Source organism: Mesocricetus auratus, unplaced genomic scaffold (assembly GCF_017639785.1).
Source record: "Mesocricetus auratus isolate SY011 unplaced genomic scaffold, BCM_Maur_2.0 Super-Scaffold_4256, whole genome shotgun sequence".
NCBI classification, from domain to species: Eukaryota; Metazoa; Chordata; class Mammalia; order Rodentia; family Cricetidae; genus Mesocricetus; species Mesocricetus auratus.
The window spans coordinates 47,793,072-47,936,185 of NW_024429182.1; the positions used below are offsets into that span (position 1 = coordinate 47,793,072).

At 42.3% G+C, this 143,114-nt stretch overlaps 6 protein-coding genes across 22 annotated transcripts in view; 3 read left to right on the forward strand and 3 right to left on the reverse strand.

Annotated features, from left to right (window-relative positions):
* The first annotated feature begins 7,846 nt into the window (after nt 1–7,846).
* LOC121133910 (olfactory receptor 10V1-like) lies at nt 7,847–8,803 on the forward strand. Its single transcript, XM_040731110.1, has one exon. The coding sequence runs from the start codon at nt 7,847–7,849 to the stop codon at nt 8,801–8,803; it is 957 nt and encodes a 318-aa protein (XP_040587044.1).
* A 29,780-nt stretch (nt 8,804–38,583) lies between these two features.
* LOC121140826 (olfactory receptor 10V1-like) lies at nt 38,584–39,528 on the forward strand. The gene has a single exon (XM_040747097.1). It carries the CDS (start codon nt 38,584–38,586, stop codon nt 39,526–39,528), a length of 945 nt encoding a protein of 314 aa, XP_040603031.1.
* Nucleotides 39,529–50,242: 10,714 nt separating this feature from the next.
* On the forward strand, nt 50,243–91,777 carry Stx3 (syntaxin 3). Of its 13 annotated transcripts, none has more exons than XM_040747137.1 (11): nt 50,243–51,134; nt 67,769–67,852; nt 75,157–75,256; nt 76,449–76,494; nt 76,904–76,978; nt 78,538–78,605; nt 80,296–80,404; nt 81,227–81,300; nt 81,447–81,581; nt 83,724–83,834; nt 89,573–91,777. In XM_040747137.1, exons 2-11 carry the CDS (start codon nt 67,785–67,787, stop codon nt 89,648–89,650), a joined length of 864 nt encoding a protein of 287 aa, XP_040603071.1. In that variant the 5' UTR covers nt 50,243–51,134; nt 67,769–67,784; the 3' UTR covers nt 89,651–91,777. The 13 variants fall into 13 exon arrangements, 10 of the variants coding, with proteins under 10 accessions (XP_040603071.1, XP_040603077.1, XP_040603068.1 ...); XR_005877761.1 differs by lacking the exons at nt 76,449–76,494; nt 89,573–91,777 and adding exons at nt 84,255–84,417; nt 85,019–85,132 and having other exon boundaries at nt 50,244–51,134; XM_040747143.1 differs by lacking the exon at nt 76,449–76,494 and having other exon boundaries at nt 50,244–51,134; nt 89,573–89,655; nt 90,173–91,777.
* A 350-nt stretch (nt 91,778–92,127) lies between these two features.
* Mrpl16 (mitochondrial ribosomal protein L16) lies at nt 92,128–96,274 on the reverse strand. Its single transcript, XM_005063817.4, is given in 5 exon segments — nt 92,128–92,628; nt 92,630–92,779; nt 93,877–94,025; nt 95,796–95,861; nt 96,113–96,274. Coding segments are annotated over 5 exon segments (756 nt in total). The 5' UTR covers nt 96,168–96,274; the 3' UTR covers nt 92,128–92,292.
* A 6,435-nt stretch (nt 96,275–102,709) lies between these two features.
* On the reverse strand, nt 102,710–116,428 carry Cblif (cobalamin binding intrinsic factor). 4 transcript variants are annotated; one of them, XM_005063816.4, is made up of 9 exons: nt 116,270–116,428; nt 115,420–115,596; nt 114,251–114,364; nt 113,722–113,862; nt 111,962–112,143; nt 108,758–108,935; nt 107,514–107,715; nt 106,136–106,254; nt 102,710–102,987 (listed from the first exon to the last, which is right to left on the reverse strand). In XM_005063816.4, exons 1-9 carry the CDS (start codon nt 116,346–116,348, stop codon nt 102,926–102,928), a joined length of 1,254 nt encoding a protein of 417 aa, XP_005063873.1. In that variant the 5' UTR covers nt 116,349–116,428; the 3' UTR covers nt 102,710–102,925. The 4 variants fall into 4 exon arrangements, with proteins under 4 accessions (XP_005063873.1, XP_021081350.1, XP_021081347.1 ...); XM_021225691.2 differs by lacking the exon at nt 116,270–116,428 and adding an exon at nt 116,147–116,263; XM_021225688.2 differs by lacking the exon at nt 116,270–116,428 and adding an exon at nt 115,754–116,074.
* Nucleotides 116,429–135,223: 18,795 nt separating this feature from the next.
* Nucleotides 135,224–143,114, reverse strand: part of LOC101823854 (oocyte-secreted protein 3-like) — an 11,815-nt gene continuing 3,924 nt past the window's right edge. For both annotated transcript variants that reach the window (XM_021229755.2, XM_021229753.2), the window contains exons 3-5: nt 142,088–142,185; nt 140,290–140,398; nt 135,224–135,325 (exon numbers count right to left, since the gene is read on the reverse strand). In XM_021229755.2, coding sequence (XP_021085414.1) covers nt 135,233–135,325; nt 140,290–140,398; nt 142,088–142,185 — 300 coding nt within the window. In that variant the 3' untranslated portion in view covers nt 135,224–135,232. The remainder of the gene's footprint in view (nt 135,326–140,289; nt 140,399–142,087; nt 142,186–143,114) is intronic.

The window sequence follows — 143,114 nt, forward strand, 5'->3', positions numbered from 1 at the left end:
ATTTAGGTCGTTTCCAAGTTTTGGATAGTATGAATAATGCTGTTATGAACATTTTTGAGCAAGAGTCCTTGTAGTATGATTGAGCGCTCTTTGGGTATATGCCCAAGAGTGATATCGCTGGGTCTTGAGGTAGATTGATCTTAGCCATTCTGACAGGTGTAAGACGGTATCTCAGGATCATTTTGATTTGCATTTCCTTGATAGCTAAGAATGTTGAACACGTCTTTAAATGCATCTCAGCCATTTGAGATTCTTCTGTTGAGAATTCTCTGTTTAGCTCTGTACCTCATCTTTCTTTTCTTTCTTTCTTTTTTTCTTTTTTTTGTGACAGGGTTTCTCTGGTAACTTTGTAGACCAGGCTGGCCTGGAACTCACCATCATCCAGCTCCATTTTTCAATTGGGTTATTTTGTATTTTAATGTCTAGTTTCTTGAGTTCTTTATAAATTTTGGAGATCAGCTCTCTCTCAGATGTGGGGTTGGTGAAGGTCTTTTCCATTCTGTTTTGTTTTATTGACAGTGTCCTTAACCTTACAGAAGCTTTTCAGTTTCAGGAGGTTCCATTTATTGATTGTTTCTTTCAGTGTCTATGATATTGGTGTTATATTTAGGAAGTGGTCTCCTGTGCTAATGCATTCAAGGCTACTTCCCACTTTATTTCTGTCAGGTTCAACCTAGCTGGATTTATGTTGAGGTCCTTGATCCACTTGGATTTGAGTTTTGTGCATGGCAATAGATATGGATCTATTTGCCATCTTCTGTATGTTGACATCCAGTTATGCCAGCACCATTTGTTAAAGATGTTTTCCCTTTTCCATTTTCTTTGTCAAAAATCAGGTATCCATAGGTGTGCGGGTTAATATCACTGTCTTCAATTCAATTCCATTTATCCACCTGGCTGTTTTTATGCCAATACCAAACTGCTTTTATTAGGATAACTCTATAGTAGAATTTGAAGTCAGAGATGGTGATGCCTTCAGAAATTTCTTTATTGTACAGGTTTGTTTTGGCCATTCTGTTTTTTTGTTTTTCCATATGAAGTTGAGTATTGTTCTTTTAAGGTCTATGAAGAATTGTGTTGGGATTTGATGGGGGATTGCATTGAATCTGTAGGTTGTTTTGGCAGGACTGCCATTTTTATTATGCTGATCCTACCAATATAAGAGCATGGGCAATCTTTCCATTTTCTGATGTCCTCTTCAATTTCTTTCTTTAGGAACTTAAAGTTCTTGTTATACAGGTCATTCACTTGTTTGATTAGAATTACTCCAAGATATTTAATATTTGTGGCTATTGTAAAGGGTGATGTTTCTTTTATTTCTTTCTCAGCCCATTTATAATCTATATATAGGAGGATTACTGATTTTTTAAAGTTAATCTTGTATCCCTCCACATTACTGAAAGTATTTATCAGCTGTAGGAGTTCCCAGGTAGAGTTTTTAGGATCACACATGTACACTATCATATCATTTGCAAACAGTGATAGTTTCACTTCTTCCTTTCCAGTTTGTATCCCCTTGACCTCCTTTTGTTGTCTGATTGCTCTAGCTAGAACTTCAAGTACTATATCGAAGAGATATGAGAGAGTGGACAGCCTTGTCTTGTTTCTGATTTTAGTGGAATTTCTTTGAGTTTTTCTGCATTTAGTTTGGTGTTGGCTGTTGGCTTGCTGTATATTGCTTTTTATTATGTTTAGATGTGTTCCTTTTATCCCTAATCTCTCCAAGTCCTTTATCATGAAGAGGTGGCAGATTTTGTCAAAGGCTTTCCCACCACCTAATGAGATGATCATGTGGTTTTTTTTCTTTCAGTTTGTTTATATGGCCGATTACACTGACAGATTTTTGTATGTTAAACCAATCCTGTATCTCTGGAATGAAGCCTACTTGATAATTGTGGATGAGTTTTTGATGTGTTTTTGAATTTGGTTAGCCAGTTTTTATTGAGTATTTTTGCACCAATGTTCATGAGTGATATTGGTGTATAATTTCCTTTCTTTGTTGTATCTTTGTGTGGTTTGGGTATCAGGATAACTGCAGCCTCATAAAAGGAGTTTGACAATGTTCCCTTTGTTTCTATTGTGTGGAACACTTTGAGGAGTATTGGAATCAGCTCTTCTTTGAAATTCTGATAGAATTATGTGCTAAAGCCATCTGATTCCAGATTTTTTTTGGTTGGAAGACTTTTAATGACAGCTTGTATTTCCTTAGGGGTTATAAGTTGATTTAAATTGCTTATCTGGTCTTGATTTAACTTTGGTATGTGGAACCTATCCAGAAAATTGTCCATTGCTTTTAAAATTACCAATTTTGCGGAGTATAGGTTTTTGAAGTATGATCTAATGATTCTCTAGATTTCTTCAGTGTCTATTGTTATGTCCCCTTTTTCATTTCTGATTTTGTTAATTGGGATATTCTCTCTCTGCCTTTTGGTTGGTTTAGATAAGGGTTTGTCTATCTTGTTAATTTTCTCAAAGAACCAACTCTTTGTTTCATTGATTCTTTGTATTGTTCTCTTGGCTTCTATTTTATTGATTTCAGCCCTCAATTTGATTATTTATTGTTGTTTATTCCTCCTGGATGAATTTGCTTCTTTTTGTTGTAGATCTTTCAGATGTTTTGTTAATTCACTAGTGTAGGATTTCCCTAACTTCTTTATGTAGGCGTTTAGTGCTATGAACTTTCCTTAGCACTGCCTTCAAAGTGTCTCATAAATTTGGATATGTTTTACATCATTTTCATTGAATTCTAGGAAGTCTTTAGTTTCTTTCTTTATTTTTTGACCCAGGGTGATTCAGTTGGGCATTATTCAGTTTTCATAAGTTTGTAGGCTTTCTAGAATTTGTGTTGTGTTGAATGTTAACTTTAAGACATAGTGATCAGATAAGATACAGGGGGTTATTTCAATTTTTATATCTGTTGAGATTTGCTTTGTAACTGAGTATGTGGCAAATTTTAGAGAAGGTTACATTGGGTTCTGAGAAGATGGTATATTCTTTTGTGTTTGGTGGAGTGTTTTATAGGTGTTAAGCCCATTTGAATCATAAAAACTCCCTTATTTTTCTGTTAATTTTCTGTCTGGCAGACTTGCCCACTGGTGAGAGTGGGGTGTTGTAGTCTCCCACTATTAGTGTGGGGCATTTGATGTGTGATTTAAGCTAAAGTAATGCTTCTTTTATAAATGTGGGTGCCCTTGTATTTGTGGCATAGATGTTCAGGACTGAGAGTTCTTGATGGATTTTTCCTGTGATGAATATGAAATGTCTTTCATCATCACTTTTGGTTACCTTTAGTTTGAAGTCTATTTTGTTAGTTATTAGAATAGCTACACCAGCTTGTTTCTTAGGTTCATTTTATTGGAAAGTCTTTTCACAACGCTTTATTCTGAGGAAATGTTTGTCTTTGAAGTAGAGATGGGCTTCTTGTATGCAGCAGAAGGGTGGATCCTATTTTAGTATTTATTCTGTTAGCTTGTATCTTTTTGTAGGTGATTTGAGTCCATTGATTTTGAGGAATATCAATGACCAGTTATTTTTGGTGGTGGTGGTGGTGGTGGTGGTGGTGTGTGTGTGTGTGTGTGTGTGTGTGTGTGTGTGTACGTGTGTGTGTGTGTGTGTTTCCGTTTTTTAAGGATTTTCTGGTGTGGGATTATCTATTGCCTGTGCTTTCCTGGGTACCTCTAACTACTTTGGGTTGGAGTTTTTCTTCTAGTGCTTTGTATAGAGCTGGATTTGTGCAGGAATTGTTTAAATTTGGTTTTGTCATGTAATATCTTGTTTCTACATCTATGGTAATTGAAAGTTTTGCTGGGATAGTAGTCTGGATTGGCATCCATGGTCTCTTAGAGTCTGCATAATGTCTGTCCAGGACCTTCTTCTGGCTTTGAGAGTCTCCATTGAGTCTACCCTTATTGGTTACTTTACCTTTTTCCTTTGCAGCTCTTAATATTCTTTTTTATTCTATAAAGTTTGTGTTAGTTTAGTTAGAGAACTGTTTTTTTTTGTTCAGTCTATTTGGTGTTCTGTAAGATTCTTGCATCTTTATAGTTATTTCCTTCTTTAGGCTGGGAAAGTTTTCATCTATGACTTTGTTGAATATATTTTCTGTGCCTTTGAGTTGGACTTCTTCTTCTACCCCTAGTATTCTTAGGTTTCATCTTTTTATGGTGTCCCAGATTTCCTTGATATTTTGTGTTGTGACTTTTTTGGTTTTAATGTTTTCTTTGACCTATGAATTTATTTACTCTATAGTATCTTCAGTGCTTGAGAGTTTCTCTTCCATCTCTTACATCCTGTTGTTTATGGTTACATCTGTAGTTCCTGTTCATTTACCTAGATTTTCCATTTCCAGAATTCTCTGTTTTTTTGTTTTGTTGCCTCCATTTCAATTTTCCAGTCTTGGACTTGTTTGATTGTTTCTTCATGGTTTTCTTGGGTTTACTTAAGGGATTTATTGAGTTCTTCCAATTTTTGCTTGTCTTTTCCTCCATTTCTTTTAGAGAATTCTTCATTTCTTCTTTAAGGGTTTCTATCATCTTCATAAAGTTGTTTTAAGGTCATTTTCTTCTGCTTCTTTTGCCTTGGGATGTTCAGATCTTCCTGATGTAGGACTACTAGGTTCTGGTGTTGCCATATTGTTCTTTAGGTTGCTGAATGTATTCTTGCATTGAAGTCTACCCATTTCTTTTTCTTGTTGGTTCATGCAGTGTTTTTGCCTCTTAATTCTATCCTCTCTGTCCTCTTTCTTAGTCCTCTTTGTGCAGTAGATGTCTGTGTCCCAGGGAGCTGCTGAGGTCATGGGGGATGGGTGGGTTTGGGGGAAGAGTAGGGGGGCTGTTGGTGTAACCTGCCTGCAGGAGACTTTCCTGCTAGTGTGGCTGAGCCCTGTCATATTCTAACCCTGTGCAGAGGTAAGGTATAATCAGATGACAGCACAGAGGTGAAAGTCTTTAGAAAAGAGGCACATTACTTGAAATATAGGCATGGAATCATACTATAAGAGGACTGGATTGTTGAACACTGAAATACAGTAAATACTTAAAAGAAAAGCTCCAATCAGTAGGAATTCCTCATGATGGAAAGGAACAGAGGCCTTCCATGATTGTCACATGTGCAAAAGCCATGGCGTGTCTTCAGGCAGGAGCACAGAAAATATAGTCAAAGACATGTTCTTCTCGAATGCTGCTGACACTTTGTGTGGCTTCACAAAGTACACAGTTGTATTTTTCTGTCTGTCATGGCAGTTTAAATGCTTAATGTCTGCATGCAGCTCTGTCCAAATGCTGGTGCCAAACTTTGCAATGTGATGCTATCAGTTAGTGGGGCCTGAGGAGGAAGTAGGTTTAGATGAGGACATGGCATGAAAGCCCTGTAAAGGAATTGGTGCTCTTCTAGAGGAGGAAGTGGGTACAGTTTCTTTTCTGCCATGTGAGGATACAGAAGGAGGAGGCAGCAATTTATCATCCAGAACAAGGGTCCTCGGTCCTCACTGTGACCCAACCTATGGCTATCTTTAACTTGGGATCCCTGCCCTTGAGGAATGTGAGCAATAGAAATCTATGGTCTAAGCCACTCAGTCAACGATTTTTAAAAAAGTATCACAAACTAAGTCAAGGGTTGACTCAATTCCACAGGAAATAGGATAGTAATGTTTTGTGTGTGAGCATGCTGACTTACTTATGTTTGTGTGTACTTCTGAATGTCTAACTTATTAACTGTGTAAACTTGCAGTGAAATTAATTTCTACAGTTACAGTCATGGGGAAAAATTCCATAAATAAGAAAGCTTAAAAAATGTAAAATATAGGACCTTTTCCCCTTTAAGAATTCTGTAGTTGTGCACCACAATCTGCAGTAATTCACTGAGGATGAGAATTAGTGTTGGCTTCATTTGTAGTGGCAAAGGCAGAATTCAAGGAACTCATGAGGGATGACGAGGCACACAGGGCCCATGACTATGGAAAGTGTTTTTCCCCTTGAGCCTTAGGTAACAAGGAAGAGAAACATATCATTGAAACCTAGGCATATCCAGCTATGGCAGATAGACTACTCACTCAGAACTGTGGTCACAGAAGCAAGGGAAAGAGGAAGAAATGTGAGAGTGACTTTAAAGGGAAGTGCCTCTTATAATTTACCTCTGTCAATCAGATGTCACCAAAACTGGAACCAAGTTAACAAAATGCTTTGAGATCATTTAGAACCATGTACTCCTGCTTACATACTATGTGCTCAACCTGTTTAGAATTAGCTGACCTCGTGGGGGGATAATGTAATCAATCTTAACTTTACTTTAGGCTCCAAGTGTAATTAACTTTTACAAGCTAAGATGAATAAATAGCTTTAATCTTGTACTGTGTTCTGTATGGTGTTACCCATTTCTCCTTTGTGACTCATTCATGCCCCTATCTCAGAACAATGTACATGTAAGATTCGCCTTGAGTTCACCTACCACTGACACACAGCCTACTACAAAAATGTTGAAAGCAGCAAAGCTTATAACATCTGTTTGTGGCTTTGTGTGCTAATATGTGCCAATAGTGTAAAAAAACTCAACTTTTTCCCTCATGAGACTCCTGTAAAAGATTAAGACAAAAATTTCTCATTCCTTTTTTGTTTGCTATGCTGTTCAATAAGTAGAGAGGAGAGCAGTTGTTCAGAGATCAGAACTCCAGGACTGGTCAGGCTTCCTCTTGATTTAGGTGACTCTTGAGTTGGACTCTTGTGTTATGCAGCACCAACCCAGAGAAGTATATGGCATCCTGTGTGAGGGATAGATGTTCTGTCTCTCTTTGTGCTCTTTTTCATTCTGCAGCCCGTTTCTCTCTTTGATCCAATACAGTGAGAAACCAGAGTGAGAGAGACCCATCTGATGCCATCCTTAGAGACTTCTACAGGGTATGGGAAGGTAGAGAATGAATCTGAGGCCAGCTGGTGAGTAGCCAAAAAAGCCTTGCCTGAGTCATGCCCAGAGAGGTGGGAGGTTGGGCAGTGTCACTGCATCTAGAAGTGAGGAATTTCCAATGGGTTTGGATGCACATAAATGTCAAAATTATCTGTTTGGGTCAGGAATTAGGAGGTCCTTGTGACCTTCAGCAATATGATTTCAAGGAACAGAGACATTCAATATAATAGACACTTTGAGATAAATAATAAAAATGGGATGGGTGGTGGTGGTGCAGGCATTCAATTCCAGCACTCAGAAGGCAGAGGCAGGTAGATCTCTGTGAGTTTGAAGGCAGCCTGGTCTACAGAGTGAGTTCCAGGTCAGTCAGGGCCTCACAGAGAAATCCTGTTTCCAAAAAACTAACCCCCCACAAAAAAAAAGAAAAAAAGGAAATAGTTGTTATGGAAAGGGGACATGGAGATTTTGTTGTTCATTGTTTTTGAAACAGGATTTCATTTACCTCAGGCTGACCTTAAACTCACTCTTCAGCTGAAGATGAACTTAAATTCCTGATCCTCTTGTTTCCATTTCCTAAATGCTGGGATTGCAGGCATAGACCACCATGCAGAGCAAGAGTCTTTGAAGGATAACATAATATTGGCACAATTGATTTATTCTGTGGGAAGTAAGGTTGCTCTAGAATGGAAAACAGCACTAGATATTGGAGGCTGAGCAAATATCTTATTAACAGGATCCCAGACAAAACAAGGGGGACTGAGAGCATTATCTGTGCAGAAGAAAAGAATGAGTAAAACCTAGGCACATGAGAAAATGTGACGGTGTTAAGAGTCAGCAGAAAATGCTATGCTCAGAGCCTATGAGAATAATGACAAGTATCCTCCAGGTGCATTCTGTGTGTCCTCAGGGGCATCACCTGTGTCAGTAGCAGACCCAATGCACTAAGCACATGGAAGAAGGAAATCAGACTGGGATGGTCCTCTTCCACTTCCGCCCCTTCTCCAAACTCCCCGAGGTGCAGATGCTGATCTTTGTGGTCTTTCTCATGATGTACCTGGTCAGCATCGGAGGAAACATGTCCATCGTCCTCACCATCTGGATCAATCGCTGTCTCCACACCCCTATGTACTTCTTCCTGGCAAACCTGGCTAGCCTGGAGATCTTCTATTCTTCTACCATAGCTCCCCTGACTCTGGCCAGCGTCCTGTCCACCGAGAGAACTGTGGTCTCCCTGGCAGGCTGTGGTGCCCAGATGTTCTTCTTCATCTTCCTGGGCAGTGCTGACTGTATTCTGCTGGCCGTCATGGCCTATGACCGGTTTGTGGCCATCTGTCGCCCTCTGCGCTACACCCTCATCATGAGTTGGCACTTGTGTGTCCAGCTGGCCCTAGGGTCACTGTTGCTGGGTTTCATCTTGGCCATGCAGTTGACTGTGCTCATCTTCCGTCTGCCTTTCTGTAGCAGTAAGGAAATCAGCCTGTTCTACTGTGATGTCCTCCCTGTCATGAGGCTGGCCTGTGCAGACACCCATGTCCACGAGGCCACTCTGTTTGTGGTCAGTGTCATCGTCCTCACCATCCCTTTCCTCCTCATCACTCTGTCCTATGTCTTCATTGTGGATGCGATCCTGAAGATCCGCTCAGCTGAGGGGAGGCACAAAGCCTTCTCCACCTGTTCCTCCCACCTGACTGTGGTCCTCCTGCAGTATGGATGTGGAAGCCTCATCTACTTGTGTCCCAGCTCCAGTTACTCTCCTGAGCGGGGCCAGGTAGTTTCTGTGGTTTACACATTCATCACCCCCATGCTGAACCCCTTGATCTACAGCATGAGGAACAGAGAACTCAAGGATGCCTTGAGGAGAGTGATAATGAAATTGCTTTTGGTCCAAACACAAGAAACATTCTAAGTAGTTGTCTAAAAATCCTGAGTTGAACATACATAGTATGAAGAAATGGGGCCTCATATGCCATTGGTTTGCTAATGTTAATTTCATGTTTCATACTGCTAGTTTTGTTTTAAAGGCTAGTTTCCTTTCCTCAGCTTTAGGTTAGTCATTTTGGAAAATGGGGATGAAAATACTTCCAGTATTTAAATTATGAATTAATCACAAGGATCAAGAAATACATTCAGAGAAAACAGTTGCTCTCTCTCTCTCTCTCTCTCTCTCTCTCTCTCTCTCTCTCTCTCTCTCCCTCTCCCTCTCTCCCTCTCTTCCTCTCTCTCTGTCTCTCCCTCTCTCTCTTTTTGAAGCAGTGTTGGAATGTATTATATATAGAAAGAAGGGCACTCAGGGAAAGATTAAGGCACACCTGAAAGAGAGGTGTGGGCTTTTCCAAAGAGAGTTGCCAATGTGCTACTTACTATTTTAAATATTTACTTAATGTGTATAGATGTTCTGTCTGCATAAAAATCTGTGTACGTCTTGCGTGTTTGGTGCACTGGAGGTCGTGGAACTGGTGTTATAGACAGTTGTGAGCCACCATGTGGATGCTGAGAATTGAATTTTGGTCCTCTGGAAGAGCAACTAATGCTCCTAACCACTGCATCATCTCTCCAAACCCTAGAAGTATTTAAAATTTATTCTTTAATAATTTTATGTATGTCTATAGTGTCTATTTTTAACATATTCACTCACATTACCCCCTTTTATTCCTTCACTCCTCTTGAACCTCTTCTCTCCAACAAATTCCTGTTCTACTTTCACTGTGTGTGTGTGTGTGTGTGTGTGTGTGCAAGCATGCACATGCTATTAATTTTACTTTATGTTGCCTGCAGGAATGTGGGTGCGGTTATTTACTGTAGTGTAGGAAGCTTATCAGTTTCTACACCACAGTCATGCCATATCCAGTAAACAAGTGTTTCATAGAACTCCTCTCCTTCCTGTCATTTTTATGTTCTTTCTGCCCCTTATTCGAGGGTGGTCCCTGAGCCTTGGAGTTAAATAGAGTTATGGCAGTGTTGTTATTACTTTCCCAGACAGCCCATGTTACATCTGTGTCTTACTCTGAACTCTTCTGTAGATACTATTCTCAGATTGTCAGCAATTTCAAATATTGTACCTCTGGAAAGGGTTGAAGTCACAGCAAGACAAGACCCAAACCGAGAACACTCCAGTCTCCGTAATGACTACTATTGTGTAAAATTTGAATTTTAAAAGTTATTAATATTTCTTTCTAATTTCTATTCATGGGAAGGATTCTGGGGAAAACCATGGAGTTCCATTTCTATTGTACTCACTTTTTAAGTTCATTTTATTTGGAGGACACATGCATTCATCTCAATTTGTCTCTAAAATTATGAATTCTGTCCTTTAAGTTAGTTCCCCCTTTCTCTTTTCCCCATCCCTCCTTCCAACCACTGCCTCCTCCTCCTCTTCTTCCCCTCCCTGTTTATCACTAGCTGTATCTAGACAACATGGAAAACCTTTGTTACTTGAGCTTCTCTGGAGTTGGAGAGAGGAAATACTGGTTTAATTTTGGAGCTACATAAAACAAATCTAATCTGTAAAGATAGACACAGAATGGACACTTTGAGGGAAGGGCTCATTATTATGGTTCTTAGTAGGTATTGTGTGACAAAATTTTACCCAAGGAGACACAACACACACATCTACTCAGCCCAGATTGGGACACCACAACAGACAGGAATACGGATACCACCAAAGTCCGTCTGGATGAACCAATGAGTTTTATTGAGGTTACCTACAGGAATATGGGTGAAAGGTTAATTACTGGAGCAGAAATGAGTCTTCTCTGTAGCTTAGGTTGTCTGAGAGCGACTCTCAGTAGTTTTATTTCTTACCTTGGAAGAGTCTAGTGAATCTGGTGAGTTTCAGGGACTTTCTGAAGCTATTTTTAGTTGTTTACCTTTCTGCTTAAGGAGATCCCTTTAAGATGGAGGAACTGTTATACAAAAATAGTGGGATGATAATCATTTCCTGATGAACATTTACCTCAAGGCAATGATATCAGACCATAGATGACATATCATTTTTGTAAGGAATGGGGCACACATTAGTTTTACTATTCTCTAGTTATTTAATGATAGACTCACTCAATGACATAAAAAACCCAGCAGTTGGTGGGAGTGCAACTCGTATAGCCACTATGGAAATTCCTCAGGAAAATGGGATTCAGTCTACCACAAGACCTAGCAATTCCACTCCTAGGCATACACCCAAAAGACACCCATTCACATAACAAGGATGTCTGTTCCACCATGTTCATTGCAGCATTATTTGTAATAGCTAGATCCTGGAAGCAACCTAGATGCTCCACAACTGAAGAGTGGATAGAGAAAATGTGGTACATTTACACAATGATGTACTACTCAGCGGAAAAAACAATGGAATCTTGAAATTTGCAGGCAAATGGATGGCACTAGAGGAAACCATCCTGAGTGAGGTAACCCAGACACAAAAAGACAAACATGGTATGTACTCACTCATATATGGATTTTAGACATGGATCAGGGGAGTGTCAACCTACAATCCCAGTGCCAATTAGTTTGGGAAACAGGGAGGTTCCCAAGAGAGATCCATGATACTCCAGAGAAGTGGAATGAGGCAAGATCTCCCAAGAAGATTGGAAATATCGGGAGGGGAGATAGAGCCAGGAAAAAGAGAGGAGGATAAGAGGATGTGAGAAGACGGTATCTGCGAGCAGGAAGGTTGAGTCAGGAAGGTTGAGTCGCGGTAAGGATAGAGGAGAGCAGGATGAGAGATTGAGTCATTATAGGCTTGAGGAGAGAGCTGACACTAGTGAGATCTCCAGAAATCTACAAGGATAACACCAACTGGCAAACTAAGCAACAGTGGAGAGACTACATTAATTGCCCCTCCTTGATGGTAAGGTTGATGACTGCCTTATATGCCATCCTAGAACCTTTATCCAGTGACGGATCAAAGCAGAGACAGATACCCACAGATAAACACTGAACTGAACTCCTGGAACCTGGTGACAGAGATGGAGGACTGATGAGCAAAGGGGTCAAGGCCATGATGATGAAACCCACAAAGACAGCTGACTGGATAAGGGGGGAGCTCTTGAATCCCAGACTGATGGCTGAGAGGCCAACAGGGGAGTGATCCAGACTCCATGAATGTAGTCTCAGTGAGGAGGCCACAGAAGTCACTGGGGCCTTGGGTAGTAGATCAGTGTTTATCATGGTTTATGAATGATCTTTGGGAGCCCATTCCAAATAGAGGGATACTCTCTCAGCCTGGACACATGGGGAAGGGCCTAGGTCCTGCCCTGAATGAAATGACAGACTTTGGAGATCCCCCCAAGGAGGGCCTCACCCTCCCTGGGGAATGATGTGGGGATTGGGTGGGGGGCTGGGGGGGCTGATGGAGGGACTAGGGAGGAGGGGTGGGAGAGCAAGCTGGGATTGACATGTGAAGCATTCATGTTTCTAATTTAAATAAAAAATAAAAAAACAGCAGTAAGCAACTACTTATTGTGTTCATATCCACTATGTATCCATTTTTTTTAAGTAGAAAGGAAACAGAAAAGAGCCAGTAGGAAGTAATTTCTGCCTTGAAGGAAAAAATCCAATGAGATTTGACAGCTCAAACAGTAATTTCACCAAGGTCTGACAGGTAACAGTTTTATGAGGCAATAACCATGGATGGTAAAAATGACCATGATGGGTGGGAAGTTGTTGGTGCTTGAACAGGAAAGGTATTTCTGAGGGAGGGAACTGTGTTGTGGAATATTAGTATAAGATGTGTTACATTCATTTATGCTGTGGAATATTTGTTTAATGATGCAAAGATGTGTTGCATTCTTTTTTATGTTTTTTAAATTTTTTTATCATTTTTTATTTTAATTTTAAATAGCTTGTTTTACATGTCAACCCCAGTTCCCTCTCCCTCCCCTCCTCCTGCACTCCCCTTCCCCCCACCCTCCCACCCTATTGCCAAATCCTTCCACATAGGGGATATCTAGAGTCTGTCATTTTACTCTGGGTAGGGTCCAGGCACTCCCCTAAGAGTCCAGGCTGAGAGAGCATCCCTCTTTGTGCTATAGGCACACGAAGACAGTTTGTATACCAGGGATAGACACTGATCCACAGCTCAGGGCCCCATAGGTTGCCCAGGCCTTCTCGCTGACACTCACTTTTGGGGGGTCCAGATCAGTCCCATGCTGGCCTCCCCGCTGTCAGTCTGGGGTCCAAGAGCTCTCCCCTGTTCAGATCAGCTGTCTCTGCTGGTTTTGCTAGCCCATTCTTTGCCAATTTGCTCATCGCTCCTCTCTCTCTGTCACTGGGTTCCTTGAGTTCAGTTCAGTGATTAATTGTGTGTTTGCCTCTGCTTCCATCAGTCACAGGATGAAGGCTCCCAGATGGTTATAGACATCAAGTTCATTATCAGGAATGGGCATTTGAGGTGGTCTCTCCACTACTGTTTAGCTTGCCAATTGGTGTTATCCCTTTAGATCACTCGAGGTCGCTCTGGTGCCTGATCTGTATTCGATCCTATGATTCCCTCTCCCCCCTATTCTACCCCCACCCCCTCAACTTCCTGTTCCCCCATGACCAACTCTCTTCCTCTTCACCCCCTCTCTTCTTCCCAGGTCCCACTCCCCCCCACCCCTCGCCATGTTCCCCATCCATTCAGGGGATTTTGTCTCCATCCTCTTCTCTTGGGTACTATGCATATATGCATATATTTTAGGTTCTTTCCTGTTTCCCAGACTCTCTATCAGTGGAAGTGCAGACTGGCACTATCCTGATCCATGTCTAAAATCCATATATGAGTGAGTACATACCATGTTTGTCTTTTTGCGACTGGGTTACCCCACTCAGGATGGTTTCTTCCAGTGCTATCCATTTCCCTGTGAATTTCAAGATTCCATTGTTTTTTTCTGCTGAGTAATACTCCATTGTGTAAATGTACCACATTTTCTCTATCCACTCTTCAGTTGAGGGGCATCTAGGTTGCTTCCAGGTTCTGTCTATTACAAATAATGCTTCTATGAACATAGTGGAGCAGATGCCCTTGTTGTATGAACTTGCCTCATTTGGATATATGCCTAAGAGTGGAATTGCTGGGTCTAGTGGCAGATTAATTCCCATTTTCCTGAGGAATCTCCATACTGATTTCCAAAGAGGCTGTATGAGTCGGCACTCCCACCAGCAGTGGAGGAGTGTTCCTCTCTCTCCACATCCTCTCCAGCATAAATTGTCTTCGGTGTTTTTGATTCTAGCCATTCTGACAGGAGTAAGATGCTATCTCAGAGTTGTTTTGATTTGCATTTCCCTGATGGCTAAGGATGTTGAGCACTTTCTTAAGTGTCTCTTGGCCATTTTAGCCTCCTCTACTGAGAATTCTCTATTTAGCTCTGTACCCCACCTTTTAATTGGATCCTTTGGTGTTTTGGAGACTTGTTTCTTGAGTTCTTTGTAAATTTTGGAGATTAGCCCTCTGTCAGATGTCGGGTTAGTGAATATCTTTTCCCATTCTGTGGCCTGCCTTTTTGTCTTTTTGACTGTGTCCTTTGCCTTACAGAAGCTTTTTAGCTTCAGAAGGTCCCATTTGTTAATTGTCGATGTCAGTGCCTGTGCCACTGGTGTTATGTTTAGGAAGTGGTCTCCTGTACCAACTCGTTGAAGAGTATCTCCCACTTTCTCTTCTAAAAGTTTCAGTGTGCCTGGATTTATGTTGATATCTTTGATCCATTTGGACTTAAGTTTTGTACAAGGCGATAAACATGGATCTATCTGCAGTCTTCTGCATACCAGTACCCAGTTATGCCAGCACCATTTGTTGAAGATGCTTTCTTTTTTCCATTGTAAAGTTTTAGCTTCTTTGTCAAAAATCAGGTGTTCATAGGTGTGTGGGTTAAAATTAGAGCTTTCGATTCGGTTCCATTGGTCTACCTGCCTATTTTTGTGCCAATACCAAGCTGTTTTCAGGACTATAGCTCTATAATAGAGCTTGAAGTCAGGTATGGTGATGCCTCCTGAAGTTCCTTTATTGTATAGGGATGTTTTAGCTATCCTGGGCCTTTTGTTTTTCCATATAAAGTTGATTAATGTTCTTTCCAGGTCCTTGAAGAATTGTGATGGAATTTTGATAGGGATTGCATTGAATCTGTAGACTGCTTTTGGCAAGATTGCCATTTTTATTATGTTGATCCTACCAATCCAAGAGCATGGGAGATCTTTCCATTTTCTGGTATCTTCTCTGATTTCTTTCTTTAAAGACACAAAGCTCTTGATATACAGGTCTTTAATTTCCTTGGTTAACATTATCCCCAGATATTTGATGCTGCTTTTGGCTATTGTAAAGGGTGATGTTTCTCTGATTTCTTTCTCAGTCACTTCACCATCTGTATATAATAGGGCCACTGATTTTTTTGAGTTTACTTTGTATCCTGCCACATTGCTGAAGGTGTTTATCAGCTCTAGGAGTAACCTTGCGGAGTTTTTTGGGTCACTTAAGTAAGCTATCATATCATCTGCAAATAGTGAAAGTTTGACTTCTTCTTTTCCTATTTGTATCTCCCTTTATCTCCTTTTGTTGTCTTATTGCTGTAGCTAGAACTTCAAGTACAATATTGAAGAGATATGGGGAGAGTGGACAGCCTTGTCTTGTTCCTGATTTTAGAGGAATTGCTTTGAGTTTCTCTCCATTCAGTTTGATGTTAGCTGTTGGTTTACTGTATATTGCTTTTATTATATTCAGGTACATTCCTGTTATCCCTGATCTCTCTAGGACCTTTATCATGAAGGGGTGCTGGATTTTGTCAAAGGCTTTTTCAGCATCTAGTGAGATGATCATGTGGTTTTTCTTTCGCAGATTGTTAATATGGTGGATTACATTGATAGATTTTCTAATGTTGAACCATCCCTGCATTCCTGGGATGAAGCCTACTTGATCATGGTGGATGATTTTTCTGATGTGTTCTTGAATTCGGTTTGCGAGTATTTTATTGAGTATTTTTGCATCAATGTTCATGAGGGAAATTGGTCTATAGTTCTCTTTCTTAGTTGTGTGTTTGTGTGGCTTGGGTATCATGGCAATTGTAGCCTCGTAGAAAGAGTTTGGCAGTGAGCCTCCTGCTTCTATTGTGTGGAATACTTTGAGGAGTATTGGAATTAGCTCTTCTTTGAATTTCTGGTAGAATTCTGCACTGAAGCCATCTGGGCCTGGGCTTTTTTTGTTTGGGAGACTTTTGATGACTGCTTCTATTTCATTAGGGGTTATAGGTCTGTTTAGATTGTTTATCTGTTCTTGATTTAGTTTTGGCAAGTGATATCTATCCAGGAAATTGTCCATTTCCTTTAAATTTTCAAATTTTGTGGAGTACATATTTTCAAAGTATGCCCTGATGATTCTCTGGATTTCCTCAGAGTCTGTTGTTATGTCCCCTCTTTCATCCCTGATTTTGTCAATTAGCATGCTCTCCCTCTGTCTTTTGGTTAGTTTGGACAGAGGTTTATCTATTTTGTTGATTTTCTCAAAGAACCAACTCTTTGTTTCATTGATTCGTCTCAGTGTTTTTCTGGTTTCTACTTGGTTGATTTCAGCCCTCAATTTGATTATTTCCTGGCGTCAGCTCCTCCTGGGGGAGTTTGCTTCTTTTTGTTCTAGAACATTCAGCTGTGCTATTAATTCTCTAGTATGACTGTTCTCCAGTTTTTTCATGTGGGCACTTAGTGCTATAAACTTTCCTCTCAGCACTGCTTTCAAAGTGTCCCATAAGTTTGTGTATGCTGTGTCTTCATTCTCATTGAAATCGAGGAAGTCTTTAATTTCTTTTTTATTTGTTCCTTTACCCAGGGATGGTGCAATTGTGCATTGTTCAATCTCCATGAGTTTGTAGGGTTTCTGCGATTTGTGTTATTGTTGAATTCTAATGTTAATGCATGGTGGTCTGATAAGATGCAGGGGGTTATTCCAATTTTTTTGTATCTGTGGAGACTTGCTATGTTTCCTATTATGTGGTCAATTTTAGAGAAGGTTCCATGTGGTGCCGAGAAGAAGGTATATCCCTTTGTATTTGGGTGGAATGTTCTATAGATGTCTGTTAAACCCAGTTGGGTCATAACTTCTATTAGTTCTTTTGTTTCTTTGTTATGTTTCTGTCTGGAGGTCCTGTCTAGCGGTGAGAGCAGAGTGTTGAAGTCTCCTACTATTAGTGTGTGAGATTTTATGTGCATTTTGAGCTTTAGTAATGTTTCTGTCACGAATGTAGGTGCCTTTGTATTTGGGGCGTAGATGTTTAAAATTGAGACTTCATCTTGATGTATTTTTCCTTTGATGAATATGAAGTGTCCTTCTTCATCTCTTTTGATTGGTTTTAATTTGAAGTCTAATTTGTTAGATATTAGGATTGCTATGCCCGCTTGTTTCTTGGGGCCGTTTGATTGGAAGATCTTTTCCCAGCCCTTTACTCTGAGATAACGTCTGTCTTTGATGTTGAGATGTGTTTCTTGTATGCAGCAGAAGGAAGGGTTCTGTCTTCATATCCATTCTGCTAGTCTGTGTCTTTTTATAGGCAAGTTGAGGCCATTGACATTGAGGGATATTAATGACCATTGATTGGTGATCCTTGTTTGCGCTTGATTTATTGTTAGTGAAGTTATTTTGTGTAGTTTCTCCTCCCTTTTTCTTTTGGTGTTTTGTAAAGTGGGATTATATATTGCCTGTGTCTTTGTGGATGTAGTTATCTTCCTTGGATCTAGGTTTTCCTTCTAGCATTTTCTGTAGAGCTGGATTCATGGATACGTATTGTTTAAATCTGGCTTTGTCATGGAATATTTTGTTTTCTCCATCTATGGTAATTGAGAGCTTTGCTGGATATAGTAGTCTGGGCTGGCATCCTTGTTTCCTTAGCATTTGTAGGACATCTGTCCAGGATCTTGTGGCTTTCATCGTTTCCATTGAGAAGTCAGGTGTAATTTGGATAGGTCTGCCTTTGTATGTTACTTGGCCTTTTTCTTTAGCTGCTCTTAATATTTTCTCTTTACTCTGTAGGCTTGATGTTTTGATTATTATATGGCGAGGTGACTTCTTTTTCTTGTCAAGCCTATTTGGTGTTCTGTAAGATTCTTGTACTTTCATAGGCATATCTTTCTTTAGGTTAGGGAAGTTTTCTTCTATGATTTTGTTGAATATGTTTTCTGTACCTTTAAGTTTAATTTCTTCACCTTCTTCTATACCTATTATTCTCAGGTTTGGCTTCTTCACGGTGTCCCATATTTCCTAGATATTTTGTGTTAAGGATTTGTTGGTTTTGAGATTTTCTTTGGTTGACGACTCTATATCCTCTAATGAGTCTTCAACACCTGAGATTCTCTCTTCTATCTCTTGTATTCTATTGGTGATACTTGCATCTGTAGTTCCTGATCATTTACCCAGCTTTTCTATTTCCAGCATCCCTTCATTCTGTGTTTTCTTTATCGTTTCTATTTCAGCTTTTAATCCTTCAACTGTTTGAGTTGTTTCCTTAATTTTTTTGGTTGTTCTTTCTTGGTGCTCTTTAGATTCTTTGAGAGATTTGTTTATTTCTTGAATTTTTCCCCCATTTCATGGATTTTTTTGTTTGTTTTTTCTTCTATTTCTTTAAGGGATTTCCTCGTTTCTTCTTTGAGGGTTTCCATCATCTTCATGAAATAATTTTTAAGGTCTGTCTCCTCTTCTTCGTCTATGTAGTGCTTTTCGGGTCTTGCTGGTGTTGGATCCCTGGATTCTGGTGGGGTCATGTTGGTGTTTCTATTGCTGAGTGATCTCTTATTCTGTCTTCTTCCCATCTCTTCTTTCAGTGGGTGCTGGTGGGGTCTTTCCGTCTCCACTGGTCTCCTTCCTTCCTGCAGCTGAAGCTGGGGATGCTGACACGGAGTTTGGGTCCTGGTAGAGCTCATGTCTTTCCTGAAGCTGGTCTCACTGGGGTTGGGGTCTTGGAATTGTTGACTTCTTTGCTGTGTGGGCAGGTCTCCTGAAGCTGTACTCGCTGGGGTTGGGGTCTTGGAAGGGCTGATGTCTTTCCTGAAGCTGGACTCGCTGGGGTTGGGGTCTTGGAGGGGCTGATGTCTTTCCTGTGTGGGTGGGTCTTCTGGATGCCAGGAGCAGCCCCGAAGATCAAGAGGGATGGGGGATGGGCGGGCGGTCCCTGCTGGAGACCCAATCTCACCTGAAGCTGGACTCGCTCTGTTTTTTTAATTTTTAATTTTAATTTTAAATAGCTTGTTTTACATGTCAATCCCAGTTCCCTCTCCCTCCTCTCCTCCCGCACCCCCTCATCCCCCCAGCCTCCAACCCTATTGCCAATTCCTTCCACATAGAGGATATCTAGAGTCTGTCATTTTACTCTGGGTAGGGTCCAGGCACTCCCCTAAGAGTCCAGGCTGAGACAGCATCCCTCTTTGTGCTATGGGCACACGATGACTGTTTGTATTCCAGGAATGAACACTGATCCACTGCTCAGGGCCCCATAGGTTGCCCAGGCCTCCTCACTGACACTCACATTCGGGGGTCCGGATCAGTCCCATGCTGGCCTACCCGCTGTCGGTCTGGGGTCCAAGAGCTCTCCCCTGTTCAGATCAGCTGTCTCTGCTGGTTTTGCCAGCCCATTCTTTGCCAATTTGCTCATCGCTCCTTTCTCTCTGTCACTGGGTTCCTTGGGTTCAGTTCAGTGCTTAACTGGGTGTTTGCCTCTGCTTCCATCAGTCACTGGATGAAGGCTCCAGGATGTTTATAGATATCAAGTTCATTATCAGGAATGGGCATTCGAGGTGGTCTCTCCACTATTGCTTAGCTTGCCAATTGGTGTCATCCCTTTAGATCACTAGAGGTCACACTGGTGCCTGATCTGTCTTCTAACCAACCTATGATTCCCTCTTCCCCCTATTCTACCCCCACCACTCAACCTTCCTGTTCCCCCATGACCTACTCTCTCTTCCTCTTCTCCCCCTCTCTTCTTCCCAGCTCCCACTCCCCCCACCCCTCGCCGTGTTGCACTCTTTTATGTTGCATTTGTTAACTCTGTAAAGCTGTGTTACCTTGCCTAAAATACCTGATTAGTCTAATAAAGAGCTGAATGGCCAGTGTCTAGGCAGGGGAGAGAAAGAGGCAGGGCTAGTATGCAGAGAGAATAAAAAGAAGAAGAGGAGGGAGGAGAAAAAAAAAGGAGCAGAGGAGGATGCTAGGGTCCAGTCACCCAGTCACACAGTCAGCCATAGAGTAAGAAGGAAGAAGGAAATAAAGATGTACAGAATAAAGAAAGGTAGATGGGAGGGAGAAGGAACTGGGATTGATACGTAAAATAAGATTGTTTATAATTTAAATTAAAAAATAATATAGAAAGGCAAATGACCAGAGGCAAATGTAGTTAAAGAGAAACAGAATAATTCAAGTTAGAAATGTTGGCTAGAAACAAGCCAAGCTAAGGCTGGGCATTCACAAGCAAGAACAAGTCTCCATGCATTTATTTGGGAGCTGGGTGGTGGCCCCCAAAGAGCATAAAAACAACAACAACAGGGTTTCTCTGTGTACCCCTGTCTGTTTGGAACTCACTTTTTTTATTATTATTACTTTAATTTTAAATAGCTTGCTTCACATGTCAATCCCAGTTCCCTCTCCCTTCCCTCCTCCCGCATCCCACCCTATCCCCACTTCCTTCCAAATAGGGGATATCCAGAGTCTGTCATTTCACTCAGGGCAGGCATTCCCCTAAGAGTCCAGGCTCATAGAGCATCCTTCTTTGTGTTATGGACACACGAAGTCCGTTTGTATGCCAGGGATAAACACTGATCTACTGCCCAGGGCCCCATAGGTTGCCCAGGCTTTCTTACTGGAACTCACTTTTGTAAACCAGGATAACCTCTGCCTTCCAGCCTGGGATGAAAGGCATGAGCCACCACACCTGGCATTGCCTATCTTTTATAGTAATGGAATGCTATCTAATCGTTTTGCCACGGAGACTAATTTTATCCTTTGAAACCAATGAAACCCAGTGCTTTTGTATTCTTGGTCTTTGCTCTTAACAAGGAAATTGATCTTTGGAGCAGCACACAGTTGTTATTAGTTATGAATGCTTGGCCTGGCTTAGGCTCGTGTCTGGCTAGCTCTTTTAAATTAACATGTTTCTCTTTACCTTTTGCCTCGGTGCTTTTTACATTTTTTTACTTTCCTTTTGTATGTCTAACTTTTCTGCCATCTCTTTGTCTGGCTGGCTGGCGGCTGCTTGGCTTCTAGCCCTGGGTATGTCCCTCTCTTTCTCCTTGTTCTCTTCTCCTTCCTTTTTCTCACTGAGACTTGATTTCTCCTCCTACTTGTTCTCTCTGCCCTCCAACCCCACCTATCCTTTCTCTGCTTAGCTACTGGCTATTCAGTTCTTTATTAGACCAATCAGGTACCTTAGGCAGGCAAGGTGAAACAAATGCAATACCTTTACATGATTAAATGCAGAATAAATAAAAGTAACATATCTTTTCACACTTAAAGTAATATTGTGCATCATAAACAAATGTAACTTATCTTTACATAGTTAAAATAATAACCCACAATGTGTGTGTATATATATATATATATATACATATATATATATACTTTCCTACTCTGCCCATTGTATTTTGCAGTTGAACTTAAAAGGTTATAATAGTGGGGGTGAGGCTGGGCGGTGGTGGCACGCACCTTTAATCCCAGCACCAGAGGCAGGTGGATCTCTGTGAGTTTGAGACCAAGCCTGGTCTACTGGCGAGTTCCAGGACAGGCTCCAAAACAATACAGAGAAACCCTGTCTTGAAAAACCAAAAAAAAAAAAAATAGTGGGGGTGAATCAGTGGGGGAGTGTAGAGAGAACATCCTGGGAGAAAATGATGTGTTGGTCACTATCATTTATGCATTTCCCTGAAGTCTGGTCCTAGAAGATAGGCCAGAATGAGACAGGCATTAAAAAAAGCTTTTCGAAAAACCACTGGTTCCTCACTTTGGGTCCTTGGGGTGACTGAAGAAGGATGAAAGCTGGATCTCTGCCTTCACTTTATGTCTGTCTGACTCCTTTACTTTTACTGAAGGCACAGAAGTATTATTGTTGTTAGCCTTTCCTCTTGAATCACAGAGGGTTTCCAGAACATCAGAACTGCACAGCTCAACACACCACCAGGGCAGGGGTCATTTTCCTTGGAGGGAGGCCTCCACTGAGAGCAGAAAAGCGATCATCTTGTAACTAGATTGGTCTCCTCAAGCTTAAAAGTGACAAGGCATTCTTAGAGCCAGATATCTTGTAGGACCAGAAGGAGACAATGATCAACCAGAGCACACCTCGAAAAGACTGTTTCTGAACACAGTTCCAGCGCTTGCCCAATCCAAAGGCAAACCTAATGCCAGCAAGGACTCCCCAGAGGACCACACAGGAGGAATACCTTCTCTGCTTTTTGCTGTTGCCTATCCCTTCCACCAATGTATTGAGCTGGGCTTGTAGATATTACCAGAGACCAAGCTCCCTCTTTACAAACTCCTGTAATAAGAAAGCGACTCACTATAGGATAGCACTCCTGCCAAGGAGTGAGTAGATCTTTCATTATGAGATGACTCTATTCTTAACCTCCATATGATCAAAAGCACATTAAATCAAGAAATTATAAAGTGATAAGGGAATAGGAAAAATAGGGAGAGCAATAGAATATACAGATAGAGCAATACACACACAAGAGAGAGAGAGAGAGAGACAGACAGAGAGAGAGAGAGAGAGAGAGAGAGAGAGATTAAGACATTAAGAGAAGAAAAAATGGGGAACCTAAAAATAGAAGAGAAGGGTTGAAATATATCTGCATATTGTGTGGCTGGAATTGATGAGGTACCACTAAATTATGCCTTCTGTTTCTGTCACTGAGCCAATGATTAAAACGTAGCCAAATCTAGTAGCAATTAAACCAACCAGTTTACAAGATCATATCCCCAAACAATTCCTATTTGTGTTCAAAGACCTACTGGGGCTGGTCCAGTGGAAAGCCAAGTCAGCCTCCTGGGGCTTGGTGGAATCAAAGTGGGCAGGGAATTCTCTAGAAATGAGATGAAGAGTGAGAACAGGGAAACAACCCAGAATTCCAACTCCACAAATCCCCAAGTCCCATGTTCTTCCCTGCTGAAGGGGCAGGGGGAAGAGCTGGCATATGGAAGTGTGTGCTGTCCTCAGAGGAAGGGGGAGTCTCAGAGGTTCAGCTCTGTGGTTGCCAAGCCATTAGAAAGACCACAGTTTGGATTTCAGTCAGCCTTGGTTTGGGGATGTGGTGCTAGGTCCTCCAGGCAGAAGAAAGGAAGGAGGCAGAGGAGACATGTGTGAGCTGCTGTGTGTTGGTCCAATGAGTGCTCCTGACCTTGGCATCTCCTGAGAGGGGCTTTCTGGTGTTGAATCACAGATAAGCTAGAGTGTAGTTTAATCTCCTATAGCTAACGAGGAGTCACCTTTACTTGGTACAAATAATGACCATCACAAACCAGTCTTTAGAGCAAACATCCCCCTCCTGAAAAGGACCAGAGGAGCGATTCATTTCCCTGGAAATGTGGTCAGTTCTGAAGGGTGCCTCATGGTAGTCAGAAATCTACCCTCCCTTGAGGAATGAATGCTTATCGAACAGCCAGAAAGTATATTGCAATCCACACAGCTTCTATGTTCTGTAGTCTGAGTTGAATTTCTGGAAAAGGAGAGACTTTTGGATGACAGTTTTGGAGGCTGAACTGGTACTGTAAAGTGACGCATTAGAGGCTGATACATTTCTAGAGATGTGAGGAGACACCCAGACCCTACCAACCTGGCCTTCAAGTGGTGGGGAATTATGCAGTCACAAAGGTAGCTGGGAATTCAGAAGAAGAGTGTCATTAACCATAGCCGAAGCTCACAGTATTTCACTTTTATTGTTTGGCAAAGCCATCAGAAGAGGCATGAATGGAAGAGTGAAGAGTGGGGAGCTTTCTTAGTTACTCCTCAGTGCCTTGGATAAAGTCACAACAGGCAAGAGTAAGTTTCTGTTTCCATGTTTATTATATTTTGGATGCTCTTAAAAAATAAAATAGCTCACAATCGGACCTGAAGGTCAAAAGAAAATGCATAGGGTAAAAGTAAAAAATGAAAATAGAAATATCAATTTAATTTTAATTTGGGGCAAAGAATGTTCAATAACCGAGTGTCAAGCTTAGTCTGGGTTTCCTAGTAGCTACCACAAAAAAGGAAAACATAGTATTCATGGTCAAGTTGGATTACATATGTATCTATGTCTACTCAGAGAAATGTGTGTGCAACTCCAGGAGCGTGGTGCACACCTGTAATACCAGCACTTGAGAGGCAAAGTGTGAGAATCATGAGTTCAAGACCAGCAGTGGCTATGTAGTCAATACATGTCTCAAAGCAAACCTGTATGTGATGGCTCATGTGTGTAATACCACCACTTGGGAGGCTGAGGCAATTTCTTCATGAGGTTGAGGCCAGCCTAACCTACATATGTAGTTTCAGTCAGTCTGGGCTATATATTACAGAGTAAGACCCTGACTCAAAAAACAAAAACTGAAATAAAATACCCCTCAAACAAACAAATATTTTAAACACAATATAAAACAAACAAAAAACAGCTAAGAACAAAAATGTAAGAAAGGAAGAGGAACAAAAGGGTGTGTGGTGTATGTCAATGGGAACCCTGGTACTCATGCTCTTAGTAAGTGGTGTTTATTCATAGACATGAAACTCACTGAGGGTTTGGGTCCTGGTCATAGTCTACACTTGATCCTTTTCCTCTTTGCTCTTCTGATTTTCGAAATTACTTGAAACATGTTGGATAGAGGAACCTGAGTGAGGGATGCAACTTCCTGGAGCCGAGATTCAGTGAGCAGACTTAGCTTTAGGGGCACAAGTTCCTTGTAGTTGCAGATGCCAGGGGGAGAACTTGGCTATATATTGAATTAAAACTGGAGGTTTTCCCAGGATTTCAAAAGTCTGGAATGGTGAGTTAAACTTTATGTGACTCTTTTAAATATTAGTTTTTCTTTATTTTTGAGAATTTCAGACATATATACAGTGTAACACAGCCATGGCTACTCCCAAATCCTCTTTGACAAGGACCCTCTAAACCTCATGTTCTCTTTTTAAAATGTAATCCAGTGTCCATTTAGTGCAGCTCACATGTGCATGGGTGTTGGGACATTCACCGCAGTATGAGAAATCTACCAGTGGTCACACACTAAATGATGTAAAAGCAAACAAACAAAAACAAATAAAAAAGCAAAACTCCTCCAGAAGCTATCAATTGTCAGTACTTTCTTCAAGAAGAGATAAGTTGTGTCTGAGTGGTGGGGCTGCACACCTTTAATTCCAGCACTCAGGAGACAAAGGCAGGAAGATCTCTGAGTTTGAGGCCAGCCTGGTCTACAGTGAGTTCCAGGACAGTCAGGCTTCACAGAGAAAGCCTGTCTTAAGAGAGAGAGAGGGAGAGAGAGAGAGAGGGAGAGAGAGAGAGAGAGAGAGAGAGAGAGAGAGAGAGAGAGAGAGAGAGAGAGAGAGAGAGAGAGAGAGAGAGAGAGAGAGAGTGAGTGGAGGGCACCTTCCACATCAGTGCTAGAAGCTTTGTGCAGGTAGCCATAGCTGCTGTGAGGTCAGAAGCCGTGTAAAGTTCACAAGTTCACATTTCACAGCACTCCTGGGTTAATTGTTTTTGTTGCACTGGTGTGTGTGTGTGTGTGTGTGTGTGTGTGTGTGTGTGTGTGTGTGTTCATGTGCTGCATCATGAGTATGGAGATGTGGAGACAGAGGACAATTTTGGGGCTTCAGTTGTCTCCTACCATGTGGGTCCTGGGAATCAAATTTAGGTTCCAGTTCTGGTGTCTACACAGCTATCTCACCAGCCCTGCTTCTTTAGTGTGGAGTGTTGATTCAGTGCACACAGAGCTGTAAAGCTCTACTACAGAACCACAGAAAGGGAGTCCTGCAGTACTATTTCAGTGCTAACGTGAAGATTGTCTTTTTCATTGGTCTCTTAAGTTCTGTCTCGGCTTCTCTCACTATGTGTGTGTGTGTGTGTGTGTGTGTGTGTGTGTGTGTGTGTGTGTGTAGTGTGTGCATGTGGTGTATATGTGCTGCATGCGCATGAGTTCTGGTGTGGTGGTGTAGGTGCCCTTATGTGTGCCCTAAGGCCAGCTGTTTCTGGGGGTTAAACCAGCCTAGTCTTACTCTCTTTGGTCATCAGTCCTCCCTCTCTGTTACTGGATTTCTTGAGTTCAGCTCAGTGCTTAGCTGTGGTAGACTGCCTCTTCTTCCATCAGCCACTGAATGAAGGTTCTGTTTCCCAGACTCTCTGGCCATGGGATTGTAGGCTGGCACTCCCCAGATCTAGGTCTAAAATCCATATATGAGAGAGTACATGCCATGTTTCTCTTTTTGTGACTGTGTTACCTCACTCTGGATGGTTTCTTCTAGTGCCATCCATTTGCCTGCAAATCTCAGGATTCCATTGTTTTTTTCTGCTGAATAGTACTCCATTGTGTAAATGTACCACATTTTCTCTATCCACTTTTCAGTTGAGGGGCATCTAGGTTGCTTCCAAGTTCTGGCTATTACAAATAATGCTGCTATGAACATAGTGGAACAGACATCCTTGTTGTATGAATGGGCATCTTTTGGATATATGCCTAAGAGTGGAGTTGCTGGGTCTTGTGGTAGGTTTATTCCCATTTTTCTGAGGAATCTCCACACTGATTTCCAAAGTGACTGAACAAGTTGGCACTCCCATCAGCAATGGAGGAGTGTTCCCCTTTTACCACATCCTCTCCAGCATAAATTGTCATTGGTGTTTTTGATTTTAGCCATTCTGACAGGAGTGAGATCTCAGAGTTGTTTTGATTTGCATTTCCCGGATGGCTAAGGATGTTGAGCACTTTCTCAAGTGCCTCTCAGCCATTTTAGACTCCTCTATTGAAAATTCTCTATTTAGATCTGCAGCCCACTTTTTAATTGGATCCTTTGGTGATTTGGAGACTTGCTTCTTGAGTTCTTTGAAAATTTTGGAGATCAACCCTCTGTCAGATGTGGGGTTAGTGAATATTTTTCCCCATTCTGTGGGTTGTCTTTTTGTCTTGCTGACTGTATACTTTGTCTTACAGAAGCTTCTCAGTTTCAGGAGGTCCCATCTATTAATTGTGGATCTCACTGTCTGTGCTACTGGTGTTATGTTCAGGAAGCTGTCTCCTGTACCAATTCATTCAAGGGTACCACCCACTTTCTCTTTTAAGAGGTTCAGTGTGGCTGGATTTATGTTGAGGTCTTTGATCCATTTGGACTTAAGTTTTGTGCATGGCGATAGACATGGATCGATCCACAGTCTTCTACATGCCAGCCTCCAGTTTGCCAGCACCATTTGTTGAAGATGCTTTCTTTATTCCATTGTATATTTTTAGCTTCTCTGTCAAAGATCAGATATTCATACGTGTGTGGGTTAATATCCGGATTTTCCATTTGATTCCATTGGTCTACCTGTCTATTTTTGTGCCAATACCAAGCTGTTTTCAGGACTATAGCTCTATAATAGATTTTGAAGTCAGGGATGGTGATGCCTCCGGACATTGCCTTGAACAGGGTTGTTTTGACTATCCTGGGTCTTTTGTTTTTCCATACAAAATTGATTATTGTTCTTTCAAGGTCTGTGAAGAATTGTGCTGGGATTTTAATGGGGATTGCATTGAATCTGTAGATTGCTTTTGGCAGGATTGCCATTTTTAATACATTGATCCTACCTATCCAAGAGCATGGGAGATCTTTCCATTGTCTGAGGGCTTCTTTAATTTCTTTCTTTAAAGATTCAAAGTTCTTGCAATACAGGTCTTTCACTTGTTTGGTTAGCATTATACCAAGGTATTTTATGTTGTTAGTGGCAATTGTAAAGGGTGATGTTTCTCTGATTTCTTTCTCAGCCCTTTTTATCATCTGTATATAGTGGGGCTACTGATTTTCTTGAGTTGATCTTGTAGCCTGCCACTTTGCTGAAGGTGTTAATCAGCTGTAAGAGTTCCCTGGTACAGTTCTTTGCATCATTTATGTAAACTATCATATCGTCTGCAAATAGTGAAAGTTTAACCTCTTCCTTCCCAATTTGTATCCCCTTGATCCCCTTTTGTTGTTGCATGGCTCTGGCTAGAACTTCAAGTACCATGTTGAAAAGGTATGGAGAGAGTGGACAGCCTTGTCTTGTTCCTGATTTTAGAGGAATTGCGTTGAGTTTCTGTCCATTTAGTTTGATGTTGGCTGTTGGTTTACTGTATATAGCTTTTATTATGTTTAAGTATGTTCCTGTTATCCCAGATCTCTCCAAGACCTTTATCATGAAGGGGTATTGGATTTTGTCAAAGGCTTTTTCAGCATCTAGTGAGATGATCATGTGATTTTTGTTTTTCTGCTTGTTTATATGGTGGATTACATTGATGGTTTCATCCCTGGGATGAAACCTACTTGATCATAGTGAATGATTGTTTTGATGTGTTCTTGGATCCGATTTGCCAGTATTTTAGTGAGTATTTTTGCATCAGTGTTCATGAGGGATATTGGTCTGAAGTTCTCTTTCTTAGTTGTGTCTTTGTGTGGCTTGGGGAATCAAGGTTATTGAAGCCTCATAGAAAGAGTTTGGCAAAGATCCTTCTGCTTCTATTGCATAGAATACTTACAGAAGAATTGGTATAAGTTGTTCTTTGAATGTCTGGTAGAATTCTGCACTGAGGCCATCTGGACCTGGGCTTTTATTGGTTGGGAGACTTTTGATGACTGCTTCTATTTCCATAGGGGTCTATTTAAATTGCTTATCTGTTCTTGATTTAATTTTGGCAAGTGATAGCTATCCAGGAAGTCGCCCATTTCCTTTAAGTTTTCGAATTTTGTGGAGTACAGGTTTTCAAAGTATGACCTGATGATTCTCTGAATTTCCTCAGAGTCCATTGTTATGTCCCCCTTTTCATTTCTAATTTTGTTAATTTGCGTGTTCACTCTCTGCTGTTTGGTAAGTTTGGACAAAGGTTTGTCTATCTTGTTGATTTTCTCAAAGAACCAACTCTTCGTTGCATTGATTCTTTGTATTGTTTTCCTAGTTTCTACTTTATTGATTTCAGCCCTCAATTTGATTCTTTCCTGGCATCTACTCCTCTTGGGGGAGTTTGCTTCTTTGTGTTCTAGAGCTTTCAGCTGTGCTGTTAATTCTCTAGTATAACTATTCTCCAGTTTCTTCATGTGGGCACTTAGTGCTATGAACTTCCCCCATAGCACTGCTTTCAATGCGTCCCATAGGTTTGGGTATGTTGTGTCTTCATTCTCATTGAATTCGAGGAAGTCTTTAATTTCTTTTTTATTTCTTCTTTGACCCAGGAATGGTGCAGTTGTGCGTTATTCAATTTCCATGTGTTTGTAGGTTTTCTGCAATTTGTGTTGTTGTTGAATTCTAATTTTAACGCATGGTGGTCTGATAAGATGCATGGAGTTATTCCAATTTTTTTGAAGCTGCTGAAGTTTGATATGTTGCCAAGTATGTGTTCAATTTTTGAGAAGGTTCCATGTGGTGGTGAGAAGAAGGTATATTCTTTTTTATGTGGATGAAATGTTCTATAGATGTCTGTTAATCCCAGTTGGGTTATTACTTCTATTAGATCCTTGGCTTCTTTGTTGAGTTTCTGTCTGGTATTCCTGTCTAGTGTTGAGAGTGCTGTGTTGAAATCTCCCACTATAAGTCCGTGGGGCTTTATATGTGATTTAAGTTTTAGTAATGTTTCTTTTATGAATGTGTATGCCTTTGTATTTGGGGCATAGATGTTCAGGATAGACACTTCATCTTGCTGGATTTCGCCTGTGATGGGTATGTAATGACCTCTTTAATGTCTTTTGATTGACTTTATTTTAAAGTCTAATTTGTTAGATATTAGGATTGCTACTCCTGCTTGTTTCTTGGGTCCATTTGATTGGAAAAAATTTTCCCAACCTTTAACTTTGAGGTAATGTCTGTCTTTGAGGGTGAGGTGTGTTTTTTGTATGCAGCAGAAGAATGGGTTCTGTCTTCGAATCCATTCTGCTAGCCTGTGTCTTTTTATGGGTGAGTTAAGGCTATTAATGTTGAGGGATATTAATGACCATTGATTGCTCATTCTTCTTTGATTTGGAATGGTTAGTGGTGGTAGAGTTATGTGTGGAATTTCACCCCTTTGTTCTTTTGGCTGTTGGTAGAGAGGGATTCTCTATTGTCTATGTTTTTCTGGTTGTAGTTAACTTCCTTGGGTTGGAGTTTTCCTTCCAAAACTTTCTGTAGGGCTGGGTTAGTGGATACGTATTGCTTGAATCTAGTTTTGTCATGGAATATCTTGTTTTCTCCGTCTATAGTGATTGAAAGCTTTACTGGGTATAGTAGTCTGGGCTGGCATCCATGGTCTCTTAGTGTTGGTAGAATATCTATCCAGGACCTTCTGGCTTTCAGAGTTTCCAAGGCAAAGTCAGGTGTAATTCTGATAGGTTTGCCTTTATATGTTACTTGGCCTTTTTCCTTAGCTGCTCTTAATATTCTTTCTTTATTCTGTATATTTGGGGTCTTGATTATTATGTGGTGAGGGGACTTTGTTTTGTGATTCACTCTACTTGGTGTTCTGTAAGCTTCTTGTACCTTCATTGGCATGTCTTTCTTAAGGTTGGGAAAGTTTTCTATGATTTTGTTGAATATGTTTTCTGCCCCTTTGAGGTGGTTTTCTTCTCCTTCTTCTATACCTATTATTCTTAGGTTTGGTCTTTTCATGGTGTCCCATATTTCCTGGATGTTTTGTGTTAAGGATTTGTTGGACTTAAGATTTTCTTTGGTTGATGAATCCATTTCTCCTAGTGTATCTTCAACACCTGAGATTCTCTCTTCCATCTCTTGTATTCTGTTGGTAATGCTTGTATCAGTAGTACCTGACCGTTTGCCCAGCTTTTCTATTTCCTGCCTTTCTTCAGATTGTGTTTTTTTTTATTGTCTCTATTTCAGTTTTCAACCCTTGCACTGTTTGCATTGTTTCTTGCAATTTTCTGTTTATCTTTTTGTCCATTTGTTGCATTTTTATGAATTTTTGGTTTGTTCTTTCTTCCATTTCTTGCATTTTTTGGTTTGCTTTTTCTTCCAGTTCTTGTAGTTTTGCTTTGTTTTTTCTTCCATTTCTTGCATTTTTTGCTTAGGTTTTTTTCTTCCATTTCTTGCATTTTTTGCTCTGTTTCTTCTTCCATTTCCTGCCTTGTTTGGTTTGTTTTTTCTTCCAATTCTTGCATTTTTTGCTTTGTTTTTTTCTTCCATGTCTTGCATTTTTTGGTTTGTTTTTTCATCCATTTCTTTGAGGGATTTTCCTATATCCTCTTTTAGGGGCTCTATCATTTTCATGAAGGTGGTTTTAAGGTCATTCTCTTCTGCTTCATTTGCATTGGAATGTTGGAGTCTTGCTGGTGTGGAGTCTCTTGAATCTGGTGGTGTCATATTTGTTTTTCTGTTGCTGAGTGTGTTTTTGTATTGTCTCTTTCCCATCTCTTCTTCTGGTGGGTGCAGAAAGAGCCCCTTACCGGTCTGGTGGTTAGGGGACCAGAGTTCCCTTCTGGTGGGTGCTAGCAAATCCAATAATCTGGTAGTTCTTCTATTCCTCGCCCTCGTTCTGATCCCGTGGGTGGAGAAGAAGACCAGGAATCTGGGGTGCTTAGCCTCCCATCTGGTCCCCTGGTCCCTTTGCTGGATCTGCTGGTTTCCTGGTCTTGTTGGTGGGAGAAAAGAGCTGGAATCTGGGGTGCTTGGCTCATGCCGGGATTGGAAGCTCTGTGCAGTTCCCAGGCAATCCCCAAGCACTGGGACACAGGCCCAGTTGTAGGGCCTATTTTACCTGGTCCTGCCAGCACAGCTAGTCCCCTGGTCTCCCTGGGTCTGCTGGTTTCCTGGTCTTGTTGGTGGGAGAGAAGACCTGGAGTCTGGGGTGTTTGGCTCCCATAGGGATTGGAAGCTCTGGGCAGTTCCTAGGCGGTCCCCAGGCACTGGAACACAGGTCCAGATTCAGGGCCTGTTGTACCTGGTCCCACCAGAACAGCTGGTCCCTGATCCTTTATCATCTTAATAAAGCAATTTTAAGTGTGCTTTCTTGTGTTTCCGTTGCATTGGAATGTTTAAGTTTTCCTGTTTTAGGATCACTGGGTTCTGGTGGTGCTATATTATTCTTTTGATAGTTGAATGTATTCTTACAATGTTGTTTACTCATCTTTTCTTTCAACCCGTGTGGCTTGTGCCTGTTCTTCCAACTATTTTGGTTTGAACCTGTGCCTGATTTTCCAACTGGCATGGTTTGCACCTGTGTCTATGGAGTCCTCTGGGGCTTTAGGGAAGGACTGGCCATGGGAAGGATTTTCAGTTTCTTGGGGTTGGGCAGGGAAGTGGGTCTTGGTGGGACAACACCCAGTGGGTGGTGGGGGTGGGGTGGGGTGAAGCAGCCTGGAGGCAGGTCTCTTATCTGCCTCCAGCCTGGTGGGGAGTACACTAGATTAGTCTGCTGGGTTGCTGGGTAGGGCTGGCCATGGGGAGGATGTTCAGGTGTGTGGGGTTGGGTGGTGGAGTGGGTCTTGCTCTACTTCCACAATTTTGGTGTGTTTCTATGGAGTTGAATAGCCACAAGAAGAGAAAGCAGGGCACTTGTCTTTCTGAGGCTGGCTTAATTCATTTAGTGTGATTGTCTTCATTTGCAACCACTTTCTAGCAAAATAACAGAACTTCATTCTTCTTTATGGCTGAAAAGCTTGCATTGTGTTTTCTTGACTCATTCTGCTATTGTTGGGCACCTAGGTTGGTTCAGTAAGTTAGCTATTGTGAGCAGTGCTATAGCAAATGTTGATGTGCCATTCTCTCCACTGTATGCTGGCTTGGGGTCCTTTGTGTACCTACCCAGGAGTGATGCAGTTAGTTCATATGGCAGTTTTAGTTTTGTGATGCAGCACCATTCAGATTTTCACAATGGCTGCATTCATTTACATTCCCACCAGCAATGTGTAAGGGTTCCCTTCATTTCAGATCCCGAGAGTGTTTGTTTTCCTTATGACTAGTATTGTGACTAGGTTGAGATGGAACCGATGTAGTTTCAGTTTGCTTTTCTCTGATGGCTAGTGTGATTGAACATTAAGATTATATTAAATTCATTATTATTTATTTTGTGTGTGTGTGTGTGTGTGTGTGTGTGTGTGTGTAGTGCATAATATGTTCACATGTGTGTAGGTTCCCATAGGAACCAGAAAAGGGTGTCAGACCCCATGGAGCTGGGGTTACAGATGGTTTTGTGCTGCCCAGCATGGGTGCTAGAAGCCATACTGAGGTCCTCTGCAAGAGTGGCACGTGCTGTAACCTCAGAGACATCTCTCCCACCTCCTGAGCATTTTTTTCATGTGATCATTTTATCTTTTCTAAACTGGTTCCTTCAATAGCCCATTTATTGATTGGGCTATTTGATTTCCTATTGTTTAATTTGTATTTCATTTTCTAACTTCTCTGCACAGGCATGGCTGCTCAAAATGTCTCTGTGGCATCAGATGACAGCACAGAGCTAAAGAGCAACATGGGCATGGAGTCAGATTTTAAAATGTATGGCTATTCCAAAATATAGAGAAAAGATTCAAGGGAATACTGCGATCAGTAGGAATACTGTTTGCTCCATTCTCCATGATGGAAAAGAACAGTGGCCTTCCATGATTGTCACATGTGCAAAAGTCACGGCATGTCTTCAGGCAGGAGTATAGCAAATATAGGCAAAGACAAATTCTTCTGGAAGGGTCTTGACACCTTGTGTGGCTTCACTGTTAATTCAGGAAGCAAAGTTTGCAACAGTATTTTTCTGTATGCCATGGCAGGTTAAACACTTTTGAACTATGTGTCTGCATCCATCCCTGTCCACATGCTGGTGTTAAACTCTACAATGTGATGTTATCAGTTGGTGGGGCCTGAGGAGGAAGTAGGTTTAGATGAGGAAATGACATGAAAGTCCTGTAAAGGGATTGTTGCTCCTCTAGAGCAGAAAGTGGGTACAGTTTTCTCTTTTCTCTCTGAGGATACAGAAGAAGGAGGCACCAATCTGACATCCCTCACTGTGACCCAGCCTATGACTACCTTAAACTTGGGATTTTCTCTGGTCAGAATTTTGATCGACAGAAGTCTATGGTCTGCAACCAATGGTATTTTTAAAATAATAATCTGAATGAAGACAAATGTTTACACACTAGAGAAAGAACAGATATCTGGTTTTGATTACACAAGGGATGTGGTGGTAAAGGTATATGATTGTATATATGCTTGTGTGTGTTCGTATTTGTGTGCATTTTATTGATCTAATTTGTTATTGTAGACACCATGGAAATTTGCAGTGAAGTTTGTTTCTATTAATCGTAAGCAGTGCAAGGAATATTCAGTATTGAAACTTTAAGATAAACTAAAACAATAGAAGTTGCCTCTTTAAGCATCAATTAATTATTTATTATGACCAGTTTTATGTAGTATACTATGGACAAACATCTAGTATTGGGATTATTTACAAATGCAATGAAACAACTCAGAGAACCCATAAGGAATGGTGGAGCACTGAGGGCGAACAATGATGGGAAGCTGTCTCTATTCTTGGGGAAGGAGTAATAAGGCAAGGGAACAGAGTCCCTGGAGCTCAGCCACACCTTGTACTATGGAGGATATGGTACTCACTCAGAGTTGTGGTCACTAAACCACAGGTTTGGGGGGGATGATAGTCTATGGGAGATGAACACTCTGCCTCTTATAACATAGTTCTTCATTTTCCAACTAGCACCAACCTTTGGTCAAACCTAACTAGAAGTCAGAGGGTGATGGACCCAGGTGATGCAGTCCTTGGAAACTAGCCTTCCACAGGACATGGGAGGGTGGAAAGTAAATCTGGGGGTGCAATCAGTTGAAAAGCCAGTAAAACTTTGCGTTGAGCAGGAAAAACAGGCTTTCCCAGTGTTGAAAATTGAGTGTCCAGAGAGATGGGAGGATACAATGGAACCACTGAGAGCAGAAGGCAGGAATTTATAAGAAAGGAATGGGTTTGATTGCAACATAGACAGACTCAAAACTACTTATTTGACTCAGGAACTGGAAGGTTCTTGGCAACCTTCATTAAGATGGTCTCAAGGAGTAGAGGAAGTAAATATAACTAGATTGCTTGTCTGCTTGTAATAAAGAACAGATAATGACTATTGTGGGAAAGAGATAATAGAGAGATTTTGTTTGCTACACCTCCTTCTCCTTCCCTTTTTTTTCACTTTGGAGACCCAATCTCATAATCTGATATAGCCCAGGCTGCCCTCAGACCCTACCATATGACTAAGAATGACCTTGAACTCCTGTTTTTCCTGCCTCCACCTCCTGAGCAGTGGGATTGTAAGCAGTTCTACCAAACCTAGCATGACATCTTGAAGGGTAAAACTGCTGGTAACTGCTTTATTCAATGGGAGATAAAGTTGCTGTAGAATGGGGAACAGTGGTGTAGATATTGGATTGATCAAAAACTTTGGGGTAGGAAATTTCCAGAAGAAACAGGAAGGTCTGAGAAATTAGTTTGGCAGTAGATAAAGAATCCATATACCAAGGAATATAATAATATGTGATCTCCTCAAAGGTTAGCAGAGAATGGTATTTCTAAAGCTTATGAGAATGATAGTAAGTGTCTTCGGGGTAGCTTTTTAGGATATTGGAGGCTAGGTCATCAATTATGGTGACTTGAATGAGAATAGCCCCCATTGGCTCATAGGTTCATATGTTTAAATACTTAACCTCAGTTGGTGGATCTGTTTGGGAAGACTTAGGAGGTGTGTCATTGGTGGTGTGCTTGAAGTCTCAAACACATTTCCAATTCTCTCTCTCTCTCTCTCTCTCTCTCTCTCTCTCTCTCTCTCTCTCTCTCTCTCTCCCCCCTCTCTACTTCATGCTTTGGTGTCACATGGAGGCTCTCAGCTACCAGCTACTGCTCTAGCACTGTGCCTGCCTGTCTGTTGCCATGCTCCCTTTCATGATGACTGTGGATTTACCCTCTGAGACTGTAAGTTAGTCCCCAATAAGCCTCTTTTTTTCTGTAAGTTGCCTTGGTCATGGTGCGCTATCACAGCAATAGAAAAGTAACCAAGATATTAGTGAATTAGTGAAGGAGGTGGAATGGAACATTTGAAGACACCAGGGAATTTTGAATTAGTCTTGGAGAGGAACAAAATAGGAGTTGACTCAGAAGATGGTATTGTTGGAGTTGATAATACCACTCAATCTTTGGTATCCCCATCTATAGGATGTTGTGATCTTGTTATCTCTAATCTGTATTAGGGATGTTGTTGGATGTCACAGAAGGTAACAAGATTACAGAAAGTCAAGGAGCTCATGTATTGTATTAGATTGTGTTTTGACAGAAGACTAAGAAGAGCTATGCCTGATATCTTAATTGGATGGGACCAGGAGGAACTCAAAGGAGACTTTTGGGGGAAGCTGGAGGCATCACAGAGGTCTTGAAGAGACAGAAAACCAGAGACAGAAGAAAACATTTTGGTTTTAGGTTTTCTTTATTTTTGTTTTTTTTTATGTGTGTTTTGTCTGCATGTATGTTTGTGTACCACATTTTTACAGTGGCCACAGAGGTCAGAAGAGGGTGTTGGATCCCCTGGGACTAGAGTTGCAGACAGTTATTAGCTACGATGTTACTACCCACCACATGTGGTTTTGAACCCAGGTTTTCTGGAAGAGGAGTCGGTACTCTTGACAACTATTGCTCTAGTTCCCCAAAGAAACAGTTTCAATGATTATTGCTAATGTTCATAGAGCTCTTACTAGGGCCCAGGCAGATTTATCCTCCTAATGTTTGTAAGAGTAGAGTCTCGCTATTCTTTTCATGGATCAAAAAATTAAAGCAGAAAGCTTCCACAGATTGCCTAAGGTCCCATTGTGCATCCTAACATTATCATTTTTACAATTTAACTCCAGAGACACTCTTGGCTACTATGAAAAGAATCACGAAAATGGAAGGTTTGTGATTTGAGAGTGGTTTGCTCTGGTTTACAATTCCTTGACTTGACTTAAAAAGTTATTGGTATGCTGAATATTCCAACATTATTCTCAATTGCCAAGAAGGGAGAAATTGGGCATTGTGGATGAACTGATGAGTGGATTAAAAACAACCATGTAACATGTACATACAATAGAATGCTATTCAGCCATGAAAGTAACGTAATTTAAATATCTGGGACAAGTTCATGCATGTATACAGTGTGTTCTGATCACATTCATTCCCATTATCGTCTCTTACATCCCTTCGCTTATGATGGTCTCCTTGCCAACTCCCCCTTCTCTGTGTCTCTCTCTGTGTTTACTTAGAGTTACTTTTATGAACATGAGTAGGGACTATTTACTGGAGTGTAGGCAAAGTGCTGGTGGAAAAAAATGACCCCAGCTCCTCTGGAAACCTGCCTTTAGCTCTGGAGGAATTCACCTCACAACCTCCTTCCCATTTATGATGGGATGCTAAATGGCTTTATCTTGTGTAGGTAGCCACAGTTGCTGTAAGTTTGTAGTGCAACAGCCATGTTATATCCAGAAGACAGCATTTCATAGACCGCCTCCCTATCTCTGGCTCTTAAAATCCTCATGCCCCCTTTTCTGACCCCCTTTTCTGCAATGCTCCTTGGACCTCTAAAGTGGTCATAGAGATGTTTTGTTTAGGGTTAAGCACTCCATAGTCATGTGTTATCAGCACTGTGACTAGTTGTGAGTCTCCACATTAGCTGTTACCCTCTGCAAAGGAAATTTTTTTGAGTAATGCTGAGAACTTCTATGAATATAAGTATAAATTTTTATAATGCAATTTTGCTATATGCCCATTTAAGGAAACATCAGTAGTAAATTATACCTTCTCCCCACCTAAAGAGTCTGTGACAATCCCAACCATAGGTTTTTGACTTTCTGGAACTATGAACTCTAGCCAGCAGGGAGGAAGCCTCGTGTGAAGTTTGGCTTGATCTCTGTTTCTTGCAACCAAAGTGTGTGGTGTGTCTTCAGCCTTAGGGCCTTACCTGTATCTCTTTCTGGTAGACAGCCAATACCTGTATTTTTCTGAGAGCTCTGGAGCCTCCCTAACCAACCCTTCATAAGGAGGGATCCCTCAACTAGTGCTGTGATTTTCATTTCAATGTCTATAGCTTCTGCAAGCAGCAATAACTGGCCACAAAAGGCACCTCAGTACAAACTTTAAAATGCATTTTGATAGCTCTTGAAAGATTATATTTAATAAATTGAATAATCTCATGTATATTGAGGTATCTAGAATAGGCAAATTTCAGAGACAGAATGAAAAGCAAAGGTCACTAGGACTGTAGAGGACAGTGTAGGGTTATTGTATAGTCAGCTTAGACTTTTGGGAGGATAGGATAGAAAGAAGTAGAGTAATAAAATGAGAATGTAGTTAATGCCCTATTCCAGCAAAAGCTTTCCATAATCAATTGTTATTCTTTGATTAGAACAGTCACAAAAGTGAGCTGCTGAATATAGACTCAGTATACAAAATAACAGTTGGATTTGAGGTGACAAAGATGAGTGAGGGTGGGAGTCTAGCATATCACCCAGAAGGAACATCAGGTCCTAACATCCGTCTGTCCTCAGGGGCATCACCTGTGTCAGTAGCAGACCCAATGCACTAAGCTCATGGAAGAAGGAAATCAGACTGGGATGGTCCTCTTCCACTTCCGCCCCTTCTCCAAACTCCCCGAGGTGCAGATGCTGATCTTTGTGGTCTTTCTCATGATGTACCTGGTCAGCATCGGAGGGAACATGTCCATCGTCCTCACCATCTGGATCAATCGCTGTCTCCACACCCCTATGTACTTCTTCCTGGCAAACCTGGCTAGCCTGGAGATCTTCTATTCTTCTACCATAGCTCCCCTGACTCTGGCCAGCATCCTGTCCACAGAGAGAACTGTGGTCTCCCTGGCAGGCTGTGGTGCCCAGATGTTCTTCTTCATCTTCCTGGGCAGTGCTGACTGTATTCTGCTGGCCGTCATGGCCTATGACCGGTTTGTGGCCATCTGTCGCCCTCTGCGCTACACCCTCATCATGAGTTGGCACTTGTGTGTCCAGCTGGCCCTAGGGTCACTGTTGCTGGGTTTCATCTTGGCCATGCAGTTGACTGTGCTCATCTTCCGTCTGCCTTTCTGTAGCAGTAAGGAAATCAGCCTGTTCTACTGTGATGTCCTCCCTGTCATGAGGCTGGCCTGTGCAGACACCCATGTCCACGAGGCCACTCTGTTTGTGGTCAGTGTCATCGTCCTCACCATCCCTTTCCTCCTCATCACTCTGTCCTATGTCTTCATTGTGGATGCGATCCTGAAGATCCGCTCAGCTGAGGGGAGGCACAAAGCCTTCTCCACCTGCTCCTCCCACCTGACTGTGGTCCTCCTGCAGTATGGCTGCACAAGCCTCATCTACTTGTGTCCCAGCTCCAGTTACTCTCCTGAGCGGGGCCAGGTAGTTTCTGTGGTTTACACATTCATCACCCCCATGCTGAACCCCTTGATCTACAGCATGAGGAACAGAGAACTCAAGGATGCTTTCAGAAAGGCAGTTATGGGGTTCCTCCTGATTGAAAAATAGTGAGCACTCCGAATGACCCTCTCCGACCCTGGGGAGTAGAGGTGCTGAGTCGACTGTTGATGAGATGGGGAGGCGGGGTTTGCAGTGTTTAGGGTTGAGAGTTAGCTTTCCCAGTCACATTACTAGTCAACAGTCATGTTCCTTTTCTCAGCTTCAGGTTCGTCATTCTCCAACACAGGGATGAAGAATACCAGCAGAGTCTAAATGTTGAGGGCTATGAAGATTAGCAGACATGAGTGAAAAGATCATGTCACTTTTAAACTGAAACATAGCCGTGAACATAGTTGTCCTTTCCTAGTCATCATATGTGACATCTGTCTCACCTTGGACTTTCCTCCCGACACAGGTCTTAGGTTGATGATAGTCCTGAACCCTGAACACAGGGCAGGTCGAAGCCAGCAGCCTGACAAGCATTAGTCTTTGACCAATCTCATTCCCATTGCATAAATGCTGAGTTCCTTTTTTTGTATTTCATATATGAATACTATACTTACATCATTTCCATATGTTCCTCTGTCCACTCCAACTCCTCCCCTCTCCTGCGCAACTCTCTCTCAAAATCATGAACTATTCTTTAAATACTGTTACATATATGCACACAGGTAAGTGGTTGTCACTCTGTGGATTGTGCCCCTTTGGGGGGCATTGAACAATCCTTTCACAGTACTTGCCTAAAACCATTGGAAAACACAGATGTACATTATGGTTCATAATAGTAGCAAAATTACATTTGTGACGTATCAATGAAAATAGTTTTATGGTTTGTATCACCACAACACGAGGGACTGTATTAAAGGGTCACAGCATTAGGAAGGTTGAGAACCACTGACTGACATAGGTATATGTAAATACTGCCCAATGAGTCCACTTAATATTGCTCATATGTTTTATTATACAGCCCTAGAGTAGTGACAGTAGAGGGAGTGGCGTGTGTGTAGCGGTGGGTTTGGTGTCAAGTTGGTGTTTGAGTAGGAAGCCCACTTCTTCAGTGGAGAGCTGGAAGGAAACAAGAGTTGGAAATCTCCTTCTCAGGCCTTTGCTTCCTGATCTAGAAAACTACAAGACATGTGCTGCAAAACTCCAGTTCTTTGAAAGAGCTCCAAAGAGCAGAAAAGTAAAATCATGACTAGGATCTTATAGAACTCATCGAACATCTTATAGAACTGAAATTTGCATTCTTTCTTTGAAAGATGAGAACAAGGAAGAAGCTGGTCATAGTGGCATATGCCTATAATTCCAGCATTAGGGAGGTAGAGGCAACAGAAACAAGGGTTAAAGGCCATTCTTAGCTACATAGCCGGTTCAAGGTTGACCTGAGACCCTATTTCGAGAAAATAAATAAATGAAAAGCATCCTTCGCTCAGTCACTGACACTTTTGGCTCCATATCCTACTGCAGTGTGCTACTAGGTACATGCTGTCTGTAGGACATTAGGCTTCCAGACATTAGGCTGGGTAGGTGGAATACATATTGTATTGTCAGACAATTGCCAACAGTACCATACTGATCAAAGTCAAACATGCTTACAGGGTTGCTCACAGCCTGCAAATGCCAATATGTAGTTACAATATAGAAGAAGGATGCAACATCCTCTTTTTGCATGTATATATACATGCATTTTTTGTGTGTATGTATGTATGTATGCATGTATGTGTATAAATGGGTATTTTCATGTATGCAGGAGCACATGGGTAGGTGTCTTAGTTACTGTTCTATCACTGTGAAGAGACACCATGACCAAGGTACCTGCTATAAAAGAAGCATTTGATTGGGGGCTTTCTTGCAGTTCCAGTGGGTTAGTCCATCATCGTGGTAGGAAGCAGACAGGCATGGCACTGGCGCAGCAGCCGAGAGTTTTACGTTTTGATCCACAGGTAGCAGGCAGAAAGAGACAGACACTGGGCCTAGCTCTGGGTTTTTGAAACCTCAAAACCTTATTTGCACACTCAGGAACCCCATAAATACACTAAACTAGGAGCCATAATCTATATGCAAAGGGCCTGTAGGGTAAAAAAGAAAAATATATAAAAAGTAAAATAAAAATACCTTGGCATGACATTGTAAGACAAGGAACTTCCAAAGATGCTATTGAGTTCATTTTTTTTTTTTTTACCATCTGTGGTGCTATTTTGTTCATGATCTACAAAATACAGCTTGCCTAAAGATCAGAGTGCAAAGCTAGCCACACTAGTTAGCCATAGAGGTCAGGCCATGGTGGCACACACCTTTATTCCCAATACTTGGGAAACAGAGGCAGACAGATCTCAAGGTCACCCTTAGCTACACAAGATTGATCTAGTCTAAAAGAGAAACAGAGCTCACCCAAAGATCCCAGAACTTGGTGTGACATGCTTTTAATCCCAGCACTAAGGGGGTGGAGACAGGAAGGCATATGGCTGGGCGGAGACAGGAATATAAGGCCGGAGGAGACATCTAAGCTGTAGGCAATCTAGGCAGTCAGTCTGAGGAAGGCAGTCTAGGCATTTGTGGAGACAGAATTACCCTTTCAGTCTGAGGTAGGGGTAAGAGCTAGTGGCTGGCTGATTTGCTTCTCTGATCTTTCAGATTCCTTCCCCCACCCCCAATATCTGACTCCAAGTTTTTATTAAGATCAAAGAGAATTCATGCTACACGGCTTCTACTATACTCTTGATACTGGGGCCTCACTGGGACTCCTCTTGGATATCCTGTTGTTGCTTTGTGTCGTGGAGATCCTGAAGCTTTGGATCCGCAGGTCTGGCCCCTTCACATGTCCCAGGAGTTCATAGATGTGGCAGATGTTGCAGTGGGCCAACACATAACCCTGGTTTTGGGCCTGGGTGTTAGCTGGGCTGGTCAGCAGCCAGCTTTCCTCATAGTCACCACCAGGGCGAGCTCTCCAGCACTGCCCTGGCTAGATCACCCACTTTAGCAGGCAGCAAGGAGTGGGGCCAGTTCTGCTCTCAGGCCCTCAGGGCAGCTCACCTGCACCCACACCACCAGGGCCGGCTGTACTGCTTTGCCCAGGTGAGGTACAGGACCTGTTTTTCTGAGTGCCGCAGTTGGTGCAGGTCCAGATGTCCTCTCACAGATGGCCAGGGGTGGGTGGGAGAGCACCTTTCTCTCACTTATGCTACCGCATGGCAGGTGGGGGAAAGCTGAGTCAGCTCTGCTGCTCTCCTACCCTCAGGGCAGGCTCACCTGTGCCCCTGCCAACTCGGTCAGTTCTACTGGGTTGCCCAGGCAAGGTGCAGGGCCTGCTCTCCCGAGTGTTGAAGCTGGTGAGGGGCAGGACCAGCTTTCCCACTCTCATGACCTCAGGGCCTGCTCTTCCACCTGTCACAGGCAATGAGGGCCGGGGTTGCTGGAGGGCATCTCTCCCTTGCCCACTCCACTGCATGGCTGATGAGGGGTGGGGCCAGATCACCCGTGCCCCCAAACCCCAACAGGGCCAGCTCTATTATGCTAGCCAGGTGAGGTGCTGTCCCGAGTGCTGAGGGCAGGGTCAGCTCTCCATTCTCCTGACCCCAGGACCAGCTTTCCTGCCTGCTGGGTGGTGAGGCAGAGTCGCACGTTGTTTTTTGAGACAGGTTCTTTCACTGATCAGGAGCTCACCAAGTAGGTAAGTCTGGCTGGCCAGTGGACCTCGGGGATCTGCCTGTCTCTGCTATACAGGTATGTCACTGTACTTGATATTTTTAAAGAAGTGGTTCAGAGGATTGAACTCATGTCCTCATATGTGTGTAGGAAGCACTTTCCTTTTTTTTTTTTGTTTTAACTGACTGAGACATCTTGAAAGCTATGATTTACTTTTTTAAGTGTCTGGATAAAGGCAAGAATAATGGTGGACAATATATTGAAGAAAACTCTCATTCTGTATAATAACTTTTTAACAGAGTTGGTACCATTCAGTCATTGAAGATGCCACCTTGAGAGTATACAGAAAAATTGAGGAAATTAAAATGATCAATGACCACTACCACCAACAAAAATCTGTTCCATGCTATGTATCCTATGATGGTCTCATCTAATGCATTTTTCTGATTATATAATGGTCTGTGCTTTTCATCGTCTTACAGTTATTGTCCAGCTGTGTAAATCAGAGACAACTGGTAGTAATAAAAGTGCCTCTATCCATGGAGATGAAAAGAACTTTGAAGGAGAATCACAGGCTCTCCCACCTCCCCAAAGGCAGTTTTGTGAGGCTCTCCTACCCTCATGCCAAGCCAGTTTTGCATTGAATATCCTATTCATATTAGCATTCCTGCTGTTGTCTGTGGATCTGAATGAGTTTAACTCCTTATTGGTTGCTTCATTAATAAACTAAAAACTTGAAATATAATTAATTTTATATTTGCACAAGAGTCACAATTTTACCCCCATTAAAATCAATTAGGTCTTTAAAAGCAATTTCTGAGACTTTAAAAAATATTACTTGTATGAGCGTTTTTGCCTATATACGTCTGTACACCACACGTGTGCAGTGCCTGTAGAGACCAGAAGAGGGCGATGCATCCCCTGGAACTGGAGTTACAGGAGAGTCATGCGGACGCTGGGAATTGAATCTAGGTCCTCCAGTCAGTGATCGTAACTGCGCAGCCATCTTTGCCCAAAAGCGATTATGTCTTAACAGGACTACTTGGTTCTGGCTTCAAAATGAGTCCTTCTTTTTCTCACTGCTACACTGAAAGACCCCTACCCAGGGCCCCCCTAGGAAAAGAAAAGCAAGGCCAGGCCGTTGCCTAATGAAAGAAACCCAGACCAGGTGTCTCACCCTCAAAACAGGATGTCTGTGATCACTATAGCAGTCATGGGACCCGGATAATAATTGCTGAAGCGTGCTGGGAACTTTCATATGACAATACCAGGACACCTAGTCCTTGGCAACTACCCTTGCCCCCAGTTGTGTCTATGATCACCATAGTAGTCATGAGACCAGGATAATAATTGCTAAAGTATGCCTGGGTCTTTCATAAAGTAATACCAGGAAACTTAGTCCGTGGGAACTACCCCTGCCCCCAAGATGAGCCAATGAAATGCCTGTTACTTATGTAACCATTGAAACTCTATAAATATTGTACTCCCTGAAAGCCCGGTATGCTCTGCACCCGAGTTGCAGTAGCATCCGCAGGCGCCTGTGTACTCAATAAATCACCTCTTGCATTTGCAGCCAGTGGTCTGGCCCCGGTTCTTGGGCAGACGGTTCGGTTCAGTGCCCGGCGCTTTGATGCCGAGGTTTTTCATTGGAGCTTCCACCGAGATTTCTGCCCCAGAACCACCAGTGCCACCCGGAGGTAAGCTAGCCGGCACCCTGTCTGCTTTGTTCTTTGTTATATGTATGTATGTTGATCTGTCTCCGAGCAGGTTGGCTATGTAGTCATTCAGTAACTAGGGCGGCTTGAGAAGGGGCTGATGAGCCCAGACTTCTCCCCCGCCACCCTGGCAGACGTGCCAGGGATCTGGAGAGCTCAATTGTTTCGAGCTCATGGGCCTGAAAAGGGAAAAACAGGACCACTACTCCTGTTGACCCGTCTGAGTATTTACTTTCGGTTCTCTGCCGAAAGCGCGCAGCGTGTCTCGTTGTGAGTTGCTTAATTGTGTTATTTGTCTTGTTCGTCTATTTGTCTTTGTATTTTGAGTTTTCTGATTCAAGCATGGGACAAACCATAACCACCCCTTTGAGCCTTACTTTAGATCACTGGAATGAAGTGCAGATTCGTGCCTCTAACCAGTATAAACTGCACATCTGAGTGGCCAACCTTCGATGTGGGCTGGCCACGGGATTGGATCTTTAACCTAGAAATTATCTTACAGGTTTAGGATCGGGTCTTTGACAAGGGACCCCATGGACACCTGGACCAGATAGCATACATTGTTATTTGGGAAAATTTGGCTAAAGACCCCCGACATGGGCAGCCCGGTTTGTGACTCTCTGACCTCCTCTGAAGGCAGTCTTGGAGAAAGCTGTCGGCTCCTCCCCTACCCCCTTCTTCACCCTTGGTCCCTGTCCCAGCTCCAGATCATCATCTACTCCTAGATGATACAGTTCTCATAGAAATATTACAAGGGGAAAACTACAAGTAACAAGTTTTGTAAAGTTAATTTAAATTTGCTAATAGGTTTTCATGTTCAGGATAAATAATTTTTCAACCTTGTTGATAAGGTGACTTTCACATTAAGACAGCTGTTGCATGCCAATTTTTTTTATGTGTGTGTACAATTGGTTGAGTATCTAATATGCCCCAGGTTCAGTAACTAAACAATTCTTTTTATAAGTTGGTCCTATGGCTGAGGACTTTGGCCAAGCCTAGCTAGTCACTGGCCCATCTTATCCCTCTGTCTCTGTTCTTGCCCGCCTATACACGTGGAGCAGGTCAGGGGTCTTCTCTTGCTGCCCTAAACAAATGGCATGCTGGGCAAAAGTCTCTCCCACCATGTGCCATGGTATAGAACATGCTGCAACAGGGTCTCCTATCCCTGAGCATGCAGTGAGGCAGCTGCTCTGTTCTCCAACTGCTGCTGCAGCCCTCACAGCTTCTCTGATCTATCAGGTTTTCACCCAATATCTGACTTCTGAGTCCTTATTGGTATAGGTAAAAAAAACAACACTATCCATTCTGACCCTGACAGCAAGGATTTCTGTATGACTGACTTTCTGATGACTACATAGCAAATTAACCCCTCCTAAGAAAGCCAAGCTCTACAGCTGTAGCTGGACTTTTTCGTCTGGACCACCAGCTCCCAATAATGAAATAGAAACTTACTATTAATTGTGAAAGCTTTGCTGATAGCTTGGGCTTGTTTCTAACTAGCTCTTATAACTTAAGAAGCTGTGAGGTGTGCAGGATGTGAGGATGGGGATCTCTCTCTCTCTCTTTCTCTCTCTCTCTCTCTCTCTCTCTCTCTGTCTCTATCTCTCTGTCTCTCTGTCTCTCTGCCCCACGCACATGGCGTGCTGGCAAAGGATCTGCCAGCTTTTCCCTCCACCAGAGCTCCCTGCTCAAACACACAGGGCTGGAGCAGGTAAGCCATTTGGCCAGATCCGGTCTTTCCACAGAAACTAAATGGCTTTAAAGTTATAACTACAAGAGAAAAAAATGTAAACTGTTTACTATGATGTTTCATTTCTACAAATGCTAAATTTTAAAAATTAATTTCTCAAAAATTATGTATGCTTGTTTTGTTGAAAAGTTCTATCTGTATTTTCTGTCATAATCTAAGTTTTATTACAAGCATAAAGCTAAAACCAAAGTGGTGCAGGTTGCCACTGTTTTACAGTCAGTCACATGCCAAGCTGGCCACATGGCTGGCTGGTAGCCATTTTAAAAGAGATACCTGATCCACCATCTTAACTAAAGGTGACCACATGGAAGTTATGAGGTACCATCCTATCAACAAGTTTTTATTCAGATTTAAAATGTTAATGCTTTTATACACAGGAATGCTAAGTTTTATAATTTAACAATCACCCAGATAATAATGGTTTTAAAGGCCTTTAATTTTCAATATTAAAAAAAAACATTAAGGGATTTCAGAAGTTTTTAAAATGTTTTCAATTTATAAGGTTATAAGATATTTATACTGTTAAAATGTTTAAAGCTAGACCTAACAATATATAGTTCTAGTTTTATAAAGGTTAATAAAGTTTATACTTTCAACAGTTAAGCTTAAGGCAGACAAACCTCTAATACTTCAGAGACCTGCAGAACATGGCATTTAAAATGTTAATTTAAAAGTTTATAATATCAGACAGACTTCCAGATCCTAACAGTGACCCAAAGTCTCCAAAGAAGATTACAAGGCACCCTGGTCCCTACACCTGGATTGTGTTGACTCTGACCAGTGAGCAAGATGCTCAAAGGTGACACCTGCTGCTGCCAGGACCTGGCCCAGAATGTGGACAAAGCTGCTGGACACTGGAAAATTGATTGCACCCCTTTTGACAAGACAAAACAAGGTCAGTCTTTTCCATGTCCCTCTTCCACAGAGAGAAAGAAAACTCACCTTACAGGCCTGGTAAAGATTGATACTGTTCCTGATACTTGTGCCTCCAGTGCTAGTAGAGGAGACTTGGGTATGGCTGTATATGGGCTGGTACCTGGCACTTTTTAATAGATTTGGAGACTGTATAAAATTTATCCTTCTCAGATCTCTGAAAGTATTAATGGTTGTCAGGTTGACAGCATCAGGCAGCCAAATCCACAAGACTATAGTCAGCTTGGTTGCTCATTTTATTTATGTAAAAATCAAGCCTTAATATGTCTCAATAAGGATCAAAGGATGTAAATACTTGTTCAGTCATAAGCTCAAGGTTTTCAAGTTTATTTTGGTTGTCATCTAAGTATAAACATAAAGGGCTTTTCATCATGCCATAGATACCTCTGTCCAATTCATACTTGGCTCCCTGGACAGAAGACAAATGTACACTACTAGCCCAAATCTGTAGTTTCTGCTAGGACAAAATACAGATACCCAGATATCTGCTTTTTCTACAATGTAGATTTCAATACCAATTGATAATGCTACTGTACCTATAACCTTTATGTCCTTTTGTATAACAAAATTTATATAGGCTTCAGAGGATCAAAAGTCATACAGCTTGGATCTACTTCTCACAGGTCAAAGAGGACTCCAGATAAGTACAGCCAGTTATCCCACCTGTCTGTTCCTGAGAATGAGATTTTCTCTCCTGGTCATGGGATTCCTGACCTTCCTGATCACTAACACTATGGGTCTAAAGTGTTCCAATTAAATACATAAGTTTTAACTTCTGTTCCCAGTTTTAAACATGTCTTAAACAGGTTTCCACTTCTGGCAAACACATCTGAACATCAGTTGCTGACCACAGCCTGCTCCTAAAGACTGTGGGCCCTAGACTTGCTGTGGATGTGAACCAGTTCAGCTGATGTGGTCACCCCCTGTCTCTTCAACACAGTCTGCCAATCAGCTGCTCCTGGATAGATACCCCATTGCCTAAATTCCCTTTTTGCTTTTGACTTGCATTTCAGCCTTCTTGGGTTCCCTAACTTCGTCCCAAAGTCAGCAAGAAGTAGCATGGAAAGAAATACATCGTCCTCTTTTCCCTGGTTGAGATGCTAAGTCAAAAGAAAAAAAAAATTCCCTTACATAGGGAACAATATAATAAGAGAGGGAGACATATGTGCCACTCTCAAAGAGGAATTTTTTTTTTATGCAGACAAGACTGGGGTAGTACCCGAAACTCTGGATAAACTCAAGGAGAGGCTCACTGTTCGTCAGAAAAAATTTAAATCCCAACAATACTGGTATGAGGGTTGGTTTAATAAATCCCCCTGGTTCGCTACACTAGTCTCTACTCTTATGGGCCTCCCAACCTTTGGGCCCTACATTCACAAACAATAATTCAAGCCTTAGTCCTAACTCAACAATACCATGCCCTCAAACAGATGGAACCATAAGTAAACCTTAAGTAGAGAGGGCTGGACAATAGGTAAAAGATTCTACCTATGCACAAGAACAAGGGGGGGAATGAAAGACCCCTACCCAGGGCCCCCCCTAGGAAAAGAAAAGCAAGGCCAGGCTGTTGCCTAATGAAAGAAACCCAGACCAGGTGTCTCACCCTCAAAACAGGATGTCTGTGATCACTATAGCAGTCATGGGACCCGGATAATAATTGCTGAAGCGTGCTGGGAACTTTCATATGACAATACCAGGACACCTAGTCCTTGGCAACTACCCTTGCCCCCAGTTGTGGTGTCTATGATCACCATAGTAGTCATGGGACCAGGATAATAATTGCTAAAGTATGCCTGGGTCTTTCATAAAGTAATACCAGGAAACTTAGTCCGTGGGAACTACCCCTGCCCCCAAGATGAGCCAATGAAATGCCTGTTACTTATGTAACCATTGAAACTCTATAAATATTGTACTCCCTGAAAGCCCGGTATGCTCTGCACCCGAGTTGCAGTAGCATCCGCAGGCGCCTGTGTACTCAATAAATCACCTCTTGCATTTGCAGCCAGTGGTCTGGCCCCGGTTCTTGGGCAGACGGTTCGGTTCAGTGCCCGGCGCTTTGATGCCGAGGTTTTTCACACTTATGCCCAGACTTCAGATGTATACACTTTAAGAGTGTTTCATTGTAATCCCTCTTACTGGAGACATTAAAACAGGAGAACGCAAGTTAAAAGCTTGCCTGGACAATTTAGGGAGAGTTTGTCTGAAAGTAAGAAGACAAGAAAGGGTGCTAGAGTGTGCTGGGTGGTAGAATGTTTTCCAAGTATATGCCAGGCAGGAGGTTCAACCCCAGCCTTAGGGTTTACGGCCACCAGGGGGCGTGCAAGCCTTCGCAGTCCGCATGGGGCACAGCGGCAGAAGGACGTGAGACAAGGAGTTAGAGTTGAGAACTGCGTACAGCCCGAGCCCTGCCTTACTTGACTGTCGTTGTGGCAGCGGAGGAAGTCAGCTGGGGAGTGCACATAGCAGAGGGCAAAGTCCGGTTAGAATTAAAGTATCTATGACCTTTAACACTGAGCGCAACGCGCAAGATCCTTCCTGACCTTGAGACCTAAGTCTTTGCTGGCTCCAATTGTTGACCACCACCCACCCGCTTGATACGCAATTTGTTATCCAGACTCAGACAGGGAGGATGCCGGGGGTGGGGGTACGGCTGAAGAGGGAGGGGCGGTGAGAGGAACCACACTTCTGCAAAAAATTCTTCAAATCCCGAGGCTCTTTGCAGCAAGGGGATGGGTGGGGTTTCAATTTTCCAAATCAAACGTCTTTATTCTACAGCCCTGCCCTGTAGTTACGAGTCAGTCGCTTCTTTCTCTCACAGGCTTCGCTGCAAACTGCTAAGTGGTTTCTGATTTATGGCTATGGGAACGGAATCCTCTAGAGGAACAGGATTTCCCTAACAGTTATTCAAATTGTTAGTAAAAGGCGACCGAACCGCCTCCAAGAGTCCTATGGCCACCACCAACATAACCCCCAAATTCCTCGCCGCAGCCCAGCCCACTGCGTCTCATCTCCAGGTCTCTGAGCCCGGACTTTGCAGTTCTGTCCCTCGCAGCTCCCTTCTTTGAGGCAGACAGAGTATCTCTTGAGCATCATCGGAACGTTTCGCCCCAGCACAGGGAGCAGGAACCCGCTTGCTTTTAACCGGGCGAGTCCGCGGAGGGTTGGTGGACATGGGCCGTACGGAAAACACGGAATCGAAGCCGGACAGATCCCTCCTCCTTCCTCTGCCGGGCGGGGCTGGGAACCCCGGAATGCGAATGCTGCCCGGGATGCTTTGACATACCGGGTGAGGTCGGAGCGCGAGGGCCCTTTAAGCAGGAGCGCGGGGCGCGGCCCAGGTACGGGGCGGGCCCAGGGGCGGGCGGGCGCTGAGCCGCCGCTGGTCCGGGAGCCGGATTTGGAGCGCGGCGCCGGCGGGGGCCGAAGGGGGCGGCGCGGCGGACCTCGGTGGCCTCGGACGCTCCTCCTCGTGAGCGGCCGCCGCCCGCCTCCGCCCGCGCTAGCAGCTCCCTCGCCCCGGCCTGCACCCGCTGCCGCTCCAGGTCGCTCACCTGGGACGCGCTCACCTGGGACGCGGTGCGGCCGCTCGCACTTGGGCCAGGATGAAGGACCGGCTGGAGCAGCTGAAGGCCGTGAGTTTGCGGTGTCTGGGGATCTGGAGGGCCGGGGGCTGTGGGGATCCGCCGCCAGGAGGAGTGGCGTGGGAGAGGGGCTTCCCTTAGCGCCCCTCATCCAGGCCGCAGGGGTGCTCTGCGAGCTAGGCCTCCCTCTTTAAGCCCCCGCCTCATCCCGCGGAGCTCTGTACCCTCCCCTCCCCTGCAGGGTCATGTGCCCGGTGATTCATCACCTAGCAGCGATTTCCCTGTAGTCCCGTAACCCTCTCATCCCTGCTCCACCCCCTCACCCCCGAGATGGACAGGGTTCCTCCATAGCTGGACCCACCCCGGTAATTGAAATCAGTGGGGCTTATGGTAAAGTCAGGGGACTCAACCTCACCAGCTGCCTTCTGCCGCCTGGCACTGTGCCCCAAATCGGCCTCCTCTCCTCTTCCTTATTTCCTTTCTGGAGCACCGGGCAGGGCTACCTCATCCCCGGAGTAGCTGAGAGTTCCGGGTGACTTCTGGAGCTGTGAACTTGTCACGTGCTGGGATGGGCTCCCTTCCTGCCGTCCGGTACGGTGGTCTCTGATTATTTTTCCTTGCATCCCCTGAGACAGCTGTGGTCGTGTCTGCCACTCAAAAGCTTTGAAAAGCTTACTCTTTTGAAAAGCTTAGATCACTTACTCTTTTCAGTCTGTTTCCTTGTCTCTCAAGTGAGAATCACCCTCTTATATGTCTCTTAGGAAGACTGAATGACACAATGGGACTTGATATAGGGAAGTGCTGAAGTATGAATTTTCGAGATATAGACTCAATTAGTAAGTCATTGAGTACACTGTACGGCACTGGGCCAGTGTGAAACTTTGGGGACCCATCCAGTGATACAGGGTGCCCCTTAATGGAATATAAAGTCCAGCCCTGGATATTGGCAGCCGAGTCCCATCTACCTGCCAGCCTGGAAGTGCATTAGTTTAGCACCCCCGCCCCCAGACCTGGTGATTATGAGCTCCTTAGAGTTGGGAAGTATTAGTCTGCATTAGCACTGGGGCTTTGTCCTTTCTGGTCCTGCTGCTTACTGGTTACCCTTTAAACTCCAAGCTTAAGTTTTGTTATTTGTAAAATGAGTAGTTGTGTAAGCTAAAAGCAAGCAAGCCGGCAGAGGACCCCTTTGTATGATTTAGGACTTAATAAATAGTAAGTGTTATGCTAATGACTGCTTTAAAAAAAATAAAAACAGAAGTGTTGGTGACCAGTGGGTTGGTGTTGTAATTGTTTTATTTTCTCCTGCCTTGCTAGGGTGAGGTCTTCCTGACACTGGTCATATGCGCTGGGTACTGGGATGCAGTGTAGGCTTAGAAGCAAGAGAAGGGATGGGCAGTTGCTTATATAGTGGGAGTGAGCTTCTGTCCCAATTTGCTCCTTTTCGCTTGAGCCTGGGCCATCCTGGTTAACTAAAGTGCAAAATTTACTTGTCTCTGCTTTGTAGGTGGGGAAACTGGAGCTCCCTCTGGTGGTGGGGTGGGGTGGGGATGCCCCCTGTCGAAGAGTTCAAAGCTGAACAGCAGTCACAGGCAGCTCCCTTCCTTTAGTTGAGGAATCTGTTTCTGGACTGAGGTACTCCCTGGCTCGTTTCAGTAGCTGGTTGTCGATTGAGTAGTCTTAAGTGAGCATTGAGTTCCAAGAAGAAGGCATTTTCCAGGAAACTGGAGCAAGTCCCTGTGCCTTTCAGTCCTTGGGGTTACCCTCTGTGAAGCAGGGCTAACCCGGGATGTGGTGAAAGTGAGATGCTGGACGGTGCTGCTATTATGGCTGTGCTCTCAAACCACAGGGAGGCTGTTTGGAGCCTTCTCTAATTGAGGCCTTGGCACTTAATAGCTGGGATCCTTTTGCAACTTCACCTTAGTGTTGCTGCAACTGCTTCTGCTTGGTTATTTCTGTGTATTCATTGACAATTTCATACACGTATGCAATGTATCTTGATCATATTTGACCCAAATCCTCCCCCCACTATCCTCAGATAACCTTGAATACTCCCCCCCTTACACTTTCATGTCTTCTTTTATTTTATTTTCCTCTTTAAAAATTTTATATAACCACTGAGTCTAGTAAGGGCTGCCTGCATGCAAATAATTATGGGGCCTAGTAGGTCCAGAAGGAAGAAAAAAGATTCTGTCTTTCCGAGAAGCCATCAGCTGCCAATAGCTCCTCACCTAGGGCCTGAGCCTCATGAACCCTCCCCCATCCGTGATGGAATGCTGACTGACTAGATTTTGTGTCTGTGGGTTCATGAGTGCTACAGTCAGGTCATGTCCAGAAGATAGTATTTCTGGACATCCTGGCTCTGAGACTCTTCCTGCTTCCTCTTCCACCTCATCCCCCGAGTCTGGATTCTGGTGATACAAATGTCCCTGCTAGGGCTGAGCACCTAGCTGCCCCTCACTTCCAGACCAGTTAGGAGTCTCTTCGTTGACTGCTGCCCACTGCACCAAGAAGCTTCCCTGATTACGGTTGAGAGCAGTACTGATCTATGGACATAGGCATAAACATCTAGAAGGCACTTAGACAGCATAACCATTTAGGAAAGGTACCCTCACCTCCAAGCTTCTTGATGCTTCCTTTGTTGAGCAGAAGTCAGTTGGTCTCAGAAGATGCTTCTGTCCCTACTCACGGTTTCTGGAAGGATGTTCAGGTTTCTGTGCGTTACCAACCATTCTGTGCTTCTCCCACCTGTCTGTCCCTTATCCCAGGAGCCAACTTTTTTTTTGCAACATGATAGGGCATGGTCTCTCTCTGATTCCTGTTATCTACACAAAACATTTGCTAACCTGCATGCAATACATTTCCCATTGAGCAGCCTGTGCAATGTCTTTCTAAACCCCAGGGGGGAGGGGGTGATGGCTGCCATCAGATAGCTGGGGCTGCCCCATGTGCTTGAGACTAGTTTAGCTGTGAGTAGATACGAGGGGGAAGATGCGGGGTTTATGGGTAGAAATCAAATCTTTAAGGAAGTAGTTTAGAAAATTGTTTTTAGCAGCTAGGTGTGGCGCACACTTTTAATTCCAGCACTCAGGAGGTAGAGGCAGGAGGATCTCTGTGAGTTTGAGGCCAGCCTGGTCTACAAATCAAGTTCCAGGACAGCCAGGGCTGTTACACAAAGAAGCCCTGTCTCAGGGAAAAAAATGTAATTAGTTGTTCAAGGATTGGGCAGGGCAGCTGAACAGGTACAGAATCCTCCAGCATGAGAGGCAAGCAGGAAGATTGTTGAGGTATTGAGTGCTGTAGGAATTTGAGCATCTCTTGAGGGAGGGAAGAAGTGTGAGATTGAAGGCCTCCATGAACCTTGGGAGTGTCTGGTTCTGTGAGATGCTTTTTGTTGCCTTCCCATTCTGGAGTCCACAAGGTACTAGAGTCACACCTCTCACTCCGTCTTTCCCCCAGGGTCACCGTGCAGGTAAAAAGAGATAATCTGTGACAATCTGTGATGGTTATCTACTAGAGCACTTGGGAGCTGTCCATACTTAGCTCCCTGGGAGCAATGTCCTTCCTAAACCGCGGGGTCTAAGGCTGTAGTCACAGGACCTGGCCTACCTTATCTCCTGGCTGCTCCTCCTCAGGGGCTCCCATCAGCAGTTTCTTGTTGACTTAGAAGTTTGTTGGGAATGTGCAGTGACTGCACCCAGCCTTCTGCTCTTCTCACCCTTTTTCTACTGGCTGAACTTTGAATCTGCTGGACAATTCCTGGCCCAGAAACCTTTTGTGCGCTCTTGTTTATATTCAGTAAACATTTACTAAGTACCTATTGTGTGCCAGGCCCCACAGTAGACCCTGGGATGGAGTATGGAGCAACAGTTGTTTCGGGCACTTAGGAAGTTCACAGTTGGGTAGAGAGAACAGAGGAGTAGCTTCAGGAAGACCCCGCTGACTGGCCTCTGGGAGATAGATGAGTCTGGGGGTGCTATTGCCAGCAGTACTTTTTCAATGGAGGTCACTCTTCAAATCTAATATAGTCTCTTCAGATGCAAGTAGAATTTATTTGAAAGAAAATGTGGATCCTAGATTTTCTCTCCCTTTTGGTGAGTGCTTCATATCTAACACATCAAGAATAGAAACATGCATGCTAACATCAAAAGAGGGGTGTGGTGTGGTGTGGTGGTGTATGGTGTGTGTTTGTGTTTTCAGTACATCCTGTTCAGCATAATCAGAACTTTTAGCACCGTATTTAGCTTGTATCCTGCCCCATAAGAGGTTTGGCAGAACTATTGTACAAAGTCTTTATCTTAAAGGGCAATTGGTCAAGTAGGGAAAACAAATGTATTTCATGGAAAGAGAAACAAAATAAAACCTCATAAAGAAAACTTAGTAGCCAGTGATGTATAGAATCAGGGTCAAGATTTGGGCTCCCCAAGACACCTACACTCAAAACTAAAATGACTTGGATGTATTGGGCCTTCTAAGACTAGGACTATTAGGGAACAGTAATGAATCAGCCACTCTACAGCCTAGGCTTAACATTTCATCTGCCTGTCTTGGTCTAGCTGCTACCTAAAGACCTGCCATGTCTGTCCCCATCAGAAGATCTGGATCTCTGTGCCAGCAGAAGTCCTTAGGGTAATGTCCTGTAATCCTGTCAGAAGTAGGGGCTACATTTCATCAGTGAGTGAATGTGTGCCTGTCCCTACTCTGGGCCTTGGACCATAATAAATCTTACCATACGAACTTGTCCTTTGTTGACATCCCGTCTTTCTTTAGTAATGGGATTTCTCACCAGTCTGGATCCCCTCATCTCCTCCCGGTACCAGGGAGGATTCATTTCCAGGGAGAGCTGTTTTGTTGCTGGCAGACAGAAGCAGACATGGGAGTGATAGGGATTGAGTAGGGATTAGAGAGCCATCAGCTGGAGGCCAGAGAGAAAATGCTTGGATGAGAGGAGGGGATTAATTTTATTTTTATTCCTGTGAGCTTGGGGGAGGTTAGGGGACTGGCAGGAACTTGTCCATACTGTCCTCTCTCCCTCCCAGTGCCTCCTTCCTACCGCTGCTCTTCCCGCCCTCCTCCCCAGATTCATTATTTACAGGCAATTAATTATTCCCTAACTGCAGCCTGGAATACTCTCTGTCCAGCCCAGCCACTTGCATTAGCTCTGTGTTGTTTTGCAACTAAGTAAGTTAGTTTTTTTAAAAAAAATTATTACCAAGGAATAGGTTTGAAAACACTGTCCACTAACTTCATTATCTTCGTTTTTTTTTTTTTTCTTTCTCTAAGTCAGGGTCTCACAATATAGTCCTTGAACTCATTGTGTAGATCAGGCTGGCCTCGAACTCAAAGAGATCTGCTTGCCTTTGCCTTCTAAGGTTAAAGGTGTGAGTTGCTGCACCAGCTTACTAGCCCCTTAATGAGTTTCTCTTTGTATTCTATGTCTTCTGTTGAAGACTGGTGACTCAAATGCTCGTTGTGCTAACTACAGCAGGTATCACTTACTGAGCAGATTATTACTGGACAGGATTTTGGTTTGATGCCTAGCACACCTTCTCTCCAGTTCTCTCAATTCTACAAGGTGAGGCGGTGATGTTTGTCATTTCTCCTTTACAGAGGAGGGATGTGAGGCTTGGATTTGACTGAGATCCATCCTCAGCTGGGAAATGGTAGGATCAAGAATGATCATGTTTGTTTTGCCTCTTGGAATTATCTTCCCACACTGTGTCAGATCACCTCCCCCTGTACTGTGTTACCCTTTCCTGGAAGCAATAGGAGATAGTGAAAGGCCTCTGGGGTCCCAGTACCCAGTATTCTGCATGGTAGTTGCATGTTACATTTTCTCTGCCTGCTGGCCCTTACTCATTATTATGATTGACATTTCTTGCTCTACTCATGTGGTTGTTGAAACATTACCTGATTGGAGTAGAACATTTACTCAGGGAATCCATAACTTTGCTAATGAAGCCAAAAGTCACTGGTTCATCCCCAAGGTCGATAGATGAATTAATTCCAAGGCTCTTCCATTTGTCAAAACTCCAGTTCAGGATGTCATGGAGTCTTTGATCAGAAAGACAATGATGTACATGTGGATACCTCAGTGGAAACCTACCTTTTCTCTTGGTAAAATCCTTCTCATCCTCTAAGGCTAGGCTCCTGTGTCATCACCATGGGAAAGCTTCCCAGGTTAAGTACACAACCGTGTATTCCCTGGTACCCACAGATTCTTTATTTTGTTGATACAAACATAGCCATATGGTGTTAGTATTGCAGTTTCACAGGCATCAAGTTCTGTTAGGTCTGGAAGGAAGCAGACCACACATACAGCATTTATTTCTTTCCCACTTGAAGCATAAAAAGCTTTAGTAAGCCATTCGGTATGTGAGCAGAATTATGCTGCTGATGGATTTGCTACATGTAGATTTTGTAGTCCCAGACAACCCCTGTCTTTAGCCCCACTTCAGCTTTCTCCCACCACTGTCTTTCCTGTTAGGTTACCCTGCTTTATGGCCTTTGGCTGTTTCTATGGCAACATTTCCCAGTGTGTGGAGACAGAATGAAGTTCAGCTCCCACCTAGAGAGATTAGTAGAGCATGTGCTGTCTCGGTGTGCCAGCTGTCTGGGTTAGGGCAGCTTGGTATGGCATGCGGTTTGTTTAATTCTTTAAGTAATTTCTTTTAAAATACTTTCAGCTTTATCAAAGATAGCACAGAGGGATCCTCTCTACTCATCCAGTTTCACCACTGTTAACATCTCACTTTTGAGTGTACATTCATCAAACAAGGAATGTGATACCGGCACAAGACTCCTCACTAAAAATCTGGCTTTATCTGGGAGTTTTCATTATCCCACTAAAATCCCCTTTCCGTTCTAGAATTTAAGCCAGGACACCACATTGCGTCCACTTCTCATGTTGCCTTAGTTTCCTCTCCCGACAGTTTCTTGGTCCTTCCTGGTTTTTCATGACTTCGTTGGCATGGCATCCCCTTTATAGTGCTTTGGAAATGCATGTCCCTGCACCAGGGAGGCATGCTACAGTTGGAGTGGCGGTGGGGGTAGGGAATCTGTTCAAGTTGGTTGAGAACAGGCTCCTCTGGCTGGGGCACACACTGTAGGCAGGGTAGGTAGCTGGCATCCTTCAGCACTAGTTCCTGGAAGATCAGTGCAGGGATTAAATGCCATGGTAAATATAAAGTGCATACCTTAGAAGAGTCTTCCTCTCGAGAGTGAGTGTTCAGTCAATGCTACCTGCTGCAGCCATGGTCTGAGTATTGTAGAAGGATTATAGAAGAACCTGGGATAGAGCTTAGGAGACAAGCTGAAAGGAAGCATGCAGCAGAGAGGGAACAAGGTTTTGTCAGTTCCTTCCTCCTGTATCCTTGAGAGATATTCAGGGGCCAGAACTGGAGGGAGAGGAAGGAGAGAAAGTCAGAGATAGGAGGCTGGGTCAGGGATTGAAAGACCTAACGGAAGCTGAGCTCAGAAGGAGGAAGAAGAAGGTATTTTGTGAGTTTCCTCTCCTGGCTTCAAGGATGAGAACAGATGCAGGGTGTGGTGTTCTCACTCAGACTGGTCTTGCTGGAAATTTCCTCTGGGTAAATCCACTCAGTTTTCTCTGTACACCCTTCTCTGAAAGACTTTCTATGTTTGGGAGACGTTGGGAACCCTGTCTTCTGTGTATAATTTCTCATTATAATTGCTGTCCCCTCCTCATGTGTTGTAGTCATCTGTTTGCCCAGCTGTCTCCAAGTTTAGCAGGAGAGAACTTGGAGAGCCACGGATGCTGAGTTTGCTTTCTGAGTTTGCAACACTGGACCATTACTTGGCAAACATTAGATGTTCTCCCTGTTGGATGGATGAAGGAACACATAAGCCTGTAGGGGGGAAGGAGAGTATTTTGGGTGTGGTGATTGCTACGAAACCTTGAGCTCCTTCTCCAAGTTAATGTAGTAATGAAGTGTAGATCATATCAAAGAGAAGTCCAGAGTGATCCTTGTTCCTAATGATCTGGGTGACTGAAGGCTTTAACCTTCCTGACTATTTATAGCTGTAGCATCTACACATAAGGCCTCCTTCACCTTCTTCCTCTCATAAGAATGTTTGCTGTTCTACTCTGGATCGAGCTTAGGTCTTGAGAGTCAAAACCAGGTAGGCAGTAACCACATGTGGGGATGGGATTTCAGTGTTTGTCTTAAGCAGCATGGAAGCTAGTTTGAAACATATAGATTAAGAAATATTGACCCTATACTAAGACACAAAAAATGTTCAAGTCCACAAGATATGAGTCAGTGGTAGTCTGAGAATAACAATACAGTAATAGTCTCCCAGTAGTATTAAATTAACGAGAATAAGGGTAGTAAATCTGTGAGAGTGTAGCTGGAGCACAAATCAGAGTATTGTTTTATTATATAGTAGAAAAATGAAAGGCTTAAAAAAAGTGAAATGAATTCTCGTTGTATAAATTCCCCTCCTCTTCTGTCACCTCTGAGAACTGGCATTGGAGTCACATGTACTGTGTGCCCTGTACCTCTAAACGTTTTGTATGTAGTAGCTGATTTGATCATTGTAAAGAGAAGCTTTTTCTTTGAGAGAAGCCTTCCCGCCAGCCTGGTTCTAGAGCCGCATCAGTCCCAAATAAACACACAGGAGGCTATATTAGTTATGAAGCTTTTGGCCTTGCTTGTTTCTTACTGGCTAGCTCTGACTTAAGTAATTACCCCATAATTGTTAATCTAAGTATTTCTCTTACCGGAGAATAGTTCTGGGCTTCCTACCCCATGGTGGTTACATGTTGACTCTCCTGTGTTTCTTCTTCCCAGAGTCCTCCTGGACTCCTAGTCCCACCTATCTAGATTCCTATTGGCTCAACAGTACTTTATTGACAAATGTACAGGACTTCCCCCATCAGATCATCACAAAAATGTTGTGAGCAGAGTATTCTGGTCATGTTACAACTGAGGAAGCTGAGGCAGAGAGAAGTAATCTGTTCATATCTGTGAAGTGCCATGCTGGATCTTTACCACAGAAGTCAAATGTACCGGTGTGTCAACATACTCAGGAACAGAGGTAGCAATAGACAGATGGTATCTCTTTTGTTGAACATATAGGCTCATCTAGCTTGGATTTGTGGATGTTGTAGCATCCTCTAAAATAAGTGAAGATTTGTCATTGAGACTGTGAAGAGATACTTACATGCACTACAGAAGGTACAGACAGAGGCTTCCATGGTTCTGTTACAGTAGAGTCCTAATGATACCATTTAATGGCTAAATTGCTTTGGATGAATTAATTAACCTAATAAGCAGTTACCATATCTGTAAGTGAGGAAAGTAATATTTATCCCTCAGAGGGTTGATGTGTGACTTAAATAACACATTTGAAGTCATGGAAGTGCCTGTGATAAATATACATACATATTTATATTGTCATTGTTGTGACAAAGTACGTGGAGTGAGTCCTCAGGGATTTTGACTCTTGACTTGCTGGTCTTGAACTAAACTGATCATGGCTTTATTCCTCAATGTCTCCTCCTTTCAGGTAGGGCCAATGTTTTGCCTACACTTGCTCAGCTAGAACAAGATGTTGAAAGGAAAAGCATGAGGGTATCATTATCTGCTGATTTCCTCTTTATTCATATGACAAGGGTATTGCAGAAGAAGAAATTCAATAAAAAGAGGAAGTGCTCTCTCTCAAGGATGGCTTTGCTAGTGAAGAAAATTGTTCTTGGGAGAACGGGGCATTGGAAAAGGGTCATGCAACTCTTCAGTGGAGGAACAGAGAGCACTGGGTGCTCTTTGAGAGCCCATATGCTCACTTAGAATTTCTGGCTCTATCTTTAAATCAAAGAAGAGGGGCCGGGTACCCAGATGGGGTCACTGTATGCATGTGTGTGTCCTTGTGTGAGTGGTGTCTGCCTTTGGGAGTCCACAGATCCTGGTCCTAGAGGAGGCAGCCTTAGAGAGTGGGCATCAGGGATAAGAAGAAGGGGATGTAGTCGTCCCTCTGAATCAAATGCGTTAGAAGAAAACTGCCTGTATAGAGAAGAGTCTACGTCTGGAGTAAAGGACTGTTTCAACCAGGGGAGAAGACAGAACAATTTATGTTCTTCTAGAACAATCTATGTTCTTCTGTGCTTGCCAGGAGGGCTCTGCTTAGTCCTTTACTAGCCCTCTATTGATTCACCTCTCTCCCCACCCTCGGAGCTGCTGTCTGCTTTAGTGCTTTTCTGCCTCCCTCCCTCTCTTCCTCTCTCCCAAGTCCCAGTGAAGGAAAAGCTCCTGCACACTGAACAGGGAGATGGAGCCCTGGAGCCCACCTGCTGGGCTCCCCTTCCTTGACTAGGCTGGGTGGTTTGTGGGGCACATTTGAGGTGCCCTGGGGGTTTTTCCAGACCAAAGTGGAGAGCTCAGCTCCTTACTTGGTGAGAAAAGCCAGTGTTTAACAAAGACTATTGTGGCCAAGGGCTATAGCTCTGATCTTCCAGCACAGGGTACTTTCTGCATGCCTGAGCTAAATTTATGTTTCAGTATGCTGCTGCTGGTGGTAGCCTTTGAGCAGGGAGCACTGTAGTAAAAGGACTTTGGACAGATGCCTGATGCCTAAGCTGTGGGTTCTGCAACCAGTAGCTGTAAGACCTTGACTAACTTAACTTCAGACCTCCAGTTTCTTATAGCATGTAGATGGGATTTGCTGACATGATGTGTAAAAAATAGTAGGAGTGTTATGGCCACCAAGTACCTAGTAGTGGCTAAAGGATGCAAATACATTTATTTATTATATGAGCCAATGAAGAGCTACCTGTGGTTAGAAAGACAGAGGATGGTAGAGAAGGCCTCTGAGAAAAAGGCAATCCATAGAATTACAGGTTAAGTGCCATTCTGGGCTCCTCAACACTCTCTACTCTGTGCAGAAGGAGTCAGCCTTCTCTGTTACCTTTGACATTTGGAGTACATTTAAGTCTTGAGAAGTGGGAATAAATTCTTGTGTAGGTTAAGAGTCGTTGGTGGTATCGTTCATCTGCCCATGGGAGGGGCATCAGGAGGAAGTGGGTGGCTGGGCTTGTGGTTCTCCTGCACATTTTCCCCCCTGTGGCTGAACTTTCAGCTATTGTAACGTCCTCATTACCACATGCCTTGATTCTTTGATACTGACGTTGGTGTTCTCTTGGCTAAGCTCAGTCATGTGAGCTGAGGAAAAAGGGCAGAGTGTGTTTTCCTTGCTCCCTCCCTCCTGAGAGGGGGACCCTGAGGAGCCTGGATTTACCACAGCTACCTGTATCAGGAGGAAAGGAGCCCCATCCCATTCCTGGGATACTTTGTAGAGACTCCAGAGGATGGTTCTGGATCCAGTAATGCCAGGTGACACATGACCATGGCCTCATCCTTGCATTTTCTGATGTGGGCTAAATGTTGTTGTTACTTATGTATTTAGAGGCTATACATGGGAAGAACTCTGCTTGAGAAAATGGACATCCAGAATCCAGAGGGATCCCAGTAGTGTCAGGCGCCATTAAGGTTACATTTAGCTCTGAAAGTTCTGTTTTACCTTAAAGACGCTTAGACTCACAATAAGTAGTTCTCATGTACAGTGCTTTATTGGGCTCATATATGTATTTATATGTATATGTAATTATATATACACACACACAAAACATACATGTACACCCATACTCTTAGGGATTCTGTTGCTGTGAAGACACACCAAGACCACAACTGCTCTTATTAAAAAAACACCATTTAATTGGGACTGGCTTACAGTTTCAGAGATTTAGTCTATTTTTATCATGGTGGGATGTGGCAGCATGTAGGCAGACATGGTGCTGAGAGTCCTACATCTTAACTGCAGGCAGCAGAAGGAAAAACTGCCACCCTGGGCGTGGATTCAGCATATATGAAACCTCAAAGCCTGCCTCCACAGTGACACACTTCCTCCAACAAGGCCACACCTCGTAATAGTGCCACTCCCCATAAGCTAAGCATTCAAACATTAGTGTATGGGGACCATATTTATCCAAGCCAGTACACACACACACACACACACACACACACACACACACACACACACACACACACACACGAGCTCTGTGAAGGACCATAGTATCAGTAGAAAGCCTAGGAATAGGAGTAAACATGATATGTGCAGGAGATATAGGATCAGGTTGGTGGGGACAGAAAGTGCTTGGTGCTGAGCAGGGAGACTGTGACTCTAAGACAGACGTAAAGGGTTTTAAAGAGCAGAACTTTGACTTTCTCAGTAGTTGATACTCATATATTGGGAGTTGGGGAGGTAACTGGATTGGAAAAGAGATCAAGTGGTTGGCAGTGTCATTGCAGTGGTACAGAGCCTGCTACTCAAGCAAAGTCCTATGACATAATAACTTTTCTGCTTTATAGATGAAGAAATGGAGGCTCAGAGATGTTAAACCATGTATTTGGGGTTCAGTGACTATGATGTGATAGGGCCACATTATAACCCTGGTATATGTTGCCCCGGTAAATTTGTCTTACAGATGCAGCCTTTAGGGAGAAGAAGGGGATTGTCTCCTTGTCCTCACAGGGATTCTTTTTCTATGTCTACATCTCTAATACCAGGTGATGGGGAAATTGACACCTGGTACTGCTGGTCAGAGGGAGCTCAGTATTGTACTAAAAGATTTCCGTATGTGGCTTCTTCAGTTCTCGTACAAGTAAGACAGTGTGTTGTGTTAGTTCCAACAATGGTTTTTAAAAAAATTAGGCAGGTGTGGTGCTTGAGAAAGGTCTCACAGCTAGAATGGCAATAGGTGTTGGACTCAGTTTGTAGGTTACCAAAGGCCATTCTTTCCTTTTCCTAGTCCACTTGATCACTAAAGGTAGACCAGGCCCCTTGTCTCAAGCCTGCTCAAAGCCAAGAGCCGTTCTGGCATTGGGCAGTCCTTGTACACTATCTAGTCTTAGAGGCTCATGTTATGATAACTACTGAGTGTTTGCTTCTCATTCCAGTCCACAGTTGTTCTCAACTTCTGGAAACTTCCCTTGATCCATTCTTGAAGTAGCTCTTCCTATAGCCTTAATATATTTGCCAATTTGGACCCTGAATTGATTGACTCTGTGTGTGTGTGTGTGTGTGTGTGTGTGTGTGTGTGTGTGGGCATGGGCGTATGTGTGTATCAGATACATACTTGATGTCTCTTCCCTCAGTGGAGCTGCAAGGCCACCTCTCCACCTCTTGGGAAAGAACATTCTCTAGGCTGAAAGATGGCTCAGCAGTTATGATCATGTACTGTTCTTACAGAGGACCCTGGATCTATTCTGAGCATCCTTATGGTGGCTCACAGTTATTTCTGACTCCAATACCAGTAGATACAACATCCTCTACTGTTGTCCATGGGCACTACATGCAAGTGTTACACAGGTGTGCATGCAGGCAAAGCACTCATACACATAAAATAGATTAACAAATAAATCCTCTAAGTAAGGATGTTCTTAGCAAAAGCTTACTAGCCAACTTCCTAGAGAAAGAATGGCTTTGTGTATTCTAGGAAATAGTGCAGGTATCTTCCCTGTAGAGAAGATCCGGTGGAGGTCTCTGAGAACCTTGGATCTTGAGGATGCTTGAGTAATGGAACATTTCATCTCAAACTTTGGAAACTGATGTGTGAATTTAAGCTGTAGGCTAGTATGAATGCATTCAGTCAGAACTGATTCAATTTCTGTTAAATACTTAGGAAGCATGAAATAAATTATTGTAAGTGTCTTTGTCACTGTTCTATTGCTGTGAAGAGACATCATGACCAAGACAACTTTTACAAAAGAAAGCATTTAATTTTGGCCTTACTTACAGTTTCAGAAATTAGTCCATTATCATCATGGCAGAGAGTATGGCAGCACTCATGCAGACATGGTCCTGGAGAAGTAGCTGAGAGTTCTATGTGCTGATTTGTAGGCATGGGGGGATGACAACAGACAGACAGACACAGAGAGATAGACAGACACAGACAGTGAGACAGAAAGACTGACTGTGCCTGGCAGGGGCTTTTGAAATCTCAAAGCCTACCTCCAGTGACACACTTCTTTTAACAGTCACACCCAGTCCTTCTAATCCTGTCAAATAGTGCCACTCCCTGGTGTCTAAACATTCAAATATATGAGCCTATGGGTGTAACGTGTTGTCTTCCTGCCAGTCTCTTGGGCCCTGCTGCAGTTAGCCGCTTGGGTCCTGCTGCTGTCTCAGCCCCCAAATAACACACAGGACGCTATATTAATTATAAAACTGTTGGCTGGTCACTTGGTTTCTTACTGGCTAGCTTTGACGTAAGTATTTAACCCATAATTGCTAATCTGAATATTTCCATGCGGCCTTCTTTTACTGAAGGAAGTGTCTGGGCATGTTACTTCTCCACGTCCTATATTGTGACTGACTGTTCCTCTCTTTCCCAGAATCCTTCTCAACTCCTAGTCCCACCTATCTTGCTTCCCTATTGGCTAACAGTACTTTATTCAACAACCAATTAAGATAAGCACATACACAGGACTTCCCCCATCATATGGGGACAAGTCTTAGTGAAATAACTACAATAATTATGGTGTTGCACTTTAATTGCAGGTGAGAAGGTCGACTTTGACTAAATGAACTAAAGAACTGTTGAGCTATCTGAAAGAATACAAGGGGAGATCTACAGAATCTGTCTGCAGTCAAGGGAAGGAGGGCTCAGGAGAGGAAGGTGCTGCCATTGGTTCGCTAGGCTCTATTCCCTTCAGGCTCTTCTCACAGCTCAGATTCCTTAGGGAGCTTGAGTAATCCCATGGCCTTCCCAAAATCAGATAGGAAGGGTGAAAGAGCATTCCATGGACGGTACCCTGGGCTGGCAGGTAGACACACCACTGAACGTATTCTGATGGATACACATGGTAACCCCAATCTCTGGTGTTTTATAGTCATTGAGTACAGACTGATGACAGTAGGCCATGGTGATTTCTATGGAAGGTCTTTACCGAGTAGCGAGAGCTTAAGAGGTTTTGAAGTTTGCATGGGAGAGACAGGATTCAGGCTGTCTTAAGTGAATTCTGAAGATGAATAAGATTTCGGCAGTTGGACAGATGGCGTTTTTTTTTTTTTTTATTAGAATCTTTGTGTGGCAGCATGGAAAGAAAAAGCAATGATTTGTCTAGGAAATGTAAGGAATCTGAAGTGGTTGATCTCAAGAATGCATTGAGGGAGAAGTGTGGGTGTGGCTCGATTTTAAAGGTTCTGTGTGTTCTTTTGGGCAGAGGGATTTTGGTCTTAGGAGGCAAGCTGCCATTATATGACCTTGAGTGTCTGTGGGACATAATTAGTTGAGTTTTTTAGGAGATAGTTGTGGAATGAATGAGGACCCCCAGATTCAGCTCCCCTCTTGAATGTAGATTTTAAGCTTGGGATGTTAACTGTCCCAGACCAGACAAAAAATGAGATGCTGGGAGAACCCTTAAAGAGATTTTCCAGGTGGTTGAAATTTCTATAGGAATTTTTTGGATTTGTAGGGTGGTAACTGGTGATGTGGGGCCTGGCCATTTTCATTGCTTGTGGAGGTTTGAGTCATTGAGGGTGATGTAGTTGGATGTGGAAGGCTATAAGCTGTTGAAGGGTGTGATGAAGCAAGTGTAGGGTTCCCCTTCCCCACCTCTACTCTCAACAGCCAGTGTTCTGTGTGCTCAGAAGTCAGCAGTGCCCCCTGTGTAGCACTTGTCTGGGAGAGAGCAATCAGGAAGAATGTGCAAACAGTTCAGACTTTTGTTGCTGAATGGGAATGGAGTCACCTCCTCTGGATAGTCATTTTGTAATTCTTCAGAGGAAGGTACATGAGGTTGAGAAGGTTTGCACTCCCTGAGGTCCTGGGGGGGGGAGGGAGAACTTCCTTTTCCTTGTAAATACCAGCTCTTAGGTAGGGAACAACCTGATTTTCTTTGCAATAGGTAGTTTCTAAGTACAGGGAAGTCTTTACTCCAGCTATGAGGACCAGCTGCTCATGGTTTGCTGGAACGCTTGGAACTTGTTTAAACCACATGGGTAGGTTAGAGTCTGTCTGTTACTAAACGTTTCTTAGTTTTAGGTTCTTCAGCTGGAGTAAGTTACAGAAATGCCACCACCAGTAGCAACGACATTGTACTTGGTATGGAGTCCAGTGACAGAGCACTTTCCTAATGCTTGTGAAGGCTTAGGTGTTGACCCCCAGTATAAAACAAAGCAAAACAAGACCCTAATATTGAGTATACAGCGTACTCAATCCTGTGCACATGTGTTACGTTCATTATCTCCTTCCTTCCTTCCTTTTCTTTCTTTCTTTTTCTTTTTGAGACAGGTTTCCTTTTTGTATCCCTGGCTGTTGTAGAACTCACTCTGTAGACCAGGCTAGCCTCAAACTCAGAGACCCATCTGCCTCTGCCTCCCAAGAAGTGGGTTTAAAGGCACCACTTCCCAGATAATATCATTTATTTCTTAACTAACTCTATAAAGTAGTGCTATTAGCTTTGGACAGTTAAGGAACCCCTGGCCCAACAAGCTGAGTAGTAACTTGCTTGTCCCATCCCCCTCGCACAAAGTCAGGAGATGGTAGAGCTTGGATTTAATTATTGACAACCCCAGAGTATCTATGCATGCTTAAATATAACCCATCAATAATGGTAACTGTTCACAGTGTTGCCATTCTCACTCTGGCTTGTTCTGGTCTCTTGCAGAAACAGCTGACACAGGATGATGACACTGACGAGGTTGAGATTGCCATCGACAATACAGCCTTCATGGATGAGTTCTTCTCTGAGGTGGGCAGCCTTCCTGTGGGTTTTTTTTTTTTCTGAATGTACATGAGGAAACACAGTTTCCTTAGTAAGAATAAAGAAACCTCAGATCTTTCAATGCTGGCAAAGGAACAGATGGGCAGGCAGCATTGTTCCAGGGAGATTCTGTTTTCAATTCTTGGGAGTATCTAGACTTTACATCTTATTAAGGAAGTCAGCAGAAAGAGACTGGAGAGATGGCTCAGTGGTTAAGAGCACTTGCTGTGCTTCTAGGGCAGCTGTTCTTAATGTGTGGGTCGTGACCCCAGGCCAAATGACTCTTTCACAGGGGTTGCCTAAGACCAATGGAAAACACAGATATTTACATTGTGATTCATAACAGTAGCAAAATTACACTTGTAAAGTAGCAAGGAAAATAATTTTATGGTTGGAGGTTACCACAACATAAGGTAGACTTGAGCTGATGTCAGAAGACATTGTCTCTAGTCACTGCAGCTTGCCCTGGAGCCCCATACATGTTAAAGAATATGTTCTCTATAGTGTGAAATCTTCTCTAGTATCTCTTCTCCCTCTTCCCCTGAACCATGGGAGGGTCCCTAGAGGCAGTATCCCTTGCAAGGTAGGAGGATGGGGGCGGGAGCTTTGGTCTGTGAATAAAGACTAGAGTCTGTTTTCCTAGTTAGTAATGGTATAAGGTCATTATCAACTTTTGTTGGCAGGGACACAAAAAGGGTGAATACTTTGCAGAGAGATTAAGATCACCAGGATTTCCACAGAGCCTAGCATGATACATCCTCTAAAGATGACCACATGCTGCCCAAACACAACCAGGAACTATTACTAAACAGGGCAGGGGTTGGGCATGGCTGTTTGGGCAATAAGAATGTTCATTCTGTTCAGCTATTCACACTGGTGGCAGCGTGAGATGCTATAAACCTCTATGACTAGATATTTGAGAAATTTCCCTTTTTTTCTGTTAGAGATGTATTTGTTTAAAGATATTGATTTTTTAAAATTTAGTCACATTTATTTAGTTTATGTGTGCCTTGGCACATGTGTATGTCAGAAAATGACTTGACTTGAGGGAGTTTGCTCTCTGGCTATGTGGGTCGAGAGGTCTAACTTGGGTGATGTAAAGTGTCTTTACCCTTTGAGTCATCATGCTGACCCTCTCTTGGACATTTAGAATGTTCATGGTCTTCCTAAAGGCTCCAAGAAATCCCATAGTGAAGGAACTTGCTTTGCTAGGCTCTCTCAGTGTTTAGCTCGTCACAGACCTGACATGGAACTTTTATTAACAAGGTTGGGTGGCTACCCTTTGGAAAGTGTACCACTTCCTTTGGAGGAGTCTACCTTAGTTTGGGCTGCTGTCCCAAAGTACATAGTTTGGATAGCCTGTAGACAATAGAAATTTACTTGCTGTGGTTCTTGAGCCTAAAAGTTTGCTTTCAGGGTACTAGCATTATTGAATTATGCTGGGGTCCTCCTTCTATATTTCAGGGTACTTCAGCTTCCTGTGGTCTAACAAAGTGGAAAGAGAGCAAAGGAAGCTAACCCCATTCATGAGGGATCCTACAAAAGCCCCACATTTAAATACCTTCACATTAAGAATCAATGTGTGAATTTGTGGGGCACAACATTCAGTTCATTATCAGTATACTTTAAAAAATGAGACTATTTTCCTAGGGGTACAAAGCATATTTCTTTCTCAGGTATGTGTGTATGCAAGTGCACATTTATGCATATGTGTGTATGGATACTGGAGAACAACCTCAGGGGTCAACCTCAGGATATCAGCCTCTTTTGAGAAATTGTCTTTTATTGGCACAGACTCACCAGTTGGGCTGGCCAGGGATCTACCTGTCTCTGCCTTCCCAGTGCTAGGATCATAGACATGCCTATATACCTAGGCTTTTTATCTGAGTTCTGGGGAATTGAACTCCGCTTCCTAAGTTTACAAGACAAACATTGTAATGATAAATAAGTGACCCAGAGACTGATATTATGGTTCAAACTTGAAGCTGAAGCTCAGAAAAGCAAAGCAGCTGGTCACTAGCTCTTACTCTACCTCAGACTGAATGGACTGATCCTGTCTCCATGAGCTTTAACCAAGCCTCAGAGTGTAACCTCTCCTCAACGTGGCTGGAGAATGAATGCCTGATATTGAGACCTTGCTCCTATCTTATATACCTCCCTAATTCTGGGATTAAAGGTGTGTAATCTCAGGTGCTGAGATCATCTTTGTGTGAGCTGTTTCTCTTTAGGACTGGATCAATCTTGTGTAGATCTGATCCGTCTGCCTCTTAATCCTGAGTCCTAGGATTAAAAGTGTGTACCACCACCTCCTAACTTCTGACTGCTGGGATTAAAGGTGTGTGTGTCTATCTTCTATGGCTTGTGGCTGACTTTGTTTTCTGAATCCTCAGGCAAGCTTTAACAAATTGTAAATAATATATCACCTCAAAACATTTTACCAACTGAACCATTCCCCACAGCTTAAAGCCTGTTTATTTCTTTAAGTTACTTGCATTTATACATTCATTAAACAGACATTTACAGAGTGACTCTGCATTTGGCATCATGGGGTCTTTAAAGAAGTCTGAGATGAGAAATACAGCCCTGGCATATGAAGCATCTAAATCATACTTACAAAACAAGACAAGTTCTCCAGAGCCTGGCTGGAGGGTGGGTCAGGGAAGGGTGTGTGGATGGAGCAGTAGGAGCTACAGAGGGACTAATCTTGAAACACAGGGATTTGCTGTTTGGGCTTGAGTTTTGTTAGAACCTAGACCTTTCAAAGTGATTATAATTTGGAAATCTAGGCATCAGGTCAAAACCAGCAGGTTAAAAATTTCTTAACTCTTTCAGTAGGATATTTGTATGAGAGGGAAGTAGGCAAGCTGGTAGATTCTAATTTCTAGGCTCTTCCAATAGTGATGCAGGAAGCCTTGACTGGTCAGTTGGCAATTTGCTCTTGACCTATCTCTCCCATTTCCTTTCATGCACTTTTCCCTTCCTTGCTGGTAATTACATTAAACTATGTTATTTAGATTAGTAGATTTATATGACATATATGTGTGTACTATGCTTTACCTTTCTTACTATGCCCATACTTTCTATCTTGGTCCCTCTTATAAGTTCCTAGTAGTGCTTCACCTACTTTCATGTCTGTGTGTGTGTATAAATTCTGTATGAGAGAAAACATACCTAGTTGACTCTCTGAGAGTGCTTTAAAATGATTTCTTTTCACTTAACATGGTAACCTCTAATTCCATCAATTTTCCTACAAATGACACTATTTTATTCTTTATGGCTCAGTAGTATTCTGATATGCATACATTTTTAAAAATCCCTTCATCAGTTGACAGTTTAGGCTGATTCTCTATCTTGGTAACTGTGAATATTGCGGCAGTAAACTTGGGTGTGAGATAGTTCTATTGCATGATGACATCATTTCCTTCAAGTGTATTTGTAGGAGTGGTGCAGCAGGATCATATACAAGTTCTTTTTTAGCTTTCTGAGGAACTGCCATACTGATTTCCATTGTGACTATACTAGTTTACACCTCACCAACTGTCTATTTATTCACCATGTTTGTTCTTTTTATGATTGGCATTCTGATTAGGGAGGATTAGTGTTTCAACTTAATTGATTTGAGAATATTATCTTAGAAAACTTGTTTTTATTAGTCAGTCCAACTCTGAGGCCATAGTTTTCATTCATAAAAGAAGCTGAAAAACTAAGTCATGAAAAAACCTTCAACTCACCCAGCCGGTCTGCCAGGACTTTCTTTGTTTTCTGTTGTCTGATTAGAGTCCACTGGAGAATTAGGTCCGGGGGAAGAGGACATTGATGTCTTCAGTCTAACTACCACCTGCTCTGGGGAGATGGCTTGGTGGTTGAAGTGCTTGCCAGGCAAGTGTGAGGACCACAGCTCAGATCCCCAGGACCCATGTAAATACCAAGTTGGTGTGATATCCACCTGTAATTCCAGCCTCAGAAGACAGAGATAGGGGATCCCTGGAGTAAGCAGCCATGTCCACAAATGCTGGGTTTGATTGAGTGACCTGCCTTGATGAATAAGGTATAATAGGGATTGAAGATGATTCTCAACATATACCTCAGGCCTCAACACATGTTCACATGTGTGTATGTGTACCCATATGTGCTCATACATTTGCTAACACATGTACGCATAATGCACATGTGCGTGGAAATGAAAAAGACAAAAACAACCTCCTCCTTTCAGTGAGATGATATTGGTTAATATCATGTGGTCATTCTAATTGGCAGCACCTACCATCAAGAGTCCTGATGTTCTTAGGTTTTTGTGAGTGATTACCGAGGACATTAGGATTGCTAAAGGATTAAATGAGACATACTTTTAAAGGGGCAGCATAGTCTGGCAGATAATAAACGAGCAGTTGTTATTACTGTTTGTATTCATTGTTATCATCTAACATTCATTATGTACTTGATGTGGTGTAAACTTGCTCAAGGTCATAAACGTGCTAAGAGGTGGAGCTGAACCCTAAACTTGTTCTGTTTGATACGGTTTTTTTTTTAATTATCTGGAGTCTCATATTGATGACAGATTGTTGGTAAATAGTCTGAAAATCAATAGATAGTAAAAAGGTACTGGGGATGCATTAGCCTTAAATTTAGTGGTGATTTGCAAAACCTATTTTTGGCTTGGCTTAATCTATCAACAATGCTTCTATTCACTGTTTAAAAAGCTCCTGATAGGGAGTTGTAGCCAGACAGAGAAGTAAGGCATAGCATGATCTCTGTGGAATGAATCTAAAACCAACCTCTTTTCCTTCCTCCCTCCCTTTCACTCCTTCCCTCCCCCCTCCCTCCCTCCCTCCCCTTCCCTCCCTTCCCTCCCTCCCTCTCCCTCCCTCCCCTTCCCTCCCTTCTCCTTGAGTGTGGTGTATATACATGAATGTGCAGATACATGCACCCATGAGCATGTATGTATAATTCAGAGCAGGACATGAGTGTTGTCCTCTGTCATTTTCTGCTGCAGTCTAGAGAAAGGGATTCTCACTGAACTGGAAGCGCACTGTTTTGGATTGCCTGGCTGGCCAGTGCTTTCAGGAGTCATGTGTCTTTGCCTATTGATGTTGGGTCTATAGGCAAGGGCAGCTATGCCTAGCTTTGCATAACCAATCTTGCAGAATATGAGTTGGACGTCTATCAACCTGATAAGAGAGTGATTACACAGGAGCTTAACAGAGAAGGAGCCTTCCACTGTGGTCCTTACCTGGTTTAGCCAACAGGGTCTGGTGCCTAACAGATGTCTGTGTTCAAACTTCAGTTTCCTCCTCTTTGAAGGTTGGGTTGGAGCCTCTGCCTCTGAACCTCAGTACTTTTGTATGAAAGGAGGTAGTGATGGTGACCTCACAAAAGTACTGCAAAGGGCCTAGCATCATCTAAATATGTGATAACATGGGGTAATGTGAAGCACAGGCATAAATAGTTCCTTAAGCCTTTAAGATTAAGTACTTATCAGTTCCTATATGGCTTCACCGCACCCGATGGTTTGTCTGATGATCTGGTGAATTCACAAAAGGAAATCACATGTAGCTGTCTGTCACCAAGAAATACTCAGAAATTCATTGTTCAGGAAGATGAACACTTCCAAGAAAAACTGACACAAAGCTCAAGGAGATAAAGCTCATGTGGTTGACCAGTTGTTCACCCTGAAGTTCTAAAGGTGTTTTTGATTGTTTGGTGAACTGATTAAAGTGCTGTTTAACCAGATCCCTGAAATGCCTCCTGATGGTGAGAGCAATAGGACAGAGGGAAGAAAGCAGTTGTAGTTATAGGGTAGGGGTGGTGTTTGCTCCAGAACTTGAACATTTAGAACATAAGCAGAAAATGGAATGACCTGGTCCTAACTCTCAGTCTCCATATGCCTGTAGTGACTCTGAACTTGGGGCACTATAGACTTAGCAACTTCCTGTGTTCTGTCTCTCTACCGTTGATCAGTTTGGACCAGGATTCTCCTAGTTCATCAGACTAGCACAGGAGCCAGTGTTGAGTAGAGAGAAAGGAGAAGGGCAGAGGTGTGTGGTCTAAAACACCACCAGTGTTCACAGGAGATAACATGTGTGACCACATCTGGTGGAATATGACTTATTAAATTTTAGTTTTCTAGTCTGAATAATAATACTAATACACTCTTAAATGTTACTTTGGCAACTATTAAAATGCTAAGTAAATATCTGAGTGGTTGTGCATATGTTAATTTATACTTTGATATGATTACATTAATATTTTATATTTTTAAGCAGTGATCTTACTCTCAAATTATGGTGTATATAAGTCAACCTATTTATAGAGGAAAAAATCCCTTGGCTGGCAAAAATGCTGCTGTGAGGGATGGGAAGCTCAAGCTTGATCTTTACTATTTTCTGGATCATTGTAATTAGGTGTTTTTGAAAAGAGGTACCTATCCATTGGAAAAAGGGGGCACTGGATTTGAAGAAACCTACTCATCAAATCTGCATTCCAGATGTTAAGTTTATGCATTATGAATAAAATATATCATGTCAATGACAAGGTTCCTGTAGTTAATTGTTGCAGTGCTGACATCCCCTTCACTTTGGGATGAGGTAGGTAAGCACAGTGGGTGCTGAGGTTTCTTCTGTATCTGCTGACCCCACTGTACATCTGCTTCAGGGGCCATGGTGCCCAGGCACCTGGTGCCAGTGGATGAAGCTGAGGTGAGCTGTTGTTTATGTGTTCTATCCCCAAACAAAGTGCTATTGGAAATCCTTTATGGCGTATACTCATGCAGCCAGGAACCTTAAAATGAGCAGAAATGGCTCAAGACTGTAACTTCTGGGTCCTGGTCAGCTGCTGGGGTGAGCCTGTAATAGTTGGTTCAGTAGACTGTGTCCAGCAGCCTGGCTGTCTTCTGAGATGACCTTGCCGAGTCTCTTTCTTTCCCCTGTCCTTTGTCTTGTGCTCTGTTCTCTTTGACTACTTTCCTTCCTCCCCACCCCATGCTCATCCTCTTCTCTTCTCACTTTGGGGGCCAGAGGGTTGTTCTCCACTGGTTCCCTGACCTTCTTGACTCAGACCTGAACCTTACCATCCAAGGTGAGTGATTACTTCCCTCTCAGGGAGGAGGAGTGTGGATTGTAACGACAGGTCTTTATAGACTAATTTCCTTGACCGTGGAGATGACACTCCCTGGGCAGCTGGATATTTTTTCATGCTCTTCCACAAACACAGAAGGTGGACAGCTTGCAGCAGGAAGCTCTGCTAAGCATTCCTTTCAGGTGTGGACTGTTTTCCCTCTGTTTTTCTGATTGTAGATTGAGGAAACTCGGCTCAACATTGACAAGATCTCAGAGAGTGTGGAGGAAGCTAAGAAACTCTACAGTATCATTCTCTCTGCACCGATTCCAGAGCCAAGTGAGTGTTGACTGAGTTGAGTTACTCTGTACTGACCCTTCACATTGGGCTGAGACAGGCTTGTTTTCCTCCCTTCTGGGAACAGCAGGAGATCATATACATTCCCTTGTGCTAATGTATAGACCATATCACATAGCACCTCTCTTGTCTCTCTGAGCTCTCACTCCCAGCCTCCTTCAGTTCTTCTCTTTATAGCCCGGCTAGAACCGTTCAAACTCCTTTAATTCCAAGCTCATACCTCTCATGACTAGCAATGCCTTTTACTGCTCCGTCCAACTTTGTGCCTTGGTTTGCATTCTTTCTTCTGATTGAAATGGGTCGTCCAAGTTCATTTTTATTCGTTCTTTTCCTTATGAGGTATTATGGAATGGTTCAAGTTCATGGAGTCCCTTCTGTCTCTTACTTGCATTTGTTACTGCTTCTGAGGCAAACATTTGTTCCACTAAGTGTTTTATATTTGGAAAATACAGTTTAGTACTGTATTTTATGTTCGTAAGAAAAACAAACAGTCTCCCTTTGCCTTGCTCAGTGGCTCTCCAGTTCCTGAGCATATGAGAATTGTCTCTTCCTGTCTCATCTTCCTCTCCATCCTTTCTCTTGCCACCTCTGCCCCATCCTGCTGATACTTGCCTTATGTTAACCTTTGTTGTTCCTCAAACATTCCTTATTCCCTCATGTTCTTTATATGTCCTTTCCTTGGCATTCCTGCTCTCAGTTTCCTTGGCCACCTCGCTAACGTATAGTCTTTCTTTTAAACCAACCAACCAACCAACCAACCAACCAACCAACCAACCAACCAACCAAGAGCTGTTAGGGGCTCTTCCAGATCCCCAAGGCTGTGCTAAGGTTCTCCTTAAACATCCCATGCACACCTTGCTCAGAACTTAAACCGTATCTAGTGTTACACATCAAGACTTCTGATGTACTCCCTATTCAACTCCTGTCAGGCTCAGCCCCTGGAAGGCTGAATCTATATCTGGTCCCTTAGTTTCTCACTCAGTTACACTCATTTGGAACTGAGTGATGGCTCTGGAATGAAAGGTACTAGCTCTTTTTGATTTTGCTTCATAAACCCACCATGAGTACAGTGCTCCATGCATCAGCTGGGACAGTTCTAGGCATGTAATAAGTACATCATAAATACTTGCCTCATTTGAGTTAATGGGCTTTGGTTGAAATTTCTTTTCCCCAGAGCGTCTGTAGACTCCTCTCCTATGTCCTGAGATTGAGCACACATGGTAAACGAGTTAATTCCTCTAAAAGCATGACTGGGATTGGGGAGGCTTATTAAATTAAGCAGATCCTAGGCTCTGACCCTGGGGTATTTGGTTCTTTAGGTCTGGGGTGGGGTGCCTGGAAAATGCCTTTTATTTAGTTAATTAATAATTTATTTTGGATGTGAGGGATTGAACCCAGGACTTGGTGCATGCTAAGCATGTGATCTACTGCTGTGCCATTCCCTCAGTATGAAATGCTTTAAAAAACAAACAAAAACCAACCAAACAAACAAAAACCATTTCTCTGTGACACAGTCACATCTACGGTGGTAGATTCTGGATAGCGCACTGAAATGAACACTGTGGTGGCAGCTTATGAGAGGCTGTTCATCCTCTTTTCTAACTGAGCCTACCTCTTATGTTTACCCAGAAACCAAAGATGACCTTGAACAGCTCACGAGTGAGATCAAGAAAAGGGCCAACAACGTCCGGAACAAGCTGAAGAGTAAGAAGGAAACACAGGAATAAGCCAGTCTCTACCACAACCAGATGCAGCTTCTCAGGGCTCACTTTTCAACTGCCAGTCATCTCAGTGAGGGTGACATCACATGTCCCATTTTTACTGGAGGCTTGGGCAGTGTCTCTGGACTGACCTAGTAAATCCTTAGACACTCATCGGCACTTGAATTCTCACTGCAATTGAAAATGTCCAGAACTGAAGTGAGGAAGTGGGAGTTAAAATGTACTTTCCAAGGTGCATTGGTGTCCCCATGCCTTTAACCCCAGCACTCGGGAGGCAGAGGCAGGTAGATCTCTGTGAGTTCAAAGCTGGCCTGGTCTACAGAGAAAGTTCTGGGACAGCGAGGGTCACACACAGAAACCCTGTTTTGAAAAGCAAACGAACCAACCCAGCCAAAACAAAAACAGAAGAATGTGCTTTCCACTGCTGTTGTGATTATTTTAGCTTAGTCCTTCTGTTCCCTGGTTCCCCAGCACCCGCATATATTAGAGAAGTAACTGCAGAGGCATAGGTACAGGGTTTTCCATTTGGCCAGCAGACATTCCTTACTGTGTACCTTCTCATTCCTCCCTCCTTCCCTAGTTTTGGAGCACATCTCAGTAAAGCCACTGTCATATACCCAGTCCTATTGGATATCTCAAATGCTTGCTTAGTTCCACAGCCGCAGTCCATGCTCCCATTTACAATGCTTGTTGAGTGTGTGCTATTGGTAAGAGAGGAAATCTGGGTGACTTCTTCCTCTCCAATAAATTACAACAGTTATTTTAATGGGTATGGAGAGGAAGACAGCTTCTGAAGATAATGATAATGTGATTGCCCTGTGACAAGTAGTGTATTTGATTTTTACATGGTATTCTAAGGAGGTTCAGGTTGAGCATCCTTAATCCAAAGTTTCCAAATTCAAAGTACTCTAAAATCTGAAACTTTTTGAGCATTCACGATACTGTAAGTAGAAAATTTCACACCTAACCTCACAAGTGCACTAGAAAATTGGTACAAAGGTATCTCCAAGCTTAAAGGTATATATGAAAGACAAATGAGTCCTTTGTGCCATCCCCAAAATTATATATATGCAAATATTGCAAGTGTTCATAAAATCTCAAACACTCCTGGTTCTAAGCATTTCGCATAAAGGGTGCTCGGATTGTATTACTATCTTTCCCATCTTATAAAGAAGAGGACAGGTGGTTGAAAGAGACTACATGGTTTTCCCCATGTCACACTGCTAGTCCATGGCAGGGTAAGAGTTTGAGTCTCAGTCCCTTGATGGCCCGGACTGAACTGCTGCTGTGTTGCTGAGACTTGACAATAGCATAGGCCAGTGAGAGCTCGTGTGCAGCTCATGGGAGTGGACATTAACTTTTTGCAATTGTACCTCTCGGTTGTCCACCTTCGTGGCCTCTGTGTGTGAGGATAGGTAAGGAATCTGGTGGGTAGTCCACCTTCGTGGCCTCCGTGTGTGAGGATAGGTAAGGAATCTGGTGGGTAGGATACTTTGTGGAAGGAAGGACAGACGTGTTGCTAGAATAACCCTCTCACTCCAGGCATGGAGAAGCATATTGAAGAAGATGATGTCCGGTCATCAGCAGACCTTCGCATCCGAAAGTCCCAGGTATCTTTGTTCCTGGTTTAACAGTCATTTTTTACTATTCTTTTAATTATTTTTCACTGTTGTGCATTGTATTGGACATTCTATTGTACTGGAACACAGATTGAGGAGCTGGGAAAAGGGAGCCATCCAGGTTGAAGCAGTGGTCAGGACCCATTGTTTCCTTTTGGCCCTTCTCTCACATCCAAAGGAGGCAATTAAAATACTTCCCTAGATTCTTTAGAACTCAGCTTCAGCACCCCATTGTTTTATAGGCAAAGAAAGATTGTTGGTTAGTAGTTGTTCAGTTTGGAGTCAGACACTTTGGAGTTATCAAAAACGTGATCTTTGTGCTATGAGAACTAACACAAAGCATAACCCAATCTTTAGGAGGTAGAGGCAAGAGGACTGCCAAGACTTCAAGGCTACCCTGCCTGAGCTATAGCATGAGAACATTAAAAAACAAGGAAAACGAGGAGGGAGGACCCTGACATGATGTTTAGGTGGTGTAGTAAATAACTACTGTATAGCAGGAGAACAATGTAAGAAGACATGGTTGAACATATGGTTGTCTCCTCAACTGAATGACTTCTTGGAGAACCGGGGGTAGCTAGAGAAGCTGGGCCTTGGGTAAGCACGAGTGCCGTATAGACGGGCTCTGGAGGCAGAGCTTCCCTGTTTTGAGAGGAAATAAGAAATAGGATCAGGGATGAGTATGATTGTGTGTGTGCATGCTGGCAGTAGAGAGTGGTGCTGGTAGCAGTGGCAGGGAAGGCAGTGGCAGAGGCAGGGGGATGAGTATAGGATAGGTACAATGGGAGTAACTTCTCTTGAGAAAGGAGCTTGTTGCTGGGTAATAGATGCTGACTTTCCAGCAGGCAATTTAGTATCACATTCCAAAGGTCTTTTTTTTTTGTTTTTTTTTTTTTTGTTTTTACGAGACAGGGTTTCTCTGTATTGTTTCGGAGGCTGTCGGTCGAGCCCGGCCTGGAACTCACAGACATCCGCCTGCCTCTGCCTCCCGAGTGCTGGGATTAAAGGTGTGCACCACCACCGCCTGGCCCAAAGGTCTTTAAGTACTAGTTGAGGGAATTTGGATGTGATCCAGTAGCTGACAGTCATTTGTTTCAGATTACACAGCATGCTGGGGGCTGTGATAGTCTTTTGGATGCGAGTGGGGAAGAGGCAAGAGGCTTTTGCAATGATTTAGTTCGAATTTACATGAAACAGTGCATTTGGTTTTAACGAAAAGATATCAGTAGGGCTTGCTGCTGTGAGTTGGGCAAGGGATTAAAATTATTAGGAAGGTCTGTTGAGAGCAAATGTCTATTTGTAAGTAAGGAATAGTGAGGTCAGTTCAGGTAAGAACTGCTTGTGGGAAGGGTGCCTGACTACTTTAGCCAAGGCTGTGGTGGAAAATTGCTACTGGGCTCTCAACTTCTCAGTGATCTCTCCTTTTGACTAAAAACAAAACAAAACAAAACAAAAAAAAAACTATGATATGAGTTCAGTAAAGGAGGAAATGGGTAGTGGAGATTGCGCATGGAAAGTGGCAGCGGACTCTTCCCATAGCACCAAATAAGGAAAGCAAATGTGGGTTTTGTATTTTGTCTTTTGGTTTCAAGTCCAGGCTGCTGTAGACTAGGCTGTGTTGGGGTGGGACAGAGTTTTACGCCATCTCCTGGGGTCTGCTCATTTAACATTGTTTCTGTAGCATTCCGTCCTCTCCCGGAAGTTTGTGGAAGTGATGACAAAGTACAACGAGGCTCAGGTGGACTTCCGTGAACGCAGCAAAGGGCGCATCCAACGGCAGCTTGAAATTAGTATGTGTTTGAAGTTGGGTCAATGTCTATCCCTACCTTTTCCTGCTGTGTGGTTGTCCATCCCAAGTCCTGGGAGAAGCAACAGTGACCCTGCTGCTTGTGTCCCCTGCATTCTGATTGGTGCTCAAACACAGGAAAGAAGCTATGGGATTGATATATCTCTAGTATGGTATCCTAGATTGGGAAGTGTTACATTTGTTGAGCCAAGGAATCTGATTCTTACAGGATCCAACACTTACCATATTTGCAGGGGTCACCCAATAAACAGTCACTCTCCTAAGAACCCATTGTATCATTTTGCTATTAAATGGAAAGTACATTTATGAAACAAAGGTGTAGTGCTAGTTGCTGTGAAGATTTGAAGAGCTGACAAAGTTCCATTGTTTAGGAATTCAGTGATATGGAAGGGTAGGCCTTACAGGCAAAATGGCTTCAAGTGGGAGGAGCTGTGTGAAAAATATGTTACCAAGAAAAGGCAGATGTGTTTGATTAGGAGTGGCTAGTTGTTCAGGGTTGGAAGGAGGGTATGTTTGAAATTGCTGTGTAAGGTTTAGGGAGGACTGCCCACAAATTGTGCACTGTCTTGAGGGTCTTGGGGTCTGTGGTATGGTGGATGGGGCTAATTAGCAGTTTGAGCTGAGAAGTAATGGAATCTGTGCTAAGGGTGGGGATTGACTGCTGATAATGTTCAAGATGGATTGAATTGGGAGAGAAATGAGAAGAGTCATAGGGTTGTCGCAGTCAGTGTTTGTTTGGGAGGAAATTTCATATGGAGGTGTGCTTTGATCTTATATTTTATGTTGTATTTCTTTTGTTACAAAGCTGGCAAGAAGACAACAGATGAGGAGTTGGAAGAGATGCTGGAGAGTGGTAACCCTACCATCTTCACTTCTGGAGTGAGTGACCGAGGCACCATGGACAGGGAGGGTCACGGGGGAGCTTCATTGCAGTTGCAGCTGTGCAGGGGAGGGAGCTTATGTGGGGTGTGAGGGCTCTGCAGGGGCAGTCTGTTACAAGCGTGTCTGTATGGGGCCTGTTGTAGATCATCGACTCGCAGATTTCCAAGCAAGCCCTCAGTGAGATTGAGGGTCGGCACAAGGACATCGTGAGGCTGGAGAGCAGCATCAAGGAGCTCCATGACATGTTTATGGACATCGCCATGCTGGTGGAGAATCAGGTAGCTGGCTGGGAGAAAAGCTGGCTGGGAGAAAAGCACACATTTCCTTGAGAACCATAAATGACATTTTGGAGATCTGGTAGGGCAGAGAATAGGGAATTTTCACCATGGAGCAACAAAATTCTAGTGTCTGAGGCAGAGGTGTGCATTCTTATCAAGTGTGGGCATTTGAGCCAGCTCAGTCTTGTTATTTCTAACTGTTACTTCAGTATCACAGTGATTCTAGTTAAGTAATGAAGCTTCCTATGTTATGACAAGAGCCCAGTTCACCCAGCATCTTTTTACTCCCTTTCTCCCCCCCAAAAAAGTAGAGACATGGGTTCTTTGGCTGGGGAATGTGTAGTTCAGTTGATAGGGTGCCTGCCTAACACTCATGAGGCTTTGGGTCCAAGCCATCCTCTGGTCCAGATCTGCATAAACCAGGCATAGTGGCATATACCTATAATCTCAGTACTTGGGAGATGGAGGCAGGAGGATCAGAAGCTAAAGGTTATCTTTTAATACAGAGCAAATCTGAGGGGCAGCCTGGGCTACATGAGACCCACCCTTCCTTAAGAAAAAGGGGAGGGGTAAGTCTTGCTGACAAAGCCTTGACAGTCAGTTTAACTGATATGAATTATTTTACTGAAAAATTTTTCCCTCCAATTCACTGTAGAACTTAAAAGCAGGTTAATTCTTCCAGTTTTGTTTTATTTGTTTTTATATTTCTGAGCTTTTTGGCATTTTTTTTTGCTAATCAACTGTAGGCATGAATGAAGAATCAGTAAAAGAATATTTATAGAAACACTTATGATACTTGACAGTTTGTCCTAAGGCATGTCTGTTCAGGTGGAATTCAGTAGTGTTTGCGTATGGTCTTCATTTCTGTTAGGTGGTTTGTCCCTGGTTTTTGGGATAGAGTTAGATACCATGCAGGGTCACAGTGCTCCAGCTGGACAGAATTGCTTAGTAGGTAGACCACTGAACCTAGTTGAAGCCTAAGCACTGATTGTCTAGTTTTTTTTTTTTTTTTTTTTTACATTAGTTCTCTGCCCCTTGGTTTTGGTGCTTTTCTCCCATTCCTCTTTCTGGCCTTTGAGACCCTTTCTCAATCCCTCCATTCCCACTTTTCTTTTTCCTACCATATTGCCTTGCTGAGGATCTGGTTTGAGTTTCAAGTGATGGTAAGTGCTTTGCTATGCTTATTGAGAACCCTATAGTGATAGAAAGGGCTTGAGAAAGGTCTGGGTGGGTGAGGGGAGTGCTCTATTTCAGATCCTCAGGAAGTAACTGAAGTCACCAAACTTCCTTGATAGGAAGTAAAAGCTGGAAAGTAATTGGGACTCTTATTAAAAACCTACTGTTTTGAGGGGAAGATGAGCATGGGTAAACCCAACACCTACTGCTTAAGGAGCATGGAAATTTCTACTGTTGTCAACCTAATGCTTACTGAATACCTTTTATGTGCCAGGTGCTGTCTTACAGTAGTGAATGAATTCATCTTAGGCTGAATGAACTTGGTTTGGGTCTGAGTGGCCAAGAAGGGGCCAGAATCCTGGTGATATTCTAAAAATAGGAGCTTTTCTTTTTTTGGTTCATCCCTATATGCTTAAGTGATAGGAAACTTAAAGAAAAATGAGAGAGAGAATGTCTTTGTGTATATTTACACAGTTACTAAACATCTCGAAAAACTGCTTCAGATGTTCAACACAGTACTGATCTCAAGGAAGTAGTGACCTACCAGGATTTATAGAATGAGTGACCACTGTTAAAGCTGGGGAGTTATAGGTCATCACATGGGAAATGGAAATGTTTGCTTAACATAAGGCTGTTCTCTAAGGTTTCTGTGTGTCTTGGCATGAAAACTATTGGGTCCCTTCACCACATTAGCTGGGGCTGTTGTGCATGGGTTAACAGGTGTGACTGTGTCTCCTTTCCAGGGTGAGATGTTAGATAACATAGAGTTGAATGTCATGCACACCGTGGACCATGTGGAGAAGGCACGGGATGAAACTAAAAAAGCCATGAAGTATCAGGGTCAGGCTCGGAAGGTGAGGTTTTCCTTCTGTCTTGAGACAAGCGAGTCCATTTTGTTTGCTATTGCGCCTTTTCTCCCTCCTTCTGTCTGTTTCTGTTGCCACCACATCTTGCATCTGGGGAAAGGGAGCCATGATTGACCGTATTGAGAACAACATGGACCAGTCAGTGGGCTTTGTGGAACGGGCTGTGGCAGATACCAAAAAGGCTGTGAAGTATCAGAGTGAAGCCCGGAGGGTGAGCTCCTCAGTCTCTGCTTGTACCTTCTCTTCCTGTCTTTTGTCACCTTTATACCTCTGTCCTTGAGCCCATGTCCCCCCTCTCTGTCCCAGCTTCTTCCAAACCCCTACCATAGTTTTTCCTAGAGACTTCCTTCCTTCCCAGGGTACCTTGTATGGATCTGGCTATCACATGCTTTGGGCCCAAGAATCAACACTTGAGCACCCCTGTAGGCTGGAGACATGGCCGAGGTCTTATCACTAATTTCCTGAATGTAGCCTATGACCCCTTAACACATTACACAGCTCCTTGGATCTTTGGTAACATCTTCCACCTGGTCCCCCATTCTTTTTCTGTAACTTGATCCTAGCACAGATGCTAATTGTTATGTAAAAGTTACCACTTATTCATGGAAGTACCTCCTTTCTCTACTTCTAGATGAAGCAATTTGAGGGTCAGAGGATATGCAGCTGACTTCAGGCCACTCAGCAGTATAGGAGGGAGGCCTGACATTCACAACCTATTCATCTCTTTCCACCCTATCAACCTGCCCCTCCTGGCTCTATGCTCAAGAACTTTGAAGTTTCTGTCCGCATTGACTGTGAGCATCCAGTTATGGCAACTTCTCTATTTTACTCTTGTTTCTCTTGGGTGCTGATATTTTTATTCTCTAGTTCTTTCTCTTCTAACTGCTTCTATTGCTTCTGCAACTATTCAGGGAGCTGGCAAGTTATTTTTTTTTATCTGAATCTATGTTAAATCATACTTTGGACACCTATTCAGTATATGTGGTCTGAGGTATATACTGAACTTTAAGAGGACAGATGAATACAAGTTGGTGGTTAGGACTATGTCAGATATCTTTATGCTCCCTGTTGAAAAGGCAAACTTACTGTTTTATGGATTGGTCAAGTGCTGCTAAGAGACCTCATGATACCGATTGCCATGAGTGCACATATGCAAGCCTATGAACTGAGAGCTGTAGGCACTCCATATTTCTACTCGACGACTAGGCGAAAAGGAATTGAAGAAATGTAAAATATACATGAGAACATTTTTATAGAGAGGTGTGCATTTTTTATTGGGATTAAGAAGATTTTTTTTCTTGGTAAAAGAGATGAGAAGTGCTGAATTTTGGATGAGTTGCTATTTTATTAATTTTTAATAATGATTTTATTTTTGTTTCTTATTCCTTTCTCCAGAAATTGATAATTATCATTGTGGTAGTAGTTGTGTTGCTGGGCATTTTAGCGTTGATTATTGGACTGTCCGTTGGGCTGAAGTAAGAGTGGCCTAAGGGGCTGCTGCACTGAAATGTAAGTAGATGAATGGTCTGGGGGACTCTGGATTGCCTCCTCCTGAGGAAATGAGTCTGGGACTTCAGAATTCTACTCTTTCCTAATGGCTGTCACAATGAGCTTTAAAACTCTTGGTAGCCTTGATTTTTTTCATTTTCTTAAAATTCCGTTCTTGGGTTCTGGCTGCAGGATATTGATCATGTCTTTGTTTGTAGCCTGAAGACTTTGTTCCTACCTTGTCTTGTTGCTTGGCACACTCGACACCTCATTTTGACTGTGCTCAGGAAGTTTGGGTGTATGTTGGGTATATTCTGGGAGCTGTCATCTAAATTCTTAGTTGCTTTCCTTGTCTGTTTTTTCAACAAAACTGAAGCTTTATGCTTTGGCTGAGTGGTTGACTCTTGAATGAGGTACTTGTACCATTTTTAAGTGTTAACTCATGGCAGAGTCTGCTAAACACCTTGTGCATGTAACAGAATCCTCACAAACGTTCTTATGAGGCACCTAGTATTATTTTAGAAGTAGAAACACTTAAGTCTTAGAGAAGGGTCAAACTCACACAGCTTACAGTGGGCCTAGAAGAGTGCTGTTCTAGATCTTAGTTTCTCTTTATAAAATAAGGTATTGTTTGTTGTTGTCTATAAAGGCCAGAGAACTCTAGGCTAGCAACTGAAATTTATCAAGATATAGCTGGCCAGTAAACTAGACTTGACATCGACAAACATGATAGATGACCTAGTTAGTAGTTCTTAGGACTTAAGAACTTTCTTTTTCTTCTGAATAAAACAATATGTCATTTTAAATGCTTATAAGATATAGACAGGAGAAATTATCTTATAATATTATTTCTGTAAACATGTGACAGGTTCACATACTCTCAGCTTTGCGTAGTTTACTGAGGTAACAAGCACGAACCTCCTTGAGAGCTGGTGCAAACTTGGGCGTGGACACCAGGCTGATCCTTCATTTTACTCTGGTCCCACCCCAGTGTTTCCCTGCATTTCTCCCTTTCCATGTGATGGGGGACCTGAAGGTCAGATTATTAAATCTTAAGTGCTCAACTTTACATTGAGAGTTATCAGTGATGAGGCAATCAAGCTCTCATAGGTTGATTCCTTATCTTTATCCTGGCATCTTTCTAGTCCCTGATGAATTCTGTTTATAAAGTTTTAGTGTTGTGCTCAGGCTTGACTATCTCAATGCAGAATATAGTAAAATAAAACAAAAAGATGTAATAGTTGTTATCTTTTCATAGCCTCAGATGAAAGATGCTTTGAAATTCATGATGCCTATCAATACTCATTCCTAATCCCAAGAATTCAGAATGTAGAGGACTCATTTTTGAGGAGGTTAACACTATTACTTTTAGTTGACTAACCAGACTGCACAGCATTGAGTTGCTCTGAAGTTACATATGTGGTTTATTGCATGTTGCCAGTATTCCCAGGTGGAGGCTTATCAGTCTTCCATACCAACCCATGACAGACAATCTGGGTTTACGTTTTGCAGTTGCAGCTACAGTGCTGGGACACCATCAGTGCCCCTAACTTACAGAAAGCCACTGGAGAAACTTGCCCACTCTTACATCACTTTCAAGATGAATCAGCCATAGTATAATACCTGAGATTTTCTGTAGTCTTTTTATTGTGCCTGTCTGCTTCCTAAGTGAAGGGAGGACTCCTAGAGGGGATTTGGATATAGGATGCTTCTGAAGCTTGAATTCAAGAGGAGAGCTGCTATGTGCCAGAAAGGCAACAGGTGTTTTCAACTAGTGATTGTGCAGCCCCATGTCCTTCTACAGGTGACAGTTTGTGGCACAAAGACCTGTAAGTGGCCTAGATATTTTTTGGTCCTACTATTAATATACAAATGGGGTTCATTATGTTAGGTCTGTATTTTTTGTTGATGCTACCTGCCTCCTGCTGGATTCCCAACCCCATTAGCTCTCTGTTCACCTTTCATGTCACATGTATTCTATCGTGAGTCTCTCCCTTCCACTACCACCACCATGGAACTCCTTTACCGAGAGCAGTGGTTCTCAACCTGTAGGTTGTGACCCCCAAAAGACCATCAGAAAGCACAGATATTTACATTATCATTCATAACAGTAGCAAAATTAGTTATGAAGTAGCAACAAAAATAATTTTGCGGTTGGGGGTCACCACAACTTGAGGAATTGTGTTAAAGGGTTGCAGCACTAGGAACGTTGAGCAACACTGATGTAGAGGTTTTATTCTTTCACAATGCAGCCTTGGGTTTGTTCCTGGGCTATTTCAATTTAGTGCTGACTTCTGCATGCTCTTTTTTGTAGGCTTTTCTGATCTTTGATCTCCACATTGGGGGTTTGTGGCTAATTCCTCATTCCTTAGCATTGTCCTGTATACTGATCAGCCCCTCTCCGTACCTCTCTTAGAACCTGATTTCACTCCAGCTTGGCCTGACCACTCTTGTCTCCAGATGGGAACGGAGTTCTAATGGCCTTCCTGAGAACGAGGTTGCACCTGTTCCTTTATTTCCTTGTAACCACCCTTGGACCTGGCTCAGCAATCTACCCCTGGAGGAATCTAACCTACCTGATGCAGCCCCGAGTTCTCTTCAAAATCACCTCCCATCCTAGCAGCTGAAGTACCTTCCCTCCTGGACTGTGTGAAGCAACCCCGTTTTTCCTTCCTTCTAGTGTGTCAATTATGCATTGTGCCTTGGAAAGTCCCTGTGAGACTAGCCTGAGGCGCTGTATTTCTACCTCATGGAATATTCTCCTGGAATATACTTTGTAGGGGAGTAACTAACAAAATAGAAGGGTTCTTCAAAGTTTGCCAGTAGTGTGACTTGGATCAGAGCCCCTAGCTGGCAGGATGCTAGTCCTTAGTTTGTTGTCCTATGTCCTGCACACATGAGGATTAACAGATATCATTTTGGCCTTACAAGTTGACTTATTTGAAAGCCACCTTTAATTAAGCTCTAAGTTCAGCTTGTGGGACACCTAAGATTTTACTCTGTATTCATTTTTGTTTACTCAGAGGGATCAGAATGACAGTCCTCTGAAGCTACCATTGGCAAAGACTGAGGATATGGAATATGCTTCCACTTGGAAGCTGGAAACTGGCTAGACACTGTTAGAGAACTGCTTTGTGAAGTCATTACTTTGAGGCCAAGCAGAACCAGAGATTTACAACAGGGCCAGGGACAAGGTGCTACAGTCTCAGGCTCTGAAGTGTCAGTCATTTGTGTGTTCCAAGTGTACTGTATGAGAGATATGTACATAATTGTCTGCCTCTCAGAAAGTAGGAAAATTATAAGATACTCTTGAGCTCAAAAAAAAGAAAGAAAGAAAGAAAAAAGTGACAAGGTAAACAACAGCTTGGCTAAAATCAGGTAAGGGATATATGTTTACCTCAAGTGAATCATTGTAGAAATGTAATTTTTTTCCCCTTGCCATCACGAAGCTTGTTTTCTAGATGGCTGCTGAGATGGGAATCAAATGAGACCTTTGGAGTAAGGGCTGAGTTGATTCCTGTTGAAATTTTCTACATAATACATAGTGTAATATTTATTGATTCCCATCTGCTGCCTACAAGAGGGTAGTCCAGAGAACATCCCACAGCTATCTGATGTTATCTGCACTGGCGGGAGACTTGGGAGGCTCATCTCCCATAATTCTTATCATGGAAGCAACAGCCTGGAAATCTTTATGTAGTGATTGCTACCTAGTAGTAAGCTTTAGACCTTTGGTGGTCTCCAGTACCCCCGATTTAGGGTATTTAAGCCCCAACTTCAGTGTTTTGTGGGGCAGGGTAAACACTCCAATCCAGGCACTGCCCAAGAGCTTCCTTTGTAAAGGCTCTTTCTTTAGTCACCTAGCACTCAAGACAGAGCCACAGGGATGCCCTCCTCCCTATGGCTGTGATGTCTGACAGGACACAGCTCCAGCTAGGAGGGGACAAAACCCTCAGTGCAGGCCTTCTCTCTCCTAACAGTGAGTTCAGGGGATGAAAGTTTGAAATGAATGCCACATGTGAAGGGCCATTATTGTTCATATTTTTTAAAATGTAAACTTGATTATTTTATTGCTAATTTAAAAATAAATGAGTTTATATTGATTGTAAAACAGGCCTGGGTCCATCTCCCTGCAGAAGACTTTGATGATCTGGTGCCACCATGTGGTGACTTTTGGTGCCCCAGAAGAAACTGCCACTCAACTTGCTCTAATAGGAAGTAGGCCATCTGTTGGGAATACATCCAGAACACAGGGCAATATGCAGATCCTGTGGATCTGATTTTAAGTCTAACCTGGAAGCATTTCTGTGAACAAGCCAGATCCATCCATTTTCCTTCTGGCATTTCCTGTCCCTTCCTTCCCTCTTCCATGTCTACTTGTAGCTGTCTCCTTTTCATCAGAATGTATATCTGCATGGTAATGCCATTTCTCATGTAATTCTCTCTCCTTGCAACGAGCAGAAGAAGATCATGATCATGATCTGCTGTATTATCCTTGCCATCATCTTGGCCTCTACCATTGGGGGCATATTTGCCTGAAAAAGGTGAGCTGTCTGGGGAGGGTCAGGCCTGCTGTCACTTACTTGACAGCTTGTATTCTGCTTGCTTTCACTGTCACCAGACTGCCTAATAAGGGATGGAGGTTAGGCGCAGGAATAGGTGAATGTTAGAGAAACCAAGGAAAGGGATGTTTTGGAGAGAAGTAGGTGAACAATATTTGGGAGTAGGTAGTCATTGAGGGAGATGGGGAGACAAGGTAAAAGTCTGTCCCATGATTGAGTCTGGTAGTATAGTGCTTCTGAACAGCAAGGGATGTTCATTTCTCCTGTAAAATCTGAGCCCTTGTATCTGGAAGTGGTAAAAGGAGTAAGTAAGAATTAAGTTTTTCATTGACCTTACTTTAAAATCCCTTACTTCCAAGGTTAGAACAAGCCAGTACAGTTTTGAGAATAGTTTCTCACCCTTGCAAAGGAGAGGTGGTACCCTGGCCGTGAATACCATGCTGTGTAATACGGTTTTTTTTTTTTTTCCGTTTTCTGTTACTTCCTTCTGCTCTCACAGATGGAATCTCAACAGGCATCTCCAATCTTCCACCTCTCTGGTGCCATCACTTCTCCCCTTCAGAGTCCTCAACAGCTATGCCTCTTTTCATTAGGAAATGTATAACACATGGTACCACTCAACTGCTTATTACATATTACACAAAGGGGGAACAAATTAATGAAAATGCAGAAGTGAAGGGGATATGGGTGAAGGAACAGGAAGCATAGCAATATGTTGCTGGTTTAGATGGTCTTTACAGGGCAGACCTGTTGGTAGAGAAGCATAATGGGTCCCTGTTTGGGTACAACACAGAGAGCCTGAATACTGGATGATGGTGAAGAGGTGGGTATTATACAGTGCCCAACTCATAGGGTCTTAATTGAACTCTGTGAGTCTGTGTCTTAGATCATGGTACTCAACTTCTACTCTTAAGGCTCTTCCAGGCCTCAACCTTAACCAACCAGATGTCTGCTTCCTTCCTGAGGGTCTAAAAATATTTGAAAGCATAGACTGTTTTCGGCACCATGCCTATCTTAACACTACCATGTACCTACTGTTTAGCATAGGTAACTACTTTCACATATTTGCTTACTTGTAGTCAAGCTTTGATTTCAGAGATGAGTTCTTAGGCTGGGTTTTTTAAGTTATTGAGATGGTTTATTACTATCAGAGGCTTATGCAAAAATGCCACAACCCCCATTACTATATCATATACTTTACAGTGATTTTTTTTTTTTTGGTAGGGGGGTGGTAAATAGAAGTTGGGTTTCTATTGGTGGTATAGATTTCTATTAATAGACTCTCATTTGTGAGGCAGAGATGGTGGTTGGTTTTAGGATGAACGCTCATTAACTAAATCTATTCCTCCAACAAAACAAAGACGTTTATAATATGATTCAGCTCCCAATAGCCAACCAAACCAGCACACTTTGTGATCTGGAACAATGGGAGGTGTAAGGGGAAAAAAATGTGATCAGGCTATTACTTCAGATCACACCATATCTGTGTTAGCAGAAACTGCTGGTCAGTGACAGGTACAAGAAACTGGTTCAAGCACATCTCCAATCCAAGGTTTCCATTTAAAATAATTTATTTAGAGATTATTACATTGAAGACATTAAGATAAATTAAAAATCTGGGAGTAAAAATATCCTTTTGAAAATAAGTGAAATACTTCTGTTCTTTGTGGAGATCTTACTTTTTAAGAAACTGGATGGAAAAACAATGTTTTGTCAGTGCGCTGTTTTCTACCCACCTTCAGAAGCAAGAGGTTTAGTACTTCTATCAACTCATGTTTCCTTTAGTTTGAATATGGGATACTGACTAGCTCAGAGAAATAGATTAATCTTGTTACGGACAAATGGAGCTGGAACCATGAAGTTTGGATCACACGGGACCCTCATTTATCCAGCAGTAACTTGTGTACTCCACATACCTTAGATGCTGAAGGGACACAGGGAGCCAAAATGCTAGATAGTTTCAGACCTAGTAAGCACAAAAGGTTTCAACTTTTGTTATTAGTTCTTTTGCTAAATGGTACATTCCTTGTCATATTTCATGTTTCCCCTTCTGAGAATGACAGAAGATGGGTAGCTGGGCATTAATAAATATCTGTTGAACCTACTAATCTAGGTACTGTAATTTTTACCCTTATTATTAAAAAATGCATTTGTAGTGAGCAAAATGTCAAACTAGGCAGTGTGCACATTTATTTCCAGCTGTGAGATGTAAAAACAAGTTTTAGTCCTGGACATATGTACAAGGCAGAAACTAAGAGTTCTACCAGGCTTTCTTTTTTTTTTTTTTTTGAGACACGATCTTGCTTATAGCCATGGCTGGCCTTGAACTAAATTGAGATCTGCCTGCTTTTGCTTTCTGAGTGCTGGGATTAATGACATGCTGTACACAGCTGGCTAGGCCAAATCATTCTTAATCTTTTAAGCAACTGAAACTGACCAGTGAGAAGTTGTACCTTGAGGTTACACTCAGACTTTAATTAGGAACAATCAGATGACACAACTTTTCAGAAGTCACTTACTCATGTGCTTAACTATGGTCCAAGAACCACGGAAGATCCTAGACAGTGAAGATGCAGATTCGGTCTCAAGAGTGTGTGCACATGGGTTCCTGTGCCTTTATTACACACGCTTAGGCAGGTAGAATTTGCCCCAGTAACGCCCTTTCTGCGTCAAGTCATATGGGCTCAGGAATTTCCGAATGCCAAGCATGTTGGCAGTGGCTATGCGCTCAAAGGTCCAGGGATTTTGGTTGTTATTTTCTCTTTCTTTTTGATTCTGGCGCATCTTTTCGAGAGTCTCACGGCTCACAGCCTTTGCTGGAAAGGGCAGCTTGTGGGCAACTAGGTTCAGGAAACCCTGTACCTCTTTAAATTCACAGCGTCCACCTAACTCTACTATGAGGGAGCCAGTCTTCACAGGTGTCACATAGTGATCAATGGCACCTTTACCGCCCCCCCATGCGCTGCCCGACACCTTTGCGCGTGATGGGCTTGAAAGGAGCTGGTACTCGCCATTTGGCAAACATGTTCTTGGGATCCATAGAGCGGTTGATTGTCAGGCGCATCATTTCAAAATGGCCCCAATGGAGGTAACCACCTCCCAGTGCCTAAAAATGAATAGGAAAATTAGAACATAAGGGGACTTAGAAATCTTTTATGGAGTCTATTATGCCTCCTCTTTTACAGTAACTGGCTTTAATGGGACACCTGAAATAAACGTAAGTTCTGACTAGTAATGTGGAGGAAACACCTTGGTTACAGTAATAAAGGACAGCAAGGGCAGAGTCACTCCCAAGGAGAGCTCAGGGGGGGCCTTTTTGCAGATAAGACACTTCAATTCAAGCTGAGGATGGAATGCTAAGAGCTAGTCGAGAGGAGAGTCCCAGAGAAGCACAGATGTAAATGCCCCAACAGAGCAAAGGGCTTGGTGAGTTTGAGCAGAAGCCAGTGTTTGCAGGGTGCAGGAGGAATGCAGAGTGGACACAAGGTTCTAGGGGGCAGCAGCAGCGCTCATGCAGGCCACGGAAAAAGGCTTTATTTGCAGCTACCACTCTGGCTGCGTCATAGCCACTTGTGAGACTACTGTCATTAAGTTTTACGGAAACCACTCAACAAGTAGTGAAGCAGGAATATTTCACTTTTACCAAAAGTTTGAAAAGATCTCGTTTTAATAGGGCAAGTGAGGCAGCACCTCTGTTCCCTGCTTTCGCAGTAGCCTCGCTCACCCCCTCTATAGTTCCAAACCATCTGAAATAGTAAGTGGAGATCCTGGCATAAACATTTACAGTTTTAAACTAAACACTTTTTGAAATAGCAAGATAAAAACTAATATTTTGTTCTACACAATTTCACCCAGATATGAGTCACCTATCTGCTCAGTGTATATTTGTGGTACAGGCTACCTGCCTGTGGATTCTTAGTAGCCACCAGGTAGGTTATCAGATCCACTGTGACAGTATCACAGGGCTTCTACACAGAATTCCATGCTATCCTCATTCTCAAGCATCTAGTACAGGCTGCTGATTTCAATCCTACCCTGAAGAAAGACATAACTCATGTTTGCTTGGGTGCCCAATAACCTCCATCTACATCTACTCAAGAGGAACTGGACTATAGCATCTAGGGGTGGCAGTTGTAATAAATGTGGATGAAGAGAGTATAATTCAAAGAGCAGAAAACTTTGTTAATTTCTTTTATCACTCACCAAAATTGCAAAATTGCCTTCTGTGAATTCAGTGGCCTCAGCTGAAGGTCCTCGTATGTCCTTCAAATTTTTAGGTTCTCTCCTTACTTTTGGCACAAGTGGGACTCTTTCAACAAATTTAAGCTTGGACCTTTCAGGGATGGAGACATCTAGCAGGGCAAAAGCAACCAGGAATAAACAAAGCTACACTTCTCGGGAGACCTACATTCTCCCTATAAAGATTCACACCATCAAGCGGAAGTCTTAGGTCACTGAATAATATTAATCCCAAAGGTTATTACTCTCCTGTGGATGTTTCCAGTGACACTGGAATCTTTCAACTATAACAGTGCTTTCTGCAGATGTTTCTAAACCAAACAAGTAGCCCCTTGCTCTAGGTTCAGCATCTGTAATGGGAATCTTCATGGCGATCAGGTGGTGATCCCTGTGTACCCTCAATCCTGTAAGAAGTGCTGGACTAAGTGTGTGCATCACCACACCAGATGCCTGAATACTATTTGGGGCTTTTTTTTTTAAAGTTTGAATATTTGAAAACTACATACACTAAATGGACAAGGGACGGGGGTATTACAAAGTGAAGGATCAGATGAAAACAAGGGGCCTATGAGATGTTTCAACTGGTAGAAAGCACTTGCTCTCAACCCTGCCCACCTGAGTTTTGCATCTTTAGGGCCCACATGGTGAGAGGAGAGAACTGACTCCCCAGATGTTGTCTTCTGACCTCGACATATACACCATGGCACGAGTGTACCCCCACGCATACAAAATAACATAGTAAAAACAAACAAAAATTGAAAACAAGAAGACATAATTTTCACCTAGATCAAGAAACAGATAATTGGGCAGGTGGTGTTCTAATCTCCATTTTAAAGAGGAACTTAGGGCATAGACATTTTACAATTAATTCAGTTAAAACATCAAAGCAGGAGCATGTTCTTAAAAAAAAGTCACTGCCCTCTGAATGTTAATGGGTACAGAATACTATATTGTACAAAAAATATGGTCTTCAACTGTGCTGTATTTTTCTTGAGAAACAACTTAGGAATTCTGATTAGTATTAACCCTCATTTGGCAACTTCGGAAAAATAATTGTGATTAATAAAAAAAAATCAAACGTGAAGAAAGTATGGCTTCATGACAGAAATAAACAAATCAAGAAACCCCGAAGATTCATCATATTGTCAGTAGAACTATAAAACTGAAATGCCAAGTTATAAAAGCCACCATTAACTTCTATGGGCAACTCCTTCGAAACTTGGTAATGCTTTCTTTCATCTACAAGTTAGTATGCACTTCCAAGAGCATTTTGGGTGCTTTGCCTGCATCTATTGATGGATCCCCTGGAACTGGGATTATAGATGGTTGTGAACCATCATGTGGGGTTCTGAGAATTGAACCCGGATCCTCTGCAAGAGCAACAAGTGCTATTAACTGCTGCGCCATTGCTCCAGCCCGCACAGTACATTAACAATTATGTGGAGAAGACCCTCAGATGCCCGGACTGTTTGCAGTTTTGGAGATCTCAGTATATTAGAGTAAAGGTAGATTTACAGGGTTGCAGCTGACCTGGTTACTATTGCTAAGTGTCGGCATATATGTATCTTCTCTTTAGAGAGAAGATCAAGTCTAATTGATGACGAGCTAGCTCTGACTTAGTAGATCACAGGAGCCACATAGCAGTGTAGGATGCTGGGGAACTAACCCAAGAGTTAGTTGCTCCGCATAGGTGAGGAACTTTTACGCTCTTGGCCTCTAGTTCTCAGAACACTGCTTGTCAGCACGGTAAGCTTTCATTACCTACATTCAACAACAATTGTTGAATCCCTCAGTGAAGACGGAAAGCACCAAGAACACCTAGGATATTTTTTATCATCCGCTGAGGTTCATCAGAGAAAAAAGTGACAATGACAGGCGCTCACCTTCAAAACTCGGCACCGGGAGGAGGGTCTTCAGACCAGCGCTGGTGGGCAGGGCTGCCCAAGGATCTAAAAAGACACACCAAATCACTATTGGTACACTCTGGATCATCCCTGACAGAGGTGTCTAGAGGTGCGGGGCCCCAAGGGGAGCTAGCAGGGTCTCGAAGCACCAACTCGCGCACATGCCCGCCCAGGGATCCGCACAGCGGAGGTGGCGGCAGGAAAGCGCAGGTCTTAAAAGAGTAAGCGCATACTTGGGAGTGTGGGGAGGACGGGCAGCGGAACGTCCTTTTAAAAGACCAAACAGCTCTTCTGACCTGAAAAGTGCACCCGCAGGAGCGGCGCGGGAGTGCGCGTCAGCAGCCTCCACATGGCCACGCGTGAGCGGCCGGGTTAAGATTCTCCGGGCGACAACAGCGCTCCCTCCCTCTGTGAAGTCCGGATTTCAGTCGGCCGGAAGTCACCCAAGACCGGAAGTGACGTCATCCACCCCATTCCCTTAGAGAGTCCCGACGGAAGCGGAGGAAAGTTGAGCTGGATTCTTGGTTCCGGACCAGGTTAAAAGTCTGGCGCGCCAAGCCACACCCAGAAAGCGTTCCGTCTTTCAGTGGGGGTCTCCAGTTTTTCCTGCGTGGTGACCGCCCAGGATTTTCTCCTTGGTGTAGGAAGCTGTGAGAGCCTGAGGTTTGATAGGAAAGTTGTTCCCTTAATTTTCGCTGCTTTATGTCACTTTTCTAGAGGACATTAGGAAGATACCATTGTCATTGGCTTATTTACTGGGCGCTTTCGGAGTTTTGTCCTGATAAATTCACGAGAAGAGCTGTAGCTGGAGTTTTCAAGGTAAAAGCCCAGACTTGGACAGTCCCGACAGAGTTCGATCACTTGTCCCCAATATGCCAATTAAAGAGAAAGTAATGGCGGAAACCTACTGTTCATTTAAAGTGACTTCATTTGAAACAACAGATGAAGGGGCCCGGTGACTATCCAAGACTGCCCTCATGGCCCTGACATGAGCTTCATTTATTGTCTTTTTTTTTCTTTCCTTTTTTTGAGACCGAATCTCTCCATGTAATCCTGGCTGTCCTAGACCTCACACTATGTAGACTAGATGGCCTCGAACTCACAGAGATCTGTTTGCTTCAGCCTTCCCAGTGCTGGGATTAAAAGCATGCTCCACCATGCCTTCAGCTTTAAATTTAAATAGAGGATGAATAGAGGCCCAGGGTAGGGAGTCAGCTAAGACGTATGCATAATTAGGCAGTCTTGGTGAAGGTGTCTGGTTGATCGTTGCCTCAATTATGTTTGGCACCATAGTCATCTCAAGCTGGCAAAGCTTTAACAGAATTAATTTGTTTCTATAAGAGATAAATTCTGTTTCAAGATGCAGCCTTTATCTTCTCAGAAGAGGGGCAGCAGTGTGTCTCCAAGTTTTTCCCTTCAAGAAGTTCAAGAGAAGGAGTTGGAGGGGTGGCTGGGTAGATAAGAGCACTGGCTGCTGTTCTATAGGACCTGGGTTCAATTCCCAGCAGCTACATTGTGGCTCATAACAGTCTATAACACTAGTTGCAAGGGATCATACATCCTCTTCTGTCCGCGCATGCATGTGGTGCAGACACACACACACACACACACACACACACACACACACACACACACACACACGGTATGATTAAAATAAAAGAAGGGAACCCAAGAGGGAAAGTTAAAGACAGTGACTTATCTCTGGGTCTTTAGCCAGAATAAAGACACAAAGTGAAGGTAGAGATTTCAATATTTCTCTCTGCTTTTATTAACTTGTGAGCCCTAGTGATGAGCTGATGACTTTTAAAAATGTTTGTTTCAAAGCCATTGTAATTATTTGCATAGGATTTTTCTCAGCATTACAATGGAAAATTTGAACATGGTCTCTGTGACTTCAGAGACCTTAGTGAATGGACCATACCACAAATTAAAAACAAAGGGAAAAGAAATAATACATAATCATCTTTTTGGAAAAGTTGGGCACATGATTTTTTTAATGAGGTTGGAGCTTTGTAATCAGAACAAGAGGATTTGTATCCAAGATTTTAGGAGACAAATGATATTAGTAAATGAGATATGTCTGTTGTGCTTAAGTCATGTTAAATCTCTGTGTCCTCAAGAATTAATTTGACAAACAGTAAATAAAATCTATAATGCTTTTAGATATACTGGGAAATTGCTTACAAATCTACACACCTATAAAATGCATGTGTTTCCAAAGCGTTGATGCACTTTACAAAGCTATCCTAAGGACATAACTTTAACTTGTTTACTTTTATAAAGACCATATCTCTGCAAAAGGTCACATTTTAAAGGACCAGAGAGGAATCAGGACTCCAACAGTTTAAAAAAGAGATGTAATTCATCCCACAACAGGTGTTACCAATTCCAGGAAGGTAAGCAAGGTGCCTCATCTCACAACAGGTGCTACCCAACACAGGAAGGTAAACAAGGTGCCTGATCAGAGGCAAGCAAAAAACTTACTTGATTGGGAAGAGTCTAAAACAAGGAAACAGAGACTCCTTTCTGCCTGTCTATTTCCTCTGCAATCTCTCTACTTAAAATAGTACTGATCTGAAGGACAGTTTTTCCCCTTAAATTTAATTCAGCATTGTATTATGTAGTATTGAGCGTTTAGGTTTTGAAATTATGTTCTCTGTAAGTAGGAGGGACAATTTCATATTTGCATGCATGTGCAGGTGCCCACATAGGCCAGAGGAGGGAGCTGTAGTTCCAGGGACTTTTAAACTGCCCATAGGTGTGGCAACACAGCTAAGGTACTCCTAAAGAGCAGCAACTGCTCTTAACTGTTGAGCCTTCTCTTTAGCCACTAGCAGTTGCCATTTTTAATTGTGAGAGTAATGAGGGAATACAATAGCAGTAACTGTGGGAACACCAGACCTTGAGCAGAAACCCACTTCCCCTTCTGCCTGGGAGTAGGCAGCTGTAAGACAATGTTTAGTAAAAACATGTTTACTAAAAATGATACAATAGGTTCCTGGCCACTTCCCCTTCTGCCTGGGAGTAGGCAGCTGTAAGACAATGTTTAGTAAAAACATGTTTACTAAAAATGATACAATAAGTTCCTGGGAAAGGCCTTCCCACGGAAACCGCCCTGACCTCGACCTTGTCCAGAGACTAACCGCACCTTCAAAAACCCACACACATCCACCTCTGGTGTCAGAGCAGAACCAGCCAGGGTAAAGGAGAGAGCAGAAGCTTCTCTGGTGGGAGCTTTCTTAGGAAGTTTTTCTTGAACCTTTTTGGAGCCTGTTTAAAGTTTTCTTTATATCATTGAACGAGTCTCTGTGTTTTCAATACCCGACACCCTCCGCACGTTCTCGGACACAGGCCGCGCAGCAGATGTGACAGTAACAAACAGCAAAATATCAGCTCCACAATGGATAAAAGCAGTGAACCAAGGCTGGGCAAAGTGGTAGACTGAAGCTGACGCCTGACAGCATCCCCTAGTTTAATGAATTATAAGCACACAGTGTGACAGGCTAGTTTAATGAATCATAAGCACACAGTGTGACAGGCTAGTTTAATGAATCATAAGCACACAGTGTGACAGACTAGTTCTCATTTCTTCACTGATGAGTGATATCGAGCTTTCCCTCATGCTTTTGACTTGAGCATTTGTGACTTGCTTGTGTGTATATTAGTTTGTTTTTCATACGGATGTTTTCACCTTTCCTTTATCAATGTAAAACTGCTTGTTCAGTCTCTCACAGGCAAACCCTGATTATTTTGACGTGTGTGTGTGTGTGTGTGTGTGTGTGTGTGTGTGTGTGTGTTGAAACTAGACAGGGAACCAATGGGGGGGCAAGTCTTGAGTATTGAGGAGGAAGAAAAGATATGTGACATGAAAACAGAAGGAGAACAAGAGGGACGAGGAAGTTTACCAGCAGGTGATGGGGAGGGGGCTAGGCATGAGGCAGGGGAGAGGATCAATAAAAATGAAGTATGAACACCCCATAATGAAACCCATTTTATGTATACTAATTAAAAAAAGAATATGGTTTCAAGGTTCCTGAATAAACTGCTTAAAGAAGGAAAAAAAAAAGAATATGGTTACTTGTAGAGAGAAGCCTTCCCGCCAACCTGGTTCCAGAGCCACATCAGTCCCAAATAAACACACAGGAGGCTGTATTAATTATGAAGCTGTTGGCCTTGCTTGTTTCTTACTGGCTAGCTCTGACTTAAGTATTTACTCCATAATTGTTAATCTAAGTATTTCTCTTACCGGAGAAAAGGTTCCAGACTTCTTATCCCTATGGCAGCTACATGATGACTCCCTGTGTTTCTCTTTCCCAGAATCCTGCTCGACTCCTAGTCCCACCTATCTTGCTCTCCTATTGGCCAACAGTGCTTTATTGAACAACCAATAAGAGAGAGATTTCAGAATGACATCTCCCATCAGTTACTTTAAAACTTTGTGTTATGTATTGGGTATCCTAACTACTGCGTGCTTGTAGAGCTTGCAGTCATGTGTTTCACCCTGCAGATTGCCTGATCTGTCTATCTGGTCGTCTGTCTTAAGAGGGTGGTGTACTTACTAGGCATGTGCTTGTACTTTACATAGGCCACTCACACATCTAATCAAAGGCACATACAACTACAATTGTGTACACGTCTCACTCGGGGAAAACATCTTCCTTCCTGTCTTCCTGGCAGCATTGCAAAATTATATGTAACTGGAAGGCAGCTATGCTCACCACTATACCACAGAGGTAGACACCCACAGCTAAACACTGAACTTAGCTCCTGGAACCCAGTTGCAGAATGGAGGGAGTGATGAGCAAAGGGGTCAAGACCAGGCTGGAGAAACCCACAGAAACAGCTGACCTGAACAAGGGGGGAGCTTATGTAACCCAGACTGGTGACTGAGAGGCCAGCATGGGACTGATCCAGACACCCTAAATTTGGGTGTGAGTGAGGAGGCCTCAGCAATCTATGGGGCCTTAGGTAGTGGATCAGTATTTATCCCTGGCATACAAATGGACTTTGGGAGCCCATTCCACATTGAGGGATGCTCTCTCAGCCTGGACACATTGGGGAGGGCCTAGGCCCTGCCTTGGAAGATATGATAGACTTTGGAGATCCCCCATGGAGGGCCTCACCTTCCCTGGGGAGCAGAGTGGGGATTGGGTGGGGGCTGAAGGGGTTGGTGAGGGGCGGGGGGGACAGGGGAGGGTGAGGGAGCTGGGATTGATATGTGAAGCAAGCTTGTTTCTAATTTAAATTAAAAAGATAAAAAAATAAAAATATAAAAATGTAACTGACTGTTCCTCCAAAGTTTAGGCATTACCACTTGTGGCCATTAGACGGCACCAATGTGCTTTTGTAGTCACACACCCAAACCAAGTGCATTCTTGAGCTCTATGAGTTATATAACCCTGAGCATGAGTTTGTGGTCAAATTACATTTGAATTCGTCCTGTGTTGTGTGTGTGTGTGTGTGTGTGTGTGTGTGTGTGTGTTTTATTTCTGGTTGTGTAGGTATCTTATTATAAACAATGTACATATCTTAAAAGGTTCTCTTCCTTTTCTCTTCTTTCTCTGCATAGATCCCAGTCTGGCTCAAATTCTGGATTCTGTGAACCCTCCTATGTGCTGGGATTACATGCCAGTACCACCATGCCTTCTAGAATGACAGTTCTTTAACATTTTCTGAACTAAAGATAGACCAGGTTCCTCATTTTACCAAGGAGGAAACTGGTGTTTTTAGTTGGCTGGATGCTTGCCCAGGTCAGTCAGCGTCCTTATTACAAGCACGTACAGAATGGTGGCTCAGAGCCTTTTGCTTCTCTGTCCAGATTTCTTCTCACACAGTATTTTTAGACTATTATTTTATTTTGTGTATGTTTGGTGTATGTGGGTGTGCATGTGTGTGTGAGTGTGTATGTGTGAGGGTGTGCCTGTCCATGTGTGCACACATAGAGGCCAGAGACCAATCAGGTGTTTCCGAGAGTGTGCTCCGCATCATCTTAGCCTTTGAGACAGGGTCTGTGTCTGGAACTGGATCCTGTTGTTTTGGTCAGACTGACTGGCAGGTACGCTCCGGCCACTTGCTTATGTCTGCCTGCCCAGTGCTGGGGTTATGGATGTTCACATGATCCCATGCCTGACTCTTTTAGGTGGTGTTAGGGATCCAGACCCAGTTCTTCATGGTTGTACAGAAGGTGCTTTATTCACCAATCCACCTCTTGATCAGCAGGGACATTTTTCAGTTTTAAATTTTATGTGTATGGTGTTTTGTGTGTCTGTATGTGCATGTGTATCTGTGCACTGTGTGCATGCTGTGTCCATGGAGGCCGGAAGATGGTGTTGGATCCCCTGGAACTGGAGTTACAGAGAGTTGTGAGCTGCCGTGTGGGCGCTGGGAATTGAAGAACAGCCAAAACCTAACTGCCCCATCCCCAAACCATGAACATTTTAAAACATGAATTTACCTAGAAAAATTTTTAGAAATAGAAGTTATGACATCACATACTGAGCTACAAACCATTCTGGAATTGCATGCAGGATAATTTTGTTTGTTTCATACAGATGTGTTTGTATGTAGTAGATGAATTGTAAAGGAGCACTCAGTATATGCAGCACAAGTAGTTTTTTTTTTGTTTTTGTTTTTACGAGACAGGGTTTCTCTGTATTGTTTTGGAGGCTGTCGGTCCAGCCTGACCTTGAACTTACAGAGATCCACCTGCCTCTGCCTCCCGAGTGCTGGGATTAAAGGCGTGCACCACCACCGCCTGGCACAAGTAGGAGTTTTAATGGTTCATCTGTAGTAGTAGTGAGTGTGTAGTTTAGTCCAGAAGGTTGCACCGATTTCCCCATCACTGGCGCTTTCCTTCTCTCTTGCCATAGGCGTAAATGATAACTGACGGTCTGTTTTGAGAAGCCAGACATTTTATTTCATGAGTCACAGTGGTGAGTACTGCAGGAACTTTGCATCGTGCACAGTTTATTCCACACAGTGGCTCTGTGTTTTTTTAAAATCAGGGATAGAGTAGCATTGCTAACATCCACTTTTCTTGGCATAGATTTGAAACGAAATAATAAAAGCCACTTCATCCTTTGGTCATATTCAGCAGGAAACACTCCTTCTCAGTACTGGGTGAAGTTGGCTGTGATGTGCTCATAGTTGGAGGGAATATAGTAAGCAATACCTGGAAAGAGGCAGAGGATAGCAAATGTCCACGGTGCTTGTAAACTTCCCATGCCAAGACATCAACCCATTAAACTTGTTAGAGGGGTAAGATCACCATGGGGAGGAGTGGGCAGAAACATGAGTTTGGGATGTCTAAGGATTTCTTTTAAAATACTTTTATTGTTATTACTTATCCATGTGTGTAGGTGCATGCAGGTCAGAGGACAACCCGTGAGAGCTGATTCTCTCTTTCTGTCATGTGGGTCCCAGGAATCAAACTCAGGTCACCAACCCTGGTGCCAGGTGTCTTTACCAGCTCTTGCTAGCTTGCTAGCTCCGTTTAGGTCTTCCTTCCTTCCTTCCTTCCTTCCTTCCTTCCTTCCTTCCTTCCTTCCATGTGTGTGTGTGTGTGTGTGTGAGAGAGAGAGAGAGAGAGAGACAGAGAGATAGAGAGAGAGAGCATGCTTACGCATACCACATGTATGAAGGTGCTAGTGGAAGCCAGAAGAGGGACCTGGGATTGTAGACTGTTGTGAGTCACATGATGTGGGTGCTGGATTCTCTGCAAGAGCAGTAGCTGCTTTTAACTGTGAAGCCATCTATCTCTTCAGTCCCTAGGATGGATGGGCTCGCCTTCCTCCCTCCTTCCCTCCCCCCTCTTTCCCTCCCTCCCTTTGTCCCTCCCTCCATCTTCCTTTTTTTCTTTTTGGTAGATACTTTATTTTTCTCTTGTATTTGCTTTTTATTTTACTTTACAAATATCTATGGATTTCTCTTTTTCATCTTTTAGCTTACCATTTTATGGAGCATGTCTTTTGGAGGTAACCCTTTAAGATGTGTCAATCTATTTTCTCTCATGTAGAAAATTTTGTTAAATATTTTCTCTGAAATGTTATCCTTTATATTAGAAGCTTTATCTGGCACATAGGAACCATGCAACATAATGGCTCAAATTAAAGTATTTAAGGGAGAATCTCACTTATTTTTGGAAGATTTTATAAGAAATAGGAAGGGCAGTAGGCTGAGAGTCTTTCATAGCAAGTAGGATGGATGATATTGATATATTTTTTTTTGTTTTTACGAGACAGGGTTTCTCTGTATTGTTTCGGAGGCTATCGGTCCAGCCCGGCCTCGAACTCACAGAGATCCGCCTGCCTCTGCCTCCCGAGTGCTGGGATTAAAGGCGTGTGCCACCACCGCCCGGCGATGTTGATATTTTTTATCTCTTAGTTATTCAGGCAACAGGAAGTATGACAATTTCATGCCCAAATGTTTTTGAATCTGATATCTTTACTTTTACTGTACTTGCTCTAAGAGAAGGGAAGTAATTGACATAGGAATAAGCCCTTTTAAAATTTCAGAATGATTTCTTGAGAAATGACAATAACAGCAGCACTTTGAACACATAATCTGCAGAAGATATTGTAGTTAATAATTTAAAACAATTTTTCTAATCCTTATAACAGCCCATGGAATGGTATTTCCATCTTATAGCTATAGACACGGACTGCTTACTTGTGTAATGTAAATCATGACTATGAGAGGAGCTTTCTATAAAGCCTGTTGATGTAGCTCATGAACTCTGACTGGCCAGTTTTTCCTAACTATATGGTAGATGGCAAGCAAAATATCTCTCCCATGGTAAAACTGAACAATGGAGCCTTGAAGGTACAGCACTGGCCTCCTATGACTCTGTTTGGATTTACAGTCCTTTTCATGGTAACAATCAGTGTTAGGTAGACATCTTAGACAAAACCTGCCTCAGTGCTCTTTAAGTGGCAAGATGTTTCAGCATTTATGCAAACACTGAGGTTTTGCTGGAGTCTGAGTTTCCTTCTTGCCATGTTTACCACATAAATGCAGTTACAAACATTCCTTTTTGTGAGAGAATAAACAGATGGTGAGGGCTGAAGTTTTGACGAAGCTATGTTAGAAAGCTCACTTGTCCTGGAGTTTGGAAACCTGGACCTGGTTGCCTGTTCTGTTGAATTTTAGGCTCATATTTCATTGCATCTCATGGTGATGCAATATTCTGAAATACCTCTTGCATTCTAAGAGATTGGAATCTTTTTCTGGACCTCACTGCTAGGGTTGATAATACAACTTGAGGTCATTTAAGACTTAAGACTGTTATCTTACTGAGTACTCAGCCTATTTGCTTAACCTCCCTTTCTGAAAACAGTGTAAGAATCAACACACTTGCCTTGAATTTCCCATGTATTCAACTTTTACAACTAGAGATAATGCATAGCTGTGATATTAAGTTCTTTTTTTTCTGAGACAGGGTTTCTCTGTGGCTTTGGAGGCTGTTCTGGAACTAGCTCTTGTAGACCAGGCTGGTCTCAAACTCACAGAAATTCACCTGCCCCTGCCACTGGAGTTCTGGGATTAAAGGCATGTGCTACCACTGTTCGGTTATATTAAGTGATGTACTCTTTCATGTCTCTGACCCAGAACATTTGCTGAAAGCAGCAAATACAGAAGTTGAAAGTGACTTCCCCAAGTCTACCATTACGTTTGAAAGCATCTGTGTATGGAAACAGGTTTATAAACACTGATGTTTGTAGTACTGCTAAAGATTTCTGTAAAGTATTCCATTCCTTCCCTATGTGATGCTCTCTTGCTGTTCAATAAAGACAGCAAAGCCCTTTGTGAGAGACAGACAAGCAGTCATGTAACAGACACAGAGACACACATACAGACAGAGAAACATGACAGAAACACACAGCACACACAGACCAGACAGATTGACAGATGACAGCCTTCTTCAGGTAGGCACAAATTCATGCACAAAAAGACAAAATGTGGAAGACACAGGTTTGATGAGGTAGAGAATTCAAATCTGGACTTGCTGTTGATGAAATGGCTCCAAGGGCATGTGCTTTTATTTCTTTCCTTAATGCTACACTGATACATTCTTGGTTATTTGGAGTTACTCACCAGTATATATAATCCACATCACATCTCTTGGATTTAGTTACCTTGCTGTAAAAAGAGTCACTAATAATTGCAGAGTATTTAAGTAATGACTATATATTATACTTAGTTTCTATACATACCCTATTATAAGCATGCACAGTATCACATTTACCAAGTACATTAATTAAAGAATTAGTAAAATGTGGCCTTCCAATGGGAAGAAAAACACATTCCTTTGCTTTTCTTACCTTCATTCAAAGGTGTTTTGCCACTAAGGATCTCCCAGTATGTCTTTTGATTAACATTTTCAGCAATATTGTTGATAGAATAGACCATAAGGCCCCAAGATGTCATTTTGGTTTCAAATCTAAGAATAAAATGTAAATAGCTAGCACCTCAGTTGAAATCAGGCAACAGGAGGCAAGATGGAGGGACAGATGTTCAAAAGAAAAAATGCAAATGGCTGAGGATAGAATCATGGAATTTCAATGAATAGATAAAAGGGTTTTCCTTTGTATTTTTACCTGAGTAGGTTGATAGGTACTTCCATATTTAGATATTCATGTTTTGTGGATGTTGTTTAGAACAATAAACAGTTGAGTTTGCACAGTATGTGTTTGCCAGATTCTATGGTTTTATTTCTGTTTGGTATGGTGAGAACTCCAGACTAATGAGTACCTTCATGTATGAACAATAAATAAAACATTCATACTCTTTATAGTACATACATCTCCATGACTCAATTAGAGCCCAAGGTTTTTCCCTTATAAAGTATTGCATGGCGATAAAGGACGTATCCACCATAGAGGACAATGTACATGAGGATTGTTTGGGGATGTATTCTATTATTGATCAACTTTAGTGATGTTCAAATTCTCAGAGGACCATATACAAAGAACCATGGAATCTGGTACCTTTGACCTCCATTGGTACCTGTACTCACATATACATACACGTTCTTCACATAATTAAAAATAAAGTTTAAAAAGTAAGGGACTCAAATTTTAGGGAAACATACACCAATCCATGAATATGATGAATCTTAACTGTTTGAACTATGCATAGAAAAAATCCACCAGATTATGAAATACCTGATTATATTGTGGTTGTGGAGGCATTTTATTCTTTGTGTTTTTTTCTCTGCAAGTTTCTATTATGTATCATGTGTCATTTTTGTATTTGAAGACAAAGGAAAAATCAGCAATATTAAATGCTAAACTTGTAAAGTATATCCAGAGGGTTTGGGTGTCAAGTGTCGTCTTTTGGCACGGTCCCTTGACTCCTAAACTGTGACCTCCCTATCTTCTTCTATTGCTTCCTCTTTTTGTAAACGGTTGACATTTCCCAACATTTAATTCTCCCCTCTGATCCATTTCCATATTCTACTCTTTCCTAACAGGATAGTGGGTAGAACATGAATTCCAAAGACAGTCAAATCCATGCTTAGCTCTGAACCCTGTTAGTTACATGTTGTGTGATCTTAAGGAGGGAGAGAAGGAAGAAGGGGAGAGAGACAGAGAGAGAGAGAGAGAGAGAGAGAGAGAGAGAGAGAGAGAGAGAGAGAGAGAGAGAGAGAGAGAATGAGAAAATGCAAGGCTTGGGGGTGGCATAATTTGCACCACTCACTTGAACTTGGAGTCTTTGCGCTGTGCTTCTTCTAGGACAACAAGTAGCACAGATCCGCTTTTCACACTAACCTCGATGGTCCAATTGAAGAGCAGGTCAATCCCCTTCAGCTGGTTGGTTATGGTGTATTTGACAGTAATGTTAGATACTGAGGTGGGGATGGGGGTAGGATAGTCAGTTACAATTGGTGGCACTCCATGATCTGTGAGGAGCAAAACAGCCAAGTTTATTAAAGATTTTGGTGTTTGAGTTCTGGATGCAAAAGTCATTGTTATTGGGAGTTTATCCGAGAAAATTTCAAGAAAATAGTAACCTTTAGGTTATTTAACAGAATAGAATCTAGGCAAGGACTCTATGTTAGACTTGTGATGTCACTGGGAAGCGGCACAGGAAGTGAGGTTAAGGTGGTGATGTTTCGTATGATGGCAGTGGGTTTGCATGAGTTTGGCTCCTGTAGATTTGATGCTGAAGTCTATGAGGTGCTTATAATTCCTTCCTGTCATGTGAAACTAGTGAATGCAAGAAGAAGTATTTGATAAGAAAAAATGAATCAAAGGAGTTGATTTCAGAGACTTTTTCTGGAATGACAAGTTTTAGGAAGGCTATGTATAGGCAATCTGAATTTTAAATATTTCAGTATTGTATTTGATTGGATACAAAAATGCTATAAAGTAACATGTAAGGTTTCTACCTGATCCTGTTGGTGTTCTGTGAGTGTTAGGCTGTCAGTATTAGATCCTTAAAGCTTGGGTGAATTTCATCTGTGCCTTTAAGCCTTCCAGATATAATCAACAATTGATTATTAGTCTCCTCCTCTCCTTCCTTCTCCTCCTCTTTTGCTTTTGTCATGTAGATGATGTTGATTTTTACTTAACGATGATTTCATTACTGTAAAGACTATAGCTTTGTCTATATGTCTGTCTTCCAACTTTGTAAAGAACAGATAAGACATGTGTGATGTCTGGTAGTACATTTGTCAACTGAGTGAAGTTCCCTTGGTGACCATGGGCCATCTACCTCCTTAAAGGAGGTGTCCAGTATAAGGAGCTGAATTCTGAAGGCTAGGCACTTTGGCTGTGTGTGTGCTATACACATGCTTGGGGATTGGAGATCCGTTGTAGCTCTACCTATCTGGGATGAATTGACAAATTGATCTTATATGCCATTCAACCTAAAGCTACATTCCATTATACTGTAAGTATACTTTATGACATAAGAAGGGGAGGATACTGAAAAGTTCTTACCAGGACCACAAGTTACTTGGGGCACGTCTAGGTAAGTCTTGCCTTTCAAGATTGGGAGAATTTGAGCAATGGACATGGGATTTTGGAATTTCCCCTGCTTAATCTCCTTGAGTATTGTATCCATAGTCTTCTCACAGTCCCATTTCTTCGTAGGTTGCTCAGGTGTCACAGAGAGAGCCTAGGACAGAGTGGGCAGGCATGGGCAAGGATAAAGAAAGAGAGGAAAGATTAGGTATGGCAAGGAGCTGGCTCTTATGAGAGATGAACTTTATTGCTAATCATTATAATCTTCTAGAATCCAATCTGAAGCAGCAGAAGATTTGGAATTGTGCTTGTCTTCCACAGTGTCTGTCCCATGATAGTCATTGAAGGACTGGAGGTGTAGCATGGTGGCAAAGTATTTGCCTAGTATGCATGAGGTGTGGGTGTAATCTTCTGTCTATCAATAACAAACAAAAGGTTGTTTAAAGAAAGAAATGATGTAGGGGCTGGAGAGATGACTCAGTGGTGAAGAGCCCTTCCAGAGGACCTTGGATTGATTCCCAGAACCCACACAGCAGCTCACAACCATCTGTATCTCCAGTTTCAGGGGACCCATCATCCTCTTATGACCTTACCCTCTATGGCCCCAGTATTAGGCATGCATATGATGTATAGACATATAGGTAGGCAAAACACCCTATACACACAAGATAAAATAAAACAAGTAAAGAAACAAACACTGACAAGTTCTTTTAAAAAAATAGCCACATAATATCTGGTCAATGACTAGAGTCAGGAAATACTGCTAAGACTGCTATATTTGGACCAGTACACGCACTAGACTGTTTTTGATCTGTATTTTATGCACACCTTTTGGTGGAATTCTCCCAAAGCATGTGTCTGTGCCAGGACTGTCAATCATAGACTCCACAGCCCTGGCCTTGGGATAGAGTCATGACCTGGGTTGCACTGGACTCCTTGGGAACAGTGACTGGTGGATGCTTGCACCGATCAGTTCTTCCCTGATACACCAAAACTGAAGGTGAAAGTCATTTCTTTTGCTTGTGTATTTCAGTTGGTCTGTATGAGTAAACACCAAGCTGTCATTGACCAATTAAATTCTACACAGCAGGAGAGAATGAGTGAGACCAGGTAGGAGAGACAGCTAATAGTAGTCCCTGATATCATTATTTGATCATTTTATTCTGGTTATTCTTGAAACAACTTCATCTAGCCTTGGAAACACCCAGGTATGTTTTAAGATTTGGGCTTCTGGTACTTGCGAAATGAGTCTGGGTTACTACAGTAAGCAATTCATTTATTCTTGCCTAGTTTTCTATCTTTGGGGTAAATTAGAAAGTGTAAATCCTGCTTGTCTTTGGAGGGGGTATCATTTGAGGGTCCAGTGGGCAAGTGTGGAAAAGCATTTTGCAAGGCATGATGTGGAAACTACCATTGCATACTCCCTTCCCTTACAGTTATGCCACCAAGTATGGGAGTGAGCTGTATTGGCTAATGACAAATTTGCCTGAAGCTGGAAAGAGAAAATGGGAGAAGGTGGAGGGGAGTCAGAGATGGTTGTTCTAGCTAGGGAAAGCAGTGTGGGCACTTGGACATTTGTGACAGGTATGGTCATCCTGTCAACTTTAGCAAATGCAGACCATAACTCTCCATCAAGGTCACTTTACAAGGCAGTTTGGTCTAAGGCACTCCTCAGCAGGCAGGTAGGGAGAAGTCATGTGTCTTAAGTGACAAGAAATCTACATGGGGAGTGTTAGCTGGATATGGATGAGGTCTTGCCCATGATAGGAAAAGCTTTTATTCTCAGGTATTGTCTACCAGAGTGTACCTAGAAAGTGGTGCAACCTCAAGTAGAGTTCCTAAGCCAAATCAGCAAAGTAAACAGTCTGGCATTAAAGCAGTCAAACTCCTTAGACAAGGTTAAGCACGTGACTCCACCCTGCCAAACCCAGTCTTAAACTCATTCCTTCAGGCTGCCTGCTTTCCCCAGGAATTCCTAGACATGAGTTCTGGGGATGATTTTGTATGGTTCAGTCATGGGAAAAATTTTTTTTAGTGATAAAATTCCAGTGACCATGACAAAGAAGCTGGCTTTTCTCTTAGTCACTTCCACGTATGGTATTTTGGACTGGTGATTTGTCTTCACTCTTATGTTTGATATTGACTATTATATGCTGTTTGGACTCTTACCTAAATTTTTAGTGTGTGGAGGTAACCAACACTAGTTTCTCTCTTTTTTTCCCTTAGGAGATGATTCCTTTTAACAGTAACCGAGAGCTACACAAAGCTTAAGGCTGACATTGCAACTCCAGCCCTCTCCCTTTCCTGGAGTTTCTGAGGTTGGGAGTTCATGTTGCAGGTTTTCTTTTAATTTCATAAGCTATTTAGACCATTAATATCTCAGTATGGGTTAGAGGATATGACCATTGTGACTCTAATTTCTGATTCTAGTTGTTAATCTCTCTCCACAATCATGGATACATGTGCTTTCCATGCATGATTCCTGCTTTAATCAACAGGGGCTGGGAGATGGTGATGGATTTGAGGCTGTCAAGTAGCATCTTTCCTAATTTAAGCCTGGAGATATGTAAGGGAGGCATAGAATGGACTGCAGACCCAGCTTCTCAGACTTGACTCTGCTATTTACTGGGTTATTTGTGTGTGTGTGTGTGTGTGTGTGTGTGTGTGTGTGTGTGTGTGTGAGAGAGAGAGAGAGAGAGAGAGAGAATAATCTTTAGATTACTTATATCAGTCATTTTAAATACAAACCATTTTTTTGGGTAAAGATAAGCAGGAAATAAAGAACACTTCCCTGGTAAGTTTGAAGCAGAAGATTCCATCAATATTTTTGGAAGACTTACTGTCATATCAGTATGTATGTACCAAACTTTCAATAGTGTATGACCACTACTAGTAAACTGGTTATTATTGGTAATAAACCCTGAAAATTCTTGATTTATTTGTTTCATTTTTCCAAGAAAGGAGAATGAGTTCTTTTAGGTTTGTGTTCACATTTTATCTGTGAGCTAACATATACCCTCATTTTGCTAGTGGAGAAACTGAGGCCAGGTAGTTCAGGAATTGACCCCAAATCACATTAGTTGGACTTTCCCAGGCATGCTAGTAGACACAAAGTCCCTTGGTCCTACAGTTCAGAGTTATTATTTTGGCCTAAATTAGGAGCATATAGTATGCGTTTACCTGCATAGCAAGGCCAGTGCTGTAGATGTCTCCGATGATGCCATCAGGTTTGACCCTCAAGCTGATATTATCCACAAGAATCTTCAGTACCTCACCAAACAGGTCTCTGTAATTTTCCTCAGAACCTACAGGAATCCTGTTGTACATGCAGGTCAGGGCCAAGGTTGATACTGCTCCTGTGTCTGGAAGGCAGAGGGTAGACAGACCCCCCCCCCACCATAATCACCACCACAGCCAACATTCATCAGCTACTTATTGTGATCTGGTTATAGGAGCTCCTTTAGTTCTTGGGATCACCTGTGGAATAGCACCTGTAAATGTCTTCATTTAAGAGATGAGAAAATAGGAGCTCAGAGCAGTAAAGTACCTGCCTAAGGCCACACAGCCTGTAAGCAGCAGGGTCAGATTTTAAAATAAATGTACAACTGAACAGCTCCAGACTTTAAAACCTTAAATAGTGTAAATGGCAGTGTGTTCGATCCCTCTTCTCTTATCTCAATGTTGATCTTTTGAGATGTCATCAGTTCGGGAAGGCCTAGCTGTCACACCTCAATGACAGCTTCCTGGAACACTAGTCTGAGTCTCCTTAGCATTTGTGGTTTATTCCTTTTTCACTCTGTCAGCATTCTGTGTCATGTGTGTGTGGTTCCTGGGCTTTATGCATGTTTGGGCAGTGGGAAATTTACATCCATCATAGCACCCAGCACAGAGACTTTTCATTATTTGCATGTGATAAACATGTGTGGGCCAAATGAGCAAGTTCTGACAAGACTAGACCAAGTAAGATGCTATCAAGATGGCAACTTTTATTTCACTACTCTTCCCACCTCATTTGAAAATCTCAAAGCTCCATTAAGAGTGATAGCGTTATTGGCACTGAAGACAGCCGGGCGGTGGTGGCGCACGCCTTTAATCCCAGCACTCGGGAGGCAGAGGCAGGCGGATCTCTGTGAGTTTGAGGCCAGGCTGGACCGACAGCCTCCAAAACAATACAGAGAAACCCTGTCTCGTAAAAAAAAGGCACTGAAGATAAAGAAGTCCTCCTCACTTACTGAACTGACAGAGGTGCCCCAGCCATGTGTGATGTTCCAGATAGAGAGGGATACCAGCCTGTTCTTGATCCCCAGGAAGGGTGCTAGACTGTATCCACCTGCTTGTCTGGTAGCAAAAAGAAAAAGCTTGCATTTGAGGCCTGTGGAAGTGAGTGAAAGTCTGAGATGATATTGCTTAGAGAGTGGCAGAGGGCCATGACAGTGAGTCCATGCCAGGATCCCCAACAGAGGAAAGATCATTACACACAGAAAGGCTGAAGGAAGGAAATAGAACCACAGAGGAAAAGGATCCATTCATAAGCAGCTCAGTATGGGTAAAACAAAGGGATAAGAAGGTCCCATGTTAGTTTCAGTAAATAACTGTTTGGGGCATTTGGTTGGAAAAAGGAGAAACATCTTGTAATACAGAGTATGGGAGAATTAATACAAATTAAGGAGTGCAGAGTTGGGGTGAGGCAAGGCATCTATGTCCATTTTATTTGAAATAACATGTGACTTGTGACATGTTTAATGTCCCAGTGGAGATCTGTCATTAACTTACATGTCCAACTAACATTTGTTCAATGTTTTCATCCGCCCCCACCCGCATCCTCTCAGCTCCACCTCCATGGAAGGTTCCTCTCCCTTACTTCCCCTTCCATCACTACCCCTTGTCTACTGTGGCACTGATACTCTCACTTTGGTCAGTGTCTGATGCCATCAGCTTACCCACATTGAAAGGAGAAGGGTCCTTCATCAGGGTCTTAGCGAAACGTGCTGCAATGGGCAAGGTTGCCTCTGAGTTCTTCTGGCAGAGCGCGAGGATCGCCAGGCCAGGTCCATAGAAGGCTGAGGCATCAGCCCCGGGGCCTCAGAAGACATTAGAGAACCATCATTAGATTAACACTTACCATACTGGAGACCACTAGAAGTCCTGTCACCATAACAAGACACACTATTGGCAAAGGATCACATCAGTGTTCTCAGAGTGAGAATGTCATCTGCATCTGAGGAGAAGAGGGACAGTGCTGACTCTGGGGGGATGATGGCTGTCCAGTCCATGCTTGGGGAGTTGGCTTCTCTAGTTCATTTTAGCTCAGAAGTGAGTGTCGCACTGGTGGGACTGTCAGAGCAGAGGCGATCTTAGTCTCTTCCCTGACTTTTCACTCTTCAAACTTCCATAATTTTATTACCGGACTAAAAATTCCCAGGAAGGACCCTGCACCCCACTCTTCCCTCCCTCCCCATAAGGTCTTACTTGAAGGTTCCCAGTTCTCCATTTTCTTTTGCAGAATGGATACTTGACTTTCAGTGTCTCGGCAGGAAGAGGTGAGAGCCATAATGGTGAGGGCGAGCTGCCCGCTTGTCAGGTCTATGGAAAAGATCAGAACGATGAGGGCAGGCATTCTCAGGCACAGCGCCACCAAGGGCTAGACTCAGGGTTGCACTTGCTTTTTAAACTTATAGTATTATGTATTTATTGTTGTCATTATTATTATTACTGTGTTTTCCTGTGTGTGTGTGTGTGTGTGTGTGTGTGTGTGTGTGTGTGTGCAGCCACAACACACATGTGGAGGTCGAAAGGCATCTCTGTGGAGTCAGTTATCCCTTCTAATGTTATGTGGATTCTGGGACTCAAGCTCAGATGGTGACGCCTGGGTAACACATGCCTTTACCCAAGGAGCCTATCTCTCATCTGCTGTTCATCACTCTCCCCTTTTAAGGTTTAAGTTGCGCTGTATTCCTGGCTGGCCCGAACTCACAGAGATGCTCCTGCTGAGTGCCAGGGTTCCAGGTGTATGTCACCACACACACAGAATCTCCCAGCCTTATACCCAGAGCCCCAAATTCAGGATTTGGATTTCTCGGTAGTGCATTCACATAGTTTTAAAATCTCTTTTTTTCTAAAGAAAGGCATATGGAAACAAATCTTTGAGGAAACATTGAATTTAGTGCTATCTATATGACTCAATGACTGCATAATGAAATTAATTATTTAATATAATTGATATATACTAAGAAAAAAATCCCTGCTCTCTATTTAAAAAAGAAACAAGAAAACTCGTGAAAGTCTGTGGAAACTTACAGGCAGAAAGTAAACTTGGTTATACATCTAGAACCTCAAGGCAAACTTATGGGAAGTAAATAGACCCTAGACTTTGTTGTTACTCTCACTATTGCAATTGTTTTGTCCTTAGAGGGCAAGGTGAGTAAGTGGCATCCAGTGACTTGTTCATAAGCAGCAGATTCGGAACCAGAAGCCCTTGCTTCCCTCTTCCCTGAACATTCTGATGTCACACATGTTTATTTACAACTGTTTTGCTGCTGTGCAGGGAAAGATGAATGAATTGGGATGGATGATGACATAGACCTGGGGTCTGGGGTAGCCTGCATGTAGAAGATTCAGGGAGGGCTCCAGTGTCTAACCTGCACTGTCAATGGCCATGAGCTTGTTAGTCAGGAGCTTCTGGGCATCCACATTGTAGGTGCCGGCCAGGTTCATGGCAATGAGGATGCTGGGGTTCACGAAGTCTGACCTGGCCACTGAGGTCTCCATGAGCACTTGTAGGCCATCGATCCAGGGCTGCTGTTCTGGGGGGACAGCTGAGGAAAAAGAAAGCCACTTGCCACACCCCCACCACTCACTCCTCATCCCCTCCAGCCCTCACCCCTTCCCCAGAAGTACAATTCCTGTGTCCTTTAGGCCTTTTAGCAGAAGGCCTGGGAGGTTTGAGGATCCAGTGATGCAGAAAATACCAACATTTCTTTAGAGGCTCATCAGTCCTTCCGTCTTCTCCACCAATCTCTGTCTTTAAAGTAGTTTCTTCCATGTGCTAGCTTTAAGCAGTACAGCTCAGAAGTATTTAACATGATTTCTAATCACTTCCTAGAAGTCACTGATTTCTTTTTCATCCACTTCCCTCTACTCTTCCATGAAGAATATTGATGATTTGAGGCATAATCTGCTCAGCAAATAATCAAGCCTCCCATGTGGTCTTAGTTACCACTAAGTATCTATCTTGTTACAGCAACCAATATTTTTGCAATCATAACTCACTCTCTCTCCATAAAAAGTGCATTGATTCGACTCTCAAAGAATTATGCTATGAAGTCATGAGAGGTGAGTATGTCTCTATCCCTGACCTGTGCCCACCTCTTCAGAGCTCCTCTAGTGATTGCTGTTCTGCCGCTTTCCCATCAGTAGAACTGTGCCTGAGATCTCTGCCTCTGTGGAGGGAGACTACTTCTTTGCCAGTGCAACAATCACCACACTCACAGCAAGAGCTTTGGGCTCGGGTGCTGGTTCCTGCCACCGTCCAGAAAACATAGAGAAGGCAGAGGGTAAGCTGAGCCATGCCACACTTTCTCGTCCTGTCCACGTCTCCCTTTCCACTAACACCTAATATTTGCTAATGAGGTGTGTCTCTCTCTTATTTTTATAAAACAGTCTGCTTCAGACCCAGCCACTCTTAAATACCTATGCTGACCCCTCCTACCTTGATGTAACTCAATCCCATTTGCCTATCTGAATTTACTGTAGAGGCCCTCCATGGTATGTAAAGGTGACTTCTAAGCATCAGAATGATTTAAGAACCTGAGAGTTGGGTAACGCAGCAAAGAAAATGAGTATCTCTTAACAAATTCTTGAGTAATTACAGGTAGGAAATTTAACTAATACGTGAATATAGAAGGAACTCCTTCTAGGCCAGTAGCCTCCTGATGCTTGTCTGCAATGATTTCATTAAGGGTTACGTGTTTGGTAGGCACTAGCTCATTTCATTGTGCAGGGAACCCTTTGTAGGCTCTTTGGTGGAGATCTACCTTCAGATAGATAATCTGACTACATGCAATTGAGTCAACCTGGAACTGAGTTCCAGTCAAGATTCCTTGAAATTGTTTGATTTTTAGATAAGGAGTTGATTGCAGTTTCATGTAAGTTGTTTTAATTTTGTTTATTCTACCCAAGGATAAAAGTAGACTCTGCTACCTGTAATTTTCACATAGAACACCTTTCATTTTTAAAATATCTAATTAATTTATGCATATATGTGTATTATACATATGTAGGCATGTGCATATGTATGTATACGTGTGTGTGTGTGTGTGTGTGTGTGTGTGTGTGTGTGTGTGTGTGTGTGTGTGTGTGTGTAGTGTGTACAGAGGCCAGGAGAGGGCATTAGGTGTCATTCTCCATCACTTTGTATCTTTTTCCTTTGTGACAGGGGTGTTTTCCTGAACTTTGGGTTTGAGTTTTCTCTCCTAGGCTGGAAGCCAGCCAGTCCCAGTGATCCTGCCTTCTCTCTTCCCTTTGGGCATTTGTGAGGATATATCTTATTGTGTGCATGCTGGGATCTGAACTCTGTACTGATGATTTTGGAACCAGTGCTCTTAACCCTGTGCCATCTCTACAACTCCAGTACTGTTTTTAAATGCCTTAGTTAGGGTTTCTATTGTTGTGAAGAGGCACTATGACCATGGCAACTCTTGTAAAGAAAAACACCTAATTGGGTATCTTATAGTTCAGAGGTTCAGTCTATTATCATAACGGTGGGACATGGTAGCATGCCAGCAGACATGGTATTGGAGAGGTTGCTGGGAGTTCTACATCTTGATCAGACAGTAGGAAGTGGTCTGAGACACTGGTATGGTTTGAGCCATATGAGATCTTAAAGCCCACCCCCACAGTGACACACTTTCTCCAACATGGCCATACCTACTCCAACAAAGCCACACCTCCTCCTAATAGTGCCACTCCCTTTGGGTGCCATTTTCTTTCAAGCCTCCATATTAAAGTAATTAGAAAATGTACCCTCAGTGAACCACATAGAGCATGCTGGTTTGTTTTTTTTTTTCACTGACACAGTCACACTGTAAAGTAAGGTGAGCTCCCCTACTCATAGAACTGGAATTAGCATCTTGAGACTCCAAGAGGCTGATTCTTTCCTAAGTTTTAAGTCACTGCAGTGTTGACTGAAGTAGTATAGTAATCACTCGTGAGGTCCTGCAAGGCGCTGGCTCCCTTTGTAATCACACTTCTAGCCACCTCTCTTGCCTGTTCTGTTGCACATGTGCAGATCTCTTGTATAACACTCCTTGAAAGCTTCAGTTCCTTTTGTACTTTATCCCGTCTTGCCAAGGATACTCTTCCAAATATCCTCATGGCTCCTCACTCCTTTCACATATCTGCACAAAGGGAAGACTTGAGAGGGGCCTTTCAGTCCAGTCCACATATGACAGCCTCACCCGACATCAACCACACCCCTTACCTGCTGTGACTCATCACTCTCTTGCATATCATGTGTTGTTTATTCTGTTTTGCCTGCTAGAATGCCTGCTCCAAGGAGTAGGGGCCTTGTGTTTTCTCACGGATGAATCGCCAGCTCTTGTGACTTGAATGTATGAATTAATGAAGGTATACAAGGCACAGGCTCTAGAGTCCTTTTCATGTTTTCAGGGAGTATTCGTGGTTTTGTGAGGTGAGAGCATGGGGTACCTATTGGGATACACTGGACAGCATCTGTTATGGCTATGGCCCACCTTCTGCTGCACATGTGGTTCTATGACCCAGCGGATGTTGTGTAGAGTGGTCTATGTTCTTGGGGATGCACACAGCTAGAGTGATGGATTGAGGTTACAAGCGTCTGAGTTTTCTTGCTTGACTTTGCTCTGTGGGTCTTCTTGCTGGTTTCTTTGAGGAAGCCAGGTGCCCAGTTGTTGCTACCTTATGGAGAAAGTTCACGTGGTAAGGGAGTGAGAGAAGGCACCAGCCAGCACCCAGAGATAGGGAGGAATGCTGTTAGCATCCACATGAGTGGACAGGATGAGCATTGAGATGAAGGCAGCCCCACTGTAGTTTAGCGATAGACCCTAAGGCAGGAGACCAGTTAAGTTCTGCCTGAATTTCTAACTGCAAGAACTTATGGGCTAATAGATGTCTGAGGTGAGTTTCAGTGTAACTAGTTATATAGCAATCCACATATCTAATATATCATAGGTACAATGAGATAGGATGAGAGGGACAGATTGTTCTCAGTGATGGAGGGGGTTCATATGCCATGTGAAGGAGTGGTCAGCAGAACTATGCTGTACTCCATTATGTTCATATGTCTGTAACCTAAAACATGGAACCATAGTCATATTTAGCATTATTATTCTAAGTATGTTGTATGGCAAGGCTGCATTAATGGTACACAAAGAATTACGGTTGCCAATGAGCTGGTTTTAAGGTAGTAATATGAGCTCTGATCTGCTGGGCTAATCTAGTGTAGTCATAGGGGCCTTTACAAGTGAAAGAGAGAAACCAGGGAATCTGAGTCAAAGGAGCTATGACTATGACAACAGAGGCTATAGTGATGCAACAGCTAGCCTGGAGGATGGAAGGCAAATTGTTCAGATGCTGAACACAGCCTTTTAGCATTTTGATTTCAGCGTAGTGAGACCTTCTAAGCTGTAAAGTGGCAGATCTGTTTGAAGCTCACAAATACTTTGTAATCAGGTCTTCATCAAGGACTAGGAGTCCAGTATAATGCTGACCTTGGGTTGCAGAGCCTGCTGGTGAGCATTCTGAGATGATTCATAGGTTTGCTGTGGGCCAGCTCTGTAAACACTCTCCTATATAAGTTTTTAATTACATCCAGGCTGGCTAGGACACAGATGTTGCAATTAGCAAGTAACTTCTACAGTAGAAACCCCAGAAGCTAATACATTTTTAAAACCCCAGTTAACTTGTCACTGAGCACATTTGTTTATTTGCTTGTTTGTTTTTCTGTACCTACCATTTTGTATCAAGTGTCTTGACTGTATTAAGTGTCTTGACTGACTCTAGACACCTATAAGGTTTATTTGTGGTGCTTCTTTCTCTGCTGTAGGCAGCAGATGGAAGTTTCTTTCCTTGGAGTTCATCTGGTTTCAGTAAGACTTTGAAGCCCTAGGAGTTCCTCAAATGACAAGTGTGGCCAGGGGGAGCTTTCCATGGCAATTCCAGCAGAGTGCTAACACAAAATCCTTCATTAACCTTAATTTCTATCTGACTTTAATGGTCTTTCTCTCCGACAGCCATGTTACTATGTTTTCTTGTGCTAAGCCACAGGCTGGGACAAACTCCATTCTGTTAAAAATGGAGTTTGGTGTTAGAAAATGTAGTAGCAGTAAATGAGACTTGATGTCTGATATTGAAAAGAGACCTGCAAAGGGGATTTCTTATATTTAATTTATGAGCAGTTCTAATTTAATTGATACATTGAGAGAAAGGCAGAGGTATGTTTCAGATACTGCCTTTGTCCTTACTAATGTTTATCCTTCCTCCGGTGTTTTTTTTTATTCATCTATTTATTTTACATCCTGACCACAGCACCCCATCCTCCCCTCATTCCCTCTCCCTTTTCCCCCTCCCTCAATCTCTTCCTCTTCTGTCTCCATTGAGGAAAAGGCAGGTATCCCATGAAATTCAATAAAACATGCTATATTAAGTTGCAGTAAGACTAAGCACTTTCCCATGTATTAAGGCTGGGCAAGGTGACCCAGTATGAGAAGTAGGGTTCTAAAAGCCAGTAAAAGAGTTGGAGACAGCCCCTGGGGAGCACCCTACACAGCTGCAACATATATGCAGAGGACCTAGGTCAGTCTCAATTGTTTTTAAATAAAATATTTTTGTATTATCATACCAAGTATTAGGATTTGCTATGAGATTTCTCTTCCCCTCCCTCCCTCCTCCCCTCTCTCGTTGTCTCCTTCCTTCCTCCCTCTCTCCCTCCCTTTCTTCCTTCCTTTTCCTCCCTTCCTTCTGTATTCCTTTCCATCCTACCTTTCTTCCACTCTCTCCTTCCTTCTTTCTGTCTTCCTCTCCTCTCCTCTCCTCTCCTCTCCTCTCCTCTCCTCTCCTCTCCTCTCCTCTCCTCTCCTCTCCTCTCCTCTGCTCCCTCTTCTCCCCTTCCCCTCCCCTTCCCTTCCTTCCTTCCCTTTTTGTTTGTTTCCTCTTATCTTCTCTATATCCTTTTGCCTATTCCTCTAACCTCCTTTTTGCTTGTGTGTCCCGAGTGTCCTATTGCCTTCCCTTCATTCCCCATCACTTCAATTCTCTTGTGGTCTTTTTTAGTTTCATAAGTGATATCCACACACATCCACTTACACATACAGTTATAAATGTTAGAAACTAGACTACACATATGATACCAAATGTGATTTTTGTTTTCTGAGGTCATTGATTGCTGACTCATATTTTATGTCATTTAAACATGACTGTGTTTATGTTTTGGGACTGAATTTCCTTATTTTCTCTTTTAACAAAACTGATTGTATCTTCTGGTTTTCTTGGGATAGTTACTCATTACAATATCTGTTCTATGTGATTGGTTACACTGGGCACACACTTACCAGTGTCCTGGAAAGTAATATATTTTCCAATCACACTACTTACAGTGAACAGTAATATCAAGTCTTCATTCTGTGTCTTTATTACCTTTAACCATTAATCTTTTAAAATTTTGTTACTTTTTTAGTGTGCAAAATGGATTTTATTATGATGTTTTCATGTATGTATTTCATCATAGTTGACTTGTATTAGCCATGCCTAGTGCACTCCTCTGTCTTTCCTCTCTTCTTTTAAGTAATTACTAATTTGAAGACAATATAAAATTGTTATCTCAGCTGACAGGGCCCAGAAGGACTGACATGACACCCAGTACTCTATATTTGCTTTCAAGATGAGACAGATACCCAAGAGGCTAGTTCCCATTATTGTTTAGTCCCGAAAGCATCTGATGCCCTTGGACAGTGAAGATCAGGGTAGAGTTGAGTGTAAGAGTGGAGGGTCAGTATTAGAAGGTAGTATGTGACTGTAGGGTTCAATCTCTATGAGACAAGACCTCTGGTGTAAGAGAGGAATCTCAGGTTATCGTAAAGAAGACAAGAGCCATGTGGAAACATTACTAAAATATTGTAACCCTGCATGAATGTATCTCTCTTTTGGGACTACTGTAGGTGCCCATTTTGGCCTGTGGCATCTTAAAGGGACATCTGCATATAACTCAGGTACTCAATGGGAAGTGTAGTACTCTGTTGCTTAAACACAACTCAGCTTCTTTTTTCAAAATCAGATCCTACAGGAATGAACCTTCCTTTGCATGTATGTTTAATATTAGGAAAACTTTTTGGAGAAATAAAAAGAAAATAAATAGAAGAACAAGTGGTATCCAAGGAAGACAGGTGAAGAGGCATGATCCTATTCCTCAAACTGTGGATGAAGTCTTAATGTTCAAACTTCATACTGCCACATTTCTTCATAGCAGCGTTTTCTCTGCTCTCACTGTTTGCATAAAGTCAGAAAAACTGGCTTCCCCACCTCAAAACCATACCTCGGAGAGCTCAGTCCCTGGACAAGTGTATGGTTGATGTCACTGGTTGCTGCTGAAATACCAAACCTATAATCATGTCCTCATATTTCCCAGTTTTCCACATTGTCAACACACAGCGGCAGAGCTAGATCAGAACTCCACCAGTTAGGTCTCAGTCTAATCATTTTTCACTTCTTCTTAAGATGGTCTTCCTTCTGATTACTTAGAATCTTGAAAAAAAAGCCAAACATAGCTGATGGAGATGTCCTTCTGTATATATGTTTCTCTTATTGGTTGATGAATAAAACACTGATTGGCCAGTAGCCAGGCAGGAAGTACAGGCAGAGGAGGAAAATTCTGGGGAGAGGACAAGGAGAAGAGCCACGGGGAGATGCCATGTAGCTACCAGGAAGATAGGATGGATTGAGTGTTCTCTGGTAAGATAAAGCCATGTAGAAATACATAGATTAATAGTTATGGGTTAATAATGTAGAGCGAGTTAGCCAGTAAGAAGCCTGAGCCATCAGACAAGCAGGTTTTTTTTTTGTTTTTGGTTTTTTAAGACAGGGTTTATCTGTATTGTTTTGGAGGCTGTTCTGGAACTCGCTCTGTAGACCAGGCTGGCCTCGAACTCACAGAGATCACCTGCCCCTGTCTCCTGAGTGCTGGGATTAAAGGCGTGCGCCACCAACGCCTGGCAAGCTAAGCAGTTTGTAATCAATATAAGCCTCAGTGTATGTATTTGGGGCTAATTGACTGTGGGACCAGGCAGGAAAGAAACTCTGTCTACACATAGTATGTGCCTTTTGTGCAGTAGTTGGTAGTTTTTGAAAATGCAGGGAGAAGAGACTTATAGGGAGTGTGACAAATGAAAAGGAAGGCAGGAGGCCATCTCTGGACAGAAGTCCACTGCCCAGGGTCTGAGCTGTTTAGTGTTTCCTCCAGTGAACTTTCAGGTGTTCTCCTTTTTTGAACAACATAGCTTCTAACTTCTGTAAAGAAGAAAGGGAACTGAGTATAGTTACTTGGCCACAGAATGACCAAAATCACAAATACCATTTCTTCAATCCTTTTGGTTCATTTTTCTCATTTGTGAATGCTCTGGATCTTCTGGGCACATTTCTTCCTTATCTTGCCTCAGTGGCTTCCTCCACTCAAAGGTGCCCAGTCATCGTCGTCGTCGTCATCATCATCATCATCATCATCATCATCATCTGCTTTTTTCAAATAGGGTTTCTCAGTGTAACAGCTCTGGCTGTCCTGGAATTTGCTCTGTAGACCAACCAGGGGGCCTTGATCTCAAAGAGATCTGCCTGCCTCTGCTTCCCAAATGCTGGGATTAAAGGTGTATACCACTACTGCCAGGTGACTTTGTCATTATTTTTTGACACTATGCCATGAACAGAAGTGGTGTACAGGCCCCACAAACCCTGCTCCACTGTGAAACTGTGGGAAACAAAGAAGATTTGTAGGAATTTACAATTCTCAGATATATTCCTGAAGCATTGTCATACCCAATACTCATTTGATAATATTACAAAAAATATAGGTTTCCTGCTTTATACTCAAATAACTGGATTCTTATGTTTGGGCTAGAGGCTATGAATCTGAATATTTTATAAAAACTCAAGGTGATTCTGGTGCAGGCACTCATGCTAAGTTTGAGACAGGATGAGTATGTTTTTTACCTACCTAAGGAGCATAATACGTACTTTAGCAGCCAACAAATTTAATCTGTGTCAGTAGGAGAAAGTGTTAGCCTCAAATCTGAGAGATTCCACAAATCGGTGTATTATTCTCCCTTTGGAAAGAAGATCAAATATAAATAATTATATATTTCATGCTGTTCACCCTAAAAATGACTATGTCTATTCGACTTTGCTCTGTCATAGTTTTTCTTCTTCCTGGAACACATGGAATTAGCTCTTACGATATTTATATTTATCATCTTACATGTACATATTAATGATTCTTTCTTACTCCATAGCACATTCATCATGTTACTAATATTGTCAAGTATATTTGGGGAGCCAAATAAATTCCTATTTTCAGAAGCATAGTCAATGTCTTAATTTTTATTATTAATTAAATTTATTCTTTTATTTTATATCCTGATTGGAGTTCCCATCCCTTCTCTCTTCTGTCCCCTGCACCCCCAATCTACTCCTCTGCCTCCATGCCTTGTTGATAGCAATATATTAATTTTAATATTTATATCCTTAGGCCAAGACCCTGACTTAAGGCGCTGTGAGTCTTCTGAGGGTGGAACATGGACAGACTGATCTCCTTTGGGAAGTTCCAATTTAAACACCAAGTCTGACCACGTTCAGTGTTCTGAGAGGGTCCTTCATTATATTCTTATGGTTTTCTGAGAATCAGTGATTCATAGATAGTGAAGAATTTCTGTTGCAGACATTACTATCTGACTTAGGAGGTTCGGTTTTTGAAAGTTTGCTGAAGGAAAGCTAGATCCCTGAGATTCATTAACCTCTTAGGTGGACACTAGCTTAATACTTATATACACAATAAATATCTGAAAGCTTGCTTCTATTCAGACATAACCAAATAGACCTCATTTTGTCCCTGTGCTCTCTTCATCACATCTAGGAAGACAGAGCCACTTGGTACAGTGACATTGGCGGAACATATTTCATTGTTGCTCACAGAATAATGGACAGACATGTGTGAGGGTGAGGGACACACACACATAGACATTTGAATGGAGATGATTTCCTGTCACTCTCTGGACACTCAGTGCTTTCCTTCACAGCTTTCAGAAACTGCAGCGAAATATTTCAGAATTGTTTCTTAACTGTGTTTAACATTTGTCCCCCTGCCAGACTCAAGGCAGGTATGTCTTTCATATTCACTATTGCATCCCTATCACACAATGCAAAAAGTCTGTGACCTAAAAGTTTGCAAATATTTGCTGAAAGAAACCCCAGACCATTGAGCCAACTGACAATAAGTAACAAAAGCTGATAGATAATCTCACTGGAGAAATGTTTAAAGTTTTATAGTAATAATATGGGAAAAATAAATAGTTGAAGTGACTTGGCTAGGAGAAAGTTGACTTAAGCATAGAGTTTAGTCCAAGTGACCCAAGCATTAAGTATGGTGTAGTCATCCACCCAGAATTTCCTTATGATCAAGACAATCTACACTCTTTGTCTCATCTCTCTTCATGCTTCTAAGTAAGTGTATGGGATTCTGGTTATTTCCTTGACTTGCTGAAGGTGAGTATGAGCATCAAGATATCTGGTAAATTCAATTCCCTAAAGACTTGAAGTCTGGAGCAAAGGTACAATGGAGGCATTTATAGGACTTCTCTACATGAAAGTGTAAATCAAGAAACTGTTAATCAAGGCATACTCTACTCTCCTATTTTGACAAAGTAGCTTTGGTGATGAGCTAAAGATAGAGTTTAGTTTAGAATTTGATCTCTGCACCAGGACAGTGAATGGCAGTGGTGGTGAGAGTTCACCCCCTCCCTTCTCTGCTCATGTTCAATAGACACATTGTGCCTCTCTGGCCTTTCCACTTTGAGTTACATTTCAAGGGGGCTTCCTGTGCAAATGTTGGACACTCCAGATGACATATCCAAGGAGTGTTGGCTGTCACTAAGACCCAGGCCCCACACAGATAGGTAACTTCCAGTGAGTAGGGCTCGTGCAAATCTTGGATTTGTGTTCAGTGCCATTTGAATAGAGAATTCTAAAACCAAATGAAGACATCACAAAGAGCAGCCATCTTGCTGGTTTAATTTTTAGCATTTTATTAGAAGTATTTCATATACTTCTCAGCCATAGTAGAATAAGAGTGAAATGGTGTGGGGGAGTTTCTACAAATGCTAGGTCAGCAGAGGAACAATTCCCACTAGGCAAGAAGGAAATCCATTCAACATGAGTTTGTTAGCTTGTGTTGGTTCAAACTTTTTGTTTGCTTATTTATTTTTTAAAAAATCTTTATTTTACATACCAATCCCAGTCCTCCCTCTGTTCCTTCCTCCCTCTTTCCCCACCTTCCTCTACCCCACACCCCTACTTTGAGAGGGTGAGGCCTCCCATGAGGCATCAGCAAAGTCCGTCATATCATTTTGAGACAGAACCAAGACCCTCCCTCTAGACTCTCTTCCTGTATCTAGGCTGAACAAGGTATCCCTCCACAGGGAATGGGCTAAATAAAGCCAGATCATGCACTAGGGATAAATCTTGGTCCCACTACCAGTGGCACCATAAACTGCCTAAGCCACACATCTGTCACCCACATTCAGAGAGCCTAGTTTGGTCCTGTGCAGGTTCTAAAGCTGTCAGTCTGGAGTCAGTGAGCTCCCACTAGCTCAGGTCAGCTGTTTCTGTGGGTTTCCCCATAATGGTCTTGACACCTTTGATCATATTATCAATCCTCCCTCTCTTCTACTGGACTCCAGGAGCTCAGCCCAGTGCTTAGCTGTGGATCTCTGCAACTGCTAAAATCAGTTACTCGATGAAGGTTCTGTGATGACAATTAAGATAGTCATCAATCTGATTACAGGGGAAGGCCAGTTCAGATACCCTCTCCACTATTGCTTAGAGTCTTAGCTGGAGTCATCCTTGTGAATTCCTGGGAATTTCCCTAGTGCCAGGATTCCCCCTAACCCCATAATGGCTCCCTCTATCAAAATATCTCTTTCACTGCTCTCTCTCTCTGTCCTTCCCCCAACTTAACCATCCTGTTCCATCATGTTATCCTCCCCCCTCCTCTTCTCCCCTCTTCTCCCCCAAACTCCTGATCTACTTAGGAGAACTTATCTATTTGCCCTTCCAAGGGGGATTCATGTATGTCTCTCTTAGGGTCCTCCTTGTTACTTAGCTTCTCTGGGGTTGTGGATTGTAGCCTGGTTATTCTTTGCTTTATGTATAATATCAAGTTATGAGTGAATATATACTGTGTTAGTCTTTCTGGGTCTGTGTTACCTCACTCAGGATGATTCTTTCTGATTCCATCCATTTGCCTGTAAATTTCAAAATGTCATTGTTTTTACTGCTGAGTAGTACTCCATTGTGTAAATGTACCACCTTTTCTTTATCCATTCTTTGGTGGTGGGGCATCTAGGTTGTTTTCAGTTCTGGCTATTATGAATAATGCTGCTATGAACATAGTTGAATGGATGTCCTTGAGTCTGAGCCTGAGCAGTTTATTTTGACACATTTAAGCACAGTACAGCTTTGGAAAAAGGTTTCTTCATGATGATTATCACAAAGCTTAACACATGAATGACTACATCGAAACTTCTTTGCAAAGTACCTGTGACCTCTTCTATAAGAATGGTCTCTTTTCTCCACTTCCCCAGAATTGGGATTACAAACACATGCCAGTATGCCTGTTTGTTTTTTAAATTTCTTTTCTTTTTTTGTGTGAAGAATTTGGTGATCTCATTTAGAGGTACTTTGCCCAAAGAACTAAGGAAGACCGCAATTAGTATTTCTTAACAGAACTGTATATTCTCAGGAGCCAACATTCAGATACTCTGATGGAGAGATGAGCAGTCTCTCTCTCTCTCTCTCTCTCTCTCTCTCTCTCTCTCTGTCTCTCTCTCTCTCTCTCTGAAGATAAATCTTGACTTTTCTACATTTTCTATAGGAATATACAGTATATCTTACAATACAAAGAAAAAATTGACTCATATTCCACTTTAGTTCCCTAAATAAGTTGATGAATTCTCTGATGAAAAGTTAGGTTAACATTTGTTTTGAAGAGTTTGGAAAACACACCAATCACCACTCCATAGAGTATTATTTTCTCAGCCTACAACCTCCACAAAAATGCCCCATTATAGACAAACAGTCCTCAATTATTGCATGATGCTTGGTTTGAACTTTATTTTAATAAGAAGGGACATGATGCTGGCAGTCTCCAATCAGAACATTTCTGTTTCAATGAACCTTGCTCATTTCCCAATGGATTCCACCCCCACCCCAGCTGACTGCATACCTCCAAGGTATGGACACGACTAGAAGACAAAACACACTATAATTGTTATCACTGCTTTGGTCAGAACAATGACCTTGACCTGTAAAGTAGATCAATGGCCATGGTGACATCTGTTAAATGCGGGCACCTGTTCTCTACAGTTCCAGGGGCCTTGACAATGGTCTCTTTATAGTACGGTCTTTATTGGGAGCTGCCTATTTTCAGTGCCAAGGCTCCCATTAATACCTCATACTATTGAAGACCAGGTTCTCAGCACCTCTTATGGAGAAGGTGGGCTGTGAAATACAGTGTGCAGAGAATAAGAGACTGTGGAGTACTTAGCTCCAAATGGGACGTCTATATTCCACCCCTCTCTCAAGAGTCAGAAATAATTATGGAAGATGGGTAGATAGATGGTAAGAACTAGAGGAAGTGGATATCTAGCATCGAAACAGTGTTGGTCAAAATGATGGGGCTATTGCCTGAATGAACTCAGTAGTTATGACTGCATACACAAGGCCTGCACCAGAACAAGCCATTCCAAATTCCAGCATGTATAAGGGACAAGTTCATGGAGTCTAACACCTAACTGAGGCCTTATTGAGAAACTGTCACTTTTAAGAAGCTTAGAGTCTAGAGTCTGTATTTATCTTATTTTAGTATTTCTTAGCTTCCACATTAAATTCATTGACTATTGAAAACTAGTCCTCTAAATCCATGCTTCCATCTTTGCCAATTTAATATTTATGTGATCACAGATGAGTACCTTAACTTCTTTGAGTCTCAGTCTTCTTATCAGTAGAATGTAAAACTTAACAGTCCTTAACTCTTGGGGTTTTATGAGGATTAAATGTTTTCCTATGCAGAGGATTCTCAGAACAGTACCTGGTACATAGTAAATAGTAAGAAATTAACAGCCATTTTTATCTCACTAAGAGCTGCGAACTATTATATTTGCCTGGAGTCCAGTGATTATGTTGATTAACACTGTGTTTTCCTCACTTAGGAAGCTACCCAATAGTCACCAGGGTCTCTCCCTGGAACAGTCTCTTGCTTTCTGCACTTACCAGTCCATCTCAAGTTTGTATCACTACAGTGTGCTTCAATATTGACTACTTTGAAATCTGTGACTGAGCATTTACCTTTGCCCCTCTGTGAGCCATTCTTTACCCTGGCTCTATAGAAGCATTTCCAAACAGGACCATATTAGAAGGAAATATTTTTTCAGGGAACACAGTTTGCAACTCCATCATTTAAATTTTAATCTCTTAAAATATAAATTTTTGATTTTTTTGTTTTAATATCCCCATTCCTGCTCAATTAACTTTGGATTAGGGTCAAGACATTATATATGATATCTAAATGTATTTACTGTCCAGACTCTAACCTTCAACTGTTACTTCACTGGCTTGTACACTGTGCTAAAACCATGGTTTTCTGAGTCCTCCCTTGTTCCAAGTGCCTTCCGATAGGGCTTTGCACGTGTGCTTTCTGCTCTTAAGCTCTGTCTGTTAGCTGGTGTTGCTTTCTACTTTGTCAATGGCCAGCTGGGCAAACACTGCTTCAGGGCCACTCTCTCTGAACTCTAACACCTGGTTTTTGACCACTCTGTTGACACTCAGTGCTTTCTTTCACAGTACTTGCAAGAACTGCAGCGAAACATTTCAGAATTGTTTCTTAACTGTGTTTAACATTTGTCCCCCTGCCAGACTCAAGGCAGGTATGTCTTTCATATTCACTATTGCATCCCTATCACACAATGCAAAAAGTCTGTGATCTAAAAGTTTGCAAATATTTGCTGAAAGAAACCCCAGACCATTGAGCCAACTGACAATAAGTAACAAAAGCTGATAGATAATCTCACTGGAGAAATGTTTAAAGTTTTACAGTAATAATATGGGAAAAATAAATAGTTGAAGTGACTTGGCTAGGAGAAAGTTGACTTAAGCATAGAGTTTAGTTCAAGTGGCCCAAACATTAAGTATGGTGTAGTCATCCACCCAGAATTTCCTTATGATCAAGACAATCTACACTCTTTTGTCTCATCTCTCTTCATGCTTCTAAGTAAGTGCATGGGATTCTGGCTATTTCCTTGACTTGCTGAAGGTGAGTATGAGCATCAAGATATCTGGTAAAATCCAGTTCCCTAAAGACTTGAAGTCTGGAGCAAAGGTACAATGGAGGCATTTATAGGACTTCTCTACATGAAAGTGTAAATCAAGAAACTGTTAATCAAGGCATACTCTACTCTCCTATTTTGACAAAGTAGCTTTGGTGATGAGCTAAAGATAGAGTTTAGTTTAGAATTTGATCTCTGCACCAGGACAGTGAATGGCAGTGGTGGTGAGAGTTCATCCCCTCCCTTCTCTGCTCATGTTCAATAGACACATTGTGCTTCTCTGGCTTCCTCTACTTTGAGTTGCATTTTCAAAGGGCTTCCTGTGTAAATGTTTGATATTCAAGATGACATATCCAAGCATTGGATGTCACTGAGATCAGGGCCCTACACAGATAGGTAACTTCCAGTGAGTAGGGCTCATGCAAATCTTGGATTTGAGTTCAGTGCCATTTGAATAGAGAATTCTAAAACCAAATGAAGACACACAAGAAGGAATTACATGCCAACGCACATTATGAATACAGATACATAAAAATTTCAGCAGAATGTTTTGAAGCCAAACTTAGCAACTCAGAGAAAGGACTAAATGGGAATGGAGATAAGGCTGAGCAATTAAGAGCTCATGTTGCTCTTTCAGAGGACTAGAGTTTGGTTCCCATTACCCAAATTGGGTGGCCACGACTCCCTGCATTTCCAGCTTCAGGGCATCTGAAAGCTTCTTTTGTCCTCCTCAGATACTCACAAGCATGTTCACTTATGCATACATAGGTAAACACTCACACAAACACACAAGCTAAAATAGGATACTGGTATCATAGTATCAGACAGCATTTTTAGTTGTATTAGCTATATATAATTGCTGTAAGCTTGAATGCACTGAAAACTAGTTAAAACAGTAATCTGTGTGTTTTCTTATTGCAGTTATTTAGATATGCATCATCTATGGCCTATAAGGAAACTCCCTAAACTTCGTTTTATCTTCAGGATTAAAGATAGTCATTGTTAATCTTCTTTAAAACAGCTCAACATAGATCCAACTTATCAGGAATACCTACACCTAAAGTTTGAAACACATGTCAGGTTTTGTAAATTTCTGAATTTTCCTTCACAGCTGTTTCAGAAGAAATTTCTAACACACTTTAGGAAAGGTGTTCTCTGGCAGGAAGACACTGTTCCTTTGGGGATAGATTGTAAGTTTAAGATATCTAATCACATGTTCTCAATGGCTATGCATGTATGAAAGTCTGCATCCTGTGGTTTTGGTGTTAATCATGACTGGACATATTTTTGCATTATTTTGATCCTAACACTCCAGAGGTAGTAGCAAGAGGACCAAGAGTTCAAGGTCATTTTTGGTTCCATGGTGATTTTAAAGTTAGTTTGGGCTACTGGAGACCCTGTCTCAAAAGCAAAGCAACAACACAACAAAAACACAAAAGTAAAAACATTTCTATTGGATACTCCACTGGTATTAGTTTTGGAAAAATATTTTCCTCAGTGCCTATTCCCAGAGTTCCTGAAAGCACAAGTGAGCCTTATGGTTCTTTTCTGGGTAATGTCAAAGCTTTTCATAGAGATTAATAAGTAAAGAGTACATTGACAAGCCTTCCCTGAACTGGAACCCCAGGTGCCTATATAGTTTCTTAGTATACCTGTTGTGTGATGGTATCAAAGGTACTTGGCAGACACTAGAAGCAGCCCAGTCCCAAGCTTCCTGTTAACTGCCTCCCTAGTGCATATATGCGCTAGTCCTGGTATTTTAAGGAATGCCTTGTTTATGTGCATTATATTGTCTGTCTTTTTAAAGGAGCATTGGGTTGCTTTAGGATAAGAAAAGAGGCTAGGTATGTACTCACTATGGATTTTAGATATGGATCAGGATAGTGCCAGTCTGCACTTCCACAGATAGAGAGTCTGGGAAACAGGAAAGAACCTAAAAGATATGCATATATGCATAGTACCCAAGAGAAGAGGATGGAGACAAGATCCTCTGAATGGATGGGGAACATGGCGAGGGGTGGGGGGGAGTGGGACCTGGGAAGAATAGAGGGGGTAAAGAGGAAGGGAGTTGGTCATGGGGGAACAGGAAGTTGAGGGGGGTGGGGGTAGAATAGGGGGAAGAGGGAATCATAGGATCGAAGACAGATCAGGCACCAGAGTGACCTCGAGTGATCTAAAGGTATAACATCAATTGGCAAGCTAAGCAATAGTGGAGAGACCACCTCGAATGCCCATTCCTGATAATGAACCTGATGTCTATAACCATCCGGGAGCCTTCATCCTGTGACTGATGGAAGCAGAGGCAAACACACAACTAATCACTGAACTGAACCCAAGGAACCCAGTGACAGAGAGGAGTGATGAGCAAATTGGCAAAGAATGGGCTGGCAAAACCAGCAGAGACAGCTGATCTGAACAGGGGAGTGCTCTTGGACCCCAGACCGACAGTGGGGAGGCCAGCATGGGACTGTTCTGGACCCCCCCAAATGTGAGTGTCAGTGAGAAGGCCTGGGCAACCTATGGGGCCCTGAGCTGTGGATCAGTGTCTATCCCTGGTATACAAACTGTCTTCATGTGCCTATAGCACAAAGAGAGATGCTCTCTCAGCCTGGACTCTTAGGGGAGTGCCTTGACCCTACCAAGAGTAAAATGACAGACTCTAGATATCCCCTATGTGGAAGGATTTGGCAATAGGGTGGGAGGGAGGGGAGGAAGGGGAGTGCAGGAAGAGGGGAGGGAGAGGGAACTGGGATTGACATGTAAAACAAGCTATTTAAAATTAAAATAAAAAATGATAAAAAATTTAAAAAAAATAAAAAAATAAAAAAATAAAAAAAAATAAAAAAAGAACTTAAATGTAAAAATTAGTTAATGGGACTAAAACATGAAATATCTAAAGTATTGTTGAAGACAAAAATTCTAAAGGTTATAAAAATAAAAAAAAAAAGAAAAGAGGCTAGGACTTGAAACCAAAGCCTAGACTGTTGCTTTTCCTGATATTGAACCAGCTTAGCTTAACCAGAGTGAGGTTAAGATGTTCTGTACCCTTCCCCAGGCAAGGAAGCTGCCATCTGTACAAAGGACTGAGATTACTGTAGCTTCACAGTACTTCCTTTACTAGAACTCAGTTAATTGACTACACAAATAGCAATACCCATTTTTATTAGTGCCTAAGCAGTGTATATGCAATGATACAGGTAGGGGTGACTTGAAACCCTGCCAGGTATAAATCAACCCAGATTGGATACATGCATGCAGTAGATAGTCTGGACTTTGGAAAGCTTTAGCCTTGTACCCTCCTATTATAAAGTGACAGTGCATGAATCCCCACCATAGAGCATGCACCTGCAATTCCTCAAATGCTAGCTTAGATTCCAAGGTTGAAATGATGGCAATATTGACAAAAGAACTACTGAAAAGGCAGGCCAGTGGCCAGGGCAACCAGCCTAGTTAACACAACCTCCTCAAAATGAATGGGGAGGTTGCGAACATTGCCTTGGAGTGACTGACAGAGTAACCCCGTCAACAGACTCAAAACATCTGCACCTGAACTTCTATTACAGAATGGTTTGCTTCAGGAGAGCTTCTATGCCTGCCTACCTGCCTCCCTTCTCCTTCCTCTTCCCCTTCCCCTTTCCTTCTTTTCCCTTTCCCTTCCCATCCCTTCCCCTCCCCTTTACTTCCCCTTTCCCTTTCCCCTTCTCCTTTCCCTTCCCTTCCCCTCCCTTCCCCTCCTTTCCCCCTCCCTTCCCCCTCCCCTCCCCTTCCCTTCCCTTTCCTTCCCTCCCCCTTTCCTTTTTCTTTTTTTGGATGTACCTCTGTGTACACTCTGTGTACATATGCTTGTGGAGGCCAGAGATTGATATTAGGTTTCTTTCTTTATTGCTTTCCACATTATTTACTGATCCAGGGTCTTTTGCTGGCTAGTCTAGTTAGCTACCTTGTTCAGTGGTTTCTTTGTCTCTGCTTCCAAAACACTGGGATGGCATTAGGGTCACTATTCCTCCTCCCCCTTAATTGAAATGTGTTTGGGACAAGTTCCAGTTTGTCTTTGCAAGTACCTTATCTACTGATCCATTTGCCCAGCCCCTGGCAGAGTATTTTTGTTGTTGTTATTGTTATTTTTTGTTTTGAGATAGGGTATAGCTCTGGCTGTCTTGGAACTTGCTCTTTAGACCAGGATGGCCTTGAATTCAGAGATCTGTCTGCCTCTACTCCCTGAGTGCACCACCAATGGCTAGTTATGGGGGAGGATTTTTTTTTTGGTTTTATGAGACAGGGTTTCTCTGTATTGTTTTGGAGGCTGTTGGTCCAGCCTGGCCTCGAACTCACAGAGATCTGCCTGCCTCTGCCTCCCGAGTGCTGGGATTAAAGGTGTGTGCCACCACTGCCCGGCTTGAGGAGTGGGGGGGGGAGGATCTTAATAGCCAGTCTGTTCACACATTTGGGTTCCCTCTGCTTTTAGTGGGTTTCAGTCTTCATCAACTCTCTTCCAAGCAAACTCCTAGGTCATATTATTGCATATAACAAGGACTAGTTTTTAATAGACAAGTATTAAAAACAAGACTGGTAATTTGTCCCAGCTCCCATTTTTCTGCTAATTTAGACTAAAATGTAAAAACTCAATTAGCTTGATTTAGAGGCACAATATTACACACAATAAAAAGTTTTATTTATAGGTTGTTTACATTAAAGCTTAAAACACTGATAGATTATTTTCAAAGGTATCATAAAAGGTTATTGTATATTAAAATAAAATTAAAACGTGCAAGTATATAAACATCAAAGGCAGGTCATGTCATATTCTTAAACTTCATGATGCCATGGCGAGTCAGGGTTAAAAGAATGGCTGAAAAGGATTTTGAAAGGATTGATTTCTCATCCTATGAAAATGTGTTGAATGATTCCTCATCTTATAAAAAGGTGTTGACTGTGGAAAAAAATTTCAATAACTGACATTTACTATTTTGAGATACACGGCTCAAGAATATTTTTCTTTCATTATTGGATCATTTTTACCTCGTTTTATTTTTTAATAGAGAAACAGTAATAGCAATATTGATTCCTTAATATATATCAACACTGTTTTAAAAATTCTTTACACAACAAACTTATATGTTGGTGATTGTGACTAACAGAGGGGAATAACATGATCAAAATATATTTACATTTAAAATAATAAAAACAAAATGTATAAAATAAAAAAATTAAATGGAGAAAGGCTAACAACAGATCTTTCCTTTCCTCCAAGTCCAATCCCCAGTCTCATCCTCAGCAGACTATTTGCTGTGGCCTCTCCACATTCTACCACCATTCCCAGTATGATTAAGCAGATACTAGGTGAACACTTTGCTTTCATTCCTCCTATGGATACCCTCAGCTCTGTGCCTACCCATTCCCATTCTTCGTGTCAACTCCCAACCTAGAAATGCATTCTTCTTGGAACACCCAGTGGCCATACCTGGCAGGATCCCAGAATCCCCTACCAAGCCACCACAGATGGGGAATTGAGACCATTGATGTTAAGATCAATGAACATTGTTGTTAATTCCTATTATTTTGTTGTTGTGCTATGTGTTGTTTTTCTGCTCTGGGATTATTTATTCCTTGTGATTTCTTAGCTGTGGCTAACCTTTTTGAGTTGAAGTTTTCAATGGGAAAAATGACCATCCTACCAGAAGCAATCTACAGATTCAATGCAATATATAATCCCTATCAAAATTCCAACACAATTCTTCCCAGATCTTGAAAGAAAAATTTTCAGCTTCCTATGGAAACACAGAAAAACCCAGGAAAACTACAACATAATAAAGATAAAGAATAATAAAAGTACTATTCCGTATTTAAGGTTGTACTACAAAGCTATAGTAATAAAAGCAGTGCGATATTGCCATAAAAAACAGTCATGTTAATTAATGGAATCAAACTGATTGACCAAGACATAAGTGCATACATCTATGGACACCTGATTATTTTATTTTATTTTTAATTTATTTTTTACATTCTAATCTCAGTTCCCCCCTCTCTCCTCTCCTCCACTCTCCCTTCCTTTCCCCCTCCCACCTTCTATCTGTTCCTCAGACAAGGTAAGGCCTCCCTAGGATGTCAACTAAGTCTGTCCTATTACCTCATTGAGGCAGGACTAAGCCCCCTCCCCATGTCTAGTTTGAGCAAAGTATCTCTCTCTAGAGACTGGGCTCCACAAAGTCATAATATGGACACCTGATTTTTGATAAAGAAGCCAGAAATACACACTTGAAAAATAAAACATTTTAAACAAATCGTGCTGGTCAAACTGGATGTCTTCATGCAGAAGACTGCAAATAGATTCATGCTTATCACCCTGCATAAAACTCAACTCCAAATAGATCAAAGACCTCAACATAAAACCAGATACAATAAACCTGATAGATGAGAAAGTGGGCAAGAACCTTGAACTCATTAGCACAGGAAAAGACTTTCTGAACAGGACACCATTAGCATAGGTACTAAGATTAACAATTAATTAATGGGACCTCATGAAACTGAGACACTTCTGCATGGCAAAGGGCACCATCATTCTGGCAAAATGCAAAATGGTAGCCTACAGAATGGAAAAAGATTTTTATAAACTACACATCTAATAGAGGATTGATATCCAAAATATATAAAGGACTCAAGAAAGTAGACTTCAAGAAAACAAATAAATCCAATTATTTACTGATCTAAACAGAATTCTCAATAGAGGAAACTCAAATGGGCGAGAAACTCGTAAGAAATGTTCAACATCCTTAACCATCAGGGAAATGCATAAACTACTTTGACATTCCATCTTATACCTGTTAGAATGGCTAAGACCAATAAAGCAAGTAATAAATCATGCTAGTCAGACTGTGGAGTAAGGAGAATACTCATTCACTGCTGGTGGGAGTGTAAACTTATATGGCCACTATGGAAATCAGTGTGGTGTTTCCTCAGGAAGATGGGAGTAGATCTACCTCAAGATCCAGCTATACCAAAGAATGTAGTTCATTGCTGTTCTATTTACAATAGCCAGAAATTGAAAATAGCCTAGTTGCACCTCAATAGAAGAATGAATAAAGAAATTGTGATAATTTGCACAGTAGAACATTACTCAGCTATTGAAAAATGAAATCATGAAATTCACAGGTAAATGGAACTAGAAAAAATCTTATCATCCTGAGTGAGGTAATGTAGGCCCAGAAAAATAAATATTATGTATTTGCTTATATGTGTGTACTAGCTTTTAATTCAATGGTAAACAAACTACAATCTGTAGAATCGCGGTGGTTAGGTATAGAGAAAGGGACTTGAGGAGCAAATAGATCTTCTTAAGAGTGAGAAATAGAATAGATATGGATGGGCAAGGGTGAGCAATTGGAATGGGAGGATCAAGTGAGGAGCAGAATGATGGAGGAATATAGGAAGAGACACCTAAAACTAAGGACCATTTAATGGGTAGTATGGAAACCCAATACAGTAAAAGCTTCCTAAAATATATACACATATAAAGGCAATCTAAATGAAACCACCAAATAACAGAGTCCCAAATGGACATCTCTTGCACCAAATTAAGCTTTTAATACTGAGAACGGGTTATATCTTTTTTTTTTTTCGAGACAGGGTTTCTCTGTATTGTTTTGGAGCCTGTCCTGGAACTAGCTCTTGTAGACCAGGTTGGCCTCGAACTCACAGAGATCTGCCTGCCTCTGCCTCCCGAGTGCTGGGATTAAAGGCGTGTGCCACCAACACCCGGCTTATATCTTATAGATATAGTTGGACAAAAGGGTCTCATGGGAATTCTCAACAATCCAGGCTGTGCCAACAGTTTCTGTTGTTCTCCACTCATTGATATCACTATCCTATTGCTAAAGATAATACTTCCACAACTCAATAAACCCAAAGAAGTTAAGCTGGTGCCTACCTAGAGCCTTCACTCTTATGGGATAGTGTTCTTGGTACTGGAAAATAGGTAGTCCAGGGACGTAGAGTTAAGCCAAATACTACTATTCTAAAGGAACCTAGTAATAAAATGATGCCTAGTGACATTCTGTTATACCTATAGATCAGTGCCTTGCTTAGTCATCATCAGAGAAGATTCCTCCTACATCATATGGGAACAAATACATAGATCTACGGACAGCTAGTATGCAAAGGGGACACTCCATCCTAAATGAAATGTTTCTATTTAATGCCTCCTTTCAGGGTTCAATTTATAAGATCTAGAGGTGATGCAGGACACCAAGGAAATAAAGCTTTCTAAACACAACAAGATTGATACACATATGAATCATAGAGACTGAGGCAGCATTCACAGCGCCCCAATAGTCTGCACTTGATAGGGTCCTAGATCTGAAAAGAGAAGTGGACACATGCCCCTATCCTTAACACAGAAGCCAACTACAACCAATAACCGTTTGGAAGTGAAAATTTAGTTTTCTCCAAGGGAGTCTTGCTAGGGAAACAAATTACTCTTAAGGGTAGGCTGCATGCCCAGAAGTAGATAGGGAACAGACAATGAACACAACTACGTCCTTGGAGGTTCCTGCTATTTAATGTTGTGTCAGAGCTTTTTCTCTTTTTAAAAATTTTATCTTCTTATTTTTATTCCCCATCTCTCTTTGCTCTGTAGGTCCTCTGAGTATATATTATGTCTTCCAGTTTTATGTTTTTTGTGGGATTCCTAAGTGTGTCAATTAGTCATCCTCTATATCTAATCTGTTTCTTGTGCCTTTTATTAGGCTCTTTTACTTTTGTTTGTTTTGCTCTATTCTGATGTATTTTTATTTTATTGTTATTCTTTAGAAGCATTTTGTTTTCTAATGGGAGACAGAAACAGTGGTGGAGAGGAGCTGGGAAGAGTAGAGGGAGGGGAGACCATATCAGGATATACTATATGAAAAAGTCTACTTTCAAGTAAGAAAAATATTATTCCTTGACAAACTTATACATTTACATAATGTATTTTGTTCTTTTTACCCATTAATCTCTCTCATCCCTTTTCAGTCCTATGGAACTACCCTTTTTTCTACTTGTTTCCCTGCTATTTGTATATCTTTAAATTTTTTTCCTTTGGGTGTTGTGTGTTTCTCTCTCTGTCTCTCTGTCTCTATCTCTCTCTGTCTCTGTCTCTTTCTCTGTGTGTGTGTGAACACAGGTGGAGAATGTTTACTGAAGCATGGGCAACCCACCACTAACTTCACCATGGAAGACAAGAACTCTCTTTCACCATTAACTGCAAGCAGTCCCTCGGGGATTGGTGGGGCCTCCTGAGTCTCTCCCCTCCCTTTGGCTCAAGAATATTTTTTAAAGTTGAGCACTCTCTGAGCTGGACTTTAGGACTGTAAAACAGGAGCAGTATGGTACATAATCCATTTTTTACAAGTGGGAACCACATAGATACCATTTTCTAAAGACTTACAGAAGAAGGAAGGAAAACAGCACTCAAAGGGATCTTGGGTGTATTTGATAACAACCCAGTGGTAAATTTATTTATTGCTCATTTATGTTTCAGATCCACCTTAAGTTTAAGACATTTTGTCTTTTTGTGAAAAGATATGAAGAGAATGTTCTAAATTGGTAAATTCAGAACTTTTCTCTCCCTCCTCCCATGACAGACATTTGCTTTGGATTTAGATGCTCAGTTCCAAATACTGTAAGGTAAAATATTACTATCAAGGAAAGAATGAAGAGAGGATGGTAAGCCTGGGTCCTTATTGTAGCCTTTCATCATGTTGTACAGTGACTATGTATAACTCATTTCCATTGAGTACATGGTTGAGATAAGTATAAGGTCTTCCCCAAACAAATAGTAAATGTAATGGATAATTTTTGCTTTGGTCATAAACTGTGAATGTTTTCATATTAAATATTGACCCTTGTAGGAGTCCTTACCCAGTTATCTTTTAAGTGGGCGTAATTACAAGACGAGCAGAGTCTCTGCTGTACCAGGAACCAGTATTGATCAGGAAAGGGTATTTGTAGGTCATCCACAACATAAGAGCTTCCAAAGGAAAAACAAAACAATGAAAACAGGAGTTAGAAAGCAGTGCATAGGCCTGAAAGTCACTATCCCTGGGCTTTAATTTCAGCGTCAATACAACAGTTCAGTGATTCAGTAGCCTTGGTATAAAAACTTAATAGATTCAACAGTCTACTAAAAAGCTATGGCTTTTTAATAGCTTTAAGATGGATGCATTATTCTTGTTCAAAAGCCTCAGACCTGCTCAAAATCCTTCATTGGGGGTTAATAAGTTTATGGCTGAAGTGAAGATGTTCCTAAAATCTCTCCAAGTTGAATTAACAGGTTACCAGGAGCTAATGAAGCCTGATTACTTTTATTTAAGGATTTTATTTGATTATATAGTGTGTGTGTGTGTACACAAGTACAGTGCCCATAGATTCTGCAAGAGAATGGCAGATTCTCCTGGAGCCAGAGCTAAGAGTTTGTTGTGAACTGATACGTGTGGGTGCTAAGAAACACACACAGGTCCTCTAGAAGAGCAGTCAGTGCCGTTAACCAATAACCCATCCCTCCAGCCCCTGATTGATATCATTCAGAATGTCAGTGAGTCACCTTGGAACATGAGTTCCACAAACTCATTAACCAGCACAGTTCACTAAAGCATAGCTAAGAAAACAGTGTTTTCAGGTCACTTTGCTAAACTTAAATCTGGGACTTTCTGGTTCTATGAATCTGGAAGATCGTAGAAACATATTTAAATTTCTGTCATTAAGTTGTTGTGATGTTCATGCTGTACACAGAGTTGATGATGAGGATTCATGCGCCCTGGGCTCTCAGATGCTGTGAGTTGCACAGTGGTTTTTGTCATCAGCAAGGACTGAGTCATATTCTTACCAAAATGCTGATGCCACACACAATCTATGTTCAGCGAATTTTCTAATCTTTTTGTCTTATTTAATTCCTAATTACTTCTGGAATTATAAAGTTATTGTTTAAACCAGTTGGCTGTTTTTGTTTTTAAAGTTTCACCTTCTATATAATTTATTACTAAATTCTTTTCAAACTTAGAAGGTAGAATTATCTCCTAATAACAGAGTTTCAGTCCCTCCCTCCTTCCCTCTCCCTCCCTCCCCCCACCCTACCCTGTCTTGCAGTACTGGGGATTCATCTCAGGGCCTTGTGATTGCTAGGTAAGTACTTTACCACTGAACTCTATCCTCAGCCCTCTTTTTATATTGAGATGGTCCCACCTAGTTTTTACGGGTGGCCTTGAACTCACTGAGTAGGGTTAGGATGGTCTTGAACCTACAGTCTGTTTTCCTTATCCTCCTGAGTATCTTGTTTTACATGACTACCGTGAGACCCAGCTAACCCTTATGGATTGTTCAGAAGGTCAAAGCGAATCTGTGTACATAATAAATTTCCATAGATATTGTGTGCCAGTATTGATGTGATGCTTTTAGCTGGGCAGCATGTCCTTCCTCTCAGGGAGTAGAAAGGATGAACAGCCAAGACCCACTCATGACTTTGTAGCTTTTGTCACTTTCTTGGCCAAAATTTTGGCCTCTGGTAGGGCCTGCAGTAGAGGTTAAGGTGGATTGACATGCTGTAGATACATAGCTAACTAAGAAGTCATGAATTTCAAGGTTTGTAGACAAGCAATGATACATTTTAGCCAAAAGCTGTTGAATTTAATCAAAGAGGTAATAATGTGTATTTTGTACTGACCTGGGAACCACACACTTCAGTCGAAGCTCAGCAGAAATATGTAAATTCCTGGGTTTATATGTGAGCCAGGTATTAAAGACAGTTCTATCAGGTTCTATCTGTTGAGATAAGAGATCTTTGAAGTATACATATGGTTTGTCACAACACATTTTAATATATTCAATAATAAATCGAAAGATAAATCATTTGCCACTCTACAACCCCAAGAAATAAAGATATGCCGCTGAATTAATGTGCTTAAAGTTCTGTCTGCAATGCAGAAGCACTTAACAAACAGAAAATAAAGCAACACACTTGACATATAATTTGTGAATGAGATTGCCAAGAGGCTGGTACATTATCCCTGGAGCTTTCCCACTAGCTTTTTCAAATCAAAGTTCTAGGAAGTATTTCTTTCTTACTTAGATGGCAACTTGCTCTATGAGGATTTAAAAGTTGAAGAAACTATTTGAAGGAGTCTGAGAGACTCTTCCTGATAATTCTGAATTCATAGTATTTGGCTTTTACTTTGAATTTCCAGTTTCTGAAAGCTCATCAAGAGGAAGAGTGTTAGCTAAAGATGATGTTTTTGTACTGACCTATTGGATTTCCTGAGCATTAAATGCATATACATTTCTTAAATAAATTTAAAATCCTATGGTTTTACCATACTAACTTCAAGTTCTGTAACAATTTGATCCTCCATTACTTATGCTTTTGGGATCATATTAGATATGATGTGTTATTCCAGTTGATAGAGAGGTTCCAAAGTCAGTAACTTGTTGAATAAATAGTAAGATGAATGATCTATGTGGTTCCTGAGATTTGAAAGATTTATTTACTCCAGTTTTCAAATCCAGAGGTCAGACAGACACTATTAAAATTATGAAATGGCCTCATGATGATTGGCAGAGTTTAAGCTGTATCAGTGGTAGAGGAAGTCTGCCCAGAGCAAGGGGTAAGGGAGAAGATAGGTGTGAGTATTTCATATAGGGTTTCTCATGTAGGGTGGAGTCATTAATATTGTCTCCTCAGATTGCCCAATGCG

Excerpts from the sequence above, each read along its gene's own strand:
- LOC121133910 (XM_040731110.1), top strand. The coding sequence starts at position 7,847 with ATGGAAGAAGGAAATCAGACTGGGATGGTCCTCTTCCACTTCCGCCCC.
- LOC121140826 (XM_040747097.1), top strand. The coding sequence starts at position 38,584 with ATGGAAGAAGGAAATCAGACTGGGATGGTCCTCTTCCACTTCCGCCCC.
- Stx3 (XM_040747102.1), top strand. The coding sequence starts at position 51,105 with ATGAAGGACCGGCTGGAGCAGCTGAAGGCC. Across the intron at positions 81,301-81,446 it reads CTACCATCTTCACTTCTGGA|ATCATCGACTCGCAGATTTC; the intron begins GTGAGTGACCGA and ends GGCCTGTTGTAG. Across the intron at positions 83,612-87,527 it reads ATCAGGGTCAGGCTCGGAAG|AACCTGATTTCACTCCAGCT; the intron begins GTGAGGTTTTCC and ends TACCTCTCTTAG.
- Cblif (XM_005063816.4), bottom strand. The coding sequence starts at position 116,348 with ATGGCTCAGCTTACCCTCTGCCTTCTCTATGTTTTCTGGACGGTGGCA. Across the intron at positions 113,863-114,250 it reads GGAGAACTGGGAACCTTCAA|GCCCCGGGGCTGATGCCTCA; the intron begins GTAAGACCTTAT and ends ATGTCTTCTGAG. Across the intron at positions 108,936-111,961 it reads GCACTGGCCTTGCTATGCAG|GCTCTCTCTGTGACACCTGA; the intron begins GTAAACGCATAC and ends ACTCTGTCCTAG.